The following is a 123960-nucleotide window of genomic DNA, read 5'->3' as shown; positions in this document are numbered from 1 at the left end:
AGCCCGCACAGTGGTATATCCAGCACAGCCCGCACAGTGGTATATACAGCACACCCCGCACAGTGGTATATAGAACCAGAAACACATGGGCCACTTGCACATTGAACAAGTCTGTAGGAACCTGTTCACACCACCAGAAAACTTGAAGACACAAAAGAGCACAGTGAGGTCAAAAATACTCTGTTGTAAAAAAAAAGTTAGTTAGGACTGCTCTATAAGGGTATACCTTGACGATTTGGTGGAGCAGCTTAGTATACATTTTTTTGCAAAAAAAGTATCAACTAAATACCCTGTTTTCTTTACATCTTTTGACTAGCACTTGCTGATTACTGTGATTTTTTTTTTTTTTACAACAGAGTATTTTTGACCTCACTGCTCTTTTGTGTCTTCACAGTGGTATATAGAGCACAGCCCGCACAGGGGTATATAGAGCACAGCCCGCACAGGGGTATATACAGCACAGCCCGCACAGGGATATATACAGCACAGCCCGCACAGGGATATATACAGCACAGCCCGCACAGGGATATATACAGCACAGCCCGCACAGGGATATATAGAGCACAGCCCGCACAGGGGTATATAGAGCACAGCCCGCACAGGGGTATATAGAGCACAGCCCGCACAGGGGTATATAGAGCACAGCCCGCACAGGGGTATATAGAGCACAGCCCACATCTCATCCCCCCCCGATAATGGCCCCACAGTCCAGTTAAAAAGAAAAAAAAAAAAACTCTCCTCACCTTTCCTTTTGCCCGCGCTGCTCCCGGCGGCTGCAGTCTGCCCAGGACACAGCAGGTGCGCGATGATATGACGTCATCGCGCACCCGCAGTGTACTGTCAGAGGCAAAGCGGGGAATGATGGGAGAGGGAGCGTCAGGTGACGCTCTCTCCGACATCATTGCATTGAACTGTACCGGTGTCATAGACGCCGGTATAGTTAAATGCGGCGGCGGCACTGGCGGGGGGCGGGGGGGAAACAGTGCAGCGGGCGGCCCACTACTGGCACCGGCTCTTCTGGCATTTGCCAGAAGTGCCCGATGGCCAGTCCGGCCCCGCAGGTCAGGGGCCGGCCCTGGGCCCCTGACCTGCGGGGCCCGGTCGCAATGGCGACCGCTGCGACCGCGGTAGTTACGCCCCTGCCCTTAGTGACAGAGCCAATTTAGTACTTAATGACCGGGCCAATTTTTACAATTCTGACCACTGTCACTTTAAGAGGTTATAACTCTGGAACGCTTTATCGGATCCCGCTGATTCTGAGATTTTTTTTTTTGTGATATATTGTACTTCAAGTTAGTGGTAACATTTCTTCGATATTACTTGCGATTATTTATGAAAAAAACGGAAATATGGCGAAAATTTTTAAAATTTTGCAATTTTCAAACTTTGTATTTTTATGCCCTTAAATCAGAGAGATATGTCACGAAAAATAGTTAATAAATAACATTTCCCACATGTCTACTTTACATCAGCACAATTTTGGAAACAAATTTTTTTTTTGTTAGGGAGTTATAAGGGTTACAAGTTGACCAGCAATTTCTCATTTTTACAACACCATGTTTTTTTAAGGGACCACATCACCTTTGAAGTCATTTTGAGGGGTCTATATGATAGAAAATAACCAAGTGTGACACCATTCTAAAAACTGCACCCCTCAAGCTGCTCAAAACCACATTCAAGAAGTTTATTAACCCTTTACGTACTTCACAGGAACTGAAACAATGTGGAAGAAAAAAATGAACATTTAACTTTTTTTTGCAAACATTTTACTTCAGAACCATTTTTTAAAATTTTCACAAGTGTAAAAACAGAAATTTAACCACAAATTTTGTTGTGCAATTTCTCCTGAGTACGCCGATACCCCATATGTGGAGGTAAACCACTGTTTGGGCGCACCGCAGAGCTTGGAAGTGAAGGAGCACCGTTTGACTGCTTCAATGCAGACGCCATGTCGCGTTTGGAGAGCCCCTGATGTGCCTAAACAGTAGAAACCCCCCAAAAGTGACCCCATTTTGGAAACTAGACCCCCCATGGAACTTATCTAGATGTGTAGTGAGAACTTTGAATGCCCAAGTGCATCACAGAAGTTTATAATGCAGAGTCGTGAAAATAAAAATTATTTTTTTTTTAACAAAAAAGATTTTTTAGCCCCCAAGTTTTTATTTTTACAAGGGTAACAAGAGAAATTGGACCCCAAAAGTTGTTGTCCCATTTGTCCTGAGTATGCTGGTACCCCATATGTGGGGGTAAACCACTGTTTGGGCGCATGGCTGAGCTCGGAAGGGAAGGAGCGCCGTTTTGGAATGCAGACTTTGATAGAATTGTCTGCGGGCGTTTTGTTGCGTTTGCAGAGCCCCTGATGTACCTAAACAGTAGAAACCCCCAACAAGTGACCAAATTTTGGAAACTAGACCCCCTAAGGAACTTATCTAGATATGTGGTGAGAACTTTGAATGCTCAAGTGCTTCACAGAAGTTTATAATGCAGAGTAGTGAAAATAAAAAAATATTTTTTTTCCCACAAAAAAGATTTTTAGCCCCCAAGTTTTTATTTTCACAAGGGTAACATGAGAAATTGGACCCCAAAAGTTGTTGTCCAATTTATCCCGAGTACGCTGATGCCCCATATGTTGGGGTAAACCACTGTTTGGGCGCACGGCAGAGCTCAGAAGGGAGGGAGCACCATTTGACTTTTTTAGTGCAAAATTGGCTGTCGTGTTTGGAGACCCCCTGATGTACCTAAACAGTGGAAACCCCCCAATTCTAACTCCAACCCTAACTCCAACACACCCCTAACCCTATTCTCAACCCGACCCATAATCCTAATCACAACCCTAACGATAATCACAACCCTAACCCCAAAACAGCCCTAATCTCAACCCTAACCATAACCCTAATCAAAACCCTAAATCCAACACAACCCTAATCTCAACCCTAACCTCAAACCTAACCCTAATCCCAATACACCCCTAACCCTAATCCCAACCCTAACCTTAACCCTAATCCCAACCCTAATCCCAAACGTAATCCTAATCCCAACCCTAATCCCAAACATAACCCTAATACCAACCCTAATCCAAACCCTAACCCTAATCCCAACTCTAACCCTAACTTTAGCCCCAACCCTAACCCTAATTTTAGCCCCAACCCTAGCCCTAACCCTAACTTTAGCCCTAACCCTAAATTTAGCCCCAACCCTAACCCTAAATTTAACCCTAACCCTAGCCCTAACTTTAGCCCCAACCCTAACCCTAGCCCTAAGGCTACTTTCACACTTGCGTCGTGTGGCATCCGTCGTAATCTGTCGTTTTGGACAAAAAACGGATCCTGCAAATGTGCCCACAGGATGCCTTTTTTGCCCATGGACTTGTATTACCGACGGATGGCCACACGTCGTGTCCATCGTGCACTGGATCCGTTGTGTTTTGGCGGACCGTCGTCACAAAAAAAGTTCAATGTAACCTTTTTTTTGTACGTCGCGTCCGCCATTTCCGCGCATGCGTGGCCGTAACTCTGCCCCCTCCTCCCCAGGACATAAACTGGGCAGCGGATGCGTTGAAAAACTGCATCCGCTGCCCACGTTGTGCACAATTTTCACAACGTGCGTCGGTACGTCGGACCGACGCATTGCGACCGCCCCGTACCGACGCAAGTGTGAAAGAAACCTAAGGCTACTTTCACACTAGCGTCGTACTCGGCCCATCGCAGTGTGTCGGGCCAACGTACCGACGCTAGCGTTGTAAGCGCCGCACAATGGGTGCAGCGGATGCTGTTTTTTCAACGCATCCGCTGCCCCATTGTGAGGTGCGGGGAGGCGGGGCGGAGTTCCGGCCTCGCATGCGCGGTCGGAAATGGCGGACACGTCGCACAAAAAAGTTACATGTAGCGTTTTTTTGTGCCGACGGTCTGCCAAAGCACGACGCATCCGTCGCACGATGGATGCGACGTGTGGCAATGCGTCGCTAATGCAAGTCAATGGAGAAAAAACGCATCCTGCAAGCACTTTTGCAGGATGCGTTTTTTCTCCAACGACGCATTGCAACGGAAGCCAAAAAACGCTAGTGTGAAAGTAGCCTAACCCTAACCCTAGCCCTAAATTTAGCCCCAACCCTAACCCTAAATTTAGCCCCAACCCTAGCCCTAACCCTAATTTTAGCCCCAACTCGTCTCTCCTGCCGGCCGGCAGATGGCAGCAGATGGCGGGCGCACTGCGCATGCGCCCGCCATTTTCTTTCCCGAGGAAGAAGCCGGCCGGCAGGAGGAGACACAGGAGGACCCAGGGACACCGGGTGAGTATGATAGGGTCTCCGAATCCCCCTATTTCTCTGTCCTCTGATGTGCGATCACATCAGAGGACAGAGAATTACAGATCGCTTTTTTTTTGCGGTCGCCGGTAAACAGTTAATTACCGGCGATCGCAAAACAGGGGTCAGTAAAAACCGACCCCCCCGATCATGTTCTTTGGGGTCTCGGCTACCCCCGGCAGCCGAGACCCCAAAGATCTTCCGGGCGGCGGGCGCACTACGCATGCGCCCGCCATTTTTTCCCCGGAAAAAAGATGGAGGCGCCCATCGGGAGCCACGAGGAGCACCGGGGGAGATAGGTGAGTATTGGGGGGCTATTGGGGGCGATCGGGGTCCCTATTTCTCTGTCCTCCGATGTGCGATCACATTGGAGGACAGAGAAATTAAATGGCAAATCGCGTTTTGGGTTTTTTTTGTTGCGACCGCCGGTAAATGGTTAATTACCGGCGATCGCAACTCGGGGGTCGGTAAAAACCCCCCGAATCATGTTCTCTGGGCTCTCGGCTACCCTCGGCAACAGAGACCCCAGAGAAAATCCGACTCTGGGGGGCGCTATTCACTTTAAAAGGCGTATCGGCGGTCGTTAAGGGGTTAAAGAATACACAAAAACTTATTATTTTGTGATCACTATTCCCCAAGTGATCCCCAACCCTTATATTTGATATGCGGTCTGGACTGTTGGTTAATATTAGGTCTAGCAGTGCCCCCCTTCTTGTTGAGTCCTGAACCAGTTGTGAAAGGTAATTGTCTCTCATAGTTGTCAAAAACCGATTACCTTTGCTGGAACTGCAGGTTTCTGTTCCCCAATCTATTTCAGGGTAGTTGAAGTCCCCCATAATAATGACTTCTCCTTGAGTCGCAGCTTCATCTATTTGCTTTACGAGGATATTCTCCATTGCTTCCGTTATTTTTGGAGATTTATAACAAACCCCTATCAGTAATTTATTATTTTTTCCCCCTCCCCTTATCTCCACCCACAGGGACTCTACATTTTCATTAAATTCACCTATATTATCACGCAGGATGGGTTTTAAGGACGATTTTACATATAGACACACCCCTCCCCCTCGCTTATCTGTACGGTCATTTCTGAAAAGGCTATAGCCCTGCAATTTAACAGCCCAGTCATGGCTCTCATCCAGCCATGTCTCAGATATCCCCACCATGTCATAATTATGCTCCAACAACATTAATTCTAATTCGTCCATTTTGTTGGCGAGGCTTCTGGCATTAGTATACATGCACTTGATGTTCCTCTCTGTACCTCTATTCTTTCTTAAATTATTAACTGTTCTAACCCCACCCCCCATGCCACCGCCACCCCCAACTTCCTTATTTGTGCCCAGGTCTCTATCTGCACTATCTTCCCCTCCTATAAATTGAATACCCTCCCCACAATCCCTATTTTAAACACTCCTCCAACCTTCTAGCCATTTTCTCCCCCAGCACAGCTGCACCTTCCCCATTGAGGTGCAGCCCGTCCCTAGCGTAGAGCCTGAAGCCCACTGAGAAGTCGGCCCAGTTCTGCAGGAACCCAAACCCCTCCTTCCTACACCAATTCTTGAGCCACTTATTAACCTCCCTAATCTCCCGTTGCCTCTCTGGCGTGGCACGTGGTACAGGCAGTATTTCGGAAAATACCACGTTGGAGGTCCTTGCTTTCAGCTTGCAGCCTAATTCCCTGAAATCATCTTTAAGGACCTTCCACCTACCTCTAACTTTGTCAGTTGTGCCAATGTGCACCATAACTGCTGGGTCCTCACCAGCCCCTCCCAGTAATCTGTCCACCCGATCAGCGATGTGTCGGACTCGAGCGCCAGGTAGGCAGCACAACGTTCGACGATCCCTGTCTTTGTGACAGATTGCCCTATCTGTTCCCCTAATAATTGAGTCCCCCACTACCAGCACCTGTCTGGCCTGCCCTGCTCTCCTATTTCCCTCCTTACTGGAGCAGTCACTCCTCCGGCTTTCAGAGGACATGCCTGGCTGCAGCAGTGCTACCCCTGTACTGGCACCCCCCTCATCTGCCAACTTAGCAAACTTATTGGGGTGTGCCAGATCAGGACTAGCCTCCCTGGCACTCTTCCCTCTACCCTGCTTCCTAACTGTCACCCAGCTTGCTACTTCACTGGCCTGTAGCTCCATCCTACCATCCCCCCCTCATCTATCCCATTGAGCGTCTGCTCAGTGAGCAAAAGACTCCTCTCCATATTGTCTATGGATCTCAGTGTTGCCAGCTGCACATTTAGATCCAGAATCTGGGCTTCCAAATGCTCAACGTGCTCACATCGCGCACAGCAGTATGCACCCTCGACCGGCTGATCAAGGACTGCATACATGTGGCAAGATGTGCACTGGATGGCATTAACAATAGTGGAGCACATTTCCTAATGGGGATTGCACCACACAAACGTTAAATAAAAAATAAATACAAAGTATTAATAAAAAACAGACAGCAATTCCTCCCTTGGAAACTCCCTGATTCCAAAGTCACTGAATCACAAGTCACACTTACCGCCGTTCACACTTACACTCAGGTCACACTCAGCTCGTTCACACTTAGGGTACTGTCACACAGTACCATTTTGATCGCTACGACGGTACGATTCGTGACGTTCTAGCGATATCGTTACGATATCGCAGTGTCTGACACGCAGCAGCGATCAGGGATCCTGCTGAGAATCGTACGTCGTAGCAGATCGTATGGAACTTTCTTTCGTCGCTTGATCACCCGCTGACATCGCTGGATCGTTGTGTGTGACAGCGATCCAGCGATGTGTTCGCTTGTAACCAGGGTAAACATCGGGTAACTAAGCGCAGGGCCGCGCTTAGTAACCCGATGTTTACCGTGGTTACCAGCGTAAACGTAAAAAAAACAAACAGTACATACTCACATTCCGGTGTCTGTCCCCGGCGTCTCAGCTTCTCTGCACTGTGTGAGCGCCTGCTGTCATGATCTCAATGGCAAGAGAACATAGCATAAGCATATATAGGAACTAGCTCTTGGAAGATGGGAACTGAGCTGACCATGAACTAAACCTAACGCACAACTAGCAGTGGCCGGGTAGCATGCCTACGTTGATTCTAGATGCCCAGCCCAGCCGGAGGACTAAATAAAGCTAGCAGAGGAAAATATTAGTCCTAGCTCACCTCTAGAGAAATACCCCGAAAGGAGACAGAGGCCCCCCACATGTATTGGCGGTGAGTTGAGATGAAATAACAAACGTAGTATGAAAATAGGTTTAGCAAATTTGAGGTCCACTTACTACATAGCAGAAGACAGAAAGGACACTTTCATGGTCAGCTGAAAACCCTATCAAAAACTCCATCCAGAAATTACTTTAAAACTCTGGCATTAACTCATAACACCAGAGTGGCAATTCCCGTTCACAAGAGCTTTCCAGACACAGTAACGAAACTACAGCTGTGAACTGGAACAAAATGCAAAAACAAACATGGACAAGAGTCCAACTTATCTAGTAGTTGTCTAGGAGCAGGAACAAGCACAGAGAGGCTTCTGATAACATTGTTGACCGGCAAGCAACTAACAGAGCAGCAAGGTTATATAGCGACTCCCACATCTTGATGGGAACAGGTGAACAGAGAAGATGAAGACACCAGTTCAATTCCACCAGTAGCCACCGGGGGAGCCCAGAATCCAAATTCACAACAGTACCCCCCCCTCAAGGAGGGGGCACCGAACCCTCACCAGAACCACCAGGGCGATCAGGATGGGCCCTATGAAAGGCACGAACCAGATCGGAGGCATGAACATCAGATGCATTCACCCAAGAATTATCCTCCTGGCCGTATCCCTTCCACTTGACCAGATACTGGAGTCTCCGTCTGGAAACACGAGAGTCCAAGATTTTCTCCACAACGTACTCCAACTCACCCTCAACCAACACCGGAGCAGGAGGCTCAACGGAAGGCACAACCGGTACCTCATACCTGCGCAATAATGACCGATGAAAAACGTTATGAATAGAAAAGGATGCAGGGAGGTCCAAACGGAAGGAAACAGGGTTAAGAATCTCCAATATCTTATACGGGCCGATAAACCGAGGCTTAAACTTAGGAGAAGAGACCCTCATAGGGACAAAACGAGAAGACAACCACACCAAATCCCCAACAGAAAGCCGAGGACCAACACGACGGTGGCGGTTGGCAAAAAGCTGAGTCTTCTCCTGGGACAACCTCAAATTGTCCACCACCTGCCCCCAGATCTGATGCAATCTCTCCACCACAGCATCCACTCCAGGACAATCCGAAGATTCCACCTGACCAGAGGAAAATCGAGGATGAAACCCCGAATTACAGAAAAACGGGGACACCAAAGTGGCAGAGCTGGCCCGATTATTGAGAGCGAACTCCGCCAATGGCAAAAAAGCAACCCAATCATCCTGGTCAGCAGACACAAAACACCTCAGATATGTCTCCAGGGTCTGATTAATCCGCTCGGTCTGGCCATTCGTCTGAGGATGGAAAGCGGACGAAAAAGATAAATCTATGCCCATCCTAGCACAGAATGCCCGCCAAAATCTAGACACGAATTGGGTCCCTCTGTCAGAAACGATATTCTCAGGAATACCATGCAAACGAACAACATTTTGAAAAAACAGAGGAACCAACTCGGAAGAAGAAGGTAACTTGGGCAGAGGAACCAAATGGACCATCTTAGAAAAACGGTCACACACCACCCAGATGACAGACATCTTCTGAGAAACAGGCAGATCTGAAATAAAATCCATCGAGATGTGCGTCCAAGGCCTCTTAGGAATAGGCAAGGGCAACAATAATCCACTAGCCCGAGAACAACAAGGCTTGGCCCGAGCACAAACGTCACAAGACTGCACAAAGCCTCGCACATCTCGTGACAGGGAAGGCCACCAGAAGGACCTTGCCACCAAATCCCTGGTACCAAAAATGCCAGGATGACCTGCCAACGCAGAAGAATGAACCTCAGAGATGACTCTACTGGTCCAATCATCAGGAACAAACAGTTTATCAGGTGGGCAACGATCAGGTCTCTCCGCCTGAAACTCCTGCAAGGCCCGCCGCAGATCTGGAGAAACGGCTGACAATACCACTCCATCCTTAAGGATACCTGTGGGCTCAGAGTTACCAGGCGAGTCAGGCTCAAAACTCCTAGAAAGGGCATCCGCCTTAACATTCTTAGAACCCGGTAGGTATGACACCACAAAATTAAACCGAGAGAAAAATAATGACCAGCGCGCCTGTCTAGGATTCAGGCGCCTGGCGGTCTCAAGATAAATCAAATTTTTGTGGTCAGTCAATACCACCACCTGATGTCTGGCCCCCTCAAGCCAATGGCGCCACTCCTCAAAAGCCCACTTCATGGCCAAAAGCTCCCGATTCCCAACATCATAATTCCGCTCAGCGGGCGAAAATTTACGGGAAAAGAAGGCACAAGGCCTCATCACGGAGCAGTCAGAACTTTTCTGCGACAACACTGCCCCAGCTCCGATCTCAGAAGCGTCGACCTCAACCTGAAAAGGTAGAGCAACATCAGGCTGACGCAACACAGGGGCAGAGGAAAAACGGCGCTTAAGCTCCCGAAAGGCCTCCACAGCATCAGGGGACCAATCAGCAACATCAGCACCCTTCTTAGTCAAATCGGTCAATGGCTTAGCAATATCCGAAAAACCAGCAATAAATCGACGATAAAAGTTAGCAAAGCCCAAAAATTTCCGAAGACTCTTAAGAGAAGAGGGCTGCGTCCAATCACAAATAGCTTGAACCTTGACAGGATCCATTTCAATGGAAGAGGGGGAAAAAATATATCCCAAAAAGGAAATCCTCTGTACCCCAAAAACACACTTAGAACCCTTCACACACAAAGAATTAGACCGCAAAACCTGAAAAACCCTCCTGACTTGCTGGACATGAGAGTCCCAGTCATCCGAAAAAATCAGAATATCATCCAGATACACAATCATAAATTTATCCAAATAATCGCGAAAAATATCATGCATAAAGGACTGGAAAACTGACGGAGCATTAGAAAGACCAAAAGGCATCACTAAATACTCAAAGTGGCCCTCGGGCGTATTAAATGCGGTTTTCCACTCATCCCCCTGCCTGATTCGCACCAAATTATACGCCCCACGAAGGTCAATCTTAGAGAACCACTTGGCCCCCTTTATGCGAGCAAACAAATCAGTCAGCAACGGCAATGGGTATTGATATTTAACAGTGATTTTATTCAAAAGCCGATAATCAATACATGGTCTCAAAGAGCCGTCTTTTTTTGACACAAAGAAAAAACCGGCTCCTAAGGGAGATGACGATGGACGAATATGTCCCTTTTCCAAGGACTCCTTTATATATTCTCGCATAGCAGCATGTTCAGGCACAGACAGATTAAATAAACGACCCTTTGGGTATTTACTACCCGGGATTAAATCTATGGCACAATCGCACTCTCGGTGCGGAGGTAACGAACCAAGCTTGGATTCTTCAAAGACGTCACGATAGTCAGACAGGAACTCAGGAATTTCAGAGGGAATGGATGATGAAATGGAAACCACAGGTACATCCCCATGAGCCCCCTTACATCCCCAGCTCAACACAGACATAGCTCTCCAGTCGAGGACTGGGTTGTGAGATTGCAGCCAAGGCAATCCTAGCACCAAATCATCATGTAGATTATACAGCACCAGAAAGCGAATAATCTCCTGGTGATCCGGATTAATACGCATAGTTACTTGTGTCCAGTATTGTGGTTTATTATTAGCCAATGGGGTGGAGTCAATCCCCTTCAGAGGAATAGGAGTCTCCAAAGGCTCTAAATCATACCCACAGCGTTTGGCAAAGGACCAATCTATAAGACTCAAAGCGGCGCCAGAGTCGACATAGGCGTCCGTGGTAATAGATGACAAAGAGCAAATCAGGGTCACAGATAGAATAAATTTAGACGGTAAGGTGCAAATGGAAACAGATTTACCAAGCTTTTTAGTGCGCTTAGAGCATGCTGATATAACATGAGTAGAATCACCACAATAGAAACACAACCCATTTTTCCGTCTAAAATTCTGCCGCTCGCTTCGGGACAGAATTCTATCACACTGCATACTCTCTGGCGACTTCTCAGTGGACACCGCCAGATGGTGCACTGGTTTGCGCTCCCGCAAACGCCTATCGATCTGAATAGCCATTGTCATGGACTCATTCAGACCCGCAGGCACAGGGAACCCCACCATAACATCCTTAATGGCATCAGAGAGACCCTCTCTGAAAGTCGCCGCCAGGGCGCACTCATTCCACTGAGTAAGCACAGACCATTTACGGAATCTTTGGCAGTAAATTTCCGCTTCATCTTGCCCCTGAGATAGGGACATCAAAGTTTTTTCTGCCTGAAGCTCCAAATGAGGTTCGTCATAAAGCAACCCCAAGGCCAGAAAAAACGCATCCACATTGAGCAACGCAGGATCCCCTGGTGTCAATGAAAAAGCCCAGTCTTGAGGGTCGCCCCGGAGCAAGGAAATCACAATCCTGACCTGCTGTGCAGGGTCTCCGGCAGAGCGAGATTTCAGAGACAAAAATAATTTGCAATTATTTCGAAAATTCTGAAACCCGGATCTATTCCCCGAGAAAAATTCCGGCAAAGGAATTCTCGGCTCAGATACAGGTGCATGACAAACAAAATCTTGCAAATTTTGTACCTTCGTGGCGAGATTATTCAAACCTGCAGTTACACTCTGAAGATCCATTACAAACAGGTGGACACAGAGCCATTCAAGGGTTAAGAGGAGGTAAGAAGCAGCTAGACAGCAATTAAGGGCTAGGCAGCAAAACTCTGAGGGGAAAAAAAAAAAAAAAAATTTCCCTTCAACACTTCTTTTACTCCTGCTTCAGCCCAAACAATTAACACTTTGCGGGCCGGTCAAACTGTCATGATCTCAATGGCAAGAGAACATAGCATAAGCATATATAGGAACTAGCTCTTGGAAGATGGGAACTGAGCTGACCATGAACTAAACCTAACGCACAACTAGCAGTGGCCGGGTAGCATGCCTACGTTGATTCTAGATGCCCAGCCCAGCCGGAGGACTAAATAAAGCTAGCAGAGGAAAATATTAGTCCTAGCTCACCTCTAGAGAAATACCCCGAAAGGAGACAGAGGCCCCCCACATGTATTGGCGGTGAGTTGAGATGAAATAACAAACGTAGTATGAAAATAGGTTTAGCAAATTTGAGGTCCACTTACTACATAGCAGAAGACAGAAAGGACACTTTCATGGTCAGCTGAAAACCCTATCAAAAACTCCATCCAGAAATTACTTTAAAACTCTGGCATTAACTCATAACACCAGAGTGGCAATTCCCGTTCACAAGAGCTTTCCAGACACAGTAACGAAACTACAGCTGTGAACTGGAACAAAATGCAAAAACAAACATGGACAAGAGTCCAACTTATCTAGTAGTTGTCTAGGAGCAGGAACAAGCACAGAGAGGCTTCTGATAACATTGTTGACCGGCAAGCAACTAACAGAGCAGCAAGGTTATATAGCGACTCCCACATCTTGATGGGAACAGGTGAACAGAGAAGATGAAGACACCAGTTCAATTCCACCAGTAGCCACCGGGGGAGCCCAGAATCCAAATTCACAACAGCCTGCCGGCCGGAAAGCGAGCACAGCGGTGACGTCTGACGTCACCGCTGTGCTTTCCGGCTATGGCGCTTACACAGTGGAGAGAAGCAGAACGCCGGGGACAGACACCGGAATGTAAGTATGTACTGTTTGTTTTTTTTACGTTTACGCTGGTAACCAGGGTAAACATCGGGTTGCTAAGCGCGGCCCTGCGCTTAGTTACCCGATGTTTACCCTGGTTACCGGGGACTTCGGCATCGCTCCAGCGCCGTGATTGCAACGTGTGACCGCAGTCTACGACGCTGGAGCGATAATCATACGATCGCTGCGACGTCACGGATCGTGCCGTCGTAGCGATTAAAATGGTACTGTGTGACGGTACCCTTACACTCAGGTCACACTCAGCTCGTTCACACTCGCTAAGCTGAAGATTTAAAGATTTTTTTTTTGTCCCTCAGCAACAATCCACCTTGCTGTTCAATGCTCTACCAAAAAGGACTTGAGTCCCAAACAGCTGCACCTTATAACCCCTTAATTATGAGCCCCCACCCTAAGTTAACCCCTTGTGAATATAGCTACTCCAAATTCAGCAACTCACACCAATTCACACAGGTATTTGTTAAAAACTTTCCAAATACCTCTTCACTGAATCACAAGTCACACTTACCGCCGTTCACACTTAGGCCGGCGTCACACTGGGTAGTTTTATGGACGTATGAGCGCAGAAAATACGTCCGTAAAATACGCATAACACACGGCTCAATGATTCTCTATGGCCCAGCTCCTATCAGCCGTATTTTACTGATCCGTATTATACGGTCTTGTACGGCCGTAGAAAATCGCAGCATGCTGCGTTTGTCACCGTATTGCGCAAAAAAATCGCCAATGAAAGTCTATGGGGGCGAGAAAAATACAGATTACACACGGACCAGCAGTGTGACTTGCGAGAAATACGCAGCGGTGTTCTATAGAAAAGCCGGTATTTCAATTGCCGGCTTTTCATTTCTCCTTCCCAAACCCGACATGAGACATGGTTTACATACAGTAAACCATCTCATATCCCTTTTCTTTTTTGCATATTCCACACTACTAATGTTAGTAGTATGTGCAAAATTTGGGCGCTGTAGCTGCTAAAATACAGGGTTAAATCGCGGAAAAAATTGGCGTGGGCTCCCGCGCAATTTTCTCCGCCAGAGTGGTAAAGCCAGTGACTGAGGGCAGATATTAATAGCCTAGAGAGGGTCCATGGTTATTGGCCCCCCTGGCTACAAACATCTGCCCCCAGCCACCCCAGAAAAGGCACATCTGGAAGATGCGCCTATTCTGGCACTTGGCCACTCTCTTCCCACTCCCGTGTAGCGGTGGGATATGGGGTAATGACGGGTTAATGTCACTTTGCTATTGTAAGGTCACATTAAGCCAGGTTAATAATGGAGAGGCGTTAATTATGACACCTATCCATTATTAATCCAATAGTACGAAATGGTTAAAAAAACACACACACATTATTACAAAGTACTTTAATGAAATAAAGACACAGGGTGTTGTAATATTTTATTATACTGGTAACCCACCTGAAGACCCTCGTCCTGTAAAAAAGTTAACATAAAAAAATCAACAATATCCCATACCTTCCGGCATTCTGTCAGTCCCACGATGTAAATCCATCTGAAGGGGTTAAATCATTTTACAGCTAGGAGCTGTGCTAATGCAGTGCTCGTGGCTGTAAAACCCCGGGGAATGAGTGGAGTGCAGGAGAATGTCCTGTAGTTACCTTGAGTCGCGGTGATGCGCCCTCTGCTGGTTGTCCTCATATGAACTCGAGCGAGGGAATTTTTCCCAGCTCCCCAGAAAAGGCACATCTGGAAGATGCGCCTATTTTTGCACAAAAACTGTTCGTCGGGAGCTGCACAAATCTGGATTCCACGGAAGAGCTCCAATTAGAAATCCGCTGCTCTCAATGACAAATGTTTCCAAGCATTTAGAGTTGTGTAGAAGCCTCCAGAATTGGTCACTCGAGCAGTGGAAACATGTGATATTCTCAGACGAATCATCGTTTACCCTACTTCTGACCTCCGGCCGAGTGTATGTTTGGAGACAGCGAAAGAAGCATTCCATCCAGACTGCCTTCTCCAAAACGTAAAACATGGCGGAGGTTCTGTGATGATCTGGGGTGCTATTTTGTGGCGATCCGCCAGGCCAATGATATCCATTTATATGGATTTACAGCGTGGGACATGACTGAGCATCGGAGAGGTATGGGATATTGTTACTTTTTTCTTTTACAGAACGAGGGGCTTCAGGTGGATTAAATGTACAATAAAGATTTTACAACCCCATGTGTTTTTATTTCATTAAAATACTTTATTCTTCGTGTGTGTGTATTATTAACCATTTTCTACTATTGGATTAATAATAGATAGGTGTCTTGTTCACATCCCTCCATTATTAACCAGGCTTAATGTCACCTTACAATAGCAAGGTGACATTAACCCTTTATTACCCCATGTCCCACCGCTACTCGGGAGTGGGAAGACAGTGGCTAAGTGCCAGAATAGGCGCATCTTACAGATGTGCCTTTTCTGGGGTGGCTGGGGGCAGATGTTTTTAGCCAAGGGGGGCCAATATCCATGGTTCCTCTCTAGGCTATTAATATCTGCCCTCAGTCACTGGCTTTCCCACTCTGGTAGAGAAAATTGCGTGGGAGCCCACGCCAGTTTTTCCTGTGATTTAACCCTTTATTTTAACAGCTAGAGCCCCCAAATTTTGCACACAGACACTTCTAACAACATTAGTGAGGAATATGTAAAAAAAAATAGGAGATATGAAATGGTTTACTGTATGTAAACCATGTCTCATATCCTGTCGGGTTTGATAACGAGATAGCAAAAGCCGGCAACTGAATTACCGGCTTTTAAGCTATCTAGCGCTGTATGAAACATAAATAGTATACATAATATAACGCTGGGAGCGTCACTCTGTCCGAAGCCTTTACAGTCTGGACCCCACAGAGTGACGCTCCCAGGAGATCGCGGTATGCGTAAGCACTGAACGCACACCGCGATCTCCAACGGAGAAGCAGGGACGTGCCAGGAGGGTGAGTAGGCTATATTCACCTGTCCCCCATTCCACCGATGCGCGCTGCTCTGTCCTCCACATCCTCTGCCTTTGACGTTCAGGTCAGAGGGCGCGATGACGTGCTTAATGCGCGCCGCCCTCTGACTGAACTGAAAATAGAGATGGTGGCGGGTGCACCACTAGAATATAGACCAATATATAGAAAAATGACAGGGTGCTACATTAAGCATGGAAAGAGCAAATCTGTTAATACAGATTAATATATCTAACAAAATATACAATAAATTTTATTATAAGCAAGGACACAATACAAATATAAAATCAATTAAAACTTGTACCAAAAACACACACAACACCCCTATCTACCTGCCTATATAAAGGATGCAAAATCTGTAATGAACACGCTACATGTATTGTACATTGGACAAGGTACCCACAAAATATATCAAATAATAGAAAATGAATCAACATGAAGTGTTCTAATAGAAAATAATAATAACCAGACCAAGTCCTGTACAAGACACACTATAGGCGTCCCTATATGTGTCATAAATAATGGCCCAGAGCAGGCATGTGGCGTGTATATATGTGGAATGTACTGATGGCCCTATAAAGGTGAAAGGAGGACTGCAAACAAGCTAAAAATCGCAGTATGCGAGCCTGCAAATATACCCTGAGGACCACTGAGAATGGAGAGAAAGACTCAAATAAACCAGGCAATAAAGTGAATACAACCTGGAACCCGGTCACACAGCCGGCATGGGAATGAGGACCTCAGGAAAAGCAGGAAGAAATATACGGTGCTTATAAATAAAAGCAACAAAAGTGCCAGTCCAGAAATCACCCGGGCACATCAGGGCAGAGATATGGGGTGTGGGAAGATCCCACGCGTATCGCTGCTGAAAAGCAGCTTCGTCAGGGAAAGTAGTTACCCATGGGAAAGTATCCGCTTTATATACTAGGTATAATGGAGAAGATGACTTACCGGTGTGCTGGGTCTGTGGCCAAGGACCGGAAGTCAGCCAGGGAGGGCTGCGCATGCGCAAACGCAGAGAAAAGTCCAGCAATTAAATGCGCTTGCGTGGATGAGGAAAGAAGGACGGCCGAAAAAAGCGCTGCGGCCGAGAGAGGAAGGCTGGCGCAGTGTGCGGCCGCACAACAAAAAATAGAGCTGGGCAAAGTAAGAGAATGGAAAGAGGGTGGTGCTGCAGACCTGGACACATGTAGAGTAAAAGCAAACTCCATATGAATAGAGACCTGGGGACAAACTGCATGATTGTTAGATAAATACGTGTGGCTGTTGAATGTAGCCAGAACCACCATATAGATGACAATATGCATATATATAATACCCACAAAACAAAAATATATATAAAAAATATATATAAAAGGGGGTAGAGATTATAAAGAATAAAGCTCACAATAAGAGCACATAAATACCTGAAGGCAAAAATGCATTCAAAAACCCACATGAAGGTATACATGATATACACACAAGAATTTTGGTAGTTAAATACATTAACAAATATGTATGTAATAAAAAGGTGCACAGTGTCCACATGTGTATTCCAAGGATATTCCAGAATAGAGGTCCAAAGGAAGGGAGCCATAGCACATCAAATATGTGTATTCAAGTCCAGGAGATGCAGTGCTTCCCAAGTAATGTAAAAAAATTGCCCACAAGGAGATATGTGCTCCCTAGATGAATCACACAACAGGGCACCACAACAAGAAGGCAAGGTCCAAGGATCAAAGAACACCTATAGAGGAACAGAGCCATATGAAAATATACAAGTCAGCCCAAGAATCCTGTGTATAATAGTTCTTCGTTTAATCCAGAAGGCGCCATAGAGTTCAGGCGAAAGATCCAGCGGGCTTCATGTTGGAGGAGGAGTCTACGTCGGTCGGTCGGTTCATTAGAGAAGATTTTCTGCAGGCCAGTAACACCTCAATCTTTGGCCTGCAGAAAATCTTCTGTAATGAAAGAGGGGGTGACCGACGTAGACTCCTCCTCCAACATGAAGCCCGCTGGATCTTTCGCCTGAACTCTATGGCGCCTTCTGGATTAAACGAAGAACTATTATACACAGGATTCTTGGGCTGACTTGTATATTTTCATATGGCTCTGTTCCTCTATAGGTGTTCTTTGATCCTTGGACCTTGCCTTCTTGTTGTGGTGCCCTGTTGTGTGATTCATCTAGGGAGCACATATCTCCTTGTGGGCAATTTTTTTACATTACTTGGGAAGCACTGCATCTCCTGGACTTGAATACACATATTTGATGTGCTATGGCTCCCTTCCTTTGGACCTCTATTCTGGAATATCCTTGGAATACACATGTGGACACTGTGCACCTTTTTATTACATACATATTTGTTAATGTATTTAACTACCAAAATTCTTGTGTGTATATCATGTATACCTTCATGTGGGTTTTTGAATGCATTTTTGCCTTCAGGTATTTATGTGCTCTTATTGTGAGCTTTATTCTTTATAATCTCTACCCCCTTTTATATATATTTTTTATATATATTTTTGTTTTGTGGGTATTATATATATGCATATTGTCATCTATATGGTGGTTCTGGCTACATTCAACAGCCACACGTATTTATCTAACAATCATGCAGTTTGTCCCCAGGTCTCTATTCATATGGAGTTTGCTTTTACTCTACATGTGTCCAGGTCTGCAGCACCACCCTCTTTCCATTCTCTTACTTTGCCCAGCTCTATTTTTTGTTGTGCGGCCGCACACTGCGCCAGCCTTCCTCTCTCGGCCGCAGCGCTTTTTTCAGCGGTCCTTCTTTCCTCATCCACGCAAGCGCATTTAATTGCTGGACTTTTCTCTGCATTTGCGCATGCACCGCCCTCCCTGGCTGACTTCCGGTCCTTGGCCATGGACCCAGCACACCGGTAAATCATCTTCTCCATTATACCTAGTATATAAAGCGGATACTTTCCCATGGGTAACTACTTTCCCTGACGAAGCTGCTTTTCAGCAGCGATACGCGTGGGATCTTCCCACACCCCATATCTCTGCCCTGATGTGCCCGGGTGATTTCTGGACTGGCACTTTTGTTGCTTTTATTTATAAGCACCGTATATTTCTTCCTGCTTTTCCTGAGGTCCTCATTCCCATGCCGGCTGTGTGACCAGGTTCCAGGTTGTATTCACTTTATTGCCTGGTTTATTTGAGTCTTTCTCTCCATTCTCAGTGGTCCTCAGGGTATATTTGCAGGCTCGCATACTGCGATTTTTAGCTTGTTTGCAGTCCTCCTTTCACCTTTATAGGGCCATCAGTACATTCCACATATCTACACGCCACATGCCTGCTCTGGGCCATTATTTATGACACATATAGGGACGCCTATAGTGTGTCTTGTACAGGACTTGGTCTGGTTATTATTATTTTCTATTAGAACACTTCATGTTGATTCATTTTCTATTATTTGATATATTTTGTGGGTACCTTGTCCAATGTATATGTAGCGTGTTCATTACAGATTTTGCATCCTTTATATAGGCAGGTAGATAGGGGTGTTGTGTGTGTTTTTGGTACAAGTTTTAATTGACTTTATATTTGTATCGTGTCCTTGCTTATAATAAAATTTATTGTATATTTTGTTATATATTTTGTAGCAGGTGTGCATGTTTTTATGCATTGGCTCTTTTCTTCTTTTTTGGTCAGCCCTCTGACTGAACTGTCACAGACAGAGGACCCAGAAGACGGAGCGGCACGCAGCACTGGATCAGGGCCAGGTGACTATAGCAAGTGCTGGGAGCCTGAGCCAGCGGCGACTCCGGCACCTGACTCCCACAGTGCGCCGGTGTCCCCACCTGCTCAGGCTTCCCAGCACTTGGCGCCCAGCGATGATAGGTGAGTATGTTATTTTTTTTTTTATTGCATCAGCATACAGGGCATATAATCCTATGGAGCATCTTATGGGGGCCATCAACCATAATGGATCAGCATACAGGGCATATAGTACTATGGAGCATCTTATGGGGGCCATCAACCATAATGGAGCAGCATACAGGGCATATAGTACTATGGAGCATCTTATGGGGGCCATCAACCATAATGGAGCAGCATAAAGGGCATATAATCCTATGGAGCATCTTATGGGGGCCATCAACCATAATGGATCAGCATACAGGGCATATAGTACTATGGAGCATCTTATGGGGGCCATCAACCATAATGGAGCAGCATACAGGGCATATAATCCTATGGAGCATCTTATGGGGGCCATCAACCATAATGGAGCAGCATACAGGGCATATAATCCTATGGAGCATCTTATGGAGGCCATCAACCATAATGGATCAGCATACAGGGCATTATAGTACTATGGAGCATCTTATGGGGGCCATCAAACATAATGAAGCAGCATACAGGGCATATAGTACTATGGAGCATCTTATGGGGGCCATCAACCATAATGGAGCAGCATACAGGGCATATAATACTATGGAGCATCTTATGGGGGCCATCAACCATAATGGAGCAGCATATGAGGCATATAATACTATGGAGCATCTTATGGGGGCCATCAACCATAATGGATCAGCATACAGGGCATATAATCCTATGGAGCATCTTATGGGGGCCATCAACCATAATGGAGCAGCATACAGGGCATATAATACTATGGAGCATCTTATGGGGGCCATCAACCATAATGGAGCAGCATACAGGGCATATAATACTATGGAGCATCTTATGGGGGCCATCAACCATAACGGAGCAGCATATGAGGCATATAATACTATGGAGCATCTTATGGGGGCCATCAACCATAATGGATCAGCATACAGGGCATATAATACTATGGAGCATCTTAAGGGGGGCATCAACCATAATGGAGCAGCATATGAGGCATATACTATGGAGCATCTTATGGGGGCCATCAACCATAATGGAGCAGCATATGAGGCATATACTATGGAGCATCTTATGGGGGCCATCAACCATAATGGAGCAGCATATGAGGCATATACTATGGAGCATCTTATGGGGGCCATCAACCATAATGGAGCAGCATATGAGGCATATACTATGGAGCATCTTATGGGGGCCAACAACCTTTATGGAGCAGCGTATGGGGCATATGGATGGGAGCAGCAAATTACAGAACGGTGGCGCAGGATGGGAGCAGCACATTACAGAACTGGCACAGGATGGGAGCAGCACATGACAGAATAGGGCAGCACATGACAGAACGGGGGTGCAGGATGGCAGCAGCACATGACAGAACGGGGGTGCAGGATGGAAGCAGCACATGACAGAATGGGGGTGCAGGATGGAAGCAGCACATGAGAGAATGGGGGGGGCGCAGGATGGGAGCAGCAAATGACAGAATGGAGGCACAGGATGGGTGCAGCACATGTCAGAATGGAGGCGCAGGATGGGTGCAGCACATGTCAGAATGGGGGCGCAGGATGGGAGCAGCACATGACAGAATGGGGCCACAGGATGGTAGCAGCACATGACAGAACTGGGGCGTAGGATGGGAGCCGCACATGACAGAATGGGGGCTGTTATGATCCTAGTGGTAGAGGATCTCAGAAGTTCCAGCTAAGTCCGCAAACACAAAAACCAGCTCATAGGGAGGTGGTAACTTGGCTGACTGTATATCTAATCCTAGCACAACAACTAGAAGTAGCCGGGGAATGTACCTACGTTGATTCTAGACGTCTCGCACCAGCCGGAGAACTAACTAACCCTTTCAGAGAAAATAAGACCTCACTTGCCTCAAGAGAAAGGACCCCAAAGTTATAATACAAGCCCCCAACAAATAATAACGGTGAGGTAAGAAGAAAAGACAAACGTAAGAATGAACTAGATTTAGCAAAGAGAGGCCCACTAATTAATAGCAGAAAATAGGAAGGAGACTTATACGGTCAGCAAAAACCCTACAAAAATATCCACACTGAAAATCCAAGAACCCCCGCACTGACTAACGGTGTGGGGGGAGAATATCAGCCCCCTAGAGCTTCCAGCAAAAATCAGGAATCACATTATGAACAAGCTGGAACAAAATAGAAGCAAAGCGAATAAACAAAAATAAGAAAGCAGGACTTAGCTTATCTTGCAAAGAACAGGAGACCAGGAGTCAGGAGCAAACAGACATAGACTGACTACATTGATTCCAGGCACTAGACTGAGTTTCCAGGAAGTCTAAATAGGAACACCCAAGGCCTAACGAACCAGGTGGGTACCAACCTGGAGAAAGATGATCCAAGTGTAATACCGCTAGTGACCACAAGAGGGAGCCAAGAAATATAGTTCACAACAGTACCCCCCCTTTAAGGAGGGGTCACCGAACCCTCACCAAGACCACCAGGGCGATCAGGATGAGCAGCGTGAAAGGCACGCACCAAATCGGCCGCATGAACATCAGAGGCGACCACCCAGGAATTATCCTCCTGACCATAGCCCTTCCATTTGACCAGATACTGAAGCCTCCGTCTAGAGAGACGAGAATCCAAGATCTTCTCCACCACGTACTCCAACTCGCCCTCAACCAAGACCGGAGCCGGAGGGTCAACAGCAGGAACCACAGGCACAACGTACCGCCATAACAGAGACCTATGGAACACATTGTGAATGGCAAATGACACCGGAAGATCCAAACGAAAAGACACCGGATTAAGGACTTCCAAAATTTTATAAGGACCAATAAAGCGAGGCTTAAACTTAGGAGAGGAAACCTTCAGAGGGACATACTGAGAAGATAACCAAACCAAATCCCCAACACGAAGTTGGGGACCCACACCGCGGCGGCGGTTGGCAAAACGCTGAGCCTTCTCCTGTGACAACTTCAAGTTGTCCACCACATGATTCCAAATCCGCTGCAACCTATCCACCACGGAATCCACCCCAGGACAGTCAGAAGGTTCAACATGACCCGAGGAAAAACGAGGATGAAAACCAGAGTTGCAGAAAAATGGCGAAACCAAAGTAGCGGAACTAGCCCGATTATTGAGGGCAAACTCAGCCAATGGCAAGAAGGTCACCCAATCATCCTGATCCGCAGAAACAAAACATCTCAAATAAGCCTCCAGCGTCTGATTGGTTCGCTCCGTTTGGCCATTAGTCTGAGGATGAAAGGCAGATGAAAACGACAAATCAATGCCCATCTTAGCACAAAAAGATCGCCAGAATCTGGACACAAACTGGGATCCTCTGTCAGACACGGTATTCTCAGGAATGCCATGCAAGCGAACCACATTCTGAAAGAACAAAGGAACCAGATCAGAAGAAGAAGGCAACTTAGGCAAGGGCACCAAATGGACCATCTTGGAAAAGCGATCACACACCACCCAGATGACAGACATACCTTGAGACACCGGAAGATCTGAAATGAAATCCATGGAAATGTGTGTCCAGGGCCTCTTCGGGACGGGCAAGGGCAAAAGCAACCCGCTGGCACGAGAACAGCAAGGCTTAGCCCGAGCACAAATCCCACAGGACTGCACAAAAGAACGCACATCCCGCGACAAGGAAGGCCACCAAAAGGACCTAGCCACCAAATCTCTGGTACCAAAAATCCCAGGATGCCCCGCCAACACTGAGGAATGAACCTCGGAGATAACTCTGCTGGTCCATTTATCAGGAACAAACAGTCTATCAGGTGGGCAAGGGTCAGGTCTACCAGCCTGAAATCTCTGCAACACACAACGCAAATCAGGAGAAATGGCCGACAAGATTACTCCCTCTTTAAGAATACCAGCTGGCTCTGAGACTCCCGGAGAGTCAGGCACAAAACTCCTAGAAAGAGCATCGGCCTTCACATTCTTCGAACCAGGCAGGTACGAGACCACAAAGTCAAAACGGGAGAAAAACAACAACCAACGAGCCTGTCTAGGATTCAGGCGCTTAGCAGACTCGAGATACATCAAATTTTTGTGATCCGTCAAGACCACCACACGATGCTTAGCTCCCTCGAGCCAATGACGCCACTCCTCAAATGCCCACTTCATGGCCAACAACTCCCGATTACCAACATCATAGTTCCGCTCCGCAGGCGAAAATTTCCTAGAAAAAAAAGCACAAGGTCTCATCACAGAGCAACCAGAGCCTTTCTGCGACAAAACAGCCCCTGCACCGATCTCAGAAGCGTCCACTTCAACCTGAAAGGGAAGTGAGACATCAGGCTGGCACAAAACAGGCGCCGAAGTAAACCGGCGCTTCAGCTCCCGGAAAGCCTCCACGGCTGCCGGAGCCCAATTAGCCACCTCAGAACCTTTCTTGGTCATATCCGTCAAAGGTTTAACAACGCTAGAGAAATTAGCAATAAAACGACGGTAGAAATTAGCAAAACCCAAGAACTTCTGAAGACTCTTAACAGACGTGAGTTGAGTCCAATCATGAATAGCTCGGACCTTGACTGGGTCCATCTCTACTGTAGAAGGGGAGAAAATGAAACCCAGAAAGGAAACCTTCTGCACTCCAAAGAGACACTTTGAGCCCTTCACAAACAAAGCATTATCACGCAAAACCTGAAACACCATCCTGACCTGCTTCACATGAGAATCCCAATCATCAGAAAAAAACAGAATATCATCCAGATAAACAATCATAAATTTATCTAGATACTTCCGGAAGATGTCATGCATAAAAGACTGAAACACTGAAGGAGCATTAGAAAGCCCAAAAGGCATCACCAAGTACTCAAAATGACCTTCGGGCGTATTAAACGCAGTTTTCCATTCATCTCCCTGCTTAATGCGCACAAGGTTGTACGCACCACGAAGATCTATCTTGGTGAACCACTTGGCACCCTTAATCCGAGCAAACAAGTCCGACAATAGTGGCAAAGGATACTGAAATTTGACCGTGATTTTATTCAGAAGCCGATAGTCTATACAAGGTCTCAAAGACCCGTCTTTCTTGGCTACAAAAAAGAATCCCGCACCAAGAGGGGAAGAGGATGGACGAATATGTCCCTTCTCCAAAGACTCCTTTATATAAGAACGCATTGCGGCATGCTCAGGTACAGATAAATTAAATAATCGTCCCTTAGGAAATTTACTACCAGGAATCAAATCTATAGCGCAGTCACAGTCCCTATGAGGAGGAAGGGCACTGGACCTGGACTCACTGAATACATCCTGATAGTCCAACAAATACTCCGGAACTTCAGAAGGAGTAGAAGAAGCAATAGACACCGACGGGGAATCGCAATGAATTCCCTGACAACCCCAACTTGACACAGACATTGCCTTCCAATCCAAAACTGGATTATGGGTCTGTAACCATGGCAGACCTAAAACGACCAAATCATGTATTTTATGCAGAACAAGAAAACGAATCACCTCCCGATGTTCAGGAGTCATACACATGGTCACTTGTGTCCAATACTGCGGTTTATTCTCTGCCAATGGCGTAGCATCAATTCCTCTAAGAGGAATAGGATTTTTCAAAGGCTCCAGGACAAAACCACAGCGCTTGGCGAACGACAAGTCCATAAGACTCAGGGCAGCACCTGAATCCACAAATGCCATTACAGGGTAGGAAGACAATGAGGAAATTAGTGTTACAGACAAAATAAACTTAGGATGCAAATTACCAATGGCGACAGGACTAACCATCTTTGTTAGGCGTTTAGAGCATGCTGAGATAACATGTGTAGAATCACCACAGTAGAAACACAACCCATTCTGACGTCTATGATTTTGTCGTTCAGTTCTAGTCTGAATTCTATCACATAGCATTGAGTCAGGTGTCCGTTCAGACAACACTGCCAGAGGATTAGCAGATTTACGCTCCCGCAAATGCCGATCTATCTGAATGGCCAGAGCCATAGAATCACTCAGATTTGTAGGAATGGGAAAACCCACCATCACATTCTTAATGGCTTCAGAAAGGCCATTTCTGAAATTTGCGGCCAGAGCACACTCATTCCATTGAGTAAGCACGGACCATATCCGAAATTTTTGGCAATACACTTCAGCCTCATCTTGGCCCTGAGAGATAGCCAGCAACGCTTTTTCTGCCTGAATTTCAAGATTGGGCTCCTCATAAAGCAATCCGAGCGCCAGAAAAAACGCATCAATATTTGCCAATGCCGGATCTCCTGGCGCCAATGAAAAAGCTCAATCCTGAGGGTCGCCACGCAAGAAAGAGATAACAATTTTAACTTGCTGAGCTGAGTCTCCAGACGAACGCGGTCTCAAAGATAGAAACAATTTACAATTATTCCTAAAATTCCCAAATTTAAATCGATCACCAGAGAAAAGCTCAGGAATAGGTATCTTAGGCTCTGACATAGGACTACTAATAACAAAATCCTGAATGCCCTGCACTCATGCAGCAAGCTGATCCACACTAGTAATCAGAGTCTGAACATTCATGTCTGCAGCAGAGCTTCAAGCCACTCAGAGGAAAAAGGGGAAGAAGAAAAAAAAAAAAAAAAACTCAGAACTTCTTTTCTTTTAATCCCGCTTCTGCAATGCAATAAATATTCACTTTCGGCCTGGAATACTGTTATGATCCTAGTGGTAGAGGATCTCAGAAGTTCCAGCTAAGTCCGCAAACACAAAAACCAGCTCATAGGGAGGTGGTAACTTGGCTGACCGTATATCTAATCCTAGCACAACAACTAGAAGTAGCCGGGGAACGTACCTACGTTGATTCTAGACGTCTCGCACCAGCCGGAGAACTAACTAACCCTTTCAGAGAAAATAAGACCTCACTTGCCTCAAGAGAAAGGACCCCAAAGTTATAATACAAGCCCCCAACAAATAATAACGGTGAGGTAAGAAGAAAAGACAAACGTAAGAATGAACTAGATTTAGCAAAGAGAGGCCCACTAATTAATAGCAGAAAATAGGAAGGAGACTTATACGGTCAGCAAAAACCCTACAAAAATATCCACGCTGAAAATCCAAGAACCCCCGCACCGACTAACGGTGTGGGGGGAGAATATCAGCCCCCTAGAGCTTCCAGCAAAAATCAGGAATCACATTATGAACAAGCTGGAACAAAATAGAAGCAAAGCGAATAAACAAAAATAAGAAAGCAGGACTTAGCTTATCTTGCAAAGAACAGGAGACCAGGAGTCAGGAGCAAACAGACATAGACTGACTACATCGATTCCATGCACTAGACTGAGTTTCCAGGAAGTCTAAATAGGAACACCCAAGGCCTAACGAACCAGGTGGGTACCAACCTGGAGAAAGATGATCCAAGTGTAATACCGCTAGTGACCACAAGAGGGAGCCAAGAAATATAGTTCACAACAGGGGGCTCAAGATGGGAGCAGCGCATGACAGCATGGGGGCACAGGATGGGAGCAGCGCATGACAGCATGGGGGCACAGGATGGGAGCAGCACATGACAGAACGGGGGGGTAGGATGGGAGCAGCACATGACAGAATGGGGGCGCAGGATGTCAGCAGCACATGACAGGATGGGAGCAGCACATGACAGGATGGTGGCACAAGATAGGAGCAGCACATGGCAGGATAAGGGCGCAGGATGGGAGCAGCACGTGACAGGATGGGGGCGCAGGATGAGAGCAGCACATGAAAGGATGTGGGTGCAGGATGGGAGCACCATATGACAGGATGAGAGCGCAGGACATTGACAGCATGGGGGTGCAGGATGCAAGCACATGACAGGATGAGGGCGCAGGATGGGAGCACATGACAGGATGAGGGCTCAGGAAGATAGTAGCACATAACAGGATGGGGGTGGAGTATGGGAGCACCACATGACAGGATTGGGGTACAGGATGGGACCACCACATGACAGGATTGGGGTACAGGATGGGAGCATGTGACAGGATGAGTGCTCAGGAAGACAGTAGCACATCACAAGATGGAGGCACACAAAACAGGATGGGGGCTGCACATGACAGGATGGGGGCGCAAGATGGTAGCAGCACATGACAAGATTAGGGCGCAGGATGGAAGCAACACATACCAGGATGGAGACCATATACCAATATAAATGCTCGCCACCTGGGCGTAGAATGGGTTCAATAGCTAGTATATGTACATATATATATATATATATATATATATATATATATATATATATATATATATATAGATCAAAAAGAGAGGCAGCACTCCATTTTCAAAAAGGTGCAGGATTTATTCAAATCCACATGTCTGTGCGACGTTTCAGCTCTACTGAGCTTTTCTCAAGAAAGAGAAAAGCTCAGTAGAGCTGAAACGTCGCACAGACATGTGGATTTGAATAAATCCTGCACCTTTTTGAAAATGGAGTGCTGCCTCTCTTTTTGATCTATATTGAATGCTGACGACCAGTGGACGGGTTGCCTGGAGGCTTTGCACCCTAAGATAAGTTACACCAGTGTGCTGTTCCGTTTTTACTATTTTTATATATATATATATATATATATATATATATATATATATATATATACTGTATATACAGTGGGGCAAAAAAGTATTTAGTCATTCTGCAATAGTGCAAGTTCCACCACTTAAAAAGATGAGAGGCGTCTGTAATTTACATCATAGGTAGACCTCAACTATGGGAGACAAACTGAGAAAAAAAAATCCAGAAAATCACATCGTCTGTTTTTTTATCATTTTATTTGCATATTATGGTGGAAAATAAGTATTTGGTCAGAAACAAAATTTAATCTCAATACTTTGTAATATATCCTTTGTTGGCAATGACAGAGGTCAAACGTTTTCTGTAAGTCTTCACAAGGTTGCCACACACTGTTGTTGGTATGTTGGCCCATTCCTCCATGCAGATCTCCTCTAGAGCAGTGATGTTTTTGGCTTTTCGCTTGGCAACACGGACTTTCAACTCCCTCCAAAGGTTTTCTATAGGGTTGAGATCTGGAGACTGGCTAGGCCACTCCAGGACCTTGAAATGCTTCTTACGAAGCCACTCCTTTGTTGCCCTGGCGGTGTGCTTTGGATCATTGTCATGTTGAAAGACCCAGCCACGTTTCATCTTCAATGCCCTTGCTGATGGAAGGAGGTTTGCACTCAAAATCTCACGATACATGGCCCCATTCATTCTTTCATGTACCCGGATCAGTCGTCCTGGCCCCTTTGCAGAGAAACAGCCCCAAAGCATGATGTTTCCACCACCATGCTTTACAGTAGGTATGGTGTTTGATGGATGCAACTCAGTATTATTTTTCCTCCAAACACGACAAGTTGTGTTTCTACCAAACAGTTCCAGTTTGGTTTCATCAGACCATAGGACATTCTCCCAAAACTCCTCTGGATCATCCAAATGCTATCTAGCAAACTTCAGACGGGCCCGGACATGTACTGGCTTAAGCAGTGGGACACGTCTGGCACTGCAGGATCTGAGTCCATGGTGGCATAGTGTGTTACTTATGGTAGGCCTTGTTACATTGGTCCCAGCTCTCTGCAGTTCATTCACTAGGTCCCCCCGTGTGGTTCTTGGATTTTTGCTCACCGTTCTTGTGATCATTCTGACCCCACGGGGTGGGATTTTGCGTGGAGCCCCAGATCGAGGGAGATTATCAGTGGTCTTGAATGTTTTCCATTTTCTAATTATTGTTCCCACTGTTGATTTCTTCACTCCAAGCTGGTTGGCTATTGCAGATTCAGTCTTCCCAGCCTGGTGCAGGGCTACAATTTTGTTTCTGGTGTCCTTTGACAGCTCTTTGGTCTTCACCATAGTGGAGTTTGGAGTCGGACTGTTTGAGGGTGTGCACAGGTGTCTTTTTATACTGATAACAAGTTTAAACAGGTGCCATTACTACAGGTAATGAGTGGAGGACAGAGGAGCCTCTTAAAGAAGAAGTTACAGGTCTGTGAGAGCCAGAAATCTTGATTGTTTGTTTCTGACCAAATACTTATTTTCCACCATAATATGCAAATAAAATGATAAAAAAACAGACAATGTGATTTTCTGGATTTTTTTTTCTCAGTTTGTCTCCCATAGTTGAGGTCTACCTATGATGTAAATTACAGACGCCTCTCATCTTTTTACGTGGTGGAACTTGCACTATTGCTGAATGACTAAATATTTTTTTGCCCCACTGTATATATGCTGTATATATGTTTTCAAGAATATTTGAGCCCATGGATCCATTCTATGTCCATTTTGCAAGCCGGCGAGAAAATCTCGCTGTACGGATGCCATACGTATTACATACGGAGGTTTACATGTGCAAAATACACAGCCACACCTTGCCTACGGATGACATACGGATCACTGTTTTGGGATCATTTCTGTGTATTACGCCTGTAAAAAACGGATCGTATTTCCCTACGCTGAGTGTGATCCCGGCCTTAGTAAGATTGTTAGAGGGGCTGTCAGGAGCCTCCACTTCAGAAGTCCTTCCTCTCTCCTCTTCATTATACAACCAATTAAGTCATAACTATCTTATCCTAATCTGCCGCCCAATATCTATATATTATAATAACTATCTGATGCCGTGGAGTATGTGTTAATGCGTTACAACCATGACCATCATGGTGGTGCAAGGCCACCATGTCCTGATACAGTAAGACAAGAAGAGTTCCACCTGTCCCAAATCTTATCAATCTTCTTTAAACAGCCCGTTTTGATATAATGTCCGCTCATACAGTATGATTGAGTTTACCAATTCTATCCACGTCCGGAGAGAGGGTTGTACACTACCCATCCAACGCAATGCCAGCACCTTCCTAGCCAGAAAGAGTGTCTCACGTAGAAAAATTTTAACATAGTGTGCCCAGGCTTCATCATCTAGCACCCCAAATAAGCAAACTAAGGGATTGAGAGGAACAGGGGATTGTGCAGGAGAAGTCAACAGCGACGTTATCTGGCTCCAGTAAGATTGAATAATGGGGCAACCCCATACCATGTGTATAAAGTTTGCTTCCAGCGAATGACATCTCAAACATTCTGATGTTTGAAACTGACCCATCTTAAAGAGCCGCAATGGAGTTAAATATGACTGATGTATGAAATATAATTGGGTCATTCTATTATTGACTGATGGGGACACTCCAATAGGAGATTCAAGAATTTCCTCCCAATCCTCATCTTGAGCATCAGGAATGAGAGCTTCCCACCTTCCCTTAATTGACACAATAGCAGAATTCGTTCACACTGATAACATGTATGTGTATAAAGCTGAGATGAGACCCTGGGGACCTTGTGATTTAAGAATTCCTATCAAAGGGAAAGATGAGATAATTTGAGTAAAACTCACAGAACGTAGATGTGACTGGATAGCTGATCTGAGCTGAAGAAAACGAAAGAACTGGGACCTCGGGACAACAGCACCGGAAAATAAGAGTTGTTCCACAGTGGCATCTCTGCTATGATATCTTCAATGTGGATGACTTTTTTGTCTCCAAACTGACCGTGCTAATTTAAGTAGAGGTAGTAATCTGAGTTGGGTAGGTGATTGTCGGGCATCCACTTACTCAAAGCCTTAATTTGTCCGGCTAGGTAATATAAATAAAAATCCGGCAATGCTGCTCCCCCCATCCGTTTGGACCTCTGTAGAGTAGAAAGTTTAAGTTTGGGTCTGCCTTTCCCCCATATAGCAACTTATATAGTCAATTATCATGGTAACATATAAATAATCCAATATCTGTACCACTAATAACAGGGACTATGGAGACCTATCATCAACTACTTGATACCAACACTAAGAAATAGATGACACATGGTCAGAACGATAATGTGCAAAAATATACTTTATTAATAATAATTAAAACAAGTGTACGGAGGGAGATATGGCTACACTGAAGAAACATTGTAAAAGCTGACAGGGAGGCACGTACACAGAATGACAGTCCTTCATGATTGTACCAGAATCATATGTTAATAATATATTGCCGGTAGAAGAAATAATCAAAATATGCAAAGTAATCTAAAAAAAGAACAAACATAAAGAAAAATAGAAATATACGTGGAACAATCCTTTAAGGGTGGGAGCTTGGAATGCAGGCTGCAATAAAAGACAATCTATAAGCCATAGCAATCTAACCATAAATGGTACACTGAATCTCGAAGGTAATCCTGGTTTATAACCTGGTGATAGCGGAGATATTTAAATCAAAATGCCGCCACAGCAAAGTACCCACCGCAAAAAAGGACTGATGATCCTGGGGACGTGCCTCCACCCCAACGCGCGTTTTGGTGCTCACACCACACGAAAATCAAAGTGGAAAATGAAGTTACATGCTGATCCAACTTCAGTAGAAATGGCTCAAGACAAGGAAATGATGCTCAGTAGTGTGTGTGGCCTCCACGTGCCTGTATGATCTCCCTACAACGCCTGGGCATGCTCCTGATGAGGTGGCGGATGGTCTCCTGAGGAATCTCCTCCCAGACCTGGACGAAAGCATCCGCCAACTGCTGGACAGTCTGTGGTGCAACGTGACGTTGGTGGATGGCTCGAGACATGATGTCCCAGATGTGTTCAATCGGATTCAGGTCTGGGGAACGGGAGGGCCAGTCCATAGCTTCAATGCCTGGCATTGAGGTCTGGCATTGTCCTGCATTAGGAGAAACCAGGGCCAACCGCACCAGCATATGGTCTCACAAGGGGTCTGAGGATCGCATTTCGGTACCTAATGGCAGTCAGGCTACCTCTGGTGAGCGCACGCAGGGCTGTGCGGCCCTCCAAAGAAATGCCACTCCACACCATTACTGACTCACTGCCAAACCGGCCATGCTGAAGGATGTTGCAGGCAGATCGCTCTCCACGCCGTCACCAGACTCTGTCACATGTGCTCAGTGTGAACCTGCTTTCATCTGTGAAGAGCACAGTGGCGAATTTGCCAATCCTGCTGTTCTGTGGCAAATGCCAATCGTCCTGCACGGACTCAGACCATCCTCGTGGTATCGGTTTCTAACCGTTTGTGCAGACACATGCACATCTGTGGCCTGCTGGAGGTCATTTTGCAGGGCTCTGGTAGTGCTCCTCCTGTTCCTCCTTGCACAAAGGCTGAGGTAGCGGTCCTGCTGCTGGGTTGTTGCCCTCCTATGGCCCCCTCTACATCTCCTGGTGTACTTGCCTGTATCCTGGTAGCGCCTTCAGCCTCTGGACACTACGCTGACAGGCACAGCAAACCTTGCCACAGCTCGCATTGATATGCAATCCTGGATGAGCTGCACTACCTGAGCCACTTGTGTGGGTTGTAGAGTCCGTCTCATGTTACCACGAGTGTGATAGCACAACCAACATTCTAAAGTGACCAAAACATCAGCCAGAAAGCATTGGTACTGAGATGTGGTCTGTGTCCCCAAATGCAGAACCACTCCTTTATTGAGTGTCTTGATAATTGCCATTAATTTTCATCTGTTGTCTATTCCATTTGCACAACAGCATGTGAAATTGATTGCCAAACAGTGTTGCTTCCTGAGTGGACAGTTTGATTTCACAGAAGTTTGATTTACTTGGAGTTATATTCTGTTGTTTAAGTGTTCCCTTTATTTTTTTTGAGCAGTGTATATGTGTATATATATATATACATACACACATATACTGTATATGAAATATTCAATGCACTTAGGATATTGCTTTTTATCTGCTTATGAGATGAAAGATATTAGTAACTGCAGATATCTTTAATTCTTATTATAATTCTGACTATAAGACACTATTTACCCTAAGGCTGCTTTCACACTAGCGTCGGTACGAGCCCGTCGCAGTACGTCGGGCCGAAGTACCGACGCATGCTGTGAAATGCCCGACGTGGGCAGCAGAAGCAGTCTTACGACGCTTCTGCTGCCCCATTGTAAGGTCCGGGGAGGAGGGGGCGGTCAAAAATGGCAGACACGACGCGTAAAAAAAAGTTACATGTAACTTTTTTTGTGCCGACGGTCCACCAAAACACGACGCAACCGTTGCATGACGGTTGCGACATGTGGATATACGTCGCAATGTGTCGCTAATGTAATCTATGGGGAAAAAAACGCATCCTGCACACAACTTTGCAGGATGCGTTTTTTCTCCTGAACGACGCATTGTGACGTATTGTAAACGACGCTAGTGTGAAAGTAGCCTAAGGCCCCTTTCACACATCAGTTTTTTGCCGTCAGTCACAATCCGATGGCTGGACGGATCGGTCGACGATTGTGAAAAACTGATGCAACGGATCCGTTTTTTGGACAGATCCGACTAGCGGATCTGGCTAATTGGATCGGAGCATGTGCAGCGCCCCAGAGTCCTGGTCGTTGCAGTAACGTTACTTCTCCACCAGGGGGAGTGATAGTATGTCTGATTGCACTAAAAGAGTACACCTGACCAGGTATCACAGTCACACAGTACATTTCACACTCTGGCCACCAGGGGGAGCAAAGGGTTCTATGTATTAGGCCACTCCTCACACTCTGGTAAAACTGGGGGTCGGATAGGAAGTTATACAGAAAGCTGACTGGGTGAGAGCCAGGGAGGTCCTGTCAGGCGTGGGACCCTGACAGCGGCCTAGCACGAGACAGAGCGTTACGGAGCTGTGCCTGCACTTCATTGCGGTAGCATCCTAAGAAAGGACTGGAAGCGAAGTATATTGTGGAGAAGTGAGAAACGAGATCACAGCACAAAGGAGAAAGTACCAGGAGGAGTCGTGCCTTAAGATCGGCAACATCCTTCTGAGGCGCGTAGCCGGCGGCCGGAATGCCGAGGGAGTAATAGGCTCTACGCATTACTTCGAACTACAGCAGGGCAGTTGACTTTAGGTTGGCTGTCTCACCTTTACACCTAATGAAGACAACGGAGGCAATTGTGGGAGAGGGGCGTCTCTAGGGTCCCTATAAAATAACTCCAGGCCTACCCCGTCATACGGGTGCGTCCTATCCAAACCATCTGGGGGACGGAGAGAAAGAACAGAAAGATACACGACAGTTGTGAGGACTATCCCGTGGTGCTCAGCAGGGAGGTACTACAACACACAGGCGCTAGCAGGAAGGCTACTGATTTCCACCTGCAAAGGGAACTCTGGATGTGCCTTCGGACCGGCCGGTCTCAGGCAGCCCTGTGAACAGTGCTCTGGACTGCGGATTGCTGAAGTCTTCAGTAAAAGGTAAAGAGACTGCAACTCTTGTGTCCTCGTTATTCATCGCGCCTTACAACGTCCACCATCACTACCTACACATTCGGGAAGCCCTGGGGACATACTTCACCTGTGGGAAGGTATACCATCTAGCTGCCATAACATCACCCCAGCGGACCCCTGAGCAGCGTCGGTCACCCTGACCGAATACCACAGGTGGCGTCACGAACACTTGACAAACTTCCATCACCTTTCATTGGGCGCTGTTGTGAATTTGCTTTTTGCTCCCTCTAGTGGTTACTAGTTTTTTGACTCTGGTTTTTTCTGTCATTCCTTTTATCCGCACCTGGGTCGTTAGTTAGGGGTGTTGCTATATAAGCTCCCTGGACCTTCAGTTCAATGCCTGGCAACGTAGTTATCAGAGCTAGTCTGCTGTGCTCTTGTCTACTGATCCTGGTTCCAGTTATATCAGCTAAGTCTGCCTTTTGCTTTTTGCCATTTGTTTTGGTTTTGTATTTTTGTCCAGCTTGTTCCAAATCTGTATCCTGACCTTTGCTGGAAGCTCTAGGGGGCTGGTGTTCTCCCCCCGGACCGTTAGACGGTTCGGGGGTTCTTGAATTTCCAGTGTGGATTTTGATAGGGTTTTTGTTGACCATATAAGTTACCTTTCTTTATTCTGCTATCAGTAAGCGGGCCTCTCTGTGCTAAACCTGGTTCATTTCTGTGTTTGTCATTTCCTCTTACCTCACCGTTATTATTTGTGGGGGGCTTCTATCCAGCTTTGGGGTCCCCTTCTCTGGAGGCAAGAAAGGTCTTTTGTTTTCCTCTACTAGGGGTAGCTAGATTCTCCGGCTGGAGCGTGTCATCTAGAATCAACGTAGGAATGATCCCCGGCTACTTCTAGTGTTGGCGTTAGGAGTAGATATATGGTCAAACCAGTTACCACTGCCCTATGAGCTGGATTTTTGTATTCTGCAGACTTCCACGTACCTCTGAGACCCTCGCCATTGGGGTCATAACAGTTTAACAGGCCAGTATTAAATGTTTAATGCATTGCAGAAGAGGGATTATAAGAAAGAAGATTCTGAGTTTTTTTTTTTTTTTTTCCTTCTTCCCCTTTACCTCAGAGTGGCTATGCTTGCTGCAGACATGAATGTCCAGACCTTGATTACAAGTGTGGACCAGCTGGCTACTCGTGTGCAGGGCATACAAGACTATGTTATCAGAAATCCTAGGTCAGAACCTAAAATACCGATTCCTGAACTGTTTTCCGGAGACAGGTTTAAGTTTAGGAATTTCATGAATAATTGTAAATTGTTTTTGTCCCTGAGACCCTGTTCATCTGGAGACTCTGCTCAGCAAGTAAAAATTGTTATTTCGTTCTTACGGGGCGACCCTCAGGATTGGGCTTTTTCGCTGGCGCCAGGAGATCCGGCATTGGCTGATATTGATGCGTTTTTTCTGGCGCTCGGTTTACTTTATGAGGAACCCAATCTTGAGATTCAGGCAGAAAAGGCCTTGCTGGCTATGTCTCAGGGGCAGGACGAGGCTGAAGTGTATTGCCAAAAATTTCGGAAATGGTCCGTGCTGACACATTGGAACGAGTGTGCACTGGCCGCTAATTTTAGAAATGGCCTTTCTGAAGCCATTAAGAATGTTATGGTGGGTTTTCCCATTCCCACAGGTCTGAATGATACTATGGCACTGGCTATTCAAATTGACCGGCGGTTGCGGGAGCGCAAAACCGCAAATTCCCTCATGGTGTTGTCTGAACAGACACCTAATTCGGTGCAATGTGATAGAAAAACCGCAAATTCCCTCATGGTGTTGTCTGAACAGACACCTGATTTAATGCAATGTGATAGAATCCTGACTAGAAATGATCGGAAAATTCATAGACGCCGGAATGGCTTGTGCTACTACTGTGGTGATTCTACACATGTTATCTCAGCATGCTCTAAACGTATAGCTAAGGTTGTTAGTCCTGTCACCGTTGGTAATTTGCAACCTAAATTTATTCTGTCTGTAACTTTGATTTGCTCACTGTCGTCTTATCCGGTCATGGCGTTTGTAGATTCAGGTGCTGCCCTGAGTCTTATGGATCTGTCATTTGCTAAGCGCTGTGGTTTTACTCTTGAACCATTAGAAAATCCTATTCCTCTTAGGGGTATTGATGCTACGCCATTGGCAGCAAATAAACCGCAGTATTGGACACAGGTTACCATGTGCATGACTCCTGAACACCGCGAGGTGATACGTTTCCTGGTTTTACATAAAATGCATGATTTGGTTGTTTTAGGGCTGCCATGGTTACAGACCCATAATCCAGTCCTGGACTGGAAGGCTATGTCAGTCTCAAGTTGGGGCTGTCGGGGTATTCATGGGGATTCCCTGCCTGTGTCTATTGCTTCTTCTACGCCTTCGGAAGTTCCGGAGTATTTGTCTGATTATCAGGATGTCTTCAGTGAGTCTGAGTCCAGTGCACTGCCTCCTCATAGGGACTGTGACTGTGCTATAGATTTGATCCCAGGCAGTAAATTTCCTAAGGGAAGACTGTTTAATCTGTCGGTACCTGAACATACCGCTATGCGTTCATATATCAAGGAGTCTCTGGAGAAAGGACATATTCGTCCGTCCTCTTCCCCTCTTGGTGCGGGATTCTTTTTTGTGGCAAAAAAGGACGGATCTTTGAGACCTTGTATTGATTATCGGCTTTTAAATAAGATCACTGTCAAATTTCAGTATCCTTTACCGCTGTTGTCTGACTTGTTTGCCCGGATTAAAGGTGCCAAGTGGTTCACCAAGATAGACCTTCGTGGTGCGTACAACCTTGTGCGCATTAAGCAAGGTGATGAATGGAAAACCGCATTCAATACGCCCGAAGGTCATTTTGAGTACTTGGTGATGCCTTTTGGGCTCTCCAATGCGCCTTCAGTTTTTCAGTCCTTTATGCATGACATTTTCCGGAAGTATCTGGATAAATTTTTGATTGTTTATCTGGATGATATTTTGTTTTTTTCTGATAATTGGGATTCGCATGTGGAGCAGGTCAGGTTGGTCTTTAAAATTTTGCGTGAAAATTCTTTGTTTGTCAAGGGCTCAAAGTGTCTCTTTGGTGTACAGAAGGTTCCCTTTTTGGGGTTCATTTTTTCCCCTTCTGCTGTGGAGATGGACCCAGTCAAGGTCCGAGCTATTCTTGATTGGACTCAGCCCTCGTCAGTTAAGAGTCTTCAGAAGTTCTTGGGTTTCGCTAACTTCTACCGTCGTTTTATCGCTAATTTTTATAGCATTGTGAAACCTTTGACGGATATGACCAAGAAGGGCTCCGATGTAGCTAACTGGGCTCCTGCTGCCGTGGAGGCTTTCCAGGAGTTGAAACGCCGGTTTACTTCGGCGCCTGTTTTGTGCCAGCCCGATGTCTCACTTCCCTTTCAGGTTGAGGTGGATGCTTCAGAGATTGGAGCAGGGGCCGTTTTGTCGCAGAGAGGCCCTGGTTGCTCTGTTATGAAACCTTGTGCCTTTTTCTCTAGGAAGTTTTCGCCTGCCGAGCGAAATTATGATGTGGGCAATCGGGAGTTGTTGGCCATGAAATGGGCATTTGAGGAGTGGCGTCATTGGCTCGAGGGTGCTAAGCATCGTGTGGTGGTCTTGACTGATCACAAAAATCTGATGTATCTCGAGTCTGCTAAACGCCTTAATCCGAGACAGGCCCGCTGGTCATTGTTTTTCTCCCGCTTTGATTTTGTTGTCTCGTATTTACCAGGTTCAAAGAATGTGAAGGCCGATGCTCTTTCTAGGAGCTTTGTGCCTGATGCTCCTGGAGTCGCTGATCCTGTTGGTATTCTTAAAGATGGAGTTATCTTGTCAGCTATTTCTCCGGATCTGCGACGTGTGTTGCAGAGATTTCAGGCTGATAGGCCTGAGTCTTGTCCACCTGACAGACTGTTTGTCCCGGATAAGTGGACCAGCAGAGTCATTTCCGAGGTTCATTCCTCGGTGTTGGCAGGTCACCCGGGAATTTTTGGCACCAGAGATCTGGTGGCCAGGTCCTTTTGGTGGCCTTCCTTGTCAAGGGATGTGCGGTCATTTGTGCAGTCCTGTGGGACTTGTGCTCGAGCTAAGCCTTGCTGTTCTCGTGCCAGCGGTTTGCTCTTGCCCTTGCCTGTCCCGAAGAGACCTTGGACACATATCTCCATGGATTTCATTTCTGATCTTCCGCTATCTCAGGGCATGTCCGTTATCTGGGTGATATGTGATCGCTTCTCAAAGATGGTCCATTTGGTTCCTTTGCCTAAGCTGCCTTCCTCTTCCGATCTGGTTCCTGTGTTTTTCCAGAACGTGGTTCGTTTGCACGGCATCCCTGAGAATATTGTGTCAGACAGAGGATCCCAGTTCGTTTCCAGGTTCTGGCGATCCTTTTGTAGTAGGATGGGCATTGATTTGTCGTTTTCGTCTGCTTTCCATCCTCAGACTAATGGACAGACGGAGCGAACCAATCAGACTTTGGAGGCTTATTTGAGGTGTTTTGTCTCTGCTGATCAGGACGATTGGGTGACATTCTTGCCGTTGGCTGAGTTTGCCCTTAATAATCGGGCTAGTTCCGCCACCTTGGTTTCGCCTTTTTTCTGCAACTCTGGTTTCCATCCTCGCTTTTCTTCGGGTCATGTGGAGCCTTCTGACTGTCCTGGGGTGGATTCTGTGGTGGATAGGTTGCAGCGGATCTGGAATCATGTGGTGGACAACTTGAAGTTGTCACAGGAGAGGGCTCAGCGCTTTGCCAACCGCCGCCGCGGTGTGGGTCCCCGACTACGCGTTGGGGATTTGGTATGGCTTTCTTCCCGCTTTGTTCCTATGAAGGTCTCCTCTCCCAAATTTAAACCTCGTTTTATTGGGCCTTACAAGATATTGGAAATCCTTAATCCTGTATCTTTTCGTCTGGATCTTCCTGTGTCGTTTGCTATTCACAATGTATTTCATAGGTCCTTGTTGCGGCGGTACATTGTGCCTGTAGTTCCTTCTGCTGAGCCTCCTGCTCCGGTGTTGGTTGAGGGCGAGTTGGAGTACGTGGTGGAGAAGATCTTGGATTCTCGCCTCTCCAGGCGGAGGCTTCAGTACCTGGTCAAGTGGAAGGGCTATGGTCAGGAGGATAATTCCTGGGTGGTCGCCTCTGATGTTCATGCGGCCGATTTAGTTCGTGCCTTTCATGCCGCTCATCCTGATCGCCCTGGTGGTCGTGGTGAGGGTTCGGTGACCCCTCACTAAGGGGGGGGTACTGTTGTGAATTTGCTTTTTGCTCCCTCTAGTGGTTACTAGTTTTTTTACTGTTTTTTTTCTGTCATTCCTTTTATCCGCACCTGGGTCGTTAGTTAGGGGTGTTGCTATATAAGCTCCCTGGACCTTCAGTTCAATGCCTGGCAACGTAGTTATCAGAGCTAGTCTGCTGTGCTCTTGTCTACTGATCCTGGTTCCAGTTATATCAGCTAAGTCTGCCTTTTGCTTTTTGCTATTTGTTTTGGTTTTGTATTTTTGTCCAGCTTGTTCCAAATCTGTATCCTGACCTTTGCTGGAAGCTCTAGGGGGCTGGTGTTCTCCCCCCGGACCGTTAGACGGTTCGGGGGTTCTTGAATTTCCAGTGTGGATTTTGATAGGGTTTTTGTTGACCATATAAGTTACCTTTCTTTATTCTGCTATCAGTAAGCGGGCCTCTCTGTGCTAAACCTGGTTCATTTCTGTGTTTGTCATTTCCTCTTACCTCACCGTTATTATTTGTGGGGGGCTTCTATCCAGCTTTGGGGTCCCCTTCTCTGGAGGCAAGAAAGGTCTTTTGTTTTCCTCTACTAGGGGTAGCTAGATTCTCCGGCTGGAGCGTGTCATCTAGAATCAACGTAGGAATGATCCCCGGCTACTTCTAGTGTTGGCGTTAGGAGTAGATATATGGTCAAACCAGTTACCACTGCCCTATGAGCTGGATTTTTGTATTCTGCAGACTTCCACGTACCTCTGAGACCCTCGCCATTGGGGTCATAACAGGGCGCCCCTTAACAGGGCCACGGACCGGGTCGGGCCACCGTGACATCCCCAGAATCGAGATACAGAGACCCGGTGCCGAGTACCCCGCTGCCCTGCGTTTGGGGGCCGCTCCAATTTTGGCATCACGAACAGGATCTACTTAAGCCTCAAGAATCAGGTCATGTGTGCCTTGGAACTTTGACTGAATTGTGCTTGAACTGTGATTTATTGCAAAGACTGTGTATTGCCACTTGCCGCCAAAAATTCCCGCCAAAACCGCCGCCATTACAGTGCCACGAGGAGCACAGGAGAAGAAGGGCGTGCCATGGGAGGGGACTACCAAAGCGGCGCCAAAGGTGACGACCGCCCCCTCCGACTACTGCTGCGAGAAGACGACGTGCCCCGAAGCACAGGAGAACCGCCCCCTGATTTGCAACGGCGGGAACCAGAGGGAGAAGAAACACAATCCCCAGAAAATGGCGGAGCCATGTGCATGTGTGAGCACAGACCTCGAAACAGCGAGGGTGACCAGCGAGTACCTGAACGATGACGAAGTAACCCCGGACTGTCCCCGCCGACCAGAGGCGGATCCGAACCCACCGCCGCTGGAGGATCCGAACCTCTTGGAGCCACTGGCGGAAGAGCCGAGTCAACCTATCCTGAATGTGGAGCCAGCAGGTGAAGCAATGGAAGTCGGAGCGGTGCCAGAAGGCCACATTGGAAGAACCGCGGTCCGAGCCGCTGCTGATTCCAGTGTCCTCGTCAGTGGAACAGATCGGCACTGGTGGAACCACATCAGACGCAGGTATGGAAACGCCCCTGCTCTCCCGACCGGTCCTTTTCCCGCGACCGCTCCCCGTCCCGACAGTGACCGATTCCCCGCTGCTGAGCTCGTAGTAGTAACCCCTGACACTATGGAGAAGTTGGTGCCTCCGTTGCTGACAACTATGGGAGAACCGCTAGACGTGAGCTCAGAAGGGGTGATCTTCCAATGGGATACCCCAAGGGTTGGGCCAGACGGAGCTAGGCAGGAGGGCCTTAGCATTGCTGTGATCACCTGGGAACAATATAAACAGTGTTTAATTCTACACTGGAAGAACCGAAAAGAGACAGAACGAGATGACCCACCGAAAGTACAGACACCAAAGACCGTACGTGGTAATAAAAACTTAATGAAACAAGGAACTGTACTAGCCTTTCACCCAAAACAGGGTTGGGGCTTTATACAGGAGCCGAGACTGCCAACTGAAGTTTTCTTTACTAGTTACAACGTGAAGACCCTGTCCCGCAATGGATATGACAACCAACTTTTACACAGAGGGGACCAGGTGACCTACACTCGCCATCGGAGTGCACAAGGTTGGTGCGCGCGGAACGTCAAACGATGCGAGCCTGCAGTAGCGCCACCTGCTGTCCTGACTACGACTAACTCCGATCTGACAAATTCTACTACTACCACCACAGTGTGCATTATTGCCGCTACTGAACTTACTACCAAAACTGACATTCGAATCCAGACCCCTGGTGACCTGACCGCTCCTGAGAGACGAACCACTAACACTGACACCGCATCAGATGAGAACATGGAGCCGAAGCTTTCCCGGTCAGGAAGCGTCCGCTACCAACTGATGCCCTGCAACCTACTATGAGAGTAAACCTCGGAACCACGAGTATGTAAATAGTTAACTGTTTTTCCTGTTTTGCTGCTTTAAACCCGTCTAGGGTTATTCTTAAAGGGATCCCTTAGTATACCCGGGATCCCTATTGTTTTCAATTTGCACTAGTTTTCCACGTTTTCTAAAAGACTACCTAATCATGGACAGTGAATGGTTCATAAACTGCTGCTGTACATACTTTGCACCTTCTTAAAGGTGCCCTCTACTGGTTTTACAAAAAGGAGACCTTTTGAAGAGACTGTTCCGGATTACAGCACGGAGGCTCTTGCTTTAAACAGACTTGCAAATTGATAGTTTGCACTACCTCTGAAGAGACTGGAGTCCCTCTTAAAGGGAATGTCGGTTATTGCATTCAGCTTAAGTGATAATGTTGTTTTAAACAGATAGTAATGATGTCCTTACATAGTCATAGTATGTAGCTAGCAATAGGAATGTTAATAATGTTTATGAATAAAAGTTGAAGATAAAATAGTTATTAGAACGGATGACAGAGAAGCTCAGGAAGGATGCAGTAGGCCCGTGGGGGTAAACAGATAGTCCTGCATGAAAGAGAGCTAAAGAAAAATGTTGATTCGCACTTTTAGTTTGATAAGTATGCCTTTAGTGGGTTCAGTACACGCCCTTGAAGGAAAAGTTAAATTATTGTTAAAGCACTTAGTAGATAGTATACCTTTAGTGGGTACCTTCCCTTACGCCCTTAAAGGAAACGTTACAATTATTGTTGAAGAAATAGTACTTAATAGTTAATGAGTAGAATACCCGTATGGGTAATAGCCTTTTATAGATAGATAGTAACTGTTTACAAATTTGCCTGTTGCACAATGTAAATATGTTTTTGTTTGTAACGTTCAGGTGTCCTCACCTCCCATAAAGGGAAGCACTGTTATATTTATTTGTTCATAGCATTTCAAAAATTTTGTATGTCTTTTGCTAACATGTATTGTTGTTCTTCTTTTCCCAGTCCGGGAGTACTGGACATGTTCAGTTAAAAAAAAACGGAATCTGTCACCAGATGCCATCATTTGATGGATCCAGCACCATAGGCTTCCATTCTAGCAAAAATGGACAGCGACGGATCAGTCACTGTCCGTTTTTTTATGTACGCAAAATACGTTACTTTGTCTGTTGTCTCCGGCCACCGGACAATTTTCGACGGATCTGACAAACGACAGATGAAGTGTGAGGCCATCTTTCGCAATCCGTTGCCAATACAAGTCTATGATAAAAAAACGGATCCGGCGGCATCAGTCACCGGTTCCGTTTTTTCAAAATTCGACAGATTGCGACTGATGGCAAAATTGATGTGTGAAATGGGCCTAAGATGTAACCAAGGCTTAGACAGTATGTTAGGAAAACATTTTATAATGAACACTCTGCAGTGCACATACAGTGGGAAGAAAAACTATTTAGTCAGCCACCAATTATGCAAGCTCTCCCACTTAAAAAGATGAGAGAGTCCTGTAATTAACATCATCGGTAGACCAAAACTGAGAGTCAAAATGAGAAAACAAATCCAGAAAATCAGCTTGTCTGATTTGGCAAGATTTATTTTGCAAATTATGGTGGAAAATAAGTACCGTATTTTTTCGAGTAGGCTACTTTCACACTAGCGTCGGGCTCGGCCCGCCGCGGTGCGTCGGGCCAAGGTTCCCGACGCTAGCGTTGTCTCCGCCGCACAACGGGGGCAGCGGATGCATTTTTCCAGCGCATCCGCTGCCCCATTGTGAGGTGCGGGGAAGTGCGGGGAGGTGGGGGCGGAGTTCCGGCCGCGCATGCGCGGTCGGAAAAAGCTGACCGTCAGGAGCAAAAAACGTTACATGTAACTTTTTTGCTCCCGACGGTCCGCCACAGCACGGCGCAACCGTCGCACGTGTGTCATTGCGTCGCAAATGCGTCGCTAATGTTAGTCAATGCAGAAAAAACGCATCCTGCAAGCACTTTTGCGGGATGCATTGCGACGTAATGCAGTTAACGCCAGTGTGAAAGTAGCCGTATAAGCCGACCCCAGTATAAGCTGATGCACATACTTTTGCCATGGAAAACTGGGTAAGCTTATTGACTCGAGTATAAGCAGGGTATGCCATGTCCCCTCATCCCTGTCCTGCTATACATGGCTCCCCCCGGTCCCATTGTATGCATGGTAGTGAATATGCGCTCCACGCCTAAGGGTGGGGACACGTGCATATTTATTATCTTAATGGGCGGTACCACGTGACTGATCAGCACAGGAACAGCTGCCGGGACAACAGAGATGCAGGGATAGAGATGCAGAGACGGCGCGAAGAGGGTGAGCATGATGTCTTGTTAGCCAGCGGCTGCAGTTTTCACTGTGCCACAGCCACCAGCTCCTGCCGCTGCTCCGCCACTCCCCCTGCCGGTTTCTGGATAATGACTCATGCATAAGCTGAGGGGTGTGTTTTTAGCACATAAAATGTGCTGAAAATCTCGGCTTATACAAGAGTATATATAGTATTTGGTCATTAACAAAAGTCCTCAATATTTTGTTATATATCCTTTGTTGGCAATGACAGTGGTCAAACGTTTTCTGTAAGTCTTCACAAGGGTGGCACACACTGTTGGTGGTATGTTGGCCCATTCCGCCATGAAGATCTCCTCTAGAGCAGTGATGTTTTCGGCCTGTCGCTGGGTTACACGGACTTTCAATGCCTTCCAAAGGTTTTCTATGGGGTTGAGATCTGGAGACTGGCTAGAACACTCCAGGACCTTCATATGCTTCTTACGAAGCCAATCCTTCGTTGCCCTGGAGGTGTGCTTGGGATCATTATCATGCTGAAAGATCCATCCACGTTTCATCTTCAATGCCCTTGCTGATGGAAGGAGGTTTGCACTCAAAATCTCATTATACATGGCCCCATTAATTCTTTCATGTACACAGATCAGTCGTGCGGGTCCCTTTGCAGAGAAACAGCCCCAAAGCATGATGTTGCATCAGACCATATGACATTCTCGAAAGCAGCAAAGGCTTGTAATAAAACTAGCCGTGTCCAAACCCTCAGAATCAATATGGAATTAGCTATGGAGGATATTCACTAAATTTAAAATATAACCTTTAATAAATATGAAATAAAATACTCGGGTCCTAAAAAGACATGTATAATGACAGTGAAACAACGTGCTCATGTGAACCAGTGCTCAAGATAAAAAAATTGGAACAGTCTTACCAATTTGGACGGACAAATGGAAGAAATCTCTCAATTTCTGTAAGGAAGGTGGCTCCAATATAAACAAGGAAAGAAAAACCGGGCCAAGGGTAGGGAATAATACACTGTCTTCCCTGTGAACCCTTAAAGAGCTCCTGTCCTCACAAGGACAGGCCCCAAGTGAGCCCTACTATGGACACCCACCAACCAAAATGTGACCTAAATGTCTCTCTTCTCCCTACGCGTTTCAACTCCAATAAAGGAGAATCATCAGGGGAGTTATATACAGGGAGTACCAATGGGTTTCCTTAAAAATCCAGAAAGAATAGTCCATTAAAGTCCATACTGGTCCGTATGCATGTGTATAGATTGGGTCCCGCAGTGGCTGGGAATCCCGGCAAGAATCAGCAAAGTGATAGCTGTGTCCGCAAATGAATCCTCACAATACTGGCCGAAGAATCCCCTTTTATATAGATATTTGATTGTCAGCTGTTAACAATCATCCCCCGATTAGAGGAGAAATAGCATTACATACCGGGTCCTGGCTGTATCATTTGCCTCGCCGGACGATAGAATGGTTCCGGCGGCTGGGGCGCATGTTACCGGAAGTTGCGACGCCATTTTAGAACGTCACTTCCGCCCACCATCTTTTTGGATTCCCAGTTCCTCACAGGGAGCACCAAAAAAGCCACGTGCTATTTTAAGCAAAGCCCATGTATATGGGATATGGGCGCCTCGATGCACCGGCGTCGCTAAGGACGCACTACCCCCATTCACAATTGGCCTATACATACAGCGTTTGTCATCTCTATTAGTGGCGGCCGCCATGTTTATGGAGTGCAAGTGATTGATACAGCGGCGCCATTATATCTGTGCCGCAATGTTACACTGCTCAGGTGCTCCCAGAATATTCCAGGGAAGATGTCATTTTCACCGCGCTCCATATTACCGGAGCTCCGTGCCCCCAAAAGAACTTTCAGATTACAAGTATGGATAACTCCTTAGCATCCGCAGTTACCCTTAATGCCTAACAGTAGTGCAGATTGGGCAATGCATATACACCATGTTATGTTATGCCTGCGCCCTGTTGCGAGTGTACCAGTAATCAATTATCAAAGTATCCATATGTGGAGGGGGAAGAGTGTTCTCTATGACAGTGATATTTATGACAGTCCACGCTGAGGTCTGCTAATGATCGATGATCAAAAGGCATGCATATCCATATATAAAAGTACCAATACAAGGACTAACGGAGGTTGGCGGAGGAAAAAGGGGGGGGGGGGGTTTGGTCAGTATGGAGAATACACTCAGATACACTAAGTGACATATTAGGTCCCCAGAGAAAAAACACTCCTTACGAGACTAAAGATGAGTCCAGTATCCCAAGTGGGATCCCCATTAAACGTTGTCCCTGGGAGTGACTATAGAGAGGGGCAATGGCTCCATCACTACATGATAAACTTGATTTTGACTTATTTTGTTTTCTTTGGCTGTTCCTGTAGCTTAAGGCTTGTACTTTAATCCGGATACAAAAATAGAACAAATATATAAACAGAGCCACACAAACATTTCCCACAGCAGTAAATGACCATATGGTTCCTATATATAGATTGGCAGTAAATATTGAGGTAAGGAGATACACTACAAAATGATGAAGAAATGTGTCTAAGATTATGTAAATAGGGGGAAAAGGGAATTATTCTATAAGAAACACCCGTAGTTAATCTGATCATTCAGGCCCTGAGGATGGCAGGTGTCCAGCGTGAAAATCCAGCTGGCCTCTCTTTGGAGCAACAGTCTATCAAGATCACCACCTCTAAGGGTACCGTCACACAGTACCATTTTGATCGCTACGACGGCACGATCCGTGACGTCGCAGCGATCGTATGAATATCGCTCCAGCGTCGTAGACTGCGGTCACACGTTGCAATCACGGCACTGGAGCGATGCCGAAGTCCCCGGTAACCAGGGTAAACATCGGGTAACTAAGCGCAGGGCCGCGCTTAGTAACCCGATGTTTACCCTGGTTACCAGCGTAAACGTAAAAAAACAAACCGTACATACTCACCCGTCGGTGTCCTTCAGGTCCCTTGCCGTCTGCTTCCTGCTCTGAGTGCAGCCGTACAGTGAGAGGCGCAGAGCGCAGCACCGCTGTGATCTGCTCTCACTTTCCGGCCGGCACTCAGAGCAGGAAGCAGACGGCAAGGGACCTGAAGGACACCGACGGGTGAGTATGTACGGTTTGTTTTTTTAACGTTTACGCTGGTAACCAGGGTAAACATCGGGTTACTAAGCGCGGCCCTGCGCTTAGTTACCCGATGTTTACCCTGGTTACAAGCGAAGACATCGCTGGATCGCTGTCACACACAACGATCCAGCGATGTCAGCGGGTGATCAAGCGACAAAAGAAAGTTCCAAACGATGTGCTACGACGTACGATTCTCAGCAGGGTGTCTGATCGCAGTAGCGTGTCAGACACAGCGATATCGTAACGATATCGCTAGAACGTCACGAATCGTACCGTCGTAGCGATGGAAATTTCAATGTGTGACGGTACCCTAACTGGCATGTCAATTCTGTCAATCCCCATAAATCGTATGGCTCTCACATCTCCCCCATGCATGCTGTTAACATGTATAGCGATTGGGGTATCTCTTTTATTCCGTATGTCGCCCAAATGTTCCCCCACTCTTCTCCTCAGCTCTCTTATCGTTTTCCCCACATAGGACATGCCACATTGACAGATGGCTCTATAGACAACACCTGTGCTTTTACAGTTAATATATTTTTTTAGTTTAAAGGTCTGTTGTGTATTTTCATTGAAAAATTATTTTCCGGTACATAGTGACTCACATGCTATGCACCCACCACATCTGAAACACCCCACTGGTCTCTGTGGGAGCCAAGTCACTTCTTTGGGTGTACTGAAATGGCTATGTACGAGTCTGTCGCCTAACGTTTTAGCCCTTCGATAGGTAATGACTGGTTCATTCCCCAAGGTATCCCTCAGATCCTCGTCCATCTTTAAAATGCCCCAATGTCTTCGTATGATATTTTTAACAGATGATGCACCGTTGTCATAGGTGCAGATAAGTCTCGTCACCTTAGAGGGTTCAGTCTCCTCCCTTCGAGGTATTAAGAGACTTTCTCTCTCCTGTTGGTTGGCATGTCGAAATGCTTCCCGTAAGATACGATCCGGGTAGCCTCTGGCCAAAAACCTCTGTCTAAGGTCATCGGCCATGACTTTAAAGTCTTTTTGATTAGAACAGTTGCGCCGCAATCTCAGATACTGGCCCTTTGGGATGCCTTTCTTTAGAGAGTAGGGATGATTACTCTCCCATCTTAGTAGAGAGTTAGTTGCGGTGGGTTTCCTATATATGGTACTCTCCAAGCGATGTCCATCCCTCGATTTGGAGATCAGTACATCCAAAAAAGGCAATTGTGTCTCCTGTATGTCAGATGTAAATCTAAGACCCACATCATTGTTGTTTAAAGAAATTATGAATTCATCAAATTCCTCTCTCGTCCCTCTCCATAAAACAAAAATATCATCAATATACCTGACCCACAGATCAATGTGGGCCAGGTAATTGCTGTGCGACTCCGAGAAGGCAAATAGTCCTCCCACCAGCCCAGGAACAAATATGCGTAGGTGGGCGCGCAGGGATTCCCCATTGCGGTGCCCCTGAGCTGGTGGAAAGTCCTGCCATCAAATGTAAAATAATTGTTGGTAAGTACAAACTTAAGGAGGGTCAGGATGAGCTCATTGTGGGCATTGAATTGACAACCCCTAGTGCTGAGAAAACGACGCACCCCCTCAATCCCGCAATCATGCGGGATTGAGGAGTACAGAGCCTCAACATCAATACTAGCAAGCATTGTGCCGGGTTCCAGAGAAATGCCTTCCAATTTGCGGAGTAGGTCCATCGTGTCCCTAACATAGGATGGGAGTGATTGCCTTCTCGGAGTCACACAGCAATTACCTGGCCCACATTGATCTGTGGGTCAGGTATATTGATGATATTTTTGTTTTATGGAGAGGGACGAGAGAGGAATTTGATGAATTCATAATTTCTTTAAACAACAATGATGTGGGTCTTAGATTTACATCTGACATACAAGAGACACAATTGCCTTTTTTGGATGTACTGATCTCCAAATCGAGGGATGGAGATCGCTTGGAGAGTACCATATATAGGAAACCCACCGCAACTAACTCTCTACTAAGATGGGAGAGTAATCATCCCTACTCTCTAAAGAAAGGCATCCCAAAGGGCCAGTATCTGAGATTGCGGCGCAACTGTTCTAATCAAAAAGACTTTAAAGTCATGGCCGATGACCTTAGACAGAGGTTTTTGGCCAGAGGCTACCCGGATCGTATCTTACGGGAAGCATTTCGACATGCCAACCAACAGGAGAGAGAAAGTCTCTTAATACCTCGAAGGGAGGAGACTGAACCCTCTAAGCTGACGAGACTTATCTGCACCTATGACAACGGTGCATCATCTGTTAAAAATATCATACAAAGACATTGGGGCATTTTAAAGATGGACGAGGATCTGAGGGATACCTTGGGGAATGAACCAGTCATTACCTATCGAAGGGCTAAAACGTTAGGCGACAGACTCGTACATAGCCATTTCAGTACACCCAAAGAAGTGACTTGGCTCCCACAGAGACCAGTGGGGTGTTTCAGATGTGGTGGGTGCATAGCATGTGAGTCACTATGTACCGGAAAATAATTTTTCAATGAAAATACACAACAGACCTTTAAACTAAAAAAATTTATTAACTGTAAAAGCACAGGTGTTGTCTATAGAGCCATCTGTCAATGTGGCATGTCCTATGTGGGGAAAACGATAAGAGAGCTGAGGAGAAGAGTGGGGGAACTGTTGTGAATTAGACTTTTTGGCTCCCTCTTGTGGTCACTAGTGATATGACTCTGGGATTGTCTTTCTTCAGTTTGGCACTCACCTGGGTCGTTAGTCCAGGGGTGTCGCTATATAAACTTCCTGGATCCTTAGTCCAGTGCCTGGCATCGTTGTAATCAGATCCTTCTGTTGCTCCTGTCTGCTGGTCCTGGTTCTTTCAAAATTAAGCTAAGTCTTGCTTCTTTGTTTTTTGGGTTATTTGCTTTGCTTCTATTTTTGTCCAGCTTGTACTAAATGTGAGTTCTGTCCTTGCTGGAAGCTCTAGGGGGCTGGTGTTCTCCCCCCGGCCGTTAGTCGGTTCGGGGGTTCTTGAATATCCAGCGTGGATATTTTAATAGGGTTTTTGTTGACCATATAAGTCATCTTACTATATTCTGCTATTAGCTAGTGGGCCTCTCTTTGCTAAATACCTAGCTCATTCTTATGTTTGTCTTTTCCTCTTACCTCACCGTTATTTGTTGGGGGCTTGTATCCAACTTTTGGGGTCTTTTCTCTGGAGGCAAGAAAGGTCTTTCTTTTCCCTTCTAGGGTTAGTTAGTTCTCCGACTGGCGCGAGACGTCTAGAATCAACGTAGGCACGTTCCCCGGCTACTGCTATTTGTGGTGCTAGGATTAGATATATGGTCAGCCCAGTTACCACTGCCCTATGAGCTGGTTGTGTTTGCAGACTTGGTATTTATTCCTGAGACCCTCTGACATTGGGGTCATAACAGGGAACATTTGGGCGACATACGGAATAAAAGAGATACCCCAATCGCTAAACATGTTAACAGCATGCATGGGGGAGATGTGAGAGCCATTCGATTTATGGGGATTGACAGAATTGACATGCCAGTTAGAGGTGGCGATCTTGATAGACTGTTGCTCCAAAGAGAGGCCAGCTGGATTTTCACGCTGGACACCTGCCATCCTCAGGGCCTGAATGATCAGATTAACTACGGGTGTTTCTTATAGAATAATTCCCTTTTCCCCCTATTTACATAATCTTAGACACATTTCTTCATCATTTTGTAGTGTATCTCCTTACCTCAATATTTACTGCCAATCTATATATAGGAACCATATGGTCATTTACTGCTGTGGGAAATGTTTGTGTGGCTCTGTTTATATATTTGTTCTATTTTTGTATCCGGATTAAAGTACAAGCCTTAAGCTACAGGAACAGCCAAAGAAAACAAAATAAGTCAAAATCAAGTTTATCATATAGTGATGGAGCCATTGCCCCTCTCTATAGTCACTCCCAGGGACAACGTTTAATGGGGATCCCACTTGGGATACTGGACTCATCTTTAGTCTCGTAAGGAGTGTTTTTTCTCTGGGGACCTAATATGTCACTTAGTGTATCTGAGTGTATTCTCCATACTGACCAAACCCCCCCCCCCCCTTTTCCTCCGCCAACCTCCGTTAGTCCTTGTATTGGTACTTTTATATATGAATATGCATGCCTTTTGATCATCGATCATTAGCAGACCTCAGCGTGGACTGTCATAAATATCACTGTCATAGAGAACACTCTTCCCCCTCCACATATGGATACTTTGATAATTGATTACTGGTACACTCGCAACAGGGCGCAGGCATAACATAACATGGTGTATATGCATTGCCCAATCTGCACTACTGTTAGGCATTAAGGGTAACTGCGGATGCTAAGGAGTTATCCATACTTGTAATCTGAAAGTTCTTTTGGGGGCACGGAGCTCCGGTAATATGGAGCGCGGTGAAAATGACATCTTCCCTGGAATATTCTGGGAGCACCTGAGCAGTGTAACATTGCGGCACAGATATAATGGCGCCGCTGTATCAATCACTTGCACTCCATAAACATGGCGGCCGCCACTAATAGAGATGACAAACGCTGTATGTATAGGCCAATTGTGAATGGGGGTAGTGCGTCCTTAGCGACGCCGGTGCATCGAGGCGCCCATATCCCATATACATGGGCTTTGCTTAAAATAGCACGTGGCTTTTTTGGTGCTCCCTGTGAGGAACTGGGAATCCAAAAAGATGGTGGGCGGAAGTGACGTTCTAAAATGGCGTCGCAACTTCCGGTAACATGCGCCCCAGCCACCGGAACCATTCTATCGTCCGGCGAGGCAAATGATACAGCCAGGACCCGGTATGTAATGCTATTTCTCCTCTAATCGGGGGATGATTGTTAACAGCTGACAATCAAATATCTATATAAAAGGGGATTCTTCGGCCAGTATTGTGAGGATTCATTTGCGGACACAGCTATCACTTTGCTGATTCTTGCCGGGATTCCCAGCCACTGCGGGACCCAATCTATACACATGCATACGGACCAGTATGGACTTTAATGGACTATTCTTTCTGGATTTTTAAGGAAACCCATTGGTACTCCCTGTATATAACTCCCCTGATGATTCTCCTTTATTGGAGTTGAAACGCGTAGGGAGAAGAGAGACATTTAGGTCACATTTTGGTTGGTGGGTGTCCATAGTAGGGCTCACTTGGGGCCTGTCCTTGTGAGGACAGGAGCTCTTTAAGGGTTCACAGGGAAGACAGTGTATTATTCCCTACCCTTGGCCCGGTTTTTCTTTCCTTGTTTATATTGGAGCCACCTTCCTTACAGAAATTGAGAGATTTCTTCCATTTGTCCGTCCAAATTGGTAAGACTGTTCCAATTTTTTTATCTTGAGCACTGGTTCACATGAGCACGTTGTTTCACTGTCGTTATACATGTCTTTTTAGGACCCGAGTATTTTATTTCATATTTATTAAAGGTTATATTTTAAATTTAGTGAATATCCTCCATAGCTAATTCCATATGACATTCTCCCAATACTCTTCTGGATAATCCAAATGCTCTCTAACAAACTTCAGATGGGCCCGAACATCTACTGGCTTAAGCAGGGGGACACGTCTGGCACTGCAGGATCTGGGTCCCTGGCGGCGTAGTGTTACTGATGGTAGCCTTTGTTATGGTGGCCCCAGCTCTATGCAGGTCCTTCACTAGAGCCCCCTGTGTGGTTCTGGGATTTTTGCTCACCGTTCTTGTGATAATTTTGACCTCACGGGGTGAGACCTTGCGTGGAGCCCCAGATCTAGGGAGATTATCAGTAGTCTTGTATGTCTTCCATTTTCTTATTATTGCTCCCTCAGTTGATTTCATCACACCAAGCTGCTTGCCTATTGCAAATTCAGTCTTCCCAACCTGGTGCAGGAAAAAATAAAGGAAACACTTAAACAACAAAATCTTACTCCAAGTAAATCAAACTTCTGTGAAATCAAACTCTCCACTTAGGAAGCAACACTGTTTGACAATCAATTTCACATACTGTTGTGCAAATGGAATAGACAACAGATGGAAATTATTGTCAATTAACAAGACACCCTCAATAAAGAAGTGGTTCTGCAGGTGGGGACCACAGACCACATCTCAGTATCAATGCTTTCTGGCTGATGTTTTGGTCACTTTTGAATGTTGGTTATGCTTTCACACTCGTGGTAGCATGAGACGGACTCTGCAACCCACACAAGTGGCTCAGGTAGTGCAGCTCATCCAAGATGGCACATCAATGCGAGCTATGGCAAGGTTTGCTGTGTCTGTGAGCGTAGTGTCCAGAGGCTGGAGGCGCTACCAGGAGACATGTCAGTACACCAGGAGACGTGGAGGGGGCCGTAGGAGGGCAACAACCCAGCAGCAGGACCGCTACCGCAGCCTTTGTGCAAGAAGGAACAGGAGGAGCACTGCCAGAGCCCTGCAAAGTGACCTCGAGCAGGCCACAAACGTGCATGTGTCTGCACAAACGGTTAGAAACCGACTCCATGAGGATGGTATGAGTGCCCGATGTCCACAAATGGGGGTTGTGCTCACAGCCCAACACCATGCAGGACGCTTGGCATTTGCCACAGAACACCAGGATTGGCAAATTCGCCAATGGTGCACTGTGCTCTTCACAGATGAAAGCAGGTTTAGACTGAGCACATGTGACAGACATGACAGAGTCTGGAGACGCCGTGGAGAGCGATCTGCTGCTTGCAACATCCTTCAGCATGACCGGTTTGGCAGTGGGTCATTAATGGTGTGGGGTGGCATTTCTTTGGAGGGCCGCACAGCACTCCATATGCTCGCCAGAGGTAGCCTGATTGCCATTATGTACCAAGATAAGATCCTCAGACCCCTTGTGAGACCATATGCTGGTGTGGTTTTGCCTGGATTCCTAATGCAGGACAATGTCAGACCTCATGTGGATGGAGTGTGTGAGCAGTTCCTGCAAGATGAAGGCATTGAAGCTATGGACTGGCCCTCCCGTTCCCCAGACCTGAATCCGATTGAACACATCTGGGACATCATGTCTCGAACCATCCACCAACGTCACGTTGCACTACAGACTGTCTAGGAGTTGGCGAATGCTTTAGTCCAGGTCTGGGAGATCCCTCAGGAGACCATCTGTCGCCTCATCAGGAGCATGCCCAGGTGTTGTAGGGAGATCATACAGGCACATGGAGGCCACACACTACTGAGCATCATTTCTTTGTCTTGAGGCATTTCCACTGAAGTTGGATCAGCCTGTAACTTCATTTTCCACTTTGATTTTGAGCATCATTCCAACTCCAGACCGACCTCCGTGAGATATTAGTTGTGATTTACGTTGATCATTTTTAGGTTTTATTGTTCTCAACACATTCCACTATGTAATGAATAAAGATTTACAACAGGAATATTTCATTCAGTGATATCTAGGATGTGAGATTTTAGTGTTCACTTTATTTTATTTGAGCAGTGTATATATATATATAAAAAAAATACACATTTGATATCACTGCATTCAGAAATGTCCGATCTAAATATAAAATTAATTAATGTGAACGGACGGTAAAAGGCATAACGATAAAAAAATCAAAACACAAGAATTATGTTTTTTTGGTCGCTGCAACATTGCAATAAAATGCAACAGGTGATCAAAACATTGTATATACCCTGAAATGGTATCAATAAAAACATCAGCTCAGTGTGCAAAAAATAAGTCCTCACCTAGTCCCTGAAAAATGGAGACACTATGGGGCTTGGAAAATGACACCATTTTTAAATTTTCCTTGAAAAACAAGGGATTTTTTTGGGTCACTTAAGTAAATAAGAAACTATACATGTTTAATATCTGCAAACTCAAAATGACGCAAAGAATTATAGTGACAGGTCAGTTTTAGCATTCAGTGAACATGGTACAAATTAAAAAAAAAAAAACACATTTGTGGAATTCCATTATTTATTTATTTTTTGCAATTTAACCGCACTTGGAAATTTTTCCCTTTATTCCACTGCACTATATGGTAAAATCAATGGAGTCATTGAAAAACACAACTCATCCCGCTATAAATAAATCCTCATATAGCCATATTGACACAAACAATAAAAAAAGTTATTGCTTACGTAAAAAGCGGAGCAAACAACGAAAACGCAATAATGGAAAATTGCAAGATTGTAAAAAGGTTAACAAAATATGTTTTCTAGGAATTAAATTTTTACATTTCAGATATGATAATGGCTTCTCCTCATGAGGGATTTTAGATATTTAAGAAAATAGCATTATTGTTCCAACCAACCAACATTTCCCACATTGTTAATATGAACACTGCTTCTCACCTGTGTGAATTTTCTGGTGCTTAACAACACTTGATTTATCTGCCAAACATTTCCCATATTCTGAACATGAATATAACTTCTCATATAACTTCTCTCCTGTGTGAGTTCTCTGGTGTCTAACAAGCAACGACTTCTGTATAAAACATTTTCCACATTCTGAACATGAAAAAGGCATTTGCCCTGTGTGAGTTCTTTGATGACTAACAAGCGATGATTTATGTACAAAACATATTCCACATTTTAAACATGAATATTGTTTCTCCCCTGTGTGAGTTCTAGTAACATAGTAACCGGTGCCCAAAACTGGACACAGTACTCCATGTGCGGTCTAACTAGGGATTTGTACAGAGGCAGTATAATGCTCTCATCATGTGTATCCAGACCTCTTTTAATGCACCCCATGATCCTGCTTGCCTTGGCAGCTGCTGCCTGGCTGTTCCAGGTAAGTTTATCATTAACTAGGATCCCCAAGTCCTTCTCCCTGTCAGATTTACCCAGTGGTTTCCCGTTCAGTGTGTAATGGTGATATTGATTCCTTCTTCCCATGTGTATAACCTTACATTTATCATTGTTAAACCTCATCTGCCACCTTTCAGCCCAAGTTTCCAACTTATCCAGATCCATCTGTAGCAGAATACTATCTTCTCTTGTATTAACTGCTTTACATAGTTTTGTATCATCTGCAAATATCAATATTTTACTGTGTAAACCTTCTACCAGATCATTAATGAATATGTTGAAGAGAACAGGTACCAATACCGACCCCTGCGGTACCCCACTGGTCACAGCGACCCAGTTAGAGACTATACCATTTATAACCACCCTCTGCTTTCTATCACTAAGCCAGTTACTAACCCATTTACACACATTTTCCCCCAGACCAAGCATTCTCATTTTGTGTACCAACCTCTTGTGCGGCACGGTATCAAACGCTTTGGAAAAATCGAGATATACCATGTCCAATGACTCACCGTGGTCCAGCCTATAGCTTACCTCTTCATAAAAACTGATTAGATTGGTTTGACAGGAGCGATTTCTCATAAACCCATGCTGATATGGAGTTAAACAGTTATTCTCATTGAGATAATCCAGAATAACATCCTTCAGAAACCCTTCAAATATTTTACCAACAGTAGAGGTTAGACTTACTGGCCTATAATTTCCAGGTTCACTTTTAGAGCCCTTTTTGAATATTGGCACCACATTTTCTCTGATGTTTAACAAGATGAGATTTCTCTACAAAACATTTTCCACATTCTGAACATGAAAAAGGCTTCTTCCCTGTGTGAGTTCTCTGGTGTCTATCAAGGTGTGATTTCCGTACAAAACATATTCCACATTCTGAACATGAAAAAGGCTTCTCCCCTGTATGAGTTCTCTGATGTGTAACAAGATGTGATCTCTGTCCATAACATTTTCCACATTCTGAACATGAAAAAGGCTTCTCACCTGTGTGAGTTCTCTGATGTGTAACAAGATGAGATCTCTGCCCATAACATTTTCCACATTCTGAACATGAAAAAGGCTTCTCCCCTGTGTGAGTTCTTTGATGTTTAACAAGAGGTGATTTCTCTACAAAACATTTTCCACATACTGAACATGAAAACGGCATCTCCCCTGTGTGACGTCTCTGGTGACTAACAAGCAATGACTTCTGTAGAAAACATTTTCCACATTCTGAACATGAATATGGCTTCTCCCCTGTGTGAGTTTTCCGGTGTATAACAAAGTGTGATTTCCATGCAAAACATTTTCCACATTCTGAACATGAAAAAGGCTTCTCCCCTGTGTGAGTACTGTGGTGACTAACAAGTGATGCTTTCTGTACAAAACATTTCCCACATTCTGAACATGAATATGGCTTCTTTCCAGTATGCATTCTCTCATGCCTAATAAGATTTGATTTGTGGTTAAAATATCTCCCACATTTGGAACAAGAAAATATCTTCTCCTCTGTGTGAATTTTTTGATGTTTAACAAAAGAAGCTTCGAGGGCACAACTATTCCTATATTCTGAATGTGTGACTGGCTTCTTTGCTTTAAGAGCAATTTGTTTTTTCATGCCTCTTTTCTGACTTTTATTTTTCTTAGCATTCACTTCAATTGTATCCTGTGTGATCTCAAGTTCATCTGATTTAAAAACTGAAGATGTCAGCTGTCCCTCTGATCTCCTGGTACAGTCATCTGCCAAAAATAAAACCAATAATTTATTGATAAAATATCCTTTAAATTTATATTTTTGAACATTTCTACTCAAAATTACAATAGAAAAGAGAAGTTATGTAGCAAAATGTAATTATTCACTAAGACAATAACAGTTCGCAGACTAATAGAAGACGTCATAGCATGAACATGTAGAGCATGACGTTCAACTCTTTGTTCATTCTGCCTCCAAAATATTTTTTAAAAAGCCATCAAAAAATGTTAACCATGCAAAAAATTGATTTTTTTTTTTACTTACCGTAAAATCTGATTCTCGTAGCCCTCATAGGGGTCGCAGAAACATGGGATAGTTTGCTGCCACCTGGAGGCTGACATTATTACGGCAATTAAATAAAAGTGACTCCTGCCCTGCATACTATTCCTCGCCTGTTGGAGCAGGCTTCCTCAGTTTTGTAAGAAAGCAGGAGAAGGCGAAAAGAAAAATCAAGGGAGGGAACTGTATCCCCCAGTGGCATAACTAGAGTCTTATTGACCCCCGCTGCAAGATTTGGACTGGGCCCCCTGCCATCATGAATAAATTATAGATATGCAACCTCCATCCTGGTATATATGTGCCTTATCCTGACCCCATTCTGGTATATATATTGCCCATTCTGTTATATATCCCTTATCCGGTGCCCCATCCTGGTATATATGTGTCCCCCATTCTGCCATTGTTCTGTAATGTATAAAAGAAAATAAACGATTATACTCATGAGGGGCTTAGGCTACTTTCACACTAGCGTTTGTAGCAGCTGCGGACTTCCTCCGTGAAGCCCCGCCCTTGGCCGCACCTCCGCCGCTAGCTCCGCCTATTTCTGCATGCGGCCTGTGTACCTATCTTTAACATTAGGTACGCAGGTCGTGCCGCAGTATGCAGATGCTTCCGCATGCGTCGTTTTGACGATGCGGAAAAAAAATTGCTACAAGCTGCGTCCTACGCTGGTCGCCGCATCGTCAAAACGACGCATGCGGAAGCATCCGCATACTGCGGCACGACCTGCGTACGTAATGTTAAAGATAAGTACACAGGCCGCATGCCGGCCGCATGCAGAAATAGGCGGAGCTAGCGGCCAAGGGCAGGGCTTCACGGAGGAAGTCCGCAGCCCTCCGCAGCTGCTGCAAACGCTAATGTGAAACTGGCCTTACACAGAAGTCATGGGGATCCCTATAAGAAGGATAATGCACCCCCATAGTCCTCTATATAATATTATGCACCACCATAGTCCTCTATATAATATACTGCACAGTTCATAGTCATCCATGTAGTATAATCAAATGCACCTCCATAGTCATCCATAAAGTATAATGCACAGCCCATAGTCCTCAATAGAGTATAATGCACCCCGCAGAACTTCAGAGTAGTAAAATGCACTTCATAGTCCTCCTACAAAGTATTATGCACCCACATAGTTATCTTATTAAGTATAATGCAATAGTCCTCCTACAAAGTATTATGCACCCAGTCATCATATTAAGTATAATGCAATAGTCCTCCTACAAAGTATTATGCACCCACATAATCATCTTATTAAGTATAATGCACCCTGATAGTCCTCCATAGTAGTATAATGCACCCCATAGTCATATATAGTATAATGCAAAGCCCCATAGCAGTAAAAAATGCGGCAGCCCTATAGGAGTATAAAATGCGGCAGCACCATAGCAGTATAATGCATCCCCTTCCTCCCCCCCATAGTAGTATAATGCACCCCCATACCTGTATAATATGCCCCATACTGTGGCTTTACCAAAAAAAAAAAAAAAGAAAAGTTTTTCCTTACCTGGCCGAGCTCCAGCAATGTCCTCACCCACGATTCGGCTGAGGCGCGTATCGTCGTTCCGGCATATGACAGTGACGTCCTACGTGCGCGCTGACATCAGCTGGCGGCTGTTAACTGTTGCCGTGCAGGAGGAATCTCCTGCACTTCAACAGATTTTAACTGATCGTGCGTCGGAGGACGTGCGATCAGTTACCGAAGCAGCAGAATCCGCTGCAGGCCCCCACTGCTCATCGGGCCCCATACGCCAGTAAGGACAGTAATGCCCTGATGGCGGCTTTTGCTGGTGTCGGCGTGCCTCTTACCAGCCGGGCCCCTGACCCACTGGGCCCAGTCGCAGTGGCGACCGCTGTGATCATGGTAGTTACGCCTCTGGTGTCCTCCAATGAATACGAGAAACAAATTTTACTGTAAGTAAAAAAAATCAGATATTCTCATTTGTCTTATTGGGGGGGACAGAACCACGGAGCATCCTAAAGCTGACCCTAGTGTGGGATATTAAATTCCATAAGGTCCCCATCTGGTCTTCTGCCACAATTTAGAGGGAACCTGTCAGCACAATTGTGCACAGTAACCTACAGACAGTGTCAGACTAGCACCGTTATACTGATTAATATGATACCTTGGTTGATGAAATCCATCTTATGATTGTTCTTTAATCTTTATTTTCAGTTTTTAGCTAACGATATGCTCGTGACCCAGGGTGGGCCTGGAGGGGGGGTGGGGGGGTCTTTGTGTGGTGCTCTGATCAGATATTCATAATGCAGACTGCTGACAGGAACAGAAAACTGGCTGCGGGAAGTGGCTAAATCAAAGTATTTTGGTCGCTAATTGCTCTGGTAAAAAAATGACTACCGACAATAACACATCTACTGACATTATCACACTCAACAGACTTCATTAATAAAAAATAGTAACTAATGATGAAACCTCTCTAAAGTAATTAGAGTATGCGGTTCTGTGGCTTTTGGCAATCTAAACTATCTTAGGGCCAATAATTTCTGTCAGATGAGTTACTTGAAGAAATATATAGTTAAAGAGAACCTTTTAAAATATTGCAGAGCCGAGGTGTCTTAAATTTAGATCTTGGACATTTTGGAGAGACAAAGGAGACTTTTTTTTTTTTTTTTTAACACCTTCAGTCCTCAGCTTGTTTTCACATTCCTCAAGAGGCCAATTTTTTCAATTCTCAGTGTCAATTTATGAGGCTATACCTCTGGAATGGATCAACGGATCCCAGTGATTCTGAGAATATTTTCTATGACCTGTTGTACTTAACTCGTTTCTGCCATTCGACGTACTATTCTGTCCATGTGACTTGGGACTTAATCCCCTGGGCTGAATAGTACGTCCAATGTGATCCCAGGGGGAGTACGGCCGGGTGTCAGCTAATTCGCACAGCTGACACTAGCCACTTTAACCTCCGGAACACTGCGATCAAACAAGAATGCAACTTTTCGGTGCCGGCAGAGGCATAGAGAAGCATCGCGCAGAGAGGGGGTTTCCTGTTTGCTTCCCTCAGAACAACGTGATGTGATCGCGTTGTCCTGAGGTTCTCCTTTCAGACCCCCGGCTCCAAAATGGACACGGGGTCCTTCCGGGTCCTGCAGGGAGGTGGCTACTCAGTGCCTGCTGAGAGCTGGCACCGGCAAGCCTACTTCACTGCCTGTCAGATCGCTGATCTGACACAGTGCTGTGCAGTGTCAGATCAGCCATCTGACATTATAGTGATGTCCCATCCTGGGACAATGTAAAAAGTTTTTAAAAAAATATTATAGTGTGTAAAAATATATATTTTTAAAAATTCCTAAATAAAGAAAAAAATAAATATTTTTCCAATAAATACATTTCTTTATGGGGAAAAAAAAATCAATAAAAGTACACATATTTAGTATTGCCGCGTCCATAACGACCCGACCTATAAAATACTGTCCCACTAGTTAACCCTTTGGTGAACCCCATAAAAAAAAGGCAAAAAAAATGCTTTATCATCATACCGCCCACCAAAAAGACGGATATAAATAACCATGGTACCGCTGAAAACGTCATCTAGTCCCGAAAAAACAAGTCACAATACAGTGTCATCAGCGAAAAAATAAAAAAGCTATAGCTCTCAGGATAAAGCGATGCAAAAATAATTATTTTTTATATAAAATAGTTTTTATTGCATAAAAGCGCCAAAATATTAAAAAAATCATATACATGAAGTATTGCTGTAATCGTACTAACCCGAAGAATAAAACTGCTTCATCAATTTTACCACATACGGAACAGTATAAACGCCTCCCCCCCAAAAGAAATTCATAAATAGCTGGTTTTTGTTCATTCTGCCTCCCAAAAATCATAATAAAAAGCGATCAAAAAAAGTAATGTGCCCGAAAATGATACCAATAAAAAACATTAACTCATACCGCAAAAAACAAGACCTCACATGACTCTATGGGCCAAAATATGGAAAAATTATAGCTCTCAAAATGTGGTGATGCAAAAACTATTTTTTGCACAAAAAAGCGTCTATTAGCATGTGACAGCTGCCAAACATAGAAACCCGCTATAAATAGTAAATCAAACCCCCCTTTATCACCCCCTTAGTTAGGGAAAAATAATAAAATTTAAAAAAAAAAATTTACTTATTTCCATTTTCCTATTAGAGTTAGGGCTAAAGTTAGGTTTAGTGTTGGGGCTAGAGTTGGGGCTAGGGTTTGGATTATGTTTACGGTTGGGATTTCTGTTAGGGTTGGGATTAGGGGTGTGGTTAGAGTTATGGTTAGAGTTGGGGTTAGAGGCGTGTTTGGGTTAGGGGTGTGGTTAGGGTTATGGTTGGGATTAGTGTTAAGCGCATGTTGGGGTTAGGGTTGGAGTTAGATTTGGGGATTTCCACTGATTAGGCACATCAGGGACTCTCCAAATGCGACATGGCGTCCGATCTAAATTCCAGCCAATTCTACATTGAAAAAGGTAAACGGTGTTCCTTCCCTTCTGAGCTCTGCCGTGTGGCCATACAGTAGTTCTCTCACATGTGGGGTGTCAGCGTACACAGGACAAATTGGACCACTTTTGTGGTCCAATTTCTCCTGTTACCCTTGTGAAAATAAAAATTTGGGGGCTAAAAAAAACATTTTTGTGGGGGAAACAAATGATTTTTTATTTTCACGGCTCGGTCTTATAAACTTTAGTGAAACACTTGGGGGTTCAAAGCTCTCACAACACATCTAGAAAAGTTCTTTTGGGGTCTAGTTTCCAATATGGGGTCACTTGTGGGGGGTTTCTACTGTTTAGGCACATCAGGGGTCCTGCAAACGCAACGTGACTCCCGCAGATCATTCCATCAAAGTCTGCATTCGAAAACGGCGCTCGTTCCCTTCCGGGCTCTGTCATGCGCCCAAATGGTGGTTCCCCCCACATAAAGGGTATCAGCGTACTCAGGACAAATTGTACAACAAGTTTTGGGGTTGTAACGCAGTCGGTTAATGCTGCCATTAACCCTGTAAGTGTGCCCAACTTTTTACTATTATACTGCCTATGCAGCATCAATAGTAAAAACATATAATGTTAAAAATAATAATAAAAAAAAATCATTATATTCTCACTGTCCGCGCCAGCCTTTCCCGCTCCTCGAGACGCTCCGGTCCCAAGAATGCATTGCGGCAATGACCGGAGATGACGTAGCGGTCTCGCGAGACCGCTACATCATCACGTGTTATTGCCACAAGGCATTACTGGGAACGGAGCATCGCGAGGAGCATCATTAAAGACCTGGGCTGAATCCGGGGGCCGCCAGAAGGTGAGTATATAACTATTTTTTATTTTAATTCTTTTTTAACAGGGATATGGTGCCCACATTGCTATATACTACGTGGGCTGTGTTATATACTACGTGGACTGTTATATACTGCATGGGCTGTGTTATATACTACGTCGCTCTGCTATATACTACGTGGGCTGTGCTATATACTACGTGGCTGTGCAATATACTATGTGGGCTGTGCTATATAATACATGGGCTGTTATATACTCCATGAGCTGTGCTATATATTACGTGGGCTGTGCTATATACTACGTGGCTGTGCAAAATACTACATGGCTGTGTTATATACTACGTGGGCTGTGTTATATACTGCGTGGGCTGTGCTATATACTACATGGCTGTGCAATATATACTACGTCGCTGTGCTATATACTACGTGGGCTGTGCTATATACTACGTGGGCTGTGTTATATACTACGTGGGCTGTGTTATATGCTACATGCGCTGTGACACTCTTTCACCCGGGGCCCTCAAAAACCTGCAGCTGGCCCTGGCTTCACTAATTGTTCGTGGCCGGCCGGGCACCACCAATCAGCAACAGACGCAGTCTAGCTGCGAATTGACACGGGATTTGAACCACGCTTCGCTAATTGGTCGCACCAGACCGGCCGAATACTGTGTATTCATTGCATTATTCTGCAATCTTCATAAATAAACTACATACATATTCTAGAATACCCGATGCGTAAGAATCGGGCCACCATCTAGTATCACATAAATTAGTTAATAAATGACATTTACCACATGTCTACTTCACATTAGAATTATTTTTTAAACATTTTTTTGGTTAGGATTTTAGAAGGCTTAAAATTTTATCAGCAATTTCTAATTTTTCCCAAAAAAATTACAAAAGCAATTTTTCTTAAAGGGACCACATCCCTTTTAAAAGTGACTTTCAGGGGCCTGTGTGCCAGAAAATACCCAAAAGTGATTTTTTTAAATACACCCTCAAAGTGCTCAAAACCACATTCACCGAAACTAAAGCAACGTTGAAGGAAAAAAAAAAGAAATTTTATCCCCACAAAAATATTGATTAACCTCAAATGTTACATAAGAGTAAAACGAGAAAATGGACTGTACACTTTGTTGCACAGTTTTTCCTGAGTAGACCGATAAACCATACGTGGTGTAAAATTGCTGTTTGGGCGCACGGCAAGGTTTGGAAGGAAAGGAGCACCACTCAAATTATGGAGTTTAAAAGTGGCTGGAGTAGACAGTGGACGCCACGTTGCGTTTGCAGAGCCTCTGATGTGCCTAAACAGCGGAAATCCCCCACAAGTGACCCCATTTTGGAAACTACACCTCTCAAGGAATTTATATAGCAGTGTGGTGAGCACGTTGAACCCACAAGTGTTTCACAGGAATGAAGGGCATTTGGCTTTTGGAATGCAAAATTGGCTGGAATAGATAGTTGATGCCATGTCACGTTTGCAGAGCCTCTGATGTGGCTAAATATGTAATGGTAACCCCCCACAAGTGACCCCATTTTGGAAACTACACCACTCACTGAATTTATCTAGAGGTGTAGTGATCATCTTGAATGCGCAGATGCTTCACAGAATTTTATAAGGCTGAAAATAAAAAATACACTTTTCCCACAAATGTTCATTTAGCCACTATTTTTTTTCCATTTTCAAAAAGGTAATAGGAAAAATTACACAACAGATTTTGGGGTCCATTTTATGCGGAGTACGTAGATACCCCATATGTGGTGGAAAACTACAGTTTGTGTGCACGGCAGGGCTCAAAAGGGAAGGGTGCCAATTGAATTCTGAAGCGCAATTTTGGCTGGAATAAATTGAGGATGCCATGTCACATTTTAACAGCCTCTCACATGCCAAAACAGCAGAAACCCCCACAAGTGACATTTTGGAACTTACACTCCTTGAGGAATTCATCTATGGATGTAGTGAGCATTTCTAACCCACATGCAAGTCACAGGATTGTATAACATTGGGTTGAGTTATTGAAAAAAAATACCATTTTTTTCCACTAAAATGTTGTTTTAGCCCCAAGTTTTCAATTTTCAAAAGGTAAAATAGGAGAAATGAATGGTACTATTTGTTACGCAATTTTTCCCGAATACTTCAATATGTGGTTAAAAACTACTTTTGGAGGCACAACTGAAAGCTCAGAAGGGAAATATTTGAGTTCAGATTTAGCTGGAATGGTTTAAGGGTGCTATGTCACAATGGCAGAGCCCCAGAGGTGCCAGAACAGCATTAAATTCATCTAGCGGTGCAGTGATCATACCGACACCATGGGTATGTCACAAAATGTTATATAATTGGGGAGTGAAGAAAAAAAATAATTTCATGTTTGCCACAAAAATTTAGTTTTAGCCCCAGATTTTACATTTTTACACTGTCAAATGGGTAAAAATAGCACCAAATTTGTCACACAATTTCTATTGAATGTGAGAATACCTCATATGTGGCTGTTTAGCCACACAGCAAAGGATAAAGCGCTATTTGACTCTTGGAGAACAAATTATCGTAAAAAAGTTTGCGGACTCCATATACAAAGCCCCTAAATGCCAGAAGAGCAGAATCCTCTACCTCAAGTGACCCCAGGTGGAAAAATATATCCCTCTGTGAATTTATCTACACGTGTAGTGACGATTTTGACTCAATGGGTGTTTTCCAGAAACAAGCAGCAGTAGATGTTGCGGAGAGAAAATTTCAAATCTGCCATTGTGGTACTCATACATTGCAGTGCCCAGTATGTCATAGTGTTCACACATTGTGCCCAGCTCATGCTTTTGGAGACATGCACCATGTAAATTAAGCGGGCTCTCATCGCTACAGAAATAGCAAACATTTGGACGCTAAATGTGGTATAGGCACATTGTGGGGCTTAGAAAGGAGGGGGGCATTTGGATTTGGAAACACATACTTCTCTGGATTTTTTTGAAGGAGACAAGGAGCCATAACGCTTCTCAAGAGCCGTTGTGTTACTAGTAACGTGGAAGCCCCCTATATTTCCAATAGCAGACGACAGACCTTAGTGGGGATTTTTTTTATATATGTGGATTGAGTTGAAGCTTTTTTGGGAACATTTTACATAAAATTTTGGATCACATTTATCCGACGCTCTATGCTGAGCACTTACATCGGGGTTTCCCTCGAAATCTCCAAACGTGATTCAGATGAAACCCCCGATGGATTCATTTACTATAATGAGGCAGCATAGTTACTCTGGACTTCATCTGGTCTCTGTTCAGTGGTGTCCTTTTCAGAGGTGCAAAAAAACTGTGGACAAACATGCTTTTACACAGAAACCCTGTTGTAAGTGCTGTGACTTGTAGGATCGCTACTTCCAACAGGTGGCGCTATAGAGTTAAGTCCTCTTTTTCTCAGAAGAGGCAATTTGCATATTTAATTTCCCAGAGGAGCATTGTACGGCAAATAAGCCTCCTTACCTTGACAAGCCAGAGATGGTATGTCACTCTCCATAAGGAGAAACGATACCCCTTAGACCCCAGTCCAGAGCCTCTTACCTAGCCAAATCAGTTCTCATGCTTCGCACTGACGAGGGCCAACAGCCGGAAACACCGTGTCTGCGCATTGAGATACTGATTTGGCTTTTATCCTAAGTCATATTGCACGACTCGTTAGAGGGTTGATTGTGACTTGTAGGATCGCTACTTCCAACAGGTGGCGCTATAGAGTTAAGTCCTCTTTTTCTCAGAAGAGGTAATTTGCATATTTAATTTCCCAGAGGAGCATTGTACGGCAAATAAGCCTCCTTACCTTGACAAGCCAGAGATGGTATGTCACTCTCCATAAGGAGAAACGATACCCCTTAGACCCCAGTCCAGAGCCTCTCACCTAGCCAAATCAGTTCTCATGCTTCGCACTGACGAGGGCCAACAGCCCGAAACACCGTGTCTGCGAATTGAGACACTGATTTGGCTTTTATCCTAAGTCATATTGCACGACTCGTTAGAGGGTTGATTGTGACTTGTAGGATCTCTACTTCCAACAGGTGGCGCTATAGAGTTAAGTCCTCTTTTTCTAAGAGGCAATTTGCATACAGCATAAAGCATAGAATAAATGAGAGCTTTGGGAGGCAAAATAAACAAATCAACAGCAGGTGAAGAATTGGTTTTATTTATTTTTACGCCGTTCCTAGTGCGGTATAAGTGATCAGACGACTCTATTCTTTGGGTTGGTGCGATTACAGAGATATCAGATTAATTTATTTTTTTTTTATGTTTGGTTGCTGTCACACACTAAAATTCCTTATTTTTTCAAAATAAAGTTTTTGCATTGCCATATTTTGAAAGCTATAAGTCATGTGAGAGTTTGTTTTTTTGTGGGTCGAGTTGTTGTTTCTATTGGTACCATTTTCAGGCACATAACATTTTTTGATTGCTTTGTATTCTGATTTTCAAGAGGCAGAATGAACAAAAAACGACCAATTCAAAATAGTTTTGCCACTGTGTGGTAAGAGTGATAAAACAGCCTTATTATTCGGGTCAGTACGATTACAGCGATACCACATTTTTATTATTTTTTTTACGTTTTGCCGCTTTTACAAAATAAAAATTATTTTATAGAAAAAAAAAAAGTTTTTGCTATATTCTGAGAGCAATAACTTTTTATTTTCCGATGATGCCATTTTTATTTCCATTCAACTTTTTGATCGGGTTTTATTCCTCTTTTTGTTAAGCAGTATGATGAAAAAGCATCGTGTTTAATTTTTTTTTTTTATTTACAGCATTCACTGAAGAGGTTAACTAGTGTGACAGTTTTACAGCTCAAGTCATTCTGGACGTGGTAATACCAAATATGTGCACTTTTTTGTTTATTTTTGTTTTTACATAAATGTACCTATTTTTATAATTTTCTTTTCTTTCTTTTTGACTGTCTTACTTAGTGTCCCTCTATGGGACTATACCTTTTATTACTCTGATCGCTCACATAATGCATTGCAATGCATTATACCTGTCAGTATTACACTGACAGAAGCCCCTTAGACCATGTTCCCTGACATGGTTTTTTTTTAATCAGATACATTTTTATTAAGAAAAATCAATGATAACAAATTACATCAAGCTGTTATTCACAGATAATCATATATTTTATGAACATAACTCCCCCACCTTTTCCCTCCCTATCCCCCCCCCTTCGAGACCCCTTTAATGCTTTCCCAAATTCCCATCCGAAAGTCCTTCCCCAATTCAAATACAATTGTTTAGTATGAACATCATCTATACCATTATGCATCCTCCCCACAATTCTAATTCCATTCTATCCATGGCTGCCATATCTTTTGAAATAAATCTAGTTTATTTCTCTTAGTATAGATACTTTTTTCCAATAAAATTATATGGTCCGCCTGCGTAAGAAAGTCTCGTCTAGTCGGAGGCTCCTCCCTGATCCAGAACCGAGTTATCAATTTCCTTGCTATGAATAACAATCTAGCAATCGCCAGTTTAACCATAGATACCACTGCTATTTCTTCCACATAGCCTAATATACAGACCAAAGGGTCTCTGGGAATGACACACCTATATACCAATTCAATCCGATTCAATACAACTGTCCAGAAGGCAGACAATCTAGGGCAGTGCCACAGCATGTGTAACATGTCTGCCTGTTCCTGCGAACATCGTGGACACTCGGAATCAGACCTCAAACCCATCTTGAACAGTCTATCGGGAGTTCTGTAAGCTCTATGAATCACATATAATTGAGACATCCTCCCAGGTTTGCTCATAGAGATCTTAGTCACATATTCTAAAATAGATTCCCATCTATCACCATTTAACTCTCCCATTTCAGCTTCCCATTTCACTCTAGACTTGATGGGATGTTTGGCTAGAAAGGTGAATAATAAATCTCTATACACTTCTGAAATTGCCCCCCTTGTCCCACTGTTCTCCAAAATGGAAGCCAGCGTGATATCAATCTGCATCTCAATAAGTTTTCTCCGACATTGCGACCGATACGCATGCTGAATTCTTTTATAATGATATAAATTTAAATGTGATAACTGGAATTCTGTTTGTAACTCCACAAATGACTTAAGTCCCCTTTGACCCAGTAGCTGACCCATCTTTCTAATTCCTGCCTCTCTCCATGGCCCATATCCTTCCATTTGCTTAAATTCTTGTAAGTTTATATTATCCCATATAGGTGAGTATTTGGTAAGGCCTGTGATACCCCTAATCTGTTTAACTTTTTCCCATACCTTATGAATTAGGAGAATAGTAGGAAACCGAGAAACCAGTTTCAAAAATTGCCCCCCTTCCAAACTCTCACCCAGAGGCCATTTTCCCATCAAATATCTCAAACTACTGGGCGATTGCCCCTTTACCATCTCCTCCCCCCATCCTCCAATATGCTGACATTGTGCTGATAAAAAATATACCCAAGGGTTAGGGAGCGCCAAGCCCCCTTCCGCCTTTGGCCTCTGCAAAGTTTCTTGTTTAAACCTTGGGCTTTCCCCCCCATATTAGTTCGCCAAACAGCGATTTGATTTTGCGGAACCTACTCTACGGAATCCAAATTGGAGAATTATGCAGTACATATAACAACTGCGGCATCACAATCATCTTCAAAAGGTTCACTCTTCCAATTACAGAGAGATGTAGTTTGTTCCACGCCGAAATTTTGGTACGTATTTTTTGTAGCAGAGGGCTTAGATTAAGTTCTTCAAACCTCGTCAGAGGAAGGGAGATTTGTATCCCCAAATATTTAAATTTCGAAACTACCTTCAATTTTGCTGACATTTCCACCTCCCCAGTACCCCTTTCTACCTCATCAATGGGCATAATGCACGATTTGTCCCAATTTATTTTGAGTCCAGAGAATTACCCAAATTCCTCAATTAATGCCACCGCGTTATCCAGATTCTCCCGAGTCTCCCAAAAATAACAAAATATCGTCAGCATACAGAGACACCTTCTCCTCCTTCATTCCATACACAAATCCTTTTATCTCTCGTGCCTCCCTCATTTTAGCGACCAATGGTTCCACAGCTAGGGCAAATAGCAACGGAGACAATGGGCACCCCTGCCTTGTACCCCTATGCAATGAGAAACTATCAGATAATTTATTATTTACTCTAATTTTTGCCATTGGAGAGGAGTATAGCAACCCCACCCAAGATATAAACTTAGGCCCGAACCCAAGGCACAACAGAACCGACCACAAGTAATTCCATTCTACACAATCAAAGGCCTTATGGGCATCCAAAGACACCACCACTCTCTTTCCAGCATTTTCGGCTGGAATTTGCATATTTAAATATAGTCTCCTTAAATTGATTGCTGTAGATTTGTTGGGCATAAATCCAGATTGATCTGGGTGGATTACTTTATCAATCACATGAGTTAGTCTGTTGGCCAAGGCCTTCGCCAAAATCTTTATATCCGCTGTAAGGAGTGAGATTGGTCTGTAGGACTCCGGATTCAGTGGATCCTTATCAGCTTTAGGAATGACCACAACAATGGCCTCTCTCATAGATGTAGGTAGTATTCCCCTCTCCAACGACTCATTAAATACCTTCTCCAATTTAGTTATTATTTCTTCATTAAAAATTTTGTACACCTCTACCAGAATGCCATCCGCCCCCAGGGCCTTATTACCCAACATATCCGCCAGTGCCACCCTCAGTTCCTCCGCTGCCATCGGCCTATCCATCCTCTATCTTCCTCACCTAGTCTAGGAAGCTTAATCACACTCATATACCTATTCATCTCCTCTTGACCTTTATGTATCTTAGAGTATAACTCACTGTAAAATTGTTTAAATACATCCAAAATTTGATCCCCTTGTGTAACCACATTACCTTCCTTTGCTTTAATTGCGTATACATGCGAGGATTCCCGTTGTGCCGAAGCTACGACTGAGAGCAGGTGCCCCACTTTCTCACCCTCCGCATAGAATGCCTCGTTCTGAAATGCCCGCAATCTCTCTGCCTTACGGATGTGAAGTTTATTAACCTCCGACTGGGCCACTCTCATGCGGGTCTGCGTAGCTTTGGAACACTGCGCACCTAATGCCTCCTCCACTGCCCTTAATTCCTCCATCACTGCTTTATCTAGTTTTTGGGACCTAGTCTTATATCGAGACACTTCTCTGAACAAGATCCCTCTCAAAAATGCCTTCATAGTATCCCAAACTATATGACCCTCTGCACTACCTTCGTTTATCCTAAAGAATTCACCCAGTTCCTCTCCTATCTTTCCCATATCCAGCAACCGTAACCAAAAGGGGTGAATTTTCCATCCCATACCTGCCAACCCTCCCCTGTTCTCCCAATTGTAGAGATACCATCAGAGGACAATGATCCGATAGAACTCTGGGCAAATATTCCACTTCCTGCACCAAGTTATCCATCCCTTCATTTCCCAAAGCCGAATATTCCGAACTCTCCACAAGTCTATCCATCCAATTTCCCTCATGTAGTTTCCAAAAGGTGTTACATTCCCTTCCTCTCTGTTCCCTGTATGTTTGCCCCTATCCCAATGATCATTTGCAATATTATTCACGTCTCCTATTACAAGCAACGGGACTCCAGTCCATTTCCCTGATATGTCCAGAATTTCCTGTATCTTTTTTCCTGAAAACGGTGGAGGGATATATAAAGACACTATACATAATAATCTATGCAATATCTTACATACAATAAACACGTATTGCCCGTCTTTGTCTATTATAACCTCCACTTCTTCATATGGAGTAGAAGTGTGGATTAATACCGACACTCCCCTAGCATAGGCTGAGTACGTCGAGTGATAAGCCTTCCTCACCCATCTTTTTTGTAACATAGCTACTTTGTCTTCTACCAGGTGTGTTTCTTGAAGGCATATCACTGAGGGCCTCAGTTTCAGCAGATATTGTAGAATTGCGGCCCGCTTTGAGACACTTGCGAGACCCCTAAGGTTCCAGCTTAGAATTTTAATTCTACCCCCCATGATATATCACAGTACCAAACGTTTGACTCATTAAGAAAGGAGGTCTCGGTCCTCCCCCCCCTTGCCCTTCCCTCCTGCCCCCCCACCTTCCCAACCTTCCAACTGAAATAACTCCCAACCTTCCCTTCCATCCCCCTCCCAAAAGATTGATTGTCTCCCACAACTTTTAAGCTGATAAGAATTCACTCTCCCTCTCTATTTGAGATCTAGGAGGGCGTTTTTACAGCCTAACAATACAAGCTCAATGCTCCAACTACTCTCCCATCCACATTTATCAAACTGCGATGTCCTTTGCGCCGCCGAACACAACCCACATATACCAGCATAACATTATGTCATCTCAGAGATGACCATTAACTTATCAAATTCAAACTGAATGACAGGTAATCACTGTTTCCACTTCACTCAGAGTCTGCTTCAGCGGGACCGTTCCGCTCTGATATTTTTGGTGGTAGAATCCAGCCAGTGTGTCGCCTCCTCTGGATTCTGAAAAAAGTGCACCCGATCCAAGGCAGCGACTCTCAGCTTAGCTGGGTAAATCATTGAATAGCGCAAATCCAAGTCTCGTAGTCGCCTTTTGACTTCTCCAAACGTCATTCGGAGCTTTTGGACGGCTGCAGAATAATCTGGGTAGATGGAGATGCGATTGCCGTCTATGGTTAGTTCCGCACAGTTCCTGGCTTTCCTCAGCAGGGTATCCCGGTCCCGATAATTCAGAACTTTAGCCAAGATGACTCTTGGGGCTGATCCTGGGGGCAGGGGTCTAGTGGGCACACGATGTGCCCTTTCAACGGAAAACATTTTAGTGAGACCATCCCCTCCTACAGTGTTTTTCAGCCATGACTCAATGTACTCAGTGGGGTTATTTCCTTCCACGTTTTCTGGCACCCCCACAATCCTCAGGTTACTCCTGCGGGAGCGGTTCTCAAGATCATCAGTTTTATATATCAGTTCAGCTATACGCTGCACATACTTTTTTTCCCTTTTCAACAGTTCATTAACCTGGTCTTCAGCGCTCCCCACACGTTCTTCCACCACCTCCACTCTCTGTTCAACTTTGCACACTGCAGCATTAATAGCAACCATCTCTCCCTTTAATTCATCCACACGACTGTTCAGAGCTGCAAGGGCAGACTTGTTGTACATCACCACAGAGAATATATCTTTGAGCGTCGGCTCTGCTATGTCTAGTGTGTCTGATGTTCAAGCTGGTCAGCACATGCATCAGGGGATCTCTGTTCCTCCCCACTGCTCTGCGACTGGCCCACTTCTTCTTGTTGTTCCCCAGGGACCAGGGGCGTAACTACCGTGGTCGCAGCGGTCGCCATTGCGACCGGGCCCCGCAGGTCAGGGGCCCCGGGCCGGCAGGTCTGAGCAGGGCCAGGCTGGCCATCGGGCACTTCTGGCAAATGCCAGAAGAGCCGATGCCAGTAGTGGGCCGCTGCACTGTTCCTCCCCCGGAACCCCCCCAGTGCCGCCGCCGCCGCCGCATTTAACTATACCGGCGTCTATGACACCGGTATAGTTCAATGCAATGATGGGAGGAGAGAGCGTCATCTGACGCTTCCTCTCCCATCATTCCCCGCTCTGCCTCTGACAGTACACTGCGGGTGCGCGATGACGTCATATCATCGCGTACCTGCAGTGTCCTGGGCAGACTGCAGCCGCCAGGAGCAGCGCGGGCAAAAGGAAAGGTGAGGAGAGTTTTTTTTTTTTTTCTTTTTAACCGGACTGTGGGGCCATTATCGGGGGGGGGGGGGGGGGGGGGGGAGATGAGATGAGATGTGGGCTGTGCTCTATATATCCCTGTGCGGGCTCTGCTGTATATACCCCTGAGGGGGCTGTGCTGTATATATCCCTGTGCGGGCTCTGCTGTATATATCCCTGTGCGGGCTCTGCTGTATATACCACTGTGCGGGCTCTGCTGTATATACCACTGTGCGGGCTCTGCTGTATATACCACTGTGCGGGCTGTGCTCTATATACCACTGTGCGGGCTCTGCTGTATATAACACTGTGCGGGCTGTGCTGTATATACCACTGTGCGGGCTCTGCTGTATATAACACTGTGCGGGCTGTGCTCTATATACCACTGTGCGGGCTGTGCTCTATATACCACTGTGCGGGCTGTGCTCTATATACCACTGCGGGCTGTGCTGTATATACCACTGTGCGGGCTGTGCTGTATATACCACTGTGCGGGCTGTGCTGTATATACCACTGTGCGGGCTGTGCTGTATATACCACTGTGCGGACTGTGCTCTATATACCACTGTGCGGGCTCTGCTGTATATACCACTGTGCGGACTCTGCTGTATATACCACTGTGCGGGCTCTGCTGTATATACCACTGTGCGGGCTCTGCTGTATATACCACTGTGCGGGCTGTGCTGGATATACCACTGTGCGGGCTGTGCTGTATATACCCCTGTGCGGGCTGTGCTGTATATACCCCTGTGCGGGCTGTGCTGTATATACCCCTGTGCGGGCTGTGCTGTATATACCCCTGTGCAGGCTGTGCTGGATATACCACTGTGCGGTCTGTGCTGGATATACCACTGTGCGGTCTGTGCTGGATATACCACTGTGCGGTCTGTGCTGGATATACCACTGTGCGGGCTCTGCTGTATATACCACTGTGCGGGCTGTGCTCTATATACCACTGTGCGGGCTCTGCTGTATATAACACTGTGCGGGCTGTGCTGGATATACCACTGTGCGGGCTGTGCTCTATATACCACTGTGCGGGCTGTGCTGGATATACCACTGTGCGGGCTGTGCTGGATATACCACTGTGCGGGCTGTGCTGGATATACCACTGTGCGGGCTGTGCTCTATATACCACTGTGCGGGCTGTGCTGGCACCCAACACCATGTTGCAGTGCAGGAGATTCCTGCAACAGTCCGAGGCGTATCTAGGGGAAGCGGGGCGGGGGAAGGTGGGGGGGTTGCGGAGGCGGGGGAAGGTGGGGGGGGTATGGGGGGTAGGGGGGGGGCCCCATTTGGAAGTTCGCACCGGGGCCCATAACTTTGTAGTTACGCCACTGCCAGGGACATATGTTGTTTCAGGTCTCTCACCTTCAGCCGCTGACCGCTCATTAGCAGCCACCTCTGACCTCGCAAAGCGTTCCAGCCGAGCGATCACCTCCATCTTCCTTAGATATGCTGCGCTCGCCCTTGCCGCCTCCTCTGCAGTCTCGGCGCCATCTTGGGCCTGAGAGCTTCCAGACGCTGCCGGCTCCTTCTGTCTCCTGCGCGTCATCCTCATGCGGGACTCCTCTCCACCTGACCGCACACTGCTGCTCCCCGGGTCCCTGCACACTCTTAAGGCGGCGCCTCAGGTACCAATGTTTAGGGAGATTGTGGCAGGAGAGCTCAGCCGCACGTCTTCTCACATTGCACGCTAGGCCTCGCCCCCCCCTGACATGGTTTAACAGGCTTGCCGTAGGTCTCTGATTTGGAGGGAGTCACAGCTTCCCAAATGCTGCAATCGATTGTGCAATTTAGGGGATTAAAGGGAACCTGTCACCCCCCCCAGGAGTTTTTAACTAAAAGAGCCACCTTGTGCAGCAGTAATGCTGCATTCTGACAAGGTGGCTCTTTTAGTTCTGTGTGCTGTAACTGCCGAAATAATCAGTTTTATAATTTGTCCAAAATACCTTGTCTTCCGTCAAGGAGGCAGGCCTTTCCCCCCTGCTTTAGACGCCACACAGCCGTCACTCAAATCTTCTTGGCGCTGCCTCCTCACCGCTGTTTTGAAATTATGCGGCGCCTGCGCTCTTTTCTCCTGCCTTGGGCAGGCGCAGTGAGCGCTGGCCGTCTGTCCTCTGTGCGTACTTACGCCCTGCCTGTGAATCCCAGCCCCGCCGTGTCTTATGATTTATTCATACTACGGGGCTGGGATTCCTGGGCATGCGCATTGCGTGTCTAAGCCTCTCACCCTCTCCCACCGCCTGCTACACACACACACACACCAGCTGTGAGGATTTGGCAAGGTTCCAGGCGATTGCACGGAGGAGGGATCATCTGAGGATGCACACGCTGTAGCAGGCGGTGGGAGAGGGTGAGAGGCTTAGACACGCAATGCGCATGCCCAAGAATCCCAGCCCCGTAGTATGAATAAACCATAAGACACTGCGGGGCTGGGATTCACAGGCAGGGCGTACGTACGCACAGAGGACAGACGGCCAGCGCTCACTGCGCCTGCCCAAGGCAGGAGAAAAGAGCGCAGGCGCCGCATCATTTCAAAACACCGGTGAGGAGGTGGCACCCGGCGCCAAGAAGATGTGAGTGACAGCTGTGTGGCGTCTAAAGCAAGGGGGAAAGGCCTGCCTCCTTGACAGAAGACAAGGTATTTTGGACAAATTATAAAACTGATTATTTCGGCAGTTACAGCACACAGAACTAAAAGAGCCACCTTGTCAGAATGCAGCATTACTGCTGCACAAGGTGGCTCTATTAGTTAAAAACGCCTGGAGGGGGGTGACAGTTTCCCTTTAAACAGCTGGGGCTGTAACATAAACCAAGCTCCTGAAGGCGATCACGAGAGCACAGTTCCTGTTCTGCGCATGATCGCCTTGACTTATACCCATTTCAAAGGTCAGGAACACCTATTTGACCATGACAAACGTGTACATAAAAGGTCATGAAGGGGGTAAAAACTACCCTTGTGACCAGAAGAGTAGAGAAGTTATTAGTACCCCCATTACAGGAGCGATTGTGCAGTAATCTGAATTCTTTAGTATCGAAAACATAACAGAATTAATGAAGCGGAGTGATGCCATGAAACCAGGGCTCCAGCCATGCCAACACTCTCCTGCAGGCCATAATACATATATATGTAGCCATCAGCCACGTACAGCTTAGAGACACTACCGTTCAAAAGTTTAGGGTCACTTAGAAATTTCCTTATTTTTGAAAGAAAAGCACAGTTTTTTTTCAATGAAGCTAACATTAAGTAATTCAGAAATATACTCTATATATTGTTAATGTGGTAAATGACTATTCTAGCTGCAAACGTCTGGTTTGTAATGCAATATCTTCATAGGTGTATAGAGGCCCATTTCCAACAACCATCACTCCTGTTGTGGATTCTGTTTTTGGGCTCCCTCTGGTGGTTACAACTGGTACTGGGTGACTTTGGTGGGTTGCGGTCTCTGGTTTCCACCTGTCCATCAGTGGCTGGGTGTTTCCTATTTAACCTGGCTTTCCTGTCATTCCCTTGCCGGCTATCAATGTATCAGTGTGTGTCTCTGTTACCTGCTCCTAGGCCTTCAAGACAAGCTAAGTCTGGATTTCTCTGTTTCATGATTGCTTTCATGTTTTTTAGTCCAGCTTGCAGATATGTAATTCTCTGCTGCTGGTTGCTCTAGTGGGCTGAAATTACCACTCATGTACCATGAGTTGGCACATGAGTTCAAGTAATTTCAGGATGGTATTTTGAAGGGTTTTTCAGCTGACCGCGCAGTTCACCTTTTGTATCCTCTGCTATCTAGCTTAAGCGGGCCTCATTTTGCTGAATCTGTTTTCATAACTACGTTTGTGCCTTCCTCTCATTTCACCGTCATTATATGTGGGAGGCTGCTATCTCTGTGGGAATATTTCTCTGGAGGCAAGTGAGGTCTGTTATTCTTCTGATAGGGGAAGCTAGATCTCCGGCTGGCGCGAGACGTCTAGGGGCCCCCCAGGAACGTCCCCCGGCTACTGTTAGTTGAGTGTTGAGGTTCAGGATCGCGGTCAGCTCAGGTTCCATCACCCTAGAGCTCGTCCTGTTTTTGCCCGTGTTACGTTGACAAATTCCCTGCCATTGGGAAACATGACACACTCCAGTGTTCTTATGGTACTTTGTGTTTGCTAACTGTGTAAAAAGGCTAATGGATGGTTAGAATACCCTGGAAAACCCTTGTACAAGTATGTTAGCACAGCTGAAAACAGTTTGGCTGATTAGAGAACCTATAAACCTGACCTTCCTTTGAGCTAGTTGAGAATCTAGAGCATTACATTTGTTGGTTCCATTAAACTCAAAATGGCAAGAAAAAAAGAACTTTCATGTGAAACTCGACAGTCTATTCTTGTTCTTAGAAATGAAGGCTATTCCATGCGAGAAATTGCCAAGAAACTGAAGATTTCCTACAATGCTGTGTACTACTCCCTTCAGAGGAGAGCACAAGCAGGCTCTAACCAGAGTAGAAAGAGAAGTGGGAGGCCCCGCTGCACAACGGAGCCACAAGACAAGTACATTAGAGTCTGTGTTGTGAATTCTGCTCTTGGGCTCCCTCCGGTGGTTATAAGTGGTAGTGCTGCTGTTTTTGGATCGCAGCATTCATCAGGTGTGTCCACTTATTGCAACTCTGACTGGGCTATTTAGTCTTGCTTGATCCTTTAGTCAGTGCCAGTTGTCCATTGTTTCTGGAGGATTCACATCCCTTCCTGGTCTCTCCTGCTTTGCTGTTCATATCATCAAAGATAAGTTCTGGCTTGTTTTTTGCAGTCCACATGCTGTGGGCCTTATAGTTCAGTACAATTCCATGTATTGTTTTGTCCAGCTCTGTCTGTGCAAGGATTTATTCAGCCAAGCTGGTATCTCTGGAGTTGCAGATATACCCTCCATATCTTTAGTTAGATATGGAGATTTTGTATTTTCTGTGGTGGATATTTTCTAGTGTTTTAATACTAACCGCATAGTACTCTGTCCTCCTTTGCTAAATCCTGATTTCAGTCTGCGTATGTTATTTCCCTCTCCTCTCACAGTCAATATTCGTGGGGGACTGTCTATCCTTTGGGGATTTTCTCTGAGGCAAGATAGTTTTCCCCTTTCTATCTCTAGGGGTATTTAGTCCTCCGGCTGTGTCGAGGTGTCTAGGGAGTGTTAGGTACATCCCACGGCTACTTCTAGTTGCGGTGTTAAGTTCAGGGTCTGCGGTCAGTACAGGTACCACCTTCTCCAGAGTACGTCTCATGCTGCTCCTAGGCCACCAGATCATAACAGTACAACTGGCCAACAATGAGTTAAACGCATCTCAGAAGAAGGGAGGGAAAGTGCTGAGCCATTTTTTCTTCTGTAGCCTGTTGTGTCTTTCCCTCCCTCTTTTCCTCTGGGTGGCTCAGGAGTTTGGCGCTGGCATGGATGTTCAGGGATTGGCTTCTCGTGTGGATCAACTTGCTGCTAGAGTACAGGGTATTTCCGATTATATCGTTCAGACTCCGGTTTTAGAGCCTAGAATTCCAACTCCTGATTTGTTTTTTGGGGACAGGTCGAAGTTTTTGAGCTTTAAAAATAACTGTAAACTGTTTTTTGCTCTGAAACCCCGTTCCTCTGGTGATCCCATTCAGCAGGTTAAAATTGTCATCTCTCTGCTGCGTGGTGATCCTCAGGATTGGACATTTTCCCTGGAATCTGGGAATCCGGCTTTGCTTAATGTAGACACCTTTTTTCAGGCGCTAGGGTTATTGAATGATGAACCTAATTCAGTGGATCATGCAGAGAAGAACTTGTTGGCCCGGTGTCAGGGTCAAGAAGCGGCAGAATCGTATTGCCAGAAATTTAGAAAATGGTCTGTGCTGACTAAATGGAATGAGGATGCCTTGGCGGCAATTTTCAGAAAGGGTCTTTCTGAATCCGTTAAGGATGTTATGGTGGGGTTCCCCACGCCTGCTGGTCTGAGTGATTCTATGTCTCTGGCCATTCATATTGATCGGCGCTTGCGCGAGCGCAGAGTTGTGCACACTATGGCGTTGTCCTCCGAGCGGAGTCCTGAGCCTATGCAGTGTGATAGGATTTTGTCTAGAGCTGAACGACAAGGATTTAGACGTCAGAATAGGTTGTGTTTTTACTGCGGCGATTCTGCTCATGTCATTTCTGATTGCCCTAAGCGTACAAAGAGAATCGCTAGTTTCGTTACCATCAGTACTGTACAACCTAAATTTCTGTTATCTGTGACCTTGATCTGCTCATTATCGTCATTTTCTGTCATGGCATTTGTGGATTCAGGCGCCGCTTTGAATTTAATGGACTTAGAATTTGCCAGACGTTGTGGTTTCCCCTTGCAGCCTTTGCAGAACCCTATTCCTTTAAGGGGCATTGATGCTACACCGTTGGCTAAAAATAAATCTCAGTTTTGGACACAGCTGACCATGTGCATGGCGCCAGCCCATCAGGAAGATTGTCGTTTTCTGGTGTTGCATAATTTGCATGATGCTATTGTGCTGGGTTTTCCATGGTTACAGGTACATAATCCGGTGTTAGATTGGAAATCTATGTCTGTGACTAGTTGGGGTTGTCAGGGGGTTCATTGTGACGTTCCTTTGATGTCAATTTCCTCTTCCCCCTCTTCTGAAATTCCTGAGTTTTTGTCAGATTTCCAGGATGTATTCGATGAGCCCAAATCTAGTTCCCTTCCACCGCATAGGGACTGTGATTGTGCTATTGACTTGATTCCAGGCTGTAAGTTCCCTAAGGGCCGACTTTTCAACCTGTCTGTGCCAGAACATGCCGCCATGCGGAGTTATGTTAAGGAGTCTTTGGAGAAGGGGCATATTCGGCCATCTTCTTCACCATTGGGAGCAGGTTTTTTTTTTTTGTTGCCAAGAAGGATGGCTCCTTGAGACCCTGTATTGATTATCGCCTCTTGAATAAGATCACGGTCAAATTTCAATACCCTTTGCCTTTGCTTTCTGATTTTTTTGCTAGGATTAAGGGGGCTAGTTGGTTTACTAAGATTGACCTTCGAGGGGCATATAATCTTGTTCGTATTAAGCAGGGTGACGAATGGAAAACTGCGTTTAATACGCCCGAAGGCCATTTTGAATACCTTGTGATGCCATTCGGGCTCTCTAATGCTCCATCTGTGTTTCAGTCCTTCATGCATGATATCTTTCGGAATTATCTTGATAAGTTCATGATTGTATATTTGGATGATATTTTGATTTTTTCCGATGATTGGGAGTCTCATGTGAAACAGGTCAGGATGGTATTTCAGATCCTTCGTGATAATGCTTTATTTGTGAAGGGGTCTAAGTGCCTCTTTGGAGTGCAGAAGGTTTCTTTTTTGGGCTTCATTTTTTCTCCCTCATCTATAGAAATGGATCCGGTTAAGGTTCAGGCCATTCATGATTGGATTCAGCCCACATCCGTGAAGAGCCTGCAGAAATTTTTGGGCTTTGCTAATTTTTATCGCCGTTTCATTGCCAACTTCTCCAGTGTGGTTAAACCCCTGACCGATTTGACGAAGAAAGGCGCTGATGTGGCGAATTGGTCCTCTGCGGCTGTTTCTGCCTTTCAGGAGCTTAAACGCCGATTTACTTCTGCCCCTATGTTGCGTCAGCCGGATGTTTCTCTTCCATTTCAGGTTGAGGTTGACGCTTCTGAGATTGGGGCAGGGGCCGTTTTGTCTCAGAGGAGTTCTGATGGTTCCTTGATGAAACCGTGTGCCTTCTTTTCTCGAAAGTTTTCGCCTGCGGAACGCAATTATGATGTCGGCAATCGGTAGTTGTTGGCTATGAAGTGGGCATTTGAGGAGTGGCGACATTGGCTTGAGGGGGCCAAGCACCGTATTGTGGTCTTGACCGATCATAAAAATCTGATTTACCTCGAGTCTGCCAAACGGCTGAATCCTAGACAGGCTCGATGGTCCCTGTTTTTCTCTCGTTTTGATTTTGTGGTCTCGTATCTTCCGGGTTCTAAGAATGTTAAGGCTGATGCCCTCTCTAGGAGTTTTTTGCCTGATTCTCCTGGGGTCCTTGAGCGGGTCGGTATTCTGAAGGAAGGGGTGATTCTTTCTGCCATCTCCCCTGATTTACGACGGGTTCTTCAGTAATTTCAGGCTGATAAACCTGACCGCTGTCCTGTGGGGAAACTGTTTGTTCCTGATAGATGGACTAGTAAACTGATTTCTGAGGTTCATTGTTCTGTGTTGGCTGGCCATGCTGGGATTTTTGGTACCAGAGATTTGGTTGGTAGGTCCTTTTGGTGGCCTTCTTTGTCACGGGATGTGCGTTCTTTTGTGCAGTCCTGTGGGACTTGTGCGCGGGCCAAGCCTTGCTGTTCCCGTGCTAGTGGGTTGCTTTTGCCTTTGCTGATCCCTGAGAGGCCTTGGACGCATATTTCTATGGATTTTATTTCGGATCTTCCGGTTTCCCAGAGGATGTCTGTTATCTGGTTGGTTTGTGACCGGTTTTCTAAGATGGTTCATTTGGTACCTTTGCCTAAATTGCCTTCCTCTTCTGATTTGGTTCCGTTGTTTTTTCAGCATGTGGTTCGTTTGCATGACATTCCGGAGAATATTGTGTCCGATAGAGGTTCCCAGTTTGTTTCTAGGTTTTGGCGGGCCTTTTGTGCTAGGCTGGGCATTGATTTGTCTTTTTCTTCCGCATGTCATCCTCAGACAAATGGCCAAACCGAGCGAACTAATCAGACTTTGGAAACTTATTTGAGATGCTTTGTGTCTGCTGATCAGGATGATTGGGTGGCTTTCTTGCCATTGGCCGAGTTTGCCCTTAATAATCGGGCTAGTTCTGCTACCTTGGTTTCGCCCTTCTTTTGTAATTTTGGTTTTCATCCTCGTTTTTCTTCAGGGCAGGTTGAGCCTTCTGATTGTCCTGGTGTGGATTCTGTGGTTGACAGGTTGCAGCAGATTTGGGCTCATGTGGTGGACAATTTGGTGTTGTCTCAGGAGGAGGCTCAGCGTTTTGCTAATCGTCGTCGGTGTGTTGGTTCCCGGCTTCGGGTTGGGAATTTGGTTTGGTTGTCTTCTCGTCATGTTCCTATGAAGGTTTCTTCCCCTAAGTTCAAGCCTCGGTTTATTGGTCCTTATAGGATTTCTGAGTTTATCAATCCAGTGTCTTTTCGTTTGGCCCTTCCAGCCTCTTTTTCCATCCATAATGTTTTCCATAGATCTTTGTTGCGGAAATATGTGGTGCCCGTTGTTCCCTCTGTTGATCCTCCTGCCCCGGTGTTGATTGATGGGGAGTTGGAGTATGTGGTTGAGAAGATTTTGGATTCTCGTTTTTCGAGGCGGAAGCTTCAGTATCTTGTCAAATGGAAGGGTTATGGCCAGGAGGATAATTCTTGGGTTGTTGCCTCCGATGTTCATGCTGACGATTTGGTTCGTGCCTTTCATTTGGCTCGTCCTGATCGGCCTGGGGGCTCTGGTGAGGGTTCGGTGACCCCTCCTCAAGGGGGGGTACTGTTGTGAATTCTGCTCTTGGGCTCCCTCCGGTGGTTATAAGTGGTAGTGCTGCTGTTTTTGGATCGCAGCATTCATCAGGTGTGTCCACTTATTGCAATTCTGACTGGGCTATTTAGTCTTGCTTGATCCTTTAGTCAGTGCCAGTTGTCTATTGTTTCTGGAGGATTCACACCCCTTCCTGGTCTCTCCTGGTTTGCTGTTCATATCATCAAAGATAAGTTCTGGCTTGTTTTTTGCAGTCCACATGCTGTGGGCCTTATAGTTCAGTACATTTCCATGTATTGTTTTGTCCAGCTCTGTCTGTGTAAGGATTTATTCAGCCAAGCTGGTATCTCTGGAGTTGCAGATATACCCTCCATATCTTTAGTTAGAAATGGAGATTTTGTATTTTCTGTGGTGGATATTTTCTAGTGTTTTAATACTGACCGCATAGTACTCTGTCATGTTCTCAATGGCAAGAGAACATAGCATCAGCATATATAGGAACTAGCTCTTGGAAGATGGAAACTGAGCTGACCATGAACTAAACCTAACGCACAACTAGCAGTGGCCGGGTAGCATGCCTACGTTGATTCTAGATGCCCAGCACCAGCCGGAGGACTAAATAATGCTAGCAGAGGAAAATATTAGTCCTAGCTCACCTCTAGAGAAATACCCCGAAAGGAGACAGAGGCCCCCCACATGTATTGGCGGTGAATTAAGATGAAATTACAAACGTAGTATGAAAATAGGTTTAGCAAATTTGAGGTCCACTTACTACATAGCAGAAGACAGAAAGGACACTTTCATGGTCAGCTGAAAACCCTATCAAAACACCATCCAGGAATTACCGTATATACTCGAGTATAAGCCGAGATTTTCAGCCCAAATTTTTGGGCTGAAAGTGCCCCCTCGGCTTATACTCGAGTCATGATCGGTGGTGGGGTCGGCGGGTGAGCACTGTCATATACTTACCTGCTTCCGGGGCTCCTGGCGCCCCCCCTGCACGTCCCACTGTCTCCGGGTGCCGCAGCCTCTTCCCCTGAGCTGTCACGTGGGACCGCTCATTAGAGAAATGAATAGGCTGCTCCGCCCCCCATAGGGGCGGAGCCGCCTATTCATTTCTCTAATGAAGCGGTGCCGGTGACCGCTGACAGAGAAAGAGGCTGCGGCACCGAAGACAGGCAGGGGGAAGGAGCGGGACGCCGGGAGCAGGTAAGTATCGCATATTCACCTGTCCTGGTTCCACACGCCGGGCGTCGGCGCCATCTTCCCGGCGTCTCTCTGCAGTCTGCACTGACTGCAGGCAGAGGGCGCGATGACGCATATAGTGTGTGCGCCGCCCTCTGCCTGATCAGTCAGTGCGGAGAGACGCCGGGAAGATGGCGCCGAGGAGCTGCAAGCAAGACAGGTGAGTATGTGTTTTTGTTTTTTTTATTGCAGCGGCAGCAGCAGCACATATTTATGTGGAGCATCTATGGGGCAATGGTGCAGAGCACTATATGGCAGAGCTATGGGGCAACAGTGCAGAGCACTATATGGCACAGCTATGGGGCAACGGTGCAGAGCACTATATGGCACAGCTATGGGGCAACGGTGCAGAGCACTATATGGCACAGCTATGGGGCAACAGTGCAGAGCACTATATGGCACAGCTATGGGGCAACGGTGCAGAGCACTATATGGCACAGCTATGGGGCAATGGTGCAGAGCATTATATGGCACAGCTATGGGACAACGGTGCAGAGCACTATATGGCACAGCTATGGGGCAACGGTGCAGAGCACTATATGGCACAGCTATGGGGCAACGGTGCAGAGCACTATATGGCACAGCTATGGGGCAACGGTGCAGAGCACTATATGGCACAGCTATGGGGCAACGGTGCAGAGCACTATATGGCACAGCTATGGGACAACGGTGCAGAGCACTATATGGCACAGCTATGGGACAACGGTGCAGAGCACTATATGGCACAGCTATGGGGCAACGGTGCAGAGCACTATATGGCACAGCTATGGGACAACGGTGCAGAGCACTATATGGCACAGCTATGGGGCAACGGTGCAGAGCACTATATGGCACAGCTATGGGGCAATGGTGCAGAGCATTATATGGCACAGCTATGGGACAACGGTGCAGAGCACTATATGGCACAGCTATGGGGCAACGGTGCAGAGCACTATATGGCACAGCTATGGGGCAACGGTGCAGAGCACTATATGGCACAGCTATGGGGCAACGGTGCAGAGCACTATATGGCACAGCTATGGGGCAACGGTGCAGAGCACTATATGGCACAGCTATGGGACAACGGTGCAGAGCACTATATGGCACAGCTATGGGACAACGGTGCAGAGCACTATATGGCACAGCTATGGGGCAACGGTGCAGAGCACTATATGGCACAGCTATGGGACAACGGTGCAGAGCACTATATGGCACAGCTATGGGACAACGGTGCAGAGCACTATATGGCACAGCTATGGGGCAATGGTGCAGAGCACTATATGGCACAGCTATGGGGCAACGGTGCAGAGCACTATATATATGGCACAGCTATGGGGCAACGGTGCAGAGCACTATATATGGCAGAGCTATGGGGCAACGGTGCAGAGCACTATATGGCACAGCTATGGGGCAACGGTGCAGAGCACTATATATATGGCACAGCTATGGGGCAACGGTGCAGAGCACTATATGGCAGAGCTATGGGGCAACGGTGCAGAGCACTATATGGCACAGCTATGGGGCAATGGTGCAGAGCATATATATATATGGCACAGCTATCTATGGGGCAACGGTGCAGAGCATTGTATATATGGCACAGCTTTATGTGGAGTATCTATGGGGCAACGGTGCAGAGCATTGTATATATGGCACAGCTTTATGTGGAGTATCTATGGGGCCATAATGAACGGTGCAGAGCATTATATATGGCACAGCTTTATGTGGAGCATCTATGGGGCCATAATGAATGGTATGGAGTATCTATTTCTAATTTTGAAATTCACCGGTACCTGCTGCATTTTCCACCCTAGGCTTATACTCGAGTCAATAAGTTTTCCCAGTTTTTTGTGGCAAAATTAGGGGGGTCGGCTTATACTCGGGTCGGCTTATACTCGAGTATATACGGTACTTTAAAACTCTGGCATTAACTCATAACACCAGAGTGGCAATTCCTGTTCACAAGAGCTTTCCAGACACAGTAACGAAACTTCAGCTGTGAACTGGAACAAAAATTCAAAAACAAACATGGACAAGAGTCCAACTTATCTAGTAGTTGTCTAGGAGCAGGAACAAGCACAGAGAGGCTTCTGATAACATTGTTGACCGGCAAGCAACTAACAGAGCAGCAAGGTTATATAGCGACTCCCACATCTTGATGGGAACAGGTGAACAGAGAAGATGACAACACCAGTTCAATTCCACCAGTAGCCACCGGGGGAGCCCAGAATCCAAATTCACAACAGTACCCCCCCCTCAAGGAGGGGGCACCGAACCCTCACCAGAACCACCAGGGCGATCAGGATGGGCCCTATGAAAGGCACGAACCAGATCAGAGGCATGAACATCAGATGCATTCACCCAAGAATTATCCTCCTGGCCGTATCCCTTCCACTTGACCAGATACTGGAGTCTCCGTCTGGAAACACGAGAGTCTAAAATTTTCTCCACAACGTACTCCAACTCACCCTCAACCAACACCGGAGCAGGAGGCTCAACGGAAGGCACAACCGGTACCTCATACCTGCGCAATAATGACCGATGAAAAACGTTATGAATAGAAAAGGATGCAGGGAGGTCCAAACGGAAGGAAACAGGGTTAAGAATCTCCAATATCTTATACGGGCCGATGAACCGAGGCTTAAACTTAGGAGAAGAGACCCTCATAGGGACAAAACGAGAAGACAACCACACCAAATCCCCAACACAAAGCCGAGGACCAACACGACGGTGGCGGTTGGCAAAAAGCTGAGTCTTCTCCTGGGACAACCTCAAATTGTCCACCACCTGTCCCCAGATCTGATGCAATCTCTCCACCACAGCATCCACTCCAGGACAATCCGAAGTTTCCACCTGACCAGAGGAAAATCGAGGATGAAACCCCGAATTACAGAAAAACGGGGACACCAAAGTGGCAGAGCTGGCCCGATTATTGAGAGCGAACTCCGCCAATGGCAAAAAAGCAACCCAATCATCCTGGTCAGCAGACACAAAACACCTCAGATATGTCTCCAGGGTCTGATTAGTCCGCTCGGTCTGGCCATTCGTCTGAGGATGGAAAGCGGACGAAAAAGACAAATCTATGCCCATCCTAGCACAGAATGCCCGCCAAAATCTAGACACGAACTGGGTCCCTCTGTCAGAAATGATATTCTCAGGAATACCATGCAAACGAACAACATTTTGAAAAAACAGAGGAACCAACTCGGAAGAAGAAGGCAACTTGGGCAGAGGAACCAAATGGACCATCTTAGAGAAACGGTCACACACCACCCAGATGACAGACATCTTCTGAGAAACAGGCAGATCTGAAATAAAATCCATCGAGATGTGCGTCCAAGGCCTCTTAGGAATAGGCAAGGGCAACAATAATCCACTAGCCCGAGAGCAACAAGGCTTGGCCCGAGCACAAACGTCACAAGACTGCACAAAGCCTCGCACATCTCGTGACAGGGAAGGCCACCAGAAGGACCTTGCCACCAAATCCCTGGTTCCAAAAATGCCAGGATGACCTGCCAACGCAGAAGAATGAACCTCAGAGATGACTCTACTGGTCCAATCATCAGGAACAAACAGTTTATCAGGTGGGCAACGATCCGGTCTATCCGCCTGAAACTCCTGCAAGGCCCGCCGCAGGTCTGGAGAAACGGCTGACAATACCACTCCATCCTTAAGGATACCTGTGGGCTCAGAGTTACCAGGCGAGTCAGGCTCAAAACTCCTAGAAAGGGCATCCGCCTTAACATTCTTAGAACCCGGTAGGTATGACACCACAAAATTAAACCGAGAGAAAAATAATGACCAGCGCGCCTGTCTAGGATTCAGGCGCCTGGCGGTCTCAAGATAAATCAAGTTTTTGTGGTCAGTCAATACCACCACCTGATGTCTGGCCCCCTCAAGCCAATGACGCCACTCCTCAAAAGCCCACTTCATGGCCAAAAGCTCCCGATTCCCAACATCATAATTCCGCTCAGCGGGCGAAAATTTACGGGAAAAGAAGGCACAAGGCCTCATCACGGAGCAGTCAGAACTTTTCTGCGACAACACTGCCCCAGCTCCGATCTCAGAAGCGTCGACATAAAACCTGAAAAGGTAGAGCAACATCAGGCTGACGCAACACAGGGGCAGAGGAAAAACGGCGCTTAACCTCCCGAAAGGCCTCCACAGCGTCAGGGGACCAATCAGCAACATCAGCACCCTTCTTAGTCAAATCGGTCAATGGTTTAGCAATATCCGAAAAACCAGCAATAAATCGACGATAAAAGTTAGCAAAGCCCAAAAATTTCTGAAGACTCTTAAGAGAAGAGGGCTGCGTCCAATCACAAATAGCTTGAACCTTGACAGGATCCATTTCAATGGAAGAGGGAGAAAAAATATATCCCAAAAAGGAAATCCTCTGTACCCCAAAAACACACTTAGAACCCTTCACACACAAAGAATTAGACCGCAAAACCTGGAAAACCCTCCTGACTTGCTGGACATGAGAGTCCCAGTCATCCGAAAAAATCAGAATATCATCCAGATACACAATCATAAATTTATCCAAATAATCGCGAAAAATATCATGCATAAAGGACTGGAAAACTGACGGAGCATTTGAAAGACCAAAAGGCATCACTAAATACTCAAAGTGGCCCTCGGGCGTATTAAATGCGGTTTTCCACTCATCCCCCTGCCTGATACGCACCAAATTATACGCCCCACGAAGGTCAATCTTAGAGAACCACTTGGCCCCCTTTATGCGAGCAAACAAATCAGTCAGCAACGGCAATGGGTATTGATATTTTACAGTGATTTTATTCAAAAGCCGATAATCGATACATGGTCTCAAAGAGCCGTCTTTTTTTGACACAAAGAAAAAACCGGCTCCTAAGGGAGATGACGATGGACGAATATGTCCCTTTTCCAAGGACTCCTTTATATATTCTCGCATAGCAGCATGTTCAGGCACAGACAGATTAAATAAACGACCCTTTGGGTATTTACTACCCGGGATTAAATCTATGGCACAATCGCACTCTCGGTGCGGAGGTAATGAACCAAGCTTGGATTCTTCAAAGACGTCACGATAGTCAGACAGGAACTCAGGAATTTCAGAGGGAATAGATGATGAAATGGAAACCACAGGTACATCCCCATGAGCCCCCTTACATCCCCAGCTCAACACAGACATAGCTTTCCAGTCGAGGACTGGGTTGTGAGATTGCAGCCAAGGCAATCCTAGCACCAAATCATCATGTAGATTATGCAGCACCAGAAAGCGAATAATCTCCTGGTGATCCGGATTAATACGCATAGTTACTTGGGTCCAGTATTGTGGTTTATTATTAGCCAATGGGGTGGAGTCAATCCCCTTCAGAGGAATAAGAGTCTCCAAAGGCTCTAAATCATACCCACAGCGTTTAGCAAAGGACCAATCCATAAGACTCAAAGCGGCGCCAGAGTCGACATAGGCGTCCGTAGTAATAGATGACAAAGAGCAAATCAGGGTCACAGATAGAATAAACTTAGACGGTAAGGTGCAAATGGAAACAGATTTATCAAGCTTTTTAGTGCGCTTAGAGCATGCTGATATAACATGAGCAGAATCACCACAATAGAAACACAACCCATTTTTCCGTCTAAAATTCTGCCGCTCGCTTCGGGACAGAATTCTATCACACTGCATACTCTCAGGCGACTTCTCAGTGGACACCGCCAGATGGTGCACTGGTTTGCGCTCCCGCAAACGCCTATCGATCTGAATAGCCATTGTCATGGACTCATTCAGACCCGCAGGCACAGGGAACCCCACCATAACATCCTTAATGGCATCAGAGAGACCCTCTCTGAAAGTCGCCGCCAGGGCGCACTCATTCCACTGAGTAAGCACAGACCATTTACGGAATCTTTGACAGTAAATTTCCGCTTCATCTTGCCCCTGAGATAGGGACATCAAAGTTTTTTCTGCCTGAAGCTCCAAATGAGGTTCGTCATAAAGCAACCCCAAGGCCAGAAAAAACGCATCCACATTGAGCAACGCAGGATCCCCTGGTGTCAATGAAAAAGCCCAGTCTTGAGGGTCGCCCCGGAGCAAGGAAATCACAATCCTGACCTGCTGTGCAGGGTCTCCGGCAGAGCGAAATTTCAGGGACAAAAATAATTTGCAATTATTTCGAAAATTCTGAAACCCAGATCTATTCCCCGAGAAAAATTCCGGCAAAGGAATTCTCGGCTCAGATACAGGTGCATGACAAACAAAGTCTTGCAAATTTTGTACCTTCGTGGCGAGATTATTCAAACCTGCAGTCACACTCTGAAGATCCATTACAAACAGGTGGACACAGAGCCATTCAAAGATTAGAAGGAGAAAAAAAAAAAAAAATTCTCAGCAGACTTCTTATTTCTCTCCTTTCTCAGCCAAGGATTTTAACCCTTTAGTGGCCGGTCAAACTGTCATGTTCTCAATGGCAAGAGAACATAGCATCAGCATATATAGGAACTAGCTCTTGGAAGATGGAAACTGAGCTGACCATGAACTAAACCTAACGCACAACTAGCAGTGGCCGGGTAGCATGCCTACGTTGATTCTAGATGCCCAGCACCAGCCGGAGGACTAAATAATGCTAGCAGAGGAAAATATTAGTCCTAGCTCACCTCTAGAGAAATACCCCGAAAGGAGACAGAGGCCCCCCACATGTATTGGCGGTGAATTAAGATGAAATTACAAACGTAGTATGAAAATAGGTTTAGCAAATTTGAGGTCCACTTACTACATAGCAGAAGACAGAAAGGACACTTTCATGGTCAGCTGAAAACCCTATCAAAACACCATCCAGGAATTACTTTAAAACTCTGGCATTAACTCATAACACCAGAGTGGCAATTCCTGTTCACAAGAGCTTTCCAGACACAGTAACGAAACTTCAGCTGTGAACTGGAACAAAAATTCAAAAACAAACATGGACAAGAGTCCAACTTATCTAGTAGTTGTCTAGGAGCAGGAACAAGCACAGAGAGGCTTCTGATAACATTGTTGACCGGCAAGCAACTAACAGAGCAGCAAGGTTATATAGCGACTCCCACATCTTGATGGGAACAGGTGAACAGAGAAGATGACAACACCAGTTCAATTCCACCAGTAGCCACCGGGGGAGCCCAGAATCCAAATTCACAACAGTACTCTGTCCTATCCTTTCTATTTAGCTAGATTGGCCTCCTTTGCTAAATCCTGATTTCAGTCTGCGTATGTTATTTCCCTCTCCTCTCACAGTCAATATTCGTGGGGGGCTGTCTATCCTTTGGGGATTTTCTCTGAGGCAAGATAGTTTTCCCGTTTCTATCTCTAGGGGTATTTAGTCCTCCGGCTGTGTCGAGGTGTCTAGGGAGTGTTAGGTACATCCCACGGCTACTTCTAGTTGCGGTGTTAAGTTCAGGGTCTGCGGTCAGTACAGGTACCACCTTCTCCAGAGTACGTCTCATGCTGCTCCTAGGCCACCAGATCATAACAAGTCTGTAGTTTGAGAAATCAACGCCTCACAGGTCCTCAACTGGCAGCTTCATTAAATAGTACACACAAAATGCCAGTGTCAACGTCTACAGTGAAGAGGCGAATCCAGGATGCTGGCCTTCAGAGCAGAGTGGCAAAGAAAAAGCCATATCTGAGACTGGCTAATAAAAGAAAAAGATTAATATGGGCAAAAGAACACAGACATTGGACAGAGGAAGATTGGAAAAAAGTGTTACGGACCGACGAATCCAAGTTTGAGGTGTTTGGATCACACAGAAGAACATTTGTGAGACGTAGAACTGAAAAGATGCTGGAAGAGTGCCTGACGCCATCTGTCAAGCATGGTGGAGGTAATGTGATGGTTTGGGTTTGGCTCGGTGCTGGTAAATTGGGAGATTTGTACAAGGTAGAAGGGATTTTGAATAAGGAACGCTATCACTCCTGTCGCGGAGTTACCGCGACAGAGCAGTGCCAGAAAACCGCAGCGTCTGATGGCTCCTACTTTGCCGCTGAGAAGAAGCACTTCTCCGGTGTATTAAATGTGCTTGTTTTCTTTCAGCAGGACAGGGGTTAATCGGCCATGTGGAAATCCCTGCATTCAGCTGTGCTTGATTAGCCACTCCTCTCTCCTATAAAAGCTAGGCTTTCTGGCCAGATCCTTGTCTTGAGTTAGCACTTGCTAGATAGACCTGGAGAGTGAGGAGCTGGTGTCTGGAAAGCTGGAGGTGTTTATTGTGCGACTGTTGCTTGGTTTGTATGCTTGGACATTCCTCATCTTTACCTGCCTTATTTTCTTCCCTGTCCCTCACACCCTGGTGAATACCTCTGTTATTTGTGAAAGTATATTTGTGTGAGTGGAATTTTCTTTTACCCTTGTCTTTGTTCCCCTGTCTGTTGGGTTGGTGTACTGTGGTACACGGTAGTGCCTCTCTTCCCCGGATGGGGAAGGGGGACAGACGCAGTCCTGCAGGTAAAAAGGTAAAAGAGAGGGCAAGGGCGGAGGCCCCGGCATCCTCGCCATCTGAGGTATCCCGGGGAACAGGGCGAGTTAGGGCGCCTCCTAGTGCTAGGGCCATGGAAGGTGCCCCTGGTCCCAGTTTACACGCCAGTCATATCGTGACAATTCCATTTTGCAACGCCATGCCATACCCTATGGACAGCACTTGATTGGAGCAAATTTCATCCTACAAAAGGACAATGATCCAAAGCACACCTCCAAATTATGGAAGAAATATTTAGGGAAGAAGCAGGCGGCTGGTATTCTATCTATAATGGAGTGACCACGCAGTCACCAGATCTCAACCCCATTGAGCTGTTGTGGGAGCAGCTTGACCGTATGATACGCAAAAAGTGCCCATCAAGCCAAACCAACTTGTGGGATGGGCTTCTGGAAGCATGGGGTGAAATTTCTCTAGATTACCTATGCAAATTAACTGCTAGAATGCTAAAGATCTGCGATGCTGTAATTGCTGCAAAGGGAGCATTCTTTGAAGAAAGCAAAGTTTAAAGGAGAAAATTATTTCAAATAAAAAAAAAAAATTTGAACCTTGTCAATGTCTGGACTAGATTTTCAATTCATTTGGCAACTCATTTGATTACCGTATATACTCGAGTATAAGCTGACCTGAGTATAAGCCGACCCCCCTTAATTTTGCCACAAAAAACTGGGAAAACTTAATGACTCGAGAATAAACCTAGGGTGGAAAATGCAGCAGCTACTGGTAAATTTCAAAAATAAAAATAGATACCAATAAAAGTAAAATTAATTGAGACATCAGTAGGTTAAGTGTTTTTGAATATCCATATTGAATCAGGAGCCCCATATAATGCTCCATACAGTTCATGATGGGCCCCATAAGATGCTCCATACAGTTTATGATGGGCTCCATAAGATGCTCCATATTAAAATATGCCCCAAATAATGCTGCACAAATGTGGATTATGGCCCCATAAGATGCTCCATAGAGATATTTGCCCCATATAATGCTGCACGTGGCCCAATAAGATGCTCCATAGAGATATTTGCCCCATATAATGCTGCACATGGCCCCATTCAGATATTTGCCCCATATAATGCTGCACATGGCCCCATAAATATTTGCCCCATATAATGCTGCACATGGCCCCATACAGATATTTGCCCCATATAATGCTGCACATGGCCTCATACAGATATTTGCCCCATATAATGCTGCACATGGCCCCATATAGATATATGCCCCATATAACGCTGCACATGGCCCCATAAGATGCTCCATACAGATATTTGCCCCATATAATGCTGCACATGGCCCCATACAGATATTTGCCCCATATAATGCTGCACATGGCCCCATAAATATTTGCCCCATATAATGCTGCACATGGCCCCATACAGATATTTGCCTCATATAATGCTGCACATGGCCCCATACAGATATTTGCCCCATATAATGCTGCACATGGCCCCATACAGATATTTGCCTCATATAATGCTGCACATGGCCCCATACAGATATTTGCCCCATATAATGCTGCACATGGCCCCATACAGATATTTGCCCCATATAATGCTGCACATGGCCCCATAGATATTTGCCCCATATAATGCTGCACATGGCCCCATACAGATATTTGCCCCATATAATGCTGCACATGGCCCCATAAATATTTGCCCCATATAATGCTGCACATGGCCCCATACAGATATTTGCCCCATATAATGCTGCACATGGCCTCATACAGATATTTGCCCCATATAATGCTGCACATGGCCCCATATAGATATATGCCCCATATAACGCTGCACATGGCCCCATAAGATGCTCCATACAGATATTTGCCCCATATAATGCTGCACATGGCCCCATAAGATGCTCCCTACAGACATTTGCCCCATATGCTGTTGCTGCGATTAAAAAAATAAAAAAAATCACATACTCACCTCTCAGGCCCCCGGCACTTGCTATACTCACTTTTCCCGTTCCACCGCCGACCGCCGCTGTGTCTTCCCCGTCATCTGCACTGACGTTCAGGCAGAGGGCGGCGCGCACTAATCGCGTCATCGCACCCTCTGACCTGAACGTCACTGCAGAGGATGCGGAAGACGCAGCGGCGCCGACGGTGGAACGGGGAGCAGGTGAATATCGTGCACTGCCCTCGCCATACTCACCTGCTCCTGGCGTGTCCCTGCACATCTGTTCTCCAGCGCCGGCAGCTTTTTCCTGTAGTGAGCGGTCACATGGTACCGCTCATTACAGTAATGAATATGCGGCTCCACCCCTATGGGAGTGGAGTCAGGCCCATATTCATTACTGTAATGAGCGGTACCATGTGACCACTCACTACAGGAAGAAGCTACAGGCACCGGGAAAAAGACGTGCAGGGACCACGCCAGGAGCAGGTGAGTATTATTACACAGCTCCACTCCCCCTCCCCTGCTGACCCCTGGGTGTGACTCGAGTATAAGCCGAGAGGGTTACTTTCAGCCCAAAAAAGTGGTCTGAAAATCTCGGCTTATACTCGAGTATATACGGTAATAAAAGTTTTCATGGAAAACACAAAATTAACTGGGTGACCCTAAACTTTTGAACGGTAGTGTATATCATGACACAGGTGTAATGTTTCTGTGTAGTTTACCACAATCCTCTTTGAAATTAATTGATTTTAAAATAAATTGAAAATTCAGGATTAAACTCTGTTGTTATTGTAGAGAAATTCACACTTGGCCCTCACGGCACATTTCATTTTGTGGATCATAAAAGCAAAGTTTGGTCAGAAACAATGGACCTAGTCTTGTAGTGACTAGTGATAAGCGAGTGTGCTCGTTACTCAAGTTTTCCGAGCATGCTCGGGTGATCTCTGAGTATTTTAGGCTCGTAGATTTTGTGTTTTTGTCTCCGCACCTGCATGATTTGCGGCTGTTAGTCAACCTGAACACATGCCTGTTTGTTAGGGAATCCCCTCCCCACATATATTCAGGCTGTCTAGCAGACCAAATCATGCAGCTGTGGGGACTCAAACACAATTTACGAGTACTCCCAAAATACTCGGAGAACACCCGAGCATGCTTGGAAAACTTGAGAACGAGCACACTCGCTCATCACTAGTAGGGGCCATATGAGCATATTCAGCTGCACAGAAGGGAGAGATGCTACATTCATACAATAAGATATAAGAATTCTAGGAAGTGAACAGCATCATTACCCTCTGCTTTCTCTTAGAGAGCCCATCATAGAAAATCAGTAAAAGAAAATTATTAAATGTCAGCACATTCTACGTACGCTGGCATTTTGCTTTGTAGTTTACAGATCTGGGCCTGGTCAGCATCTTCTGATTCCAGGGGGAAGGTGGATCCTCCAGGTTTTAAGCTCTATAGAAGAAGAGCTTTCAATGCCCAAAGTAATTTGAACAGTTTCGGGTGGAGGAACATGCAGGGATTTAAAGGCAGAATGGTGACCACATGATTGTGATATGTCCGAACTACACCACAGATAAAGCAGGTTAAGCTGATGACTGAGAATAATCTGTGACTTTTCTGCATTTAGTGGTTACCACTCACCTGGGCAGTTATCTTTAGGAATCTCCTCTTTACACTGCTCATCACTCCTCACATATGTCTCTGTAGTATTAATATGGGTCAGATCTTCACCCTGAAATAAATATTGTAAAAGTCACAGACAGATGGAGAAGTCACATCTATGATCTGCTCTAATCCTGCCATCTCCACCGTTCTCATTACACAAGTATAAAACATACTAGACGGAAGCCCGATGCCATCGCATCGGGAGGGCGGTAATGTCACGATGGGGGCAGACTTTGCAGAGTTGAGAATCTCTCCACCCCATGTGCTCACCCACCTATCCACTCTCTCTTTCCCTTTTGTGAGATAAAATATTGTATAAAAACAGTCAGTGAAATATTTTACCTGACAAAATGAATCCTCTGTGATCCCCCGCTGTAATGTCAGCATTGTCTTTTGCTTCCTCCCTGCCCAGGAGATATGGTATGCTCCATACATGGTAAGACACAGACAATTTTTAAAATGAAATTTCGTTCATGGGAAAACCCCTTTAATGTGACCGGCTTCCTCTGCCTGTAGACACGTTGCGCATCTGCCGCCGGGATCAGCCAAATGATTCACTGCGCCTGTGCGGAATTCACGCAGGCACAGTAAATCAGACCACCGCCATCTATCTGCAGACAGACAGCGGCGGTCACATTAAAACTGCACAGGCGCTCCTTCTGTACAAAGATGGCGGCGGTCAGTGAATTATTCAGCTGATCCCGGCGGTGGCGTGTTCGCAGCGGTGCTCTGCTGGTGGTACCGCGCAAGAGGCTGCGTATGGTGTATAGTGTGTGTGTATGTGTATGTGTATGTGTGTGTGTGTGTGTGTGTGTGTGTGTGTGTGTGTGTGTGTGTGTGGTGCGTACTGGTGGATAAAACAAGAATGAACACAAGACCTTCACAGCCATCTACACATCATAGGGGAGATCTCATGACACCTTCTCTCCATCTACCTGATAATCCTGAGGAACATTGGGATCTTCTTGTTTACAGTCCTGTGGAAGAAGAGAACAGGGACAACTCTCTGGTGTTGTCCTCTTATTGGATAGAACTGGAGGAAACACATACAGGGATCGAGTTAATTCTTTACATACAGAAAATTATAGGCAGTATGCATTTAGTTCTGACTATTACCTGGTGATGTGAGGTGCAGGGGAACCTCCATCATGAAGTCCTTGTACAGATCTTTGTGTCCTTCTAAATACTCCCACTCCTCCATGGAGAAATAGACGGTGACATCCTGAAACCTTATAGGAACCTGACACATACAATGATACCGTCATCACCCTATTCCCTTCATAGCGTTACTGTATAATGTCCCAGCATTCCCAGCAGTGTCACCTCTCCAGTCAGCAGCTCAATCATCTTGTAGGTGAGTTGTAGGATCTTTTGGTCATTGGTATCCTCATGTATCAGGAGGTGAGGTGGAGGCCCCATGATTGAGCTCAGGGGTCTTCCCCATCCCTCAGAGACAGGGTCCTGACAGCGCTCACTAGAGGTCGTTTTCACCAATGTGTAATCCTGGTTAAGAAGAGAGACACATTAATAAATATCACTACAGACATTTCCAGAGCCCTCACCTCTCCAGTTCTGTTCATCTGTTATAGATAATAATCGTGACGTCATCTGAATAGCTCACCTCTCCAGTAATCCGCAAGAGGATCTCCAAGGTGAGTTGTAATAGCCTCTCCACCATTTTGTTCTGGTCCATATGCATCCTTGATGGCTAAATCAGAAAAATTGTCTGAACATAGAAGATCCCCACTGAAAAGATCCGATATTGTAGGGACCTGAATCTGAAAAAAATTAGCAGATGTAACATCATAAAGAATCCCATGTAATAATACAATTAAAGGAGTTAATAAGAAGAAATATATGATGAGACATAATTTGTAGGTTTTCTATTCTCTTGTCTCTTACGGAATGGAACATCATTTCAATCATTTCAATTGCTGACCAAGTCACCTCCTCCATGCTCCTAATCATTAGATATGGTGGTCATTGCTTCAGCAACTAATTGGCCATAGATATCACAAATTTGTTGGGTCTGACCAGGAAATACAGAGACTAGTGGAGGACTGAAGCAGTGGTGGGACAAAAAGTAATGTAGAATCATTCATGGGTTACTATCTTTACTAAATTCTGTTTTTTTAATTCCTGACATCTACTAATAAAATCTATATACTTTAGACCACACATCAAAGAAAAATCAAAAGAAATGGTCATGAGTCCACAGCTATGTAGAAAGCAACTAAATCTTAATTAGGTAAAAGAAGTCTAGGTCCAAAAGATGAAAGCAACAGTTTAAACGGCGTCATCCACAGCCTACCCCTAGAGGAAGGCAGGACTGGCGCTATTCCAGCAAGAAAGGACACTAAGGTTATGTTTCCATGATCAGTAAACGCTGAGGGTTTGATGCTGAGTACAGCCGCAGAGTCAAACCCACAGCGTGCAAATGTTACAGCATAGTGGAGGGGATTTCAAGAAATCCTATCTCCACTATGCGTTAAAAGATGCCCGCGGCTCCCTGCATAAACGGACATGCGGCGCGTCTTTCCAGACAGCAGCATGTCTATTTATGTTGTGGAGACGCTCAGTCTCCACAGCATAAATTTACCAAAGACTATCATTAGAAGCGGTAACGTCACATGCGCAGTAAGTGCGGAAATGCAGCTAACTACGCATGTGAACTAATTTAAATAATGTATTACCTTGTTTTAGCTGGAAATTCGCGTAAACTACAGTTATCGCAATGAGATCAGCGGATCGCGAGAACTGCCGTGCACGTGACTGCCGGGGTTATCTCTGTTCACTAGCAAAGTTCTCACGGTCAGCTGATCATGAGAACTGCAGTGCAGGTGACCGCCGGAGACAGAGTTATCTCCTGCGGTCATCTACAAGCTCTGCTCTGTCTGGATGTCAGGCTGGATGGTGGCATATTGGTGGCATAAAGGCATTCAGATGTAGCAGAGCTGGACTCGTTGTGGGACACTCAGTAATTGGACTACGTCGGACAGGGAGTATTTGTGTTGGTTTATTATTTTATTTTTTTGCAGGAGATCGAGGGCGTTGGGGATTAGGCCATGCAGAAGTATGTTTAATTAAGATTATTAAAGGACTTTATTCTTGCTGTGTCCCTACTGACCATATAACTGTAGGATTAGTAATGGATAGGTGTCTTACAGACGCCTCTCCATTACTAATCCGTGGGCTTGATGTCACCAGACAATACAAAGGTGACATCAACCCCACAAATATTACCCCACTTGCCACCACTAGAGGGCAAGTGGGAAGAGCAGTGTAAAGTGCCACAATTGTTGTATCTTTGATGATAAAAAGTTCTACTGGGATAATCTGTCCCCAGAATGTCTCCATTATATGTACAGCTTATGCCACACATAACAGCTGCTCATACACCTATAGCACCGACCAGGGGTCACATATCCAGCCCTGGGAAACTGATCCAGGAGGTCGGTGCTGTGTCCCAGGGTCTTCTGTATCTGCACCGGGAGTGGGGAGAAGGGAGGATTTATTTATTAGGAGGTGGATGGTGCCATATTGTGGAGGCAACTTGTACCATCATAATGTGTGTGGGATGGCGGTACTGTAGGAACATTATACTGTGTGGGGGTGATGGCGGTACTGGGGGAACATTATACTGTGTGTAGGGGATGGCGGCACTGGGGGAACATTATACTGTTTGTTTTAGGAACCTTATATTGTGTGTAGGATGATTGCAGTCCTGTGGGATCATTATACTGTGTGTGGGTGATTGGGGTACTGCGGAACATTATAGTGTGTGTGGGAGGATCGCAGTACTGGGGGAACATTATACTGTGTGTGGGGGATGGTGGTACTGTGGAAACATTGACTAACATTAGCGACGCATTGCGACGTCGTGCGAGGGTTGCGTCGTGTTGTGGCGGACTGCCGGCAGCAAAAAACGTTGCATGTAACGTTTTTTTTGCTGCGCTGTGTCCGCCGCTTCCGACCGCGCATGCGCGGCCAGAACTCCGCCCCCACCTCCCCGCACCTCACAATGGGGCAGCGTATGCGCTGGAAAAACAGCATCCGCTGCCCCCGTTGTGCGGCACATTCACTGCTAGCGTCGGTGCGACGGGCCGAGTACGACGCTAGTGTGAAAGTAGCCTAATAATAAAGACCTACATTTAAAAACTGCATTTTGTGATTACCTGTGTTATCTTTGTCTAATATTTAAATTTGTTTTTTGATCTGAAACATTGAACTGTAAAGGTACCTTCACACTAAATAACTTTCCAACGAGAACGACAACGATCCGTGACGTTGCAGCGTCCTGGATAACGATCTCGTTGTGTTTGACACGCAGCAGCGATCTGGATCCCGCTGTGATATCGCTGGTCGGAGCTAGAACTCCAGAACTTTATTTGGTCGTCAGATCGGCGTGTATTGTCGTGTTTGACAGCAAAAGCAACGATGCCAGCAATGATTTACATGGAGCTAACGACCTGTGACGACATGTGAGAACGATAAGTGGGTAACCCTTACGTCACTGGATCGCTCCTGCATCGTTCTGGAGCTGCTGTGTTTGACATCTCTACAGCGACCTAAACAGCGACGCTCCAGCGATCTGCTCGTTGTCTATATTGCTGAGTGTGACAGTACCTTTACACACATGCAAAAGAATAGGAAATCAGGAAGGGGGCAAACACTTTTTCACACAACTGTATATAGCGGAGCAGGATTGCCAAGTTCACAGATATTTTTTACAAACACATTAGAAAACTATAATAAATCCTTCTGATTATCAGTGATCCATGTCTACAGCCCAGAATGCTGATATCAGACATCAGCAGCAGTCACTGTAAACATGCCTGGCTTTCACTTTTTATGTTTTATCGACAGGGCAACAAAGTACAATTTTTACAGACTGTCCAGGAATTTCTGGATGGTTAGCAACTGTGTAGCGGTATTATGTATGCGCATGCTATGTACGGAGCGAGATGGTGAGTGTGTAGGAGGTGTAAGGAGCAGGATGGCGAGTGTGCATGAGGTGTAAGGAGCAGGATGGCGAGTGTGCATGAGGTGTAAGGAGCAGGATGGCAAGTGTGCATGAGGTGTAAGGAGCAGGATGGTGAGTGTGTAGGAGGTGTAAGGAGCAGGATGGCGAGTGTGCATGAGGTGTAAGGAGCAGGATGGCGAGTGTGCATGAGGTGTAAGGAGCAGGATGGCGAGTGTGCATGAGGTGTAAGGAGCAGGATGGCGTGGGCGCAGGAGGTGTACGGAGTGGGATGGTGTGGGCGCAGGAGTTGTACAGATTTGGATGTTGTGTGCGAAGAAGGTGTACGAAGTGGGATGGTGAGTACGCAGGAGGTACGGAGCGGGGCCAACCGTGTATGATGAGTGTCATGGAATTATGTGACGTGCGAGTGTGCCTGGGGCCGACCACTACAAAACCACCTGATCGGTCTACAATTAATTTAACCTCCAATGTACCATACATCTAGTACTTACAAATAATAATCACAGCAGACAGCCCCACTAATGTTTGGCTCAGGAGTTGACACTAATGTCTCGTGTACAGGACCATATTTTTGGGCCGAGTGCTATCCGTTAAAAAAACAACTCGGACTACTGCTATTCAATGGGGCCATGCAGATGAGCAATTTTTTTCAGTGACCAAATCTGTGTGTGAAAAAAATCACAACAAAGACGATTTTACTCTGGAAATCGGATGAGACTGACCCATTCAAGACTATGAGTGCGTGAAAAAAAATCGAATGAGGCACTGAGCCACAGTATAGCATCCTGTAATTACTGATACATTGCATTTCTGTAAGAGGAAATAGTAAATGGTTAATAGCTGCTGACTAGAAAAACGGATTGTATACGGACTGCACACGGATGACAAGTGAGAAAAAAATCCTCCCACTTTTCTGGTTGAAAATGGGACCGTTTTGTATTCTGTGGTGTGACCCCGTCCTCACAGGAGCCTTCAGTGACCCCTCACTTCTCACAATCACACTTCGCACATGGATCATTGAGAACGAGACAGAACTTATTAATTGTAGCTTGTTGCCGAAACAGTCACAAGGATTAATTACTACAGAGAAAAAAGACATTGTTGAAAAATTAGCAATTTTTAATCTTTTAATTTTGATGGTTCGGTAGGGAGGAATCACGGTTTGGCTTTTGGAGTGAAAATTTGGCTGGAATAATGTGCAGCTGCCATAACAGCAGAAACCCCCCAAAGTGACCCCATTCCAGAAACAACATTCCTCTAGTAATTCATCTCGGGGTGTGAGGGGCATTGTGTAACCCACAATTGCTTCATACATTTTTATTAATGCTTGGTTGTGAAATTGAAAAATTGTGTTTTTTCCCCACTAAAATTAAGGCCCAATTTTTTCAATTCCACAAATAGTAAAAATGGACCCCACAATTTGTAAAGGAATTTCTCCGAAAATCTGAGGTCAGAAGCTGCTGCAGATGGCCGGGCTCGGAGGGGAAGAGTCACTACTTGGCCTTTAGAGCAGTAGTCTGTCAGTCCGAGATTGTGGGGGCCAACTGCAGAGCCCCCGAGGAGTGACCAGCAGAAGACCCCAAAGGTGACCCTATATCTGACACTATCCCGTCAGTGATCATCTCAGGCAGTAACGGACATTTCTATCCCACAGATATTTCACTGCTGTCTTTACATTTGGCTGTGAGAGAATGATATATTCCATCTGTTACAGGAAGAAGTAGCGTCACGGCCTCCCTCGCTTACCCTGGTGTCACTGGGGGGATCCACTACAAGACCACCGAGTCTGATTACACCCCATGTACATCTCACACTCCTGAGTAACTGCCCTAACTAAGGTTAGGTCCAGGAGCTGCACTCTTCCCCCTCCGCCGCCATTTTATCTGTAAGGGGTTACTGCCCCCGCCCAGTAATGGGGAATCTCCAGCACCTACCTCCACCTGCAGAGCCGCACTCCACATATATGGCTGCTCTGTGCGCACAGGACCTGTGATGAGGTCACAGGAGGGGAGGAGTCAGGGGTCACATGATCAGGGGCCTCAGTGTATGCAGGACTCTGCTGTGCTGGTTGTCATGGTGCTGGATGAGGGGAAGTTTATGTGTGGGGTCAGGAGGGGTTTACAGTGTGGGTGTAGCAGAGCAGTGTATGTACGAGGTGTACGAACCTGAGCCGTGTGTGTACGAGGTGTACGGAGCGGAGCCGCATGTGTATGAGGTGTACGGAGCAGAGCCGTGTGTGTACGAGGTGTACGGAGCAGAGCCGTGTGTGTACGAGGTGTACGGAGCAGAGCCCTGTGTGTACGAGGTGTACGGAGCGGAGCCGCGTGTGTACGAGGTATAGGGAGCAGAGCCGTGTGTGTATGAGGTGTACGGAGCAGAGCCGTGTGTGTACGAGGTGTACGGAGCGGAGCCGTGTGTGTACGAGGTGTACGGATAAGGCTACTTTCACACTAGCGTTGGGAACAACCCGTCGCTGTGCGTCGGGCCGAGGTTCCCGACGCTAGCGTGGTCTCCGCCGCACAACGGGGGCAGCGGATGCATTTTTCCCACGCATCCGCTGCCCCATTGTGAGGTGCGGGGAAGTGCGGGGAGGTGGGGGTGGAGTTCCGGCCGCGCATGCGCGGTCGGAAAAACCGGACCGTCGGGAGCAAAAAACGTTACATGTAACGTTTTTTTCTCCCGACGGTCCGCTACCACACGCCCAAGCGTCGCAAAACGGACGCGACGTTTGGCAATGCGTCGCAAATGCGTCGCTAATGTTAGTCTATGACGAAAAAACGTATCCAGCAAGAACTTTTGCTGGATGCGTATTTTCGGCAAAACGACGCATTTGCGACGTATTGCAGTTAACGCTAGTGTGAAAGTAGCCTCAGCAACAACTCCACATCACACACGTCCAAGAGGTTTGGTCACATCATACTACATTGCCAAAAATCACATCGAGGTGTTCCAGAACATCCCACTCTAGGGAGTCTGTATTGTCTGACAGACAAATGGACATCTGTGTGAGTGTAGAGGAAGCTAGAGTTAAAAGCGCCTTTGTTAGGAAGGAAGCAGACACAGGAGCCCAAAGGAAAATGCAAGAGGCAGAAGTTGAAGCCCAAAGAAAAGAGATGCAACCCAATTAAAAAGGCAGGAAGCAGAAAAATACTCCAAGCAGAAAGGGAAGAAGCAGCAGCCCTTCTAAACTTAAAGTCGTTGCCAAGATGCTGACATAGACTGTTTTATTCCAGGAGAAATCGAAGACCCAGCTTATCGCTCTCCTGACTACATGCTAAGACTTTTACCATCTGTACCACCTCCAATCTATAACACTGTTGCACCCGCAAGGCAAGAGATGTCACCACCTACTACTGACAAGGTAAATTCCAGCACTAATCCACAATATAGGCTGCAACCAGCAGACCCTTGAGAACCTAACCCGCAGCTTAAAGGGAACCTGTCACCCCCTAAATCGAAGATGAGCTAAGCCCACCGGCATCAGGGGCTTATCTACAGCATTCTGTAATACTGCAGGTAAGCCCCCGATGTTACCTGAAAGAGAAAAAGAGGTTAGATTATACTCACCCAGACGCGGTCCGGTCTGATGGGCGTCGCGGTCCGGTTTGGAGCCTCCTATCTACATAGGATGACGTCCTCTTCTTGTCTTCACACCGCGGCTCCGGCGCAGGCGTACTTTGTCTGCCCTGTTGAGGGCAGAGCAAAGTACTGCAGTGCGCAGGTACCGGGCTTCTCTGACCTTTCCTGGCACCTGCGCACTGCAGTACTTTGCTCTGCCTCAACAGGGTGGAATGCTGTAGATAAGCCCCTGATGCTGGTGGGCTTAGCTCATCTTCAATTTTGGGGGTGACAGGTTCCCTCGTGCATCATCATTTTGTTCTCATATGTCACAGTCATGTAAGCCAGAGAACTTACATTCCCCAGGGATACCACAAGTTGATCCTGCAACTATGACAGAGAGATCGGACATAGTTACATAGTTATTAAGGTTGAAGGAAGACTTTAAGTCCATCTAGTTCAACCCATAGCCTAACCTAACATGCCCTAACATGTTGATCCAGAGGAAGGCAAAAAAAAACCCTGTGGCAAAGAGCAAGCTCCACCTTGGGGAAAAAAATTCCTTCCCGACTCCACATACGGCAATCAGACTAGTTCCCTGGATCAACGCCCTACCAAGGAATCTAGTATATACTGTATACCCTGTAACATTATACCTTTCAAGAAAGGCATCCAGTCCCCTCTTAAATTTAAGTAATGAATCACTCATTACAACATCATACGGCAGAGAGTTCCATAGTCTCACTGCTCTTACTGTAAAGAATCCGCGTCTGTTATTATGCTTAAACCTTCTTTCCTCCAGACGCAGAGGATGCCCCCTTGTCCCTGTCTCAGGTCTATGATTAAAAAGATCATCAGAAACGTCTTTGTACTGTCCCCTCATATATTTATACATTAAAATAAGATCACCCCTGAGTCTTCGTTTTTCTAAACTAAATAGCCCCAAGTGTAATAACCTATCTTGGTATTGCAGACCCCCCAGTCCTCTAATAACCTTGGTCGCTCTTCTCTGCACCCGCTCCAGTTCAGCTATGTCTTTCTCATACACCAGAGACCAGAACTGTGCACAGTATTCAAAGTGTGGTCGCACTAGTGACTTGTATAGAGGTAAAATTATGTTCTCCTCATGAGCATCTATGCCTCTTTTAATGCATCCCATTATTTTATTTGCCTTTGTAGCAGCTGCCTGACACTGGCCATTGAATATGAGTTTGTCATCCACCCATACACCCAGGTCTTTTTCATTGACGGTTTTGCCCAGAGTTTTAGAATTAAGCACATGGTTATATATCTTATTACTTCTACCCAAGTGCATGACCTTACATTTATCCCCATTACAGCTCATTTGCCATTTATCAGCCCAAGCTTCTAGTTTACATAAATCATACTGTAATATAAAATTGTCCTCCCCTGTATTGATTACCCTGCAGAGTTTAGTGTCATCTGCAAATATTGAAATTCTGCTCTGTATGCCCCCTACAAGGTCATTAATAAATATGTTAAAAAGAAGAGGGCCCAATACTGACCCCTGTGGTACCCCACTGCTAACCGCGACCCAGTCCGAGTGTGCTCCATTAATAACCACCCTTTGTTTCCTATCCCTGAGCCAGCTCTTAACCCACTTACACATATTTTCCCCTATCCCCATTATTCTCATTTTATGTAACAACCTTTTGTGTGGCACCGTATCAAAAGCTTTTGAAAAGTCCATATACACTACATCTACTGGGTTCCCTTGGTCCAGTCCAGAACTTACCTCTATATAGAAACTGATTAGATTAGTCTGACAGGAACGGTCCCTAGTAAACCCGTGCTGATACTGGGTCATGAGGTTATTCCTCTTCAGATACTCCAGCATAGCATCCCTTAGGCTACTTTCACACTAGCGTTAACTGCAAACCGTCTCAAAACGTCTTTTTTGCTGAAAAAATGGATGCGTCGAAAAAGTGAAAAACGGAGACAAACGTATGCCACGCATACAGCATTTCGACGGATACGTCGCAAATCCGTTAAACGTTTCCGTCGAAAATACTGGATGCGTTGCATACGTTGCATCCGTTTTTACCATCCGTTGCATCCGTTTTTACGACGGATCCGTTTTTAAAATGGGAGGCTCCCAAATTTGATTGGCTACTGGAAAATATGGAAAACTATATAGTTAGTTTTTACAGCCCATCTTTGAGGGTTTTAGTTTTGTGGCAGCGATGGAAGGTGTTCTTGGGAGGATTGCTAGTTTGGTTACCGACGTTATCTTTGAGACGAATCGCCTGGATATCATAGTGCGGGAGAAGGAGGCGGCAGCGGAAAGGCGTAGGATGCTTCTGCAGCAACGGAGACGGAGACGACTGTGGATTCATCCGATTAATGAACTACGGATGACCCGGGGTGTCCAGTCCACTCTGTACCTGGAGTTGCGGCACAATCCACACAAATTCTACAACTACGTGCGGATGAGGATGGAACATTTCGACTTTTTGCTTCAAAAACTGGAGGATGTCATCCAAAGGCATTACACAAGGATGAGGCTTGCCATCACACCGGCGGAGCGGCTGATGGTGACCCTGCGGTAAGCCTCTTTTTTTTCTGTCATTGGTCATTTTTAATGTTATATTACATGCTGCAGACAATACTGCGCTGGCATACTGCGCACTATTTTCTGCAGCATGTAATTTTGGTTTTCTTGGCGGACATTCCCCTTTTTTTTTTACACCGGTTTCATGATGGTTTGATTGTGTGTCCCGTCCTTAAAAAAAAATTAACATTGCCATATTGAAACTTGTTGGTCTGTGCAATTTTTTCTAACATTTTTTTTTTTTTTTTTTTAAGTTTCCTAGCTACGGGTGAATCTTACCATTACCAATTCAGGCTAGGCATTTCCACTATTTCCGGAATAGTGAAGGACACATGTCGGGCTATTTGGACCACTTTGCAACCAGAGTATATCCCCCAACCATCCATGGAAATATGGTTGCGAAGTGCAGAAGAGTTTCAGCAATTTTGCAATTTCCCAAATTGTGTGGGCGCAGTTGACGGGAAACACATACGGATTGCGAAACCGGCAGGAACAGGATCGGAGTACTATAATTATAAGAAGTATTTCTCCATCGTCCTTATGGCTATTGCAGATGCCAACTGCAGGTTCCTTGCCGTGGACATCGGAGCGTATGGACGGTCCAACGATTCGCAAGTTTTTAAAAACTCTCCTATGGGTCGTTGCCTTTATGGAGAGACCTACGATTTCCCGTCAGCCAGACCACTGCCAGGAACAAGTGAACCAGCCATGGAATATGTCTGTGTAGGTGATGAAGCCTTTCAACTGTCGCCGCACCTACTGAAACCGTATAGTAGCCGGAACTTAACCCATACCAAGCGGGTCTTTAATTACCGGCTTACTAGAGCACGAAGAGTAGTGGAGTGTTCTTTTGGCATATTGACGGCGAAGTGGCGAGTTCTGCTGACGGCTATCAAACTGAAAAACACAACTATAGATGAGGTAGTTAAAGCCTGTGTGGTGCAAAGGAGCCCGTTTCCTTGGATGACGAAGAGTTGGAGACCACCTTGTGGGACTACCGCAGCAGCTCGGTTCGCTCTACAGGTTCTGTTACAAGGATGAGGGACCAGTTTGCCGATTATTTTGTGTCACCTGTCGGACGGATCCCATGGCAAGACATGATTGTGTAACCTGTTTTCCATGTGTTTGTTTATGTAAAAAATGTGTTTCTACCAAAAAAAAAAAAAAAAAAAAAGGCCCAAAAGCGTGGTTTTCTTGCTAGTAAAACCAATATGTTATACCTTTCACACATCTGGTGTTTGTTTTTATTTTACCTTTTTTATTTATATTACCTTAATAAATCCACACACACACAAAGACTAGAATTTAAATCAGAGAAAATTTTATTTTAACTCTTTTTTTTTTAAATAAATTTTTTTTTTGCCAAAAAAAAATATTTTTTATTTTCCAATTTTTTTTTGAAAAATTTGCACATTTTTGTAACATCTTGTAACATTAACATTTTAAATAAATTTTTACAATTCTTCAAAGTGTGGGGTGGAGATACGAGGGGAGGAGGGGCAGGAAGGTTGGACCACGTCGATAGGTGGGGAAACCCTACTTGTTTGGGGTGCAGTGGAAGGGGGGGTAAAACCAGTAGGCTGACCAGAGGGGGGTGGTGTTGGGGTAGGGGGAATACTTACTGTGGAAGGTAAGCTGGGCAAGGAAGAAAACAGTGGGGAATGAATTTGGTTTGGGGGCCGGGATGGGTATGGGGACTGGGTTGGGTATTGTGACTGGGTTGGGTAGTGGGACTGGGTTGGGTAGTGGGACTGGGTTTGGTAATGGGGCTGGTGTGGGGATTGGGGCTGGGTTTGGTAATGGTGCTGGTGTGGGTATTGGGGCTGGGTTTGGTAATGGTGGGTATGGTGTGGAAATGGGGCCTGGGGTGGAAATGGGGCCTGGGGTGGAATTGTAGTGGATGTGTGGGGAGGTGTGTGGGTCGATTGGGGCTCGTTAATGGCCTGCAGTAGAGCATTATGGCAGGTATTCATTACCCGCATCTGTTGCTCAAAAGAAAGCTTCTCCATGCTCCTGAGCATGGATTGGAAAAAAATATTGGCCGGATCTGGACTTACAGCTGAATGCAGCCTATCCAAGCGACTGCTGGTTTCCTGGCTTGTTTCACTGATGCGTGACTGCACCATGTTGAAACCAGCAGTCACTTGCTCTCCCAAAATTTTGAAAGAGCCTTGGAAGGATGCATTCAGGTGTAAGAACTCAGGAGCATAGCTCCTTTCTTGACCCCTCTGTCGCTGCCGCCAAGAACCTAATGGTGGTCTAGAGGTGGCAGGATCAGAGGGGTGGGGTAAAGGGAACGCTAACTGTTCAGCATCAGATGCGAGCAATGAAGGCTGCAATAATGCTCCACTGCTTGGGGCGGATGAAGTGGAGGGGTCAGAGGAGGGGTCAGTGGTGTGGGGCCTACCGACGTGGCCCTCAGTGGCGGACTCAGGAGGGATCGCTCCAGAGGGCGCAGAGGAAGATGCAGGCGCCCGGTGGCTGGAGAAGGTGCTGTGAAAGAAAAAACAAAAGAAATTAATACATTGATATGAAAAAGCCCTGACTGAAAGCAAACTAAGTAGACAGGTTAACATGGTTATTAGTGGACTGTAGAATACTTACACTCTGCTCAGCATTGTTCGCCTCAGGAAGGAGAGGGCCGGGCCGTGTTTGTATTTGCTCTTCCTTCCTGCAGAGCCACTCGGGGCCTGCATCTCCGCGTTGAATTCCCTCTTAAAGCGATCCCTCAGTGACCGCCACCGCTTCCTAACCTTTCCAACTGTGAAGACAAGAATGAAAAGAAGAAAAAAAAATTGGTAAATGCAATACATTACAGTCAGCTCAAAACATCACTGGAAAGTGAATACTTACCTAGTTTGCTCAGCTGCTGAGGATGAAGGCTCTCCCGCCTTGGAAACAGGTTGCGACACACTTCGTCCCAGAGCCGACGGGTGACACCGGTATCGGCATGCCTGCGGTCAGCCATGTTCCACAGCGGCTCCCGCTCGCGAACCTCCTCGATGAGACCATCTATGTCGATGTCGTCATCATCGTCATCGTCATCTCCTGCGGGAGCACGCTGTGAAGCCTGTGCCAAAAAAAAAAGAAGAAGAAAAACAAACAAATTAGTACACTGAAACACTAAAGTACCAATAGAATGCCCCTCCCAAAAAAAAAAAACAACTCACTGATGGCCGACCGCGGCGAGGAGTCCGCCGACTCTGGGAGTGTCTGGGAGAACCTTCAGCGGCAGCAGCAGGAGCAGCAGCAGCAGCAGCCTGAAATAAAGGAAACAAATTCTCAGTAATGTAGGCATATATTTTCTGTGTTTAGTTATGTATGAAAATCTGTTTTGTGTATGGTGCAGTGTGATGTGCGAAGCAACTGTTTCACCACTACTTACACTTGGTTCCTCCTCCACTTGCATCTCTCCACCCGTCTCGCCCCCTTCTGACAGCTCCTCATCTGATTCAGCTTCCTGTTGAAACATAATTTATGCATGTAGTGATCAAAAAAAATGTAAATTAAAAAACCCAAAAAAAATAAAAAACATTTTTTGTGTTAATTTACCGATACACGCTGTTGCTGTGGAGGAGGGCTGTCAGAAGAGGACATTGTTGCGGTAGCAAGGCCGGCGGCTGTCGTCCTGGTGTCTCTGTAAGTTAAAAGACACTTGCAATCTGCTCTACACATTGAAGCAGCAGATTTGGGGTCTTCAAAACTTACTTGTAAAGATTTGTGGCTGTGGTCCTGGTGGGCTGGTCCTGGGCTGACGACAGGCGGCGGCTGTGGTCCTGGTGTATCTGTAAGTTAAAAGACACTTGCAATCTGCTCTACACATTGAAGCAGCAGATTTGGGGTCTTCAAAACTTACTTGTAAAGATTTGTGGCTGTGGTCCTGGTGGGCTGGTCCTGGGCTGACGACAGGCGGCGGCTGTTGTCCTGGTGTGTCTGTAAGTTAAAAGACACTTGCAATCTGCTCTACACATTGAAGCAGCAGATTTGGGGTCTTCAAAACTTACTTTTAAAGATTTGTGGCTGTGGTCCTGGTGGGCTGCTCAGTGGATGTGGTCCCTGGTGTATCTGTAATAAGTATAATGGATTTATAGTTAGACCACCCCCCGAAGTAGGCAATGTTTAAAGATAAACACCCTGCTAAAATGATGTGAGAAATGTTCATTAAAAGGTGAACACCAAAACCCAAAAAAAGAGGCACGTTATACCATTAATTTCCATGTACCTAAAAAAAAAAATTTTGAAATGTGAACCCACCATGCAAAAATATATTTGCCACATTTTATTTTAAAAAATCACCTCCCCCCAAAAAAAACCTTTACAGTATAACCTTTATTAAAAAATAAGCCCTCAACCAACTCTGTATTGCAAGTATAACCATTGGTACATACACCAGTTTTAAATTTACCTTTATGAAATGATACTACGGACATTTTTTTAACAAACATTTTATTATTTTCTTTTTTTTTCACTCTTTTTTTTTTTTAAATCACAATTAGGAGCTGAAATGCTCTTTATTTTAAATACAAGTACATCAACTGCAAATGGTTTTAACAGTAAAATAAACTCAACACTTTTAAATAGAAAAAAAAAACACCACACTCACACATTCAAACCACAAGCTGCACAGACCACTATACAGTCAATACATCAGAAAAAGGCAATTAACCAATTAAAGCATGGACAAATGCACATGCAATCAACAAGACGCACACAAACATGCATGGTATGTGTCCACGTTCAGGATCGCATCAGGATTTGGTCAGGATTTTCCATCAGTATTTGTAAGCCAAAACCAGGAGTGTAACAATTAGAGGGAAAGTATAATAGGAAAACAGGCACACTTTTGCTTTTATCACCCACTCCTGGTTTTGGCGTACAAATACTGATGGAAAATCCTGACCAAATCCTGATGCAATCCTGAACATGGACACATACCCTCCCACATGAACAGGCATAAGATTGGCAAAGGCATAATAAGGTGCAGGCACATGATACAAAAGCACACAGCCGTACAAAAATACACACATACACATGCACGCACATAAGCTCATACCTCCCAACCGTCCCGATTTCAGCGTGACAGTCCCGCTTTGGCACCGGGGTCCCGCTGTCCCGCTTCGGGCATTTAAAATCCCGAATTTGCGGCCGCCGGTGAAGCCCCGCCCACTTCCGGGACGTAGAGAGAGCCCGATTAGGTTTGTGGCTGTTTTTTTTTTCTTATACATGCTGGGTCTCCTCCCGACCGATCCCTCCCCCGCCCCCGCCCCCGCCCCCTGTGTGTGCGGCGCTGCCACGCTGAGCAAGAGAGCCAGCAGCGATCAAGATGAGAGGTCAGCGACTCACTACCTGAGGTGTGTGCACAGAGCTCTGGCGTCTCCTGCTCTTAGCTGCTATCCCGGCAGAGAAGGAGAGACGGGGGAGGTGCCGGGACAGTGCAGAGCTGTGAGCAGCCGGAGAAACTGAAGAGCTGCACATGGACAGATCAGCCGCCCCTGCACCACAGAGGAGATTGTGTGTGTGTGTGATGTGTGTGTGTGTGTGAGGTGTGTGATGCTGCATTTGTGTGTGTGTCATGTGTGTATGAGGTATCTGGTGTGTGTGATGGCTGGGTGTGTGTGATGGCTGGGTGTGTGTGTGTGATGGCTGGGTGTGTGTGTGTGATGGCTGGGTGTGATGGCTGAGTGTGTGTGTGTGATGGCTGGGTGTGTGTGTGTGATGGCTGGGTGTGTGTGTGTGTGATGGCTGGGTGTGTGTGATGGCTGGGTGTGTGTGATGGCTGCATGTGTGTGATGGCTGCGTGTGTGTGTGTGTGTGATGGCTGTGTGTGTGTGTGTGATGGCTGCGTGTGTGTGTGTGTGTGATGGCTGCATGTGTGTGTGATGGCTGCGTGTGTGTGTGTGATGGCTGCGTGTGTGTGATGACTGCGTGTGTGTGATGACTGCGTGTGTGTGTGATGGCTGTGTGTGTGTGTGTGATGGCTGCGTGTGTGTGTGTGATGACTGCGTGTGTGTGTGATGGCTGCGTGTGTGTGTGTGATGACTGCGTGTGTGTGTGATGGCTGTGTGTGTGTGTGATGGCTGCATGTGTGATGCATTTGTGTCAAAGCTGCATGTGTTTGTGAGCTGCGTTTGTGATGCTGCGTGTGTATGTGTGATACTGTGTGTGTGATGCTGCATGTGTGTGAGCTGCGTGCCTGTATGTCATTATACAGTATGGAGAACTGTGGCCATAATACAGTATGGAGCATCATGTGGGGTCATTATACAGTATGGAGCATCATGTGCAGTCATTATACAGTATGGAGCATCATGTGCGGTCATTATACAATATGGAGCATCATGTGCAGCCAGTATACAGTATGGAGCATCATGTGTGGTCATTATACAATATGGAGCATCATGTGCAGTCATTATACAGTATGGAGCATCATGTGCGGTCATTATACAATATGGAGCATCATGTGCGGTCATTATACAGTATGGAGCATCATGTGCGGTCATTATACAGTATGGAGCATCATGTGCGGTCATTATACAGTATGGAGCATCATGTGCGGTCATTATACAATATGGAGCATCATGTGTGGCCATTATACAGTATGGAGCATCATGTGTGTTCATTATACAGTATGGAGCATCATGTGCAGCCAGTATACAGTATGGAGCATCATGTGCGGTCATTATACAATATGGAGCATCATGTGCGGTCATTATACAGTATGGAGCATCATGTGCAGCCAGTATACAGTATGGAGCATCATGTGCGGTCATTATACAATATGGAGCATCATGTGCGGTCATTATACAGTATGGAGCATCATGTGCGTTCATTATACAGTATGGAGCATCATGTGCGGCCATTATACAGTATGCATGCGGTCATTATACAGTATGGAGCATCATGTGCGGTCATTATACAGTATGGAGCATCATGTGCGGCCATTATACAGTATGGAGCATCATGTGCGGTCATTATACAGTATGGAGCATCATGTGCGGTCATTATACAGTATGGAGCATCATGTGCGGCCATTATACAGTATGCATGCGGTCATTATACAGTATGGAGCGTCATGTGTGTTCATTATACAGTATGGAGCCTCATGTGTGGCCATTATACAGTATGGAGCACTGTGTGGCCATATTTTTTTGTTTATAACTATTGTATATGAAACAGTGTGATCAGCAGTGCTAAATGGGTGTGCTTGGGACGTGGATATGGGTGTGACTAATTATGAATGGGTGTGGTCAGAGGCGTGGCCTAAAATTTGCGCGCCGCAAACTTTGTCCCTCTTTCCCATCTTCAAAAGTTGGGAGGTATGCATAAGCTTTATGCAAATACACATATGTACAACAAAGGCAGAAAGGTGAACCCAATCAGAAGACGCATACACACACACACATACATACAAAAGGCTGACAATCCTTTGGCTGAAGCTGCAGGTCTTCACAGTGGCTGGCATCATGGTGGATCTGGACTCTAGCATGGCACTGGCTGGTGCAGGACGATGGCAGGCCTCAGGTTCTCTTCAGGTTTTAAACTCTTGCTGTAGTCAGTAGTACCTCATACACACAGAAATGCACAGGCACACAGATGCACACAAAAATTGCAATACTCACACTGGCTCTATGGTGGCTGGAGTCTTGTGGCTGGAGTCCTGTGGCTGGCTCCTTTCTGTGGCTGGCTCCTCTGTCAGGCTGGGGTCTTATGGCTGGGGTCCTGTTGCTGGCTGGGGTCTTGTGGCTGGCTGGGGTCTTGCTGGCAGTCTTCTCTCTTGGGTCTTGCAGGCATATGGCTACTTTCACACTAGCGTTAACTGCAAACCGTCTCAAAACGTATTTTTTGCCGAAAAAACGGATGCGTCGAAAAAGTGAAAAACGGAGACAAACGTATGCCACGCATACAGCATTTCGACGGATCCGTCGCAAATCCGTTAAACGTTTCCGTCGAAAATACTGGATGCGTTGCATACGTTGCATCCGTTTTTACCATCCGTTGCATCCGTTTTTACGACGGATCCGTTTTCAAAATGGGAGGCTCCCAAATTTGATTGGCTACTGGAAAATATGGAAAACTATATAGTTACTGTTTTTACAGCCCATCTTTGAGGGTTTTAGTTTTGTGGCAGCGATGGAAGGTGTTCTTGTGAGGGTTGCGAGTTTGGTTACTGACGTTATATTTGAGACGAATCGCCTGGATATCATAGTGCGGGAGAAGGAGGCGGCAGCGGAAAGGCGTAGGATGCTTCTGCAGCAACGGAGACGACTGTGGATTCATCCGATTAATGAACTACGGATGACCCGGGGTGTCCAGTCCACTCTGTACCTGGAGTTGCGGCACAATCCACACAAATTCTACAACTACGTGCGGATGAGGATGGAACATTTCGACTTTTTGCTTCAAAAACTGGAGGATGTCATCCGAAGGCAGGACACAAGGATGAGGCTTGCCATCACACCGGCGGAGCGGCTGATGGTGACCCTGCGGTAAGCCTCTTTTTTTTTCTGTCATTGGTCATTTTTAATGTTATATTACATGCTGCAGACAATACTGCGCTGGCATACTGTGCACTATTTTCTGTAGCATGTAATTTTGGTTTTCTTGGCGGACATTCCACTGCTTTTTTTTCCTGTCATTGGTCATTTTTAATGTTATATTACATGCTGCAGACAATACTGCGCTGGCATACTGCGCACTATTTTCTGCAGCATGTAATTTTGGTTTTCTTGGCGGACATTCCCCTTTTTTTTACACCGGTTTCATGCTGGTTTGATTGTGTGTCCCGTCCTTAAAAAAAAATTAACAGTGCCATATTGAAACTTGTTGGTCTGTGCAATTTTTTCTAACATTTTTTTTTTTTTTTTTAAAGTTTCCTAGCTACGGGTGAATCTATGACTTCGCACCATTACCAATTCAGGCTAGGCATTTCCACTATTTCTGGAATAGTGAAGGACACATGTCGGGCTATTTGGACCACTTTGCAACCAGAGTATATCCCCCAACCATCCATGGAAATATGGTTGCGAAGTGCAGAAGAGTTTCAGCAATTTTGCAATTTCCCAAATTGTGTGGGCGCAGTTGACGGGAAACACATACGGATTGCGAAACCGGCAGGAACAGGATCGGAGTACTATAATTATAAGAAGTATTTCTCCATCGTCCTTATGGCTATTGCAGACGCCAACTGCAAGTTCCTTGCCGTGGACATCGGAGCGTATGGACGGTCCAACGATTCGCAAGTTTTTAAAAACTCACCAATGGGTCGTTGCCTTTATGGAGAGAGCTACGATTTCCCGTCAGCCAGACCACTGCCAGGAACAAGTGAACCAGCCATGGAATATGTTTTTGTAGGTGATGAAGCCTTTCAACTGTCGCCGCACCTGCTGAAACCGTGTAGTAGCTGGAACTTAACCCGTACCAAGCGGGTATTTAATTACCGGCTTACTAGAGCACGAAGAGTAGTGGAGTGTTCTTTTGGCATATTGACGGCGAAGTGGCGAGTTCTGCTGACGGCTATCAAACTGAAAAACACAACTATAGATGAGGTAGTTAAAGCCTGTGTGGTGCTCCACAACCTTGTCCTTTCAAAGGAGCCCGTTTCCTTGGATGACGAAGAGTTGGAGACCACCTTGTGGGACTACCGCAGCAGCTCGGTTCGCTCTACAGGTTCTGTTACAAGGATGAGGGACCAGTTTGCCGATTATTTTGTGTCACCTGTCGGACGGATCCCATGGCAAGACATGATTGTGTAACCGGTTTCCCATGTGTTTTGTTTATGTAAAAAACGTGTTTCTACCAAAACAAAAACAAAAAAAAAAAAAAAGGCCCAAAAGCGTGGTTTTCTTGCTAGTAAAACCAATATGTTATACCTTTCACACGTCTGGTGTTTGTTTTTATTAAACCTTTTTTATTTATATTACCTTAATAAATCCACACACACACAAAGACTAGAATTTAAATCAGACAGAATTTTATTTTAACTCTTTTTTTTTTTTAAATAATTTTTATTTTGGCCAAAACAAGATATTTTTTATTTTCCAATTTTTTTAAAAAAAAATTGGCTAATTTTTTTTTTACAAATATTAACAATAACAATAAATTTTTACAGGTCTTCAAAGTGTGGGGTGGAGATACGAGGGGAGGAGGGGCAGGAAGGTTGGACCACGTCGATAGGTGGGGAAACCCTACTTGTTTGGGGTGCAGTGGAAGGGGGGGTAAAACCAGGAGCCTGACCAGAGGGGGGTGGTGTTGGGGTAGGGGGAAAACTTGTTGGGGAAGGGAAGCTGGGCAAGGAAGAAAACAGTGGGGAAGGAATTTGGTTTTGGGGCCGGGATGGGTATGGGGACTGGGCTGGGTATTGTGACTGGGTTGGGTAGTGGGACTGGGTTGGGTAATGGGGCTGGCGTGGGGTTTGTGGGTTGGGTTTGGTAATGGTGCTGGTGTGGGGATTGGGGCTGGGTTTGGTAATGGTGCTGGTGTGGATATTTGGGCTGGGTTTGGTAATGGGGGGTATGGTGTGGAAATGGGGCCTGGGGTTGGGCATGGTGTGGAAATGGGACCTGGGGTGGAATTGTAGTGGATGTGTGGGGAGGTGTGTGGGTCGATTGGGGCTCGTTAATGGCCTGCAGTAGAGCATTATGGCAGGTATTCATTACCCGCATCTGTTGCTCAAAAGAAAGCTTCTCCATGCTCGTGAGCATGGATTGGAAAAAAATATTGGCCGGATCTGGACTTACATTTGATTGGTTGACCGCGACGCAACCAATCACAAGCCGGGACGTCACGGGAGGCTGGACAAGCGCGCATTTTAAAATGCGCGCGTGTCCAGCCTCCCGTGACGTCACGGCTTGTGATTGGTTGCGTCGCCCATGTGACTGCGACGCAACCAATCACAAAGCCGGGACGTAATTTTAAAATCCTTAAGGGCCTGAAATTACGTCACGGCTTGCTGTGATTGGTTGCGTCGCCCATGTGACTGCGACGCAACCAATCACAAAGCCGGGACGTAATTTTAAAATCCTTAAGGACCTGAAATTACGTCTCGGCTTGCTGTGATTGGTTGCGTCGCCCATGTGACTGCGACGCAACCAATCACAAAGCCGGGACTTCACGTAAGGAAAGAAAAGCGCGAATTTTAAGCAAACAACGCTGCCGGTTCCCTCGGAGAGGTGAGTATAGCAATATTTTTTATTTTAATTCTTTCTTTTACACATTAATATGGTTCCCAGGGCCTGAAGGAGAGTTTCCTCTCCTTCAGACCCTGGGAACCATCAGGAATACCGTCCGATACTTGAGTCCCATTGACTTGTATTGGTATCGGGTATCGGTATCGGATTGGATCCGATACTTTGCCGGTATCGGCCGATACTTTCCGATACCGATACTTTCAAGTATCGGACGGTATCGCTCAACACTAGTGCTGTGAAAGAAAAAACAAAAGAAATTAATACATTGATATGAAAAAGCCCTGACTGAAAGCAAACTAAGTAGACAGGTTAACATGGTTATTAGTGGGCTGTAGAATACTTACACTCTGCTCAGCATGGTTCGCCTCAGGAAGGAGAGGGCCGGGCCATATTTGTATTTGCTCCTCTTCCTTCCTGCAGAGCCACTCGGGGCCTGCATCTCCTCGTTGAATTCCCTCTTAAAGCGATCCCTCAGTGACCGCCACCGCTTCCTAACCTTTCCAACTGTGAAGACAAGAATGAAAAGAAAAAAAAAAAATTGGTAAATGCAATACATTACAGTCAGCTCAAAACATCACTGTAAAGTGAATACTTACCTAGTTTGCTCAGCTGCTGAGGATGAAGGCTCTCCCACCTTGGAAAGAGGTTGTGACACACTTCGTCCCAGAGCCGACGGGTGACACCGGTATCGGCATGCCTGCGGTCAGCCATGTTCCACAGCGGCTCCCGCTCGCGTACCTCCTCGATGAGACAATCGATGTCAATGTCATCATCATCATCCTCTTCTGCGGGAGCACGCTGTGAAGCCTGTGTCAAAAAAAAAAGAATAAGAAAAACAAACAAATTAGTACACTGAAACACTAAAGTACCAATAGAATCCCCCTCCCGAAAAAAAAAAAAAAAACTCACTGATGGCCGACCGCGGCGACAAGTCCGCCGACTCTGAGAGTGTCTGGGAGAACCTTCAGCGGCAGCAGCAGGAGCAGCAGCAGCAGCAGCCTGAAATAAAGGAAACAAATTCTCAGTAATAATGTAGGCATATATTTTCTGTGTTTAGTTATGTATGAAAATCTGTTTTGTGTATGGTGCAGTGTGATGTGCGAAGCAACTGTTTCACCACTACACTACTTACACTTGGTTCCTCCTCCACTTGCATCTCTCCACCCGTCTCGCCCCCTTCTGACAGCTCCTCATCTGATTCAGCTTCCTGTTGAAACATAATTTATGCATGTAGTGATCAAAAAAAATGTAAATTAAAACCCCCCCCAAAAAAAACAAAACATTTTTTGTGTTAACTTACCGATACACGCTGTTGCTGTGGAGGAGGGCTGTCAGAAGAGGACATTGTTGCGGTAGCAAGGCCGGCGGCTGTGGTCCTGGTGTCTCTGTAAGTTAAAAGACACTTGCAATCTGCTCTACACATTGAAGCAGCAGATTTGGGGTCTTCAAAACTTACTTTTAAAGATTTGTGGGTGTGGTCCTGGTGGGCTGCTCAGTGGATGTGGTCCCTGGTGTATCTGTAATAAGTATAATGGATTTATAGTTAGACCACCCCCCGAAGTAGGCAATGTTTAAAGATAAACACCCTGCTAAAATGATGTGAGAAATGTTCATTAAAGGTGAACACCAAAACCCAAAAAAAGAGGCACGTTATACCATTAATTTCCATGTCCCTAAAAAAAAATTTTGAAATGTGAACCTACCATGCAAAAATATATTTGCCACATTTTATTTGAAAAAATCACCTCCCCCCAAAAAAAACCTTTACAGTATAACCTTTATTAAAAAATAAGCCCTCAACCAACTCTGTATTGCAAGTATAACCATTGGTACATACACCAGTTTTAAATTTACCTTTATGAAATGATACTACGGACATTTTTTTAACAAACATTTTATTGTTTTCTTTTTTTTCACTTTTTTTTTTTAAATCACAATTAGGAGCTGAAATGCTCTTTATTTTAAATACAAGTACATCAACTGCAAATGGTTTTAACAGTAAAATAAAATCAACACTTTTAAATAGAAAAAAAAACCACACTCACGCATTCAAACCACAAGCTGCAGACCGCTAGACTTTTAAAAAATACATCAGATTTAAAAAAAAAAAAAAAAAAAACACATTTAAACCACATGCTGCACAGACCACTATACAGTCAATACATCAGAAAAAGGCAATTAACCAATTAAAGCATGGACAAATGCACATGCAATCAACAAGACGCACACAAACATGCATGGTATGTGTCCACATTCCGGATCGCATCAGGATTTGGTCAGGATTTTCCATCAGTATTTGTAAGCCAAAACCAGGAGTGTAACAATTAGTGCTCATTTCCACATGCGAGTCACACGACCGTATCTCGCATGTGGAAACCAAGCTGTGGAGCCGGCACTCAGGAGCGGAGCTGTGCAGCTCCATGTGTTCCTATGCGGCCGCACGCTCCGCTCCTGAGTGCCGCTTCCACAGCTTGGTTTCCACATGCGAGACACGGACGTGTGCCTCGCATGTGGAAATGAGCCCTTAGAGGGAAAGTATAATAGGAAAACAGGCACACTTTTGCTTTTATCACCCACTCCTGGTTTTGGCGTACAAATACTGATGGAAAATCCTGACCAAATCCTGATGCAATCCTGAACATGGACACATACCCTCCCACATGAACAGGCATAAGATTGGCAAAGGCATAATAAGGTGCAGGCACATGAAGACATACTTACAAAAGCACACAGCCGTACAAAAATACACACACACACGCACGCACATAAGCTTTATGCAAATACACATATGTACAACAAAGGCAGAAAGGTGAACCCAATCAGAAGACGCATACACACACACACATTACACACACACATACAAAAGGCTGACAATCCTTTGGCTGAAGCTGCAGGTCTTCACAGTGGTTGGCATCATGGTGGATCTGGACTCTAGCATGGCACTGGCTGGTGCAGGACGATGGCAGGCCTCAGGTTCTCTTCAGGTTTTAAGCTCTTGCTGTAGTCAGTAGTACCTCATACACACAGAAATGCACAGGCACACAGATGCACACACAAATTGCAATACTCACACTGGCTCTATGGTGGCTGGAGTCTTGTGGCTGGAGTCCTGTGGCTGGCTCCTTCCTGTGGCTGGCTCCTGTGGCTGGCTCCTGTGTCAGGCTGGGGTCCTGTTGCTGGCTGGGGTCTTGTGGCTGGCTGGGGTCTTGCTGGCAGTCTTCTCTCTTGGGTCTTGCAGGCATATGTGGGGTTGAAGGCCCAGGCCAGGTTTATATAGATTTGGGGGTGTCTGGCCAATTGGCAACAAAATCCTGCTTCTGAGCATGCTCAGTGTAAAAAAAACGTATTGCAGCGCTGTATTGCGTCGTACGATGTGTCCCGACGCATCCGTGGCTCATAGGCCTCCATTGTAGCCAACGACGCATGCCGCAGGATGCGTCGCGACACGTTTTTTAGGCGGAGACAAAAAACGTTACAATCAACGTTTTTTGCCGACGACGTGTCGCCAAATTTCGACGCATACGTCGTAAGACGGACACGACGTATGCCAATACGTCGCAATACGTCGCCAATACAAGTCTATGGGGAAAAAACGCATCCAGCAAAAACTTGCTGGATGCGTTTTTCTGAAAAAAGACGTTTTGAGACGGTTTGCAGTTAACGCTAGTGTGAAAGTAGCCTTAGGCTATGTGCACACTCTGCGGCGTGCTCTGCGGGTTCTCCCGCAGCGGAATTGATAAATCTGATAAATCTGCAGGGCAAACCCGGTTATCCCTGCAGATTTATCGCGGTTTGTTCCGCGATTTCCGCTGCGGGATTACTCCTATACTATTGATGCTGCATATGCAGCAATATGCAGCATCAATAGTAATCTTAAAAATAATAAAAATTGGTTATACTCACCCTCTGATGTCCGGATCTCCTCGGCGCTGCACGCGGCGCTCCGGTTCCAAAGATGCTGTGCCGAGATGGACCTTCGTGACGTCACGGTCATGTGACCGCGGCGTCATCACGGTCATGTGACCGCGGCGTCATCACGGTCATGTGACCGCGACGTCACCGCAGGTCCTGTTCGCACAGCAACTGAGACCGGGGACGGCCGCGGGCAGCGCTGACAGGTGAGTATAACATCATTTTTTAT

At 45.8% G+C, this 123960-nt stretch overlaps 2 protein-coding genes across 3 annotated transcripts; both read right to left on the bottom strand.

Moving 5' to 3' along the window:
• Positions 1-56680: 56680 nt before the first annotated feature.
• On the bottom strand, positions 56681-104485 carry LOC143766229 (uncharacterized). Of its 2 annotated transcripts, none has more exons than XM_077253743.1 (7): positions 104438-104485; positions 99141-99297; positions 98843-99022; positions 98636-98759; positions 98455-98552; positions 97496-97586; positions 56681-58538 (listed from the first exon to the last, which is right to left on the bottom strand). In XM_077253743.1, the coding sequence occupies exons 2-7, from the start codon at positions 99216-99218 to the stop codon at positions 57529-57531; spliced, it is 1581 nt and encodes a 526-aa protein (XP_077109858.1). In that variant the 5' UTR covers positions 99219-99297; positions 104438-104485; the 3' UTR covers positions 56681-57528. The 2 variants fall into 2 exon arrangements, with proteins under 2 accessions (XP_077109858.1, XP_077109856.1); XM_077253741.1 differs by lacking the exon at positions 104438-104485 and adding an exon at positions 101760-101984.
• Positions 104486-105417: 932 nt separating this feature from the next.
• LOC143768186 (uncharacterized) lies at positions 105418-111990 on the bottom strand. The gene is made up of 3 exons (XM_077256876.1): positions 111238-111990; positions 110256-111126; positions 105418-105504 (listed from the first exon to the last, which is right to left on the bottom strand). The coding sequence occupies exons 1-3, from the start codon at positions 111444-111446 to the stop codon at positions 105418-105420; spliced, it is 1167 nt and encodes a 388-aa protein (XP_077112991.1). The 5' UTR covers positions 111447-111990.
• Between the last annotated feature and the right edge of the window lie 11970 nt (positions 111991-123960).

Source organism: Ranitomeya variabilis, chromosome 4, assembly GCF_051348905.1.
Source record: "Ranitomeya variabilis isolate aRanVar5 chromosome 4, aRanVar5.hap1, whole genome shotgun sequence".
NCBI classification, from domain to species: Eukaryota; Metazoa; Chordata; class Amphibia; order Anura; family Dendrobatidae; genus Ranitomeya; species Ranitomeya variabilis.
This window is presented reverse-complemented; position numbering and strand designations above follow the sequence as displayed.

Bases quoted from the DNA above. Each gene is read 5' to 3' on its own strand.
- LOC143766229 (XM_077253743.1), bottom strand. From the start codon at position 99,218: ATGCATATGGACCAGAACAAAATGGTGGAGAGGCTATTACAACTCACC. The intron at 98,760-98,842 runs GTGACACTGCTG...TGTATGTGTCAG, and splicing joins TTGAGCTGCTGACTGGAGAG to GTTCCTATAAGGTTTCAGGA. The intron at 98,553-98,635 runs GTAATAGTCAGA...TGTTTCCTCCAG, and splicing joins CCTGCACCTCACATCACCAG to TTCTATCCAATAAGAGGACA.
- LOC143768186 (XM_077256876.1), bottom strand. From the start codon at position 111,446: ATGTATTGCATTTACCAATTTTTTTTTCTTCTTTTCATTCTTGTCTTC. The intron at 111,127-111,237 runs GTAAGTATTCTA...TTTCTTTCACAG, and splicing joins CGAACAATGCTGAGCAGAGT to CACCTTCTCCAGCCACCGGG. The intron at 105,505-110,255 runs GTAAGTATTCCC...ACACTCACACAG, and splicing joins TGCCCAGCTTACCTTCCACA to ATGTCCATTTGTCTGTCAGA.